Here is a 131,851-nt window from a genome sequence, read left to right on the forward strand (position 1 = left end):
CTGTGAAGGGCACACTTGCTCCTGATGTCACTAACATGGCCTGCCCTGTCCTTCTTCTGTCCCGTAGCCTGGGTCAGCGAGTCGCCTTACACTCCACTGTGTGACACAGCTTCTCTGCCCTCTGTGCTCCGCAGGGAACACTGGTTGGGTATTTTGTAGAACATATTTAAGAGATGCTCATTGAGACATAAGCCGGACACTAGACAATTCTCCCACTTAAAAATCGACACTTCAGCCAGGCGCTGGTGGCTCACGCCTGTAATCCTAGCTACTCAGGCGGCTGAAACCTGGAGGAGTGTAGTTGGAAGCCAGCCTGGGCAGAAGAGTCCTCAAGACTCCATCTCCAATTAATTAGCCAAAAGCCAGAAGTGGAGGTGTGGTTCAAATAGTTGAGCACCAGCCAAGAGACAGTCCATGAGTTGAACCCCCAGTACGAACTCACACCTCCCCTCTCCCCCCCCAAAAAAAAATGTAGCCAGGTGCTAGTGGCTTACATCTATAATCCTAACTAGTCAGGAGACCGAGATCTGAGGATGGAGGTTGGAGGCCGCCCAGACAGGGAAGTGTGACTCTTATCTGTAATGAACAGAAAGCCAAAAGTGGAGCTGTGGCTCAAGTGGTAGAGCTCCAACATTGAATGGAAAAAGCTAAGGACAGTGCCTAGGCTCTGAGTTCAAGTGCCAGAACATTCTTTTTCCTCTCCCCCCCACCTGCCACACACACACACACACACACACACACACACACACACACACACACACAGTAGGCTCTGGTATTTTTGTTTTCCTGGTACTGGGACTTGAACTCAGGACCTCACACTCTTGCTTGGCTTCTTCATTGCCTGGATTCCCCTCTCCCTCCTCCCCTCAGACCTGGAGCCCACAAAACACAGGCCTTGCGGCTGTCCAGGGGGCCCGGTCTGGCTGCCCTGTGCTGCCATGCATGCGCGGGAGGAGGAGGGTGGGGTGGGCAGTTTGGGGGTCTCTCCTGTTGTGCCCTGACTCAGGGCAGAGCCTGGACAAATGGTGTGGACAGACGGCTGGGGCCGGGACCCCTCCTAGGCTAACGTGGCTGCAGGGAGGGGGGCGGACTGAGGGCAGCCCCGGAACAAGAGGGCTTTGAGGCGCCCGGCCCGATCTCCGGAGGGAAGTGGGGGAGATAAGAGCTTCTCACTTTCCCGCTGCCCTGAGCAGAGATAACCCAGAAGGGGCCACGCACCGCCCCCCGCATCCCACCACCACAGGCTCAGGGCTGAAACCCGAGGAGCCGCTCGGAAGAGGGGCCGGGGAGCAGGTGATAACCCGGCTCCCAGCGTCCGGGAAGATGGCCTGAGAAAAAGGCTACAGCTGCCCCTTCCCCGAGCTGGGGGCCTCCCCACCACCATGCGCGCCACAGACGCAGCAAACTAGGGGCCCTACTAGCAAACAGAGAGGCCACCCACCTGTCCCCCCCTCCCATAATCCTGCCTTCAAAGGGCAGGCCCACACAGGGTGCTGGTGGGTGAGCCACCAGCCTGTGGAGCTTGGGAGGCTGAGATCTGAGGATCCAGGTTCAAAGCCAAAGTCCATGAGAGTCTTTTTTTTTTTTTTCCGTTGTGGGACTTGAACTCTGGGCCTAAGCGCTGTCCCTCAGCTCTTCAGCTCAAGGCGAGCGCTCTACCACTTGAGCCACAGTGCCACATCTGGCTTTCTGAGTGGTTTATTGGAGATAAGAGTCTCACCGACTTTCCTGCCTGGGCTGGCTTAGAACCATGATCTTCAGATCTCAGCCTCCTGAGTAGCTAGGATTACAGGCGTGAGCCACTGATGCTGGGCTCCATGAGATTCTTATCTCCCACTAATTACCAAAAAAGCCAGAAGTGGAGCTATAGCTATGGTGGTAGAGTGCTATCCTTGAACAAAAAAAAAGAAAGGAAGGAAGGAAGAAAGAAAGAAAGAGAAAAAGCTCAGAGACACTCTTCAGGCTCTGATTTCAACTCTCTCTCTCTCTCTCTCTCTCTCTCTCTCTCTCTCTCTCTCTCTCACACACACACACACACACACACTCACTAAACCAAGCATGATCACACACACCTGTAATCCCATCACTGAGAGGCTGAGGCAGTAATAATTTGAAGCCATGGGGCTGGGAAGGTGGCTCAGTGGTAGAGCGCTTGCCTTGCATGCCTGAGGCCCTGGGTTCAATTCCTTAGCACCACATAAGCAGAAAGAAAAAAGCTGGAAGTGGCGCTGTGGCTCAAGTGGTAGAGTGCTAGCCTTGAGCTGAAGAGCTGAGGGACAGCCCCCAGGCCCAGAGTTCAGGCCCCACGAATGGACCCCAAAAAAAAGTTTGAAACCAGTAGCAAGCAAGCATTTGGAGACCCTGAAGTCCTTACTGTACTGCACGGCTGGTGGTGATTTGCCTCTTTGAAAATTCTACCTGGCAGCTTCCCAAAAGGTTAAGCATTTATTTGAAGAGGTGAATTTTGTAGTCAAATCTATACTATTCCTGCATTTATTTTAAGACAAAAATAGCGTTACCTTTCTATTTTCTTCCAAAGATAACATTTGAAAACGACTCATTATCACCAGGTGCGGTGGCCCACTTCTGTAATCCCAGTTTCTTGGGAGTCTAAAGCAGGAACACTGCTTGAGCTCAGGAATTCAGGGCCAGCTAGATAACAGGGCAAGACACTGCTTCAGGATGGAAGAAAACAAAATGTAAAGGGGGGGGAGGGGTATGGGAAAGGGTGGCCACATAATCCAGTCCCTCCCCTGGGGATACACACAGGAGGGAAATGAAAACGTCACCTCACAAAGACCTGCACCGAGGTTCACAGCAAGGTTCTTTTGCACAGCCAGAAGGTGGAAACACCCGACACTTGCCAACTCAGCCAACAAAGGGAATATTATCTGGCCATGAAAAGGAATGAAGAGCCTGGCACAGATGGCTCATGCTATAATCCAAACTAATTCAGGAGGCTGAGATCTGAGGATCACAGTTTGAAGCTAGCCGGGGCAGGATCTCCAATAAACCACCAGAAAACTAGAAGTAGAGCTGTGACCCAGGTGGTAGAGCCCCAACTCTGAGCGGAAAAAGCTAAAAGACAGCATCCAGGCCTTGAGTTCAAGCCCTAGTACTGGCACCAAAAACAGAAAGAAAGAAAAGAAAAAAAAACAACTCAACAGAGAGCATGCGCAGAGCTCAGCAGCAACTGCTCTTGGGGGCCTTAGGGCCTTTTTGGTCCTCACAGCACCCTGTACGGTGAGCATGGGAGATGCAGCAGAGCGAGACTTGGAGGAGTGAACGCAGCACCTCCTGCCCTCCAGACATATGGGAGCAGAGTGGGGGGGAGGGCTGTGACCCCAGCCACCTTCCCAGCGAGTGGCGGCTTCTCTACCACCACTCTGTCTTCAGAGGGGGCCTGTGTGGGCTTCCCCCCAACCCAGTCCAGGCCTCTGCTTCCCCATCCACAGAATGGGCTTCCTTGGTTTCACATTGTGCTCCAAGGCACCCTGGGGCTGAGAAGAGCCTTCAACAAGCCCTGGAGAGAGGAGGTCCCTGGGTCCCCCAGGAGCCCCAGCTCCCCTTCTGGCCTGGCCAATCCTTGAAGGCAGGATGTAGCTGCCAAATGTAGGTGGGGAAGAGGAAGGCGTGGGGGCCGCATCCTGGGGACCAGGAGATGGGAGCTCCAGGCGCTGCGGCGCTGCGGCCCCTGGCCGGGCGCCCGGGGCCCTTCCTGCACCTGCTGCCAGGGCCTCTGCTTCCCTTCCCCAGGGCTGCAGGCCTGGCTCTCGAGTTCTCCCCCTCCACCCACAGACCCTCCTAGCCCCTGGCAAGAGTGAGGCTGGGCTTGGGCTGGGCACGGGGTGGGGGGGGCGGTCCTCAAAGTGTCCATTGGGTTTGAACAACTCTGACCCCAGGGCATCAAAGACCCTTCTGTAGGCAAAGGTCTTCTAGGAAGCAAAGTGAGCCAGCAGAGTGGTAGGGCCTGAGGATAGAAAAAGCCCCACGTCCAGTCCAAAGCACCCTCTGGTTTCTGTGGAAGACAAAGCCTCCAGGTGGAAAAATCGAGGCAGCAGGGAGGAGGAGAGGGGAAGGAAGAGAGGGGAGGAGGAGGAGGAAGAGAGGGAGGAGGAGAGGGAAGAAGAGGAGGAGAAAGAGGGGGAGGAGAGGGAGGAGGAGGAAGAAGAAAAAGAGAAGGAAAGGAAGAGGAGGAGGAGAGGGAAGAGGAGGAGAGGGAGGAGGAAGAGAGGGAGGAGGAAGAGAGGGAGGAGGAAGAGAGGGAGGAGGAGGAGGAAGAGAGGGAGGAGGAGGAGGAGAGAGAGGAAGAGGAGGTGGAGGAGGAGAGAGAGGAAGAGGAGGGGGAGGAGGAAGAGGAGGGGGAGGAGGAGAAAGAGAGGAAGGAGGAGGGGAAGGAAGAGAGGGAAGAGGAGAAGAAGAAAGAGAGGGAGGAGTAGGAGAGGGAAGAGGAGGAGGGAGAGAGGGAAGAAGAGGAGGAGAGGGAGGAGGAGGAGGAGGAGGAGTCACAGAGTCCAGACTCAAAACGAGGCATCCCAGTCCAGGGTGGAAGAAAGCGTCCTTCACCAAGCTGTCCCCCTGTTTAAAAAACAAAGCAAAGCCTTGGGCCCTGGGATCCAGCTAAGTAACAATGGATGTGCATCCAGGAAGCGGGGTGTGCTGGTCAGCCATTGTTGGAGGTGCAACGCAGAGCTCCCGTGGTCAGACATCTAAAGGGAGGAAGGAACGTCAGTGCATCTGTGTAGACCATCACAGGAAGAACATTCCAGAAATGGACTGGGCCTGGGTGGGAGGGAAGTTTCCCGCCACCCCCCCCTGCCCCCGACCCAGTAGCCTTTGGCATATTTCAATTGTTGGATCTGAACCTATTAGCTCTTGAGAAAATAAGTTGTTGTTTTGTTTATTTGTTGTCATTGTTCCCTCATCTTCCTCCTCCCCTCCCCTCCCTATTCCCTATTTCCAGTACTTGAGCTTGAACTCAGAGCCTCAAGCTCTCACATGACTCTTTTGTTCAAGGCTGGTGCTCTACCACTTGAACCACAGCTCCATTTCTGGCTTTTTGGTTGTTAATTGGATATGAGGGTCTCACGGGACTTTCCTTCCCTGGGCTGGCTTCTTACTCAATCCTCAGATCTCGGCCTCCTGGATCCAGACTTCTGATCTCCAGTACTAGATGCTCCGTGATTGTTTTAAACCACGTATTACAGCAGCGGTAGGAAATGAGTACGGCCCCTTCAAGAATGTTTACTCCTCCTGACCTCTGCCTCCATGTAGGGACAGAACCCAGGGCCCCACTCACACAAGGCCAGCACTCTACGCTGAGCCACACTATGCCCTGAATTTGGATTGGTGCAATACTGGAGTCTGGCCCTTAAATTCACATTTTTTAAAAAGCATTTAGGCTCTGGGTGCTGGTGGCTCAGGCCTGTAACCCCAGCTACTCATGAGGCTGAGATCTGAGGACTGCGGTTCAAAGCCAGCCTGGGCAGGAAAGTCCATGAGACGCTTAGTGCCAATAAACTACTCAGAAAAAGTTGAAAGTGGTGCCGTGCTCTAGCCTTGAGCACAGAGGCCAGAGACAGAGCCCAGGCCCTGAGTTCAAGCCCCAGGGTGGAGGAAACACTTTGGCAGTAACTCACACCTTTAATCCTAGCTACTTAGGAGGCTGAGATCTGAGAATTGTGGTTCAAAGCCAGCCTAGGCAGGAAAGTCTGTGAGTCTCTTATCTTTAATTAACCACTGAAAAAGCCAGAAGTGGAGCTGTGGTTCAAGTGATAGCGTGCTCAAGCTTAGGAACAGTACCCAGGCCCAGGACTGGCATAGCCAGGCCCAGGACTGGCATACGCACAAAAAAATGCACTCAGCCAGAGGCAGGGAGTTCATGCCTGTAATCTTAGTTACTCTGGAGGCTGAGACCTGGAAGATTACAGTTCAAGGCCAGCAGAAACAGTAAAATGATCTGGAGTCCGTCTCTAACCATCAATAACCAGGACTGGAGGTATAGCTCAAGTGGTAGAGCATCAGCCGAGCACATACAAGAAAACATAATGGAAAGAACAACACTGATAACAAAATCATAGAATAAATATATAAATAAAAATAGAATATACTATATATAACATAAGAGGCACTCACTTGGTGTGAACTCTCACCCTGCACATCATACGCATCTTTTTTTTTTTTCTTTTGTGGCAGTCATGGGACTTGAACTCTGGGCCTGGACAATGTCCCTGAGCTCTTCAAGGCGAGTGCTCTACCTCTTGAGCCACAGTGCCACTTCTGCTTTTCTGGTAGTTAATTGGAAATAAGAGTCTCACCGACTTTCCTGCCCCGACTGCTTAGAACTGGGATCCTCAGATCTCAGCCTCCCCAGTAACTAGGATTGCAAATGTGAGCCACGGGGCTGCACTTCCCATGTTTCCTCTCGGCTTGAGTCCGTCCCCTGCAGCCCTCTGGGGAGGCCTAGCGGGCATGGGGGTCACTTTTTCCCTTTCATTCACACACAAGGAATGGGGGGCTGGTGGCTCATGCCTATAACCCTAGCTACTCAGGAGGCTGAGATCTAAGGATCACAGTTTGTTTGAAGTCAGCCAGGGCAGAAAGTCTGTGAAACTCGTATCTCCAATTAACCAGCAAAAAGCCAGAAGTAGAGGTGTGGCTCAAGTGGTAGAGCACCAGACTTGAGTGAAAAATCTAAAGGAGAGTGTGCAGGCTCTGAGCTCAAGCACACACAGCACACAGGGCCATGGGTGTCTGTGGGCACCCGGGGGGGTGGGGTCAGGGTCCTCCTCACCATGCTGGAGGGCACAGGGGAGACCCCAGCCTTGCAACTATAGCATCCAAAGGGCTCAGGGACAGCAATAGAGAAGACATGGTCCCCATTTCCACGAAGGACCTTGGCATCCTCCTCTACAAAGGACAACATTGACCCCTCCTGGGCTGTGGTGCCAGCCAGGGAGGGAATGTTCTGGATGTACAGGAAGAGGCCACAGCCGGTCCAGGAATCAAGAGGCTCGGAGGAGAGCTGGGCACTCAGAGGATGGCCTGGTCCACCTGGCCGGGGGGTGGGGGGGAGAGGGGGCAGGGGGGGCACTTCCTAAGGAAGAGGCCTGCGAAGGCCTTGGGACACACAGCTAAGCCAGGAAGCACTGAGTAGGCATGGTGGGGGGCACCAGCCCCCCCGGGACCAGGGTCTAAGAGCCACCAGACAGGAAGGCAGCTGGGGGCTTCCACGAGGGGTTTTCTGGACGGAAGTAGAGATGGGGTTCTTCAAGGTGGAGAGTGAGGTCACAGCTTGGCCAGCGGCAGGCCCTGGGAAGATGGTCCATCCCAAATCCCGCCCCTGCTGCCGGCCTGTGGCCAGGCCTGGGCTGCCTGATGCCCGGGGACTTGCTGACTCACGTCCGCCCGCTCCCCTGGCCACACTCCCTGCTCACCTTATCAGGCCTTGCCCGGCTCCTGGGCAGCCGCTGGCCATGAGCAGCGCCTGGCCCCGCCCCGCCCCTCCAGCGGCTCTGACTGGGAAAGCCTGCATGAGCTCATGGGAGCTTAAGGCAGGGTAACCGTCTGGCAGGAGGGCCCTGTGGGGCGTGCCTGGCAGCCCTCGGCCCCCTGGCACAAGGCTGGGCACAGCTATTTTTAACTCCCAAAAAGGAGAATGGCAGGACAAGGATGTCACAGCAAACCCACTTCGCTTTCCCTGCTGTAGCCTGGCCCCGGGCACACATGGAGACACACCCCATGCCGGACACTCACACACTAGCACAAGTATGTGGGTAAACAAGCAGGCACAGAGTGTATGCTCAGGCTTCAAACAAGCATGCTGCTGGAGCAGGCCTGTAAATCCTAGCTACTCAGGAATCTGAGCTCCAAGGATTCTGATTGGAAGCCAGCTGGGGAAATAAAGTCTGTGAGGCTCTTATTTCCAATTAACCAGCAAAAAGCCAAAAGTGAAGGTGTGGCTCAAGTGGTAGAGCACTAGCCCTGAATGAGAAAGCCAAAGGACAGCATCCAGGCCCAGAGCTCAAGACCCAGTACCAGCACAAAAATAAAAGATGAGCTGAAGCAAGCATGCTGACAGGATGACATAGAGGCCTGCACGCTTTGGGGTGCGCCACTGGGTTGCAGATCCTTCAGAGCGCCCCACCTGAGTCTACACACACTGCACATCTGCCTGGATGCTAGAACCCCTTTCCAGACTTGTTGATTTTTAAAATATTATTATTGTTGTTGTTGTTGTTTTGCCAGTCCTGGGCTTGAACTCAAGACCTGACCACTGTCCCTGAGCTTCTTTTGTTCAAGGTTAGCACTCTACCACTTGAGCCACAGCACCACGTCCGGCTTTTTCTGTTTATGTGATACTGAAGAATCAGTATCAAGGCTTCACGCATGCTAGACAAGCATTCTACCACTGAGCCACATTCCCAGCCCCTTATTGTTATGATTAAGGTGTTATGCAGAGCAGTTACCATTTCATAAGTCAGGTAAGAGAACCTGTTTTATTTTCTTTATTTTTTAAATTTATTTTTATTTTTAATTGTTATTATAAAGGATGTACAGAGGAGTTACAGTTATGTAAGTGAGGTAAATAGTTTTTGGTTTTTAATCAGTCGTGGGGCTTGAACTCTGGGCCTGGGCACTGTCCCTCAGCTCTTCAGCTCAAGGCGAGTGCTCTACCACTGGAGCCACAGCGCCACTTCCGGTTTTCTGGTGGTTAACTGGAGATGAGTCTCATGGACTTTCCTGACCAGGCTGGCTTTGAACCATGATCCTCAGATCTCAGCCTCCTGAGTAGCTAGGGTTACTGGCGCCTGGCTAGAGTTCATTTCTTTCTTTGGACCCTATCACCCCTTCCTTCACTTTCTTTCATTTTGCCTCCTCCCATTGCTGCCCACAAGTTACATAGGTCATTTGCCACAGTGTATACTGAATAACAATACCGCTTTTGTTTGCTCTTCCCCTTCCCTCCCTGTCTGCATCCCTTTTCTGGACTTCCTATTGATGTGCTCAAGGAGGTCTCAGTCTGGGGGCTCCTGTCAGTGGCCACCCACGGGGACCCTTGCTAGGGGGGTAGCACAGAAGAGGAAGAGAGCCTGAGGTGGCCAGGGAGGACTTCCTGGAGGAGGAAGTCTGCCTGATTGCATGGAATTTTCCACTGCTTATGAAAATGATAGCTTGTCCTTGTGACCGTTGAGCTTCCTCACAACATGGCGGCCAACCTCCAGTTCTTCCACCCAGAGGGTGGAAGACCTTACAGGGTCTCATGGCCTGGTCCAGGACCCCTCTGCTGTATTTACCGAGCACCCACAAGGTCACATAGACCCCATCTCTCAGTTAGAGAAAAGACAGTAATTGGCGAAGGTGTGTTTTAAAATCACCAGCGTGGTCTCCAAGAGGCAGCGCTCAGGCCTGGCACAGGCGGCCCCACGTCCTCCAAACCGACCCTGCCCTGGCCATTCACATCTGCTTGTGTGCCCAGCACAGAGGGGGCCCGGAGTGTGGCTACAGAGACCCCACTGGTCTGGCACCCCAGGGAGGCAGAAGAACAGAGTCCCCAGAGTGTAAACGGGCCTCCCTCACATCCTGCCGGGCTCCCAAGGAAGCCCCCGGCATCCATGCACTCCAGTATGACCAACACAAACACATTTATTCTCACAGTTCTGTTGCTTAACGGTCTAAACTCACTATGTCAGCAGCGGTGTGAGGCCCAGTGGCCTCTGTGGCCTCCCTCAATTTCTGGTGGCTCCTGAGGCCACATAAGTCCAGCCTCTGCTTTCTACTCTCCATACAGCCTTCTCTCTCCTGTGGTCAACTATCCCTCTCCTTTCTCTTCCAAGGACATTCCCGAGCCAGTGGTTCATGCCTGTAATCCCAGGACTGAGGACTGAGGTTTAAAGCCAGCCCAGGCAGGAAAGAGAGACTCTTATCTCCAATGAACCACCAGAAAACTGGAAGTGGCGCTGTGGCTCAAGTGGTAGAGCGCTCACCTTGAGCTGAAGAGCTGAGGGACAGCGCCCAGGCCCAGAGTTCAAGCCCCACAACCCAACCAAAAAAAGGCACATCCAACCCCATGCACCCTGTAGAGTCCAGACAAACCCCTGTAGCTGGGAATGGTGGCCCCTCAGCAGCCCTGGGCCCGGCCTCTTAGGTTCTGTCTTCTGTTCTTTGCTGGCCCCTGCCTGCCCTTTGCCCTGTGCCCTGAAGGCTGTGCTATGGCCTGGGACTCAGCAGAGAGCTGCTCAAATTCACCTTGGCAGGGGGAGGAGGGGTCGCTAGAGACACAGACACCAGGGGCAGTCAGCCTAGCCCCTGGGGGTTGTGAGTAATTCATTAATCCTCCAGCGGTTTAACGATTAAGAGCAGAGAGGTGTGGAGGTTCCAGTTGGTAGAGTTGCCAGCCAATGAGTAAAAGCATCAGGGACTGAGTTCAAGTCCTGGTCTCAGACCTAAAAAAAAAAACAAAAAAACCAGCAGAGACAGTGAATGATATGTTACCCTGTGAGATGTGGACTCCTTTGGCCACCCCTGAACCCCTGGCTCAGGTAGGGGTGTAAAACACTCCCCTTGGAGGGGGGTGTGCCTCTCTGCCCTTCTAAACCTCAGTTTCCCTATCTGCAAATGCTGGACACTCACTGGCAGCTTTAAGGATGTGAAGTATTGGTGCTGTGAGCCTGGAGCTTGTGGAAGTTGTGTCCCCCCCGCCCCCCCCCCCCCCCCCCCCCCCCGACTTTGAAGCTTCTGCCGTGTTTGCCCCGCCCCAACTCTAATGTGAGACCTACAACTAAGTTCAAGTTTGGTTCCAACCTCCAGGAAAGAGAAAGTGGCCCCTTCTCCAGGCCTGAGGGCGGGGCCAAGAGGCTGGCCGCCACGCCCCCCCCCTTCCTCACACAGCTGCCCAGGGGCCACACCCCGGCTCCTCCCACCTCCCCCTGCAGCTCAGGTGGCTGAGCCCAGTCCTGCCCAACCCCCAGCAGAGCCAGCCACCTCCCGGACCCCGGGGTCAGTCTGTGAGCCACGATGACTCGTGTGGGAAAGGCCCGTGGTGAAGTCACCGGCAGCCTGGGGGCCTTGGGGCCTGCTGAGCTGTCTCAGCCCACTCACGGCCGGGGAGTCCCCAGGAAGGGCAGCCGCGGAGGCCCTGGCTGCGGGACGGAGGCTGACCCAGAGGCTCCTAGACCTTGGCTGACCCTCAGGCCCCTGGCCACCCAGCATCTCCCCTTGCAGCCAGCCGAGAGAGGGGAGCAAAGGAGACGCCTGGGAGCCGGAAGCTGGCCCCCAGCTGGCACATTATCGTTATCTGTCAAGCTCCAGCAGATAGCAGAGCACCTGAGTGGTAAAAGCTTTTTTTTTTTTTGTGCTAGTTCTGGGACTTGAACTCAGGGCTTGGGCATTTTCCCTCCCTCCCTTCCTCCCTTCCTTCCTTCCTTCCTTCCTTTCTTTTCTTTCTTTCTTTTTTTTTTTGTCTGTTTGTTTGTTTGGTCGTTGTGGGGCTTGAGCTCTGGGCCTGGGCGCTGTCCCTCAGCTCATGCCTAGCGCTCTACCACTTGAACCACAGCGCCACTTCTGGTTTTCTGAGTGGTTTATTGGAGATAAGAGTCTCATGAACTTTCCTGCCCAGGCTGGCTTTGAACTGTGATCCTCAGATCTCAGCCTCCTGAGTATCTAGCATTACAGGCGAGAGCCACCAGCACCTGGCTTTTATGAGAGTAGAAATCACAAGAGCTAACATGAGGCAAGCCTGGGAGCCAATGGAGTACCAGGGACAGGAGTTCAACCTTTGACACCCCCAAGCTGCAATACCAGGAGCCCTTTGCTTCCCTTTTCTGGGCCTCAGTTTCCAATTCTATAAAATGAGAGTTAGGCTGGACGCTGGTGGCTTAAGCCTGTAATCCTAGCTAATCAATAGGCTGAGATCTGAGGATCATGGTTCAAAGACAGCCCAGGCAGGGACAATGCCCAGGCCCAGAGTTCAAGACCCACAAGCACAACAAAAAACATAAACAGAATAGGAGTTAGGAGGGGCTACCTGGCCTGGTGGGCAGGAGGAGAAAGAAAGAGACATCAGGAGGGACTGAGGGAAAGCCCAGAGATCTGAACACCAGTGAGAGGGAGAGGCAGTGTGAAGAGGAGCAAAGAGGGGGCAGGAAGAATGGATACAGCCCACCCTCACCTCTGCCTTCAGTGGCCCATGGGCAGACCCCAATTCATGGGTGAGATGTGGGGAAAGCATTCAGGGAGGGGGTCAGCAAGCAGAAAATAATGGGAAGCCGGGCGCTGGTGGCTCACGCCTGTAATCCTAGCTACTCAGGAGGCTGAGATCTGAGGATCGCGGTTCAAAGCCAGCCCAGGCAGGAGAGACTGTGAGACTCCTATCTCCAATAAACCACCAGAAAACCGGAAGTGGCGCTGTAGCTCAAGTGGTAGAGCGCTCGCCTTGAGCTGAAGAGCTGAGGGACAGCGCCCAGGCCCAGAGTTCAGGCCCCACGACTGACAAAAAAATAAATAAATAATGGGAATAAGGAAGAAAATGCCCCCCAGCCTGTAATCCTAGCTACTCAAGAGGCTGAGATGGGCGATCATGGCTTCAGGCCAACAACACTGGCAAAAAGAAGTTTGAGAGATTCCATCTCAATCAGTGGGTGGGTATAGTCACACCTGCCTGTTATCCCCCTGTGGGAGAGCACAACGCTGGGCACAATGACACAAACCTGTCATCCCCAAGGGCACAGAGGAGCACAAGCAAGAGGCTCAAAGACCAGGCCAGCTCAGGCATCAAGGGAGACTCTACCAAGGTCTCCCAACATGGGACATTGCTCAGGAGATTGCTGCCCCTCCCCGACCCCCCCCCCAACATCCCCCCCACCCCCCGTCTGCTGATCTAGGCTCGGACCGTGAACAGCAGATTGTGTGAGGGAGCCTGGCACGGGGCAGCAGGCCACCGGCAGCACGGTGCCTGCATTCCCAGACAGGCCGGGCGCATTCCTGCCCAGTGCCACTCTGCCCCCCCACGCCCCACCCTGAGCCCCGCACACAGTGCCCATTGTCTGCCCTAGACACTTTGAGCTGCCGCCTGCCTCCGGCCTCCACACCTCCCCACATCCTCCTTTCCCAGGTGGAACCCCACAAGCCCATGCACCCCTTTCTCCTCGTCCCTAGCCCCAAAGAGCACTTATCTGGGATCCTAGCAAGGATCAGAGAAGGGAAGTGACTGGTCTTGTGTCACACAGGCCAAATTCAAGTCCCACCCTTCATGCTGCGCCCCCCCCCATGAATGACTCTTTCCCAAGCATGTCCCCCCCCCCATTCTAGGGTCTCTGGGCACCCAGGCCTAATCTCCCCCTGCATCTCCAATGGGCCAGCTGGTCCTCGCCACCCTGCCTCAGTCCTACCCTCATGAGCAAGCCCCCATTTTCCACACTAGGGCCCAGGAAGCTGGCTGGGACCTAGGAGCAGCCAGCCAAGGCCACCCAGCTCGGAAGCCGCTAGCGGAGCTCGGGCTCGGGTCAGCTGGTAAAATCCTCGGCCCACAATCTTTCCACCTCCTACAGGGAACAGCTCAGTGCAGGCCCGGGAGGCCTCTGGACAGCAGCCAGGGGAGAAAGTGGGTCCAAAGCCAGCCTGGCGGGAAGGTGCCTCATGCCCAAGGTGGGGCGGGTCTGCCACAGCCAGCTGAGGCAGGCACGTTTGCTCATCCACCCATCACCAGGGTGTCCCGCTGAGCCAGGGTGGAGACCAGGGACCAGCTGGGGAGCAGTCAGGGCACAGCCAGTGTGGGGGAGGGTGCTAGGGGGAAGTGGGGAAGGGGGAAGGGGAAGGGGAGGGGGAGCAGGCCATACTGAGTGCTTTACAGGGAATGGTGTTGGAGGCCGACTCAAGAAAAGGCCTGCCTACCTTCCAGTGTCCCAGCCCCTCGGAGCTCATCACTGAGCACAGCCTTCCCAGAGAGCCCCAGCTCCTCCCTCCTGCCTCAGGACTCTGTTTAGACAAGACACCCTCTAAAAAAGTGATCTACACCCCCCAACACCCAACATTCACCCCTACACCCAGCACCCCACTGCATCCAGTGCCCCCTGCACGCAGCAATTCCTGCACCTTTGTCTTTAGCCCCGCCTGCCACCCATTGTCCTGGTTAAGGGGATGGAAGGCTCCTTGGCTGTCTGAAATCAGTGAGGACCAGAAGAATCTCCAACTTGCCACACCTGTCAGTGGGGCCTCCACTCCCTCTAAGAGGCTCAGTCATTCCTGACTGAGCTTTGGGTGCTCTGTGCCCGCTGGCCCGGACTCTGCATTCTGCTGCTTGTGTGGCACCTGTGGCTCTGAGCCTCAGCAACCAGGTAGAGTGACAGCAAGCAGCAGGTGTCAGATCCCCGAGGCTCAGGCTGCAGCTGAAGGGAGATGACAGTCAACAGACACCATCAGTGCAAAGCCAGTGTTTAAAACTGTCTAAGGAGCCAGGGGCTGATGTTCATCCCTGTAATCCCAGCTACTCAAGAGGCTGAGAGCTGAGGATCGAGGGTCAAAACCAGCCCTGGCAGGAACATCTGGAGACTCTGATCTCCAATTAACCACCAAAAGTGGTGGAAGTGGTGCTGTGGCTCAAGTGGTAGAGCACTCGCCTTGAGCTGAAGAGCTCAGGGACAGCGCCCAGACCCGGAGTTCAAGCCCCATGACCGACAAAACAAAACAAACGTGCCCATGGTGTTGAAGGACTCATTTCTTCTTGCTATGAGCTCTAGGGCCACTTGCTGTAGACCAGCTCTCTTCCTCTCCCCCACCCCCCTGCCATGTGAGGTGCAAGGGCCACCGTTTGGAGATGGACCACTTTGTTGGGAAGAGTTAAGGGGAAGGCACGCCTTGCCCATGGTCACAAAACTGGTGGGGATCAGGACTCCTCGCTCTGCGCCCCCCCCCGCCCCCCGCAGCGGGTGCTCTGGGTCCCTGTGAGCAGGCTGAGCTCCCACACCCCTGCCAGAGCCTGGCCTACAGAGATGAAGCTGAGCCCTGAGGTGTCTGCTGAGCAAGCCAGGGAGGCTTCCTGGAGGAGAGAGCAGGCCTGGTGCTAGGCCAGAATAGCCTGGCAGGGCAATCCCCACCTGAAGTCACCGTCTCCCCAGTGCTGACATCATTGGCAAGCCAGACTGCTCAGGGCAGCGCAGCTGGAGAGCCAGGCAAGCTGAGGCAGGGCCAGGTGGGTGTCTAGAAAGACTTCACCAGAAACAAAAAAAAAAAAAAAAGAGAATTATACAGATAGAAATACAGCAGCCAAGAGAGGATAAAGGTCTGGGTGCCTTGAAAATCAGAGTAGGTAGCTGGGAAGGTGGCTCAGTGGTACAGTGCTTGGCTTGCATGCATGAGGCTCTGGGTTCGATTCCTCAACATCATGTAAGCAGAAAGAGCCGGAAGTGATGCTGTGGCTCAAGTGGTAGAGCACTACCCTTAAGCAAAAGAACTCAGCACTCAGCACCCAGGCTCTGAGTTCAAGCCCCAGGACCAACAAAATAAATAATTAATTAAAAAAACAAGCCCAGTGCTGGTGGCTCATGCCTATAACCCTAGCTACTCAGAAGGCTGAGATCTGAGGATTGCAGTTCAAAGCCAGTATGGGCAGGAAAGTCTGTGAACCTCTTATCTCCAACTTACCACCAGAAAACCGGAAGTGGCGCTGTGGCTCAAGTGGTAGAGCGCTAGCCTTGAGCTGAAGAGCTGAGGGACAGAGCCCAGGCCCAGAGTTCAAGCCCTATGACCAACAACAACAAAAAAAGTACAAGGCCATCCAGATGGGAAGGTATGTTATGTTACACAGAGGGAAGCTGATGTCTGGACAGTAGTAGCCCTGTTTCTAGGTGGCAGGTCCCCTCCCCTCTGCCATCTCCCAACACAGTGCTCAGCCCTCCGTGCCAGTTTCCTAGGGTATCCAGCCTGCCAAGGACCATGTTCCCTTCACCCCCCTGAACATCAGTCTGGTAAGGGCTTGGGGTACTTCTCTCCATTTTTTTTTTTTTTTTTTTGGTCTGTTGTGGGGCTTGAACTCTGGGCCTGGGCGCTGTCCCTGAGCTCTTCAGCTCAAGGCTGGCACTCTACCACTTGAGTTACAGTGCCACTTCCAGTTTTCTGGTGGTTTATTGGAGATAAGAGTCTCACCGACTTTCCTGCCCGAGCTGGCTTTGAACTGTGATTCTCAGATCTCAGCCTCCTGGGTAGCTAGGATTACAGGTGTGAACCACCATCGCCCGGCACTGTGAGACTCTTATCTCCAATAAACCACCAGAAAACTGGAAGTGGTGCTGTGGCTCAAGTGGTAAAGTACTAGCATTGAGCTGAAGAGCTCAGGGACAGCACCCAGGCCCAGAGTTCAAGCCCCACAATGGACAAAAAAAAAAAAAGAAAGAGTCTCACAGACTTTCCCACCCAGGCCGGCTTTGAATCTCGATCCTCAGATCTCAGCCTCCTGAGTAGCTAGGATTACAGGTGTGAGCCATCGGCGCCCAGCTCCCAGTTTTCTTCTCTCAAAATCTCATCTTCAGTCACTACTGAATTTGCAAGTACGATGCAAGCCAGCTTTGAAACACAGCCATGATAGCTGGGTGCCCATGGCTCATGCCTGTTCAGGGGGCTGAGATCTGAGGATCGTGGTTCAAAGCCAGTCTGGGCAGAAAGGTCCACAATATTGGATCTCCAATTAACCAGCAAGTTTGCCAGACTGGAAGTGTGGCCCGAGTACTAGAGTGCCAGCTGTGAGCAAGAAAAGCTTAGCAAGAGTTATAGGCCCTGAGTTCAAGCCCCAGTGCCAACAATAAACAAATAAATAAAGGAGAGAAACACAATCATTATGAGGTATTAAAGTATTTGTACTTACACTTATATAAACGCTCACTATTCATCGCCCCGTAACTATTTCCCCACACATTACTATGATCTGCGCTTTGTATGTGGTCTGTGTCAGCTGCCTCTGGACCAGACAGCACTGTGGATGATGACCGAGTGAGCTAGCTGCCCCCAGCTTTTCAACTCCCAGCAGACAGTACTGTGGAAGGCTGAGCGAGTGAGCTGTCCCCAGCTCCCCTGCTGCCAGCCAGGGCACTTCCACCTTTGGAGCAAACTGACCATCCTGGGCCGATTTCTATCATGAGAACTGGCAATGGACAAAGCCAGCTGGGATTTTACTTCCCGCCTCCAACCTGTGGTTGAGAATTAACCAGCACTGCTCCAAGCAAATCCAATTCACACAGCAGGCTGTGCGCCCAGATCCTCTCCAAAACCTATCTTCCATCCACCTTGAGATCTCCCACCTCCGGGCTTTGGTATCTCCTGGCTGTCCTGGGTGTTTATTCTCCCCAGCCCTCATCCTTCCTGCCCACCCTGAGTGCTCTCTCTAAGACACCCTCGGGATGTCATGGCATGGCTGAAGCAGGCCCCAGCTGCTCTTGGCCTCGTACTCGCTGGCCGTGCCTGCCCACAGAGCTTTCCTCTCTGGGCTCCCATGCGGGCTGTGTCTCCATGTGCCACCGGACTCCACATTCACTGGGCTTCTCCATGTCCTCCTCAGCTCTAGCCCAGCACCCAGTGCAGGGCCAACTCATAGTAGGTGTTCAACAAACACATCCTCAAGAAGGCACAGAACGGCTCAAAAGAACTGCGGACACCTGTGCCCAGGAGGGCAGGGGCAAGGTCAGAGCCTGTCCCTCCTCTGCTCACCCCACTTGCCAGCTAGCCCCGAGCCAGGATTCCAATGGCTCCCCTCCCCTCCTTCTGTCCCCTTTCCACAGCACCCCCGTTATTACCCCCAGGACTTGTGGGGAGCAAGCAAGAGGAATTCCTGGCCCGGAGTCAGAGGAGGTGCCCCGGCAGGCCGGCGGGATGCGGTGTGCACACGCCAGGGCTGCCTGGAATTCCAGCTCCCACGGCCCGCTGGGCGCCTGCCAGGTGGGGCCGGGAGAGTGGGAACGGCCTCCTCACCGAGGCCAGGAGGGCACCCGGGAGCCTGGCGGGGGAGGCAGGACCACAGGGCAGGCTGAGAGTGCACGGATGGAAAGATGGGGCCTCGCGGGACCTAAGGTATTGGGGGACTACGGGGGGCGGGGAGAAGAGGTGATCAGAGACCAAACTCCAGAGAAGAATCAATCGGGTAGCTGAGGGCTGATTGGCACGTGAGCCCTGGGTGGGCCCCTGGGGCCCCTGGCTGGCCCTGCCCTCGGGGACAGGAGCCCCACCTGGACCCTCCTGGCTAGGGTGCACTCTGACCCCAGTTGACAACAGGAAGAGCCACAGGGGAGGAAAGGGGGCACCAGGCTCTCAGCCTGACCTCTGGGGTCCCCCAACTCACCCCAGCCCTGTCCCTCCCCTTCCTGGGTCAGGGCCAGGTGTGATGGGTTCAGGCAAGGTACCCTGCCCGGCTGTCACCAGCGCCAGCTGCCGCCAGCACCCACGCCGGCACACCTGGCCTCCCCCGCCCCTGCGACCCTTGCCGGCGCCTCCGGCCCAGCGCTGCCGCACCACAAACCCTGACATGGTGCGGGCACTGCGGGTAACCACAGGCCTCCAGAACCACAGCACCTTAGCACTAGAAAACTCTAGAACCACTGGGCACCGGTGGCTCACATCTGCAATCCTAGTGACTCAGGAGGCTGAGATATGAGGATCGAGGTTCAAAGCCAGCCAGGGCAGGAGAGTCCCTGAGACTCTTATCTCCAATGAACCACCAGAAAACCGGAAGTGGCGCTGTGGCTCAAGCAGTAGAGCTCTAGCCTTGAGCTGAAGAGCTGAGGGACAGCGCCCAGGCCCAGGGTTCAGGCCCCACAACTGACAAAAAAAAAAAAAGAAGAAAATTCTAGAAGGACACATTCTCTGTGTGAGTGTTATATGTGTATGTGTTTGCACATGCAGGAACACCAGAGCTAGGGCCTGAACTCAGGACCTGGGCACTGTCCCTGAGCTCTTTTGCTCAAGGCCAGCACTCTACCACTTGAGCCACAGCTCCATTTCCAGTCTTTGAGTGGTTAATTGGAGATAAGAGTCTCACAGGGACTTTTCTGTCCTAGCTGGCTTTGAACTTCAATCCTCAGATCCTCAGCCCCTGAGTAGCTGGGATGACGGTGTGAGCCACCAGCGCCCAGCTTGGCTTGCTTGTTGCACTTCCTGGTATTCTTCTTTTTCTTTTAGTATATGTTAAGCCAAATGCTAGAGGCTTACACCTGTCAGCTACTCTGAGCTACTCAGAGCTACCTGAGAATTCAGGTTCAAAGCCAGCCCCAGAAGACAAATCTGGGATTTTTATCTCCAATTAGCAAGCAAAAAGTTGGAAGTGGATGTCCCTTAAAGTGGTAGAGCACCAGCCTTGAGTGAAAAGACTGAGAGGAACAAAAGGCTCTGAGTTCAAGTCCCACTACTGACACACAGGCAAAGAATAATGTGTTAATTGCATAGATTCTTGCAACTTGGAAATTTCAAGGCCATCAAATATTGACCATATTTTCCCTCCCAGCCCCAGGATCTTTGAGATCCAAATAACAGGAGTCCAACACTGGTGTGTGTGTGTGTGTGTGTGTGTGTGTGTGTGTGTGTGTGTTGTGGTCTGGGCCTGGGCGCTGTCCCTCAGCTCTTCAGCTCAAGGCTAGCACACTACCATTGGAGCCACAGCGCCACTTCCGGATTTTTCTGCTTATGTGGTACTGAGGAATTGAACCCAGGGCCTCATGCGTGCAAGGCAAGCACTCTACCACTGAGCCACTTTCCCAGCCCAAGGAGTCCCAACATTCTTGCAAACCCCTACCAGAACCAAAGAAACCTGGACATGGGAATTGTAAGGCGAGAGGGAGAAGCTCTTAGAACCCCAAAGTTCCAGTGGGTGCACACTTGCAATCCCACCAGCACCTGAAGCAGGAAGCTCACAAGTTCAAGGCCAGCCTGGGTTGCATAGCGAGAGGACAAGAACTCTGGTTCTTTTTCAGGACCCAGCATAACCGACATGGGGAGGAGGGAAAGCCAGGCTCTGGTTGTGGGCACTGGACAGTCCCCTGAGCCTGGGCGGCGGCTAGCGAAGGTGGGCAGGGTGTGGGGAAGGGAAGGAGACAATCCGAAGGTGTCGAGGCCTCTCCTGGGCCCCGGCTGGCTCCCTCCACCAGGGCCAAGAGCCACGAGGAGAGAAAGGACGCAGCCAGCGCCGGCTCTGCCGCCGGGTGTGTGGTCACGGGGTGGCAGGATCTTTCCCCGCCAGGCTGCCGAGCCTGGAATTTTCTCTGGCAGGAAGGGCCCACCCTCCTAGGAGTGGAAAACAATCCTTGGCATCTGGCCCCCAAGGCTACAAAAGCCTGGACCAGAACCACTCCTCTCACAGCCCAGGGCAAAAGGGAAACTGAGGCAGGCTGGGGCCCATGGGGGTGGGGGGAAGGCTTGGCCAAAATCAAGAATCTGCAAGCCAAGAGCTGGTGACTCACACCTGGTAATCCTAGCGGCTTAGGAGGCTGAAATCTGAGGATCGTGGTTCAAAGCCAGTCTGGGCAGGAAAGTCCTTGGGAGTCTGATCTCCAATAAGTCACAGAAAAAGCCGGAAGTGGAGCTGTGGCTCAAAAGGTAGAGCACTAGCCTTGAACAAAAGGAGCTCAAGGACAGTGCCCAGGCCCAGAGTTCAAGCCCCAGGACAGGTTAAAAAGAAGAACCTGAATCAGCCCCTGGCAGATTCTAGTCCTCCTGTCCTAGACTTCCTGACCAGGGAATGTCAGAGCTGAGAAAGATAGGGGGTAGGATGGTGGGCCAAGCAAGGTCACCGCCATGCAGCTGTGCGCTCTCGCTCCCTGTGTCTGTGTCTCTGTCTGTCTGTCTGTCTCTCTGTCTCTCAGTCCTGGGGCTTGAACTCAGGGCCTGGGCGCTGTCCCTGAGCTCCTTTTGCTCAAGGCTAGCGCTCTACCACTAAGCCACATTCCCAGCCCAGCTGCTCTCTTGCAGCTGCCCTCTGCCGGTCCCTGCGGCGCCCCGGGCGGCCTCTCCCAGCCTCTGGCTGTGTGTGCAGCTCTGGGTGTCTCTGCCTCTGTAGGTGTGAGTGCGGGGCTCAGTCCCAGTTGTAAGTGGTGACGGAGAGGCTCCTTCACCCGCACTCACCACCCGGGAACATGGGGGGTCCTGTCTTCTCCCCATTTCTTAGACTTTTGTCTTTCTAAGCCGCACCCTGAGGAGGGGAAGGACAGAAGCAATGAGCCCTCTGCTCTGGGGAGTATGGGGGGGGGGGGCACAGACCAGAGATCACACACAGGCACGTGTGTGAGCGCGGGCACGCACACACACACACACACACACACACACACACACACACACACACACACACACACACACACACACACACACACACACACACAGAGGCCCTGTGGACCAGCCCCGGGAACAATCAGCTGCGTAGAAGTTTTCACTTCAACTTTTCCTAAATCTGCTCTGAGGAAGTCACGGCCCCCTTGGAGTTCCGCCTCTCTCCAGACCACATCCCTTCTCCCTTCCCTGGAAGCCTAGAGGGGAGCCGCGAGCACACAAATGCCCCCAGGGCGCAGGATGGGGCCAGGTGCGGGGTGCTGGTGGGATTGAATGGGGTGCAGGGGGTGGGGATGGGCTGCAGTGGGGACTGCGCACCCCTGCAGTTTGCTGGGGGATAGACAAGGAAGCAGGCAGAGCCAGTGCAAAGGCCCTGGGGCAGTCGCCATGCTAGAGGAACAGAGGAAACAGGGCAACTGGGGAGGTGAGATCAGGAATGGAATGCGGTCTGCGTCCGGCGGGAGCTGTGGAGGATGTGGGGCAGGGGAGGGGTGCCATCTGACTTGGTGTTAACAGAATCGCCCTGGCTGCGGAGAAGAGATGTGGGGTCCCGAATAGAGGTGGTGAGACCAGCCTGGGAATAAGAAAGGGAGGGCTGCTGCTGTGGGGGAGACACCGCACTGGTTCTCACACCTGCCATTGATGGGTCCTGAACGCTTCTCCAGTGCCGACCATGTGCCCAGCTAGGAACAGATGGGGGCACCAGAGAACCAGAGGCTGCCATCGGGGTCCCTGAGCAGTGGGGTACCAGAGAGGGGACATGAATGCCAAGGCGGGAAGAGTAAGGTGGCTTCTGATGCAGAGGGAAAGGGAGAGGCAGGGAAGAGTCTGCAGGGGGCGCTGCTGCGCCAGCCTCCTGTCCTCCAGAAGCCTGGAGCCTCAACCCAGTGGAGTGGGCACACCCTGGCATCTGCTGCTCCTAGGTGAGGAGTGCGCCATCATCCTGTGTCTGGCACACAGAGCATGCTTGAGCCAACAGATGGGTCTTCCTGTTCCTGTCCTGTCCAGGTTGGAGAACAGGGTCCCATGGTGGGGTCCCATGGTGGGGGGAGGGGTGGGGGAGGGGAACTCTCCCAGCTCTCTCCTTGCTGGTCTCCTGTACACTCCTATACATCCCGTGTTCCTACTCAGGTCTGCCCCAAGGAGGGCACTGTGCAGGAAGCAGGCCATCACGCTTCTGGCCCATTTGCATGCTTTACATGGATGATAAAATAGTTCACACACAGCGAGGAAAACAGGCAGGCCTCGCCACCCGCAGGCACTGCTCCAGCTCCTGGGTCTGCCCAGAATTCAGAGAGCACGCTGTCCTCCAGCACTTAGCTCACATTATTTTGGATGGTTCCCAGCTTTGTGCTATTGATGTCTTCAGAGATTAAAGTGACCGTCCTTGCAAAAGGAACTCACCCAGGTATGGTCACCAGGACACCCAGAAGGCATTGCATCCATCCTTCTGGCCTTCTCCCTCTCAATGTCTGGCTGAGCCGCCACGGTGTGCAGGGTTCAGCTGGGCCCTGGGGCCCCGTGGAGGGCCAAGGCTACACCCTATAGGACAGGCAGCAGTGGTCAAATTGGCTGTAATTGTTGACAACTGCCTCTGGCTTCACGAATGAAATCAAGGTTTGGGTCTAAGATGCTGGACCTGGGCAGGTCAGTTGCCCTCTCTGGGTCTCAGTTGTTCTATCTGGGGCATAGAAACACATCTTCTCCCAAAGGATGCTTATGCAAATATCCCCAAATCTTAAAACTCTAAAGTATGAGCTAGACACCAGTGGCTGACACCTACAATCCTAGCTACTCAGGAGGCTGAGATGTGAGGATTGCAGTTCCAAACCAGCCTGGGCAAAAGTCCATGAGACCCTTCTCTTAACCACCAAAATGTGGGAAATGAGTTGTGGCCTTAAGCAAAAAAAGCTCAGAGCCTGAGATCAAGCCACACACACACACCACTGAAATCAGGTATTTCTGCTTCCAAACACTTTAAGACTTTATTAAAGACTTCATTCATCTCTAGTTTTGTCAGACATCAGTCTATCACACCTGTAATCCTAGCTGCTCAGGAGGTTGAGACTTAAGGATACCTTTCAAGTCAACCCAGGCAGAATGGATGGATGGCGGCTTGGCCTCTCAGTGGGAGGCCCCATGGTGGAAAATTGCCAGCTGTGCCAACAGCTAGGTCCCGGCGTGCATGGGGTGAAATGGCTGCACGCTGCCCAGGGTGGATGAGCAGGCTGAGGGCTGGCAGTGTGGCAGACATCTTGCATGCCAGAGGGGCCCGCTGACGCCAGGAAGGGTGGCTGAGGACAGGAAGTGGGCGCCGGGGCTATCTTTAGCAGCTTTCCTGGGTGCGTGGGGCAGGCATGGGGAGTGGCCACTACTGGCCACTTCTCCATAGTCACATGAGGCTGCTGACCTAAGGCCCCTATGGGCTCAGGGGCCCAGGACGGTGGGGCTGGCCATCTACTCAGCTCTCCCAGATCCCACTGATTCCTGGGGAATCTCAGGGCTAGTACCCCAGAACTCTACTTGCCAAGAAAGCATGGCTTACACATACACCCAGGAATGGGCAAAGAGACACAGGGGTGCTTTTAGTCTACTCATACACGTTAACATGGGGCCCCAAAAAGCTCCAGTCATCACAACTATTACCACCCACGTCAGTCATACCTGCCCACTTCAAGGTACTGTGCCTATGAGCTCCATCTTGGAAGGTTCTAGATGTGCATCTGCTTCTGTGGCTGAGATACAGCTGGGCCCTGTCCTGGGCTCCTAGGGGGCTGAAAGGCTGGACCAGCAAGGGGACCAGGGCTCATACGCCAGACTGGCAGGGAAGGTAGCAGAGTTGGGGGAACACAGGGCTGTGGGTGAGTTAAGAGCCCAGCGGCACCCAGCAATTTTGGGGCAAGCCCGAGAGCATAACCCCAGTTCTATACCACCTTCAGGGGCCTGGGGCTCCCTGTCCCTACTTGGGTTAGAAGTACCTTTCCACATACACCCCTAGTACACTACTGAGAACCTTGGGGCATGCTCAGGTAGATACAGATCTCTCCAACACCACTGGATGCCAGGAGACCCTGCAGTTGAACAGGGGAGTGGGCAGGGCGGGGAGGGGGGATAGAAGGCTTTACACTTCCCACACCTAGCCAAAAACCATCTTGCATGCCATCTGCCTCCCAAAATAACAAGAGCTGGTCACAGAAAGGCATCAGACTGAGCTGGGAAGGTGGCTCAACTGTATAGTGCTTGCTTTGCATGCTTGAGGCCCTGGATTCAATTCCTCAGCACCACATAAGCAGAGAAAGCTGGAAGTGGCGCTGTGGCTCAAGTGGCAGTGCTAGCCAGCCTTGAGCTGAAGAGCTGAGGGACAGCACCCAGGCAGAGTTCATCAGGCTATGGAAGTGTCTGAGGCTGGCTTATGTCATCCCATCTCCAGACCATTATCTACTAGGCACCCCAGGTTGATCCTGGAGAGAAAGCCCATAGGAAAGTGAAGGGGAAAAGGGGAGAAAGCTGTTCCCTGCTCTTAGCAAGGCTCAAGGAGAGACTAGGCACCGCGTCCATTGCTGCTGCTCTGGACAACATTAGCTTAAACCCCACTGCACAAAAACCCAAAAGGGACATTAAGACCCAAGCACCACCCCATCCACTTATACTTCTCTAGACCTCAAGCTGAGCTAAGCATCTGCTGCCCCCAGCAGGTGACATGGCGCATTGCAGTCACTCACCCTACTCTTGGGAGAATGTGCTTGGCTGCTGGAGCCCAAGAGGCACTTGGAGTGGTATGAGCTAATTCATGGTAAGAACAGAAACAAGCCCTGACTGGAAGCTGGGTGGATTAAGCTGAAGGGCAGGCACTGGGTCTGTGTGCATTCTGGGTGCCAAGAACAGGGACCAGGTCCTTGCCACTTGCCACAGCCCCCGTGGACCTCAGGCTGTACAAATACTTCCAGGCCAGTCTTCAGGAAGACTTTCAGCAGCTCAGGGGCAGCCCCAGGTCTGGACTTCACATCCCCATTACCTGTCATGTACTGAGTAGGCCAGGGTAAGGGGGCAAGGCCTGCAGGCAGCCTATGTACAGTCTACCATCTCCCAGCCCTGGAACAAACAGCAGAGGCCAATGACATTGGGAACAGTTTATTAAGACCTGCCACCAGCTGGGCAATGTTTTGGCTTTATGCACCCTCCTCCTTGGCAATGCGGTCTTTCTTAAGTGGTCCCTGCAGAGACAAGTGGAGACAAGTTAGAAGGATGAAGACAACATGGGCTAATCACACTAGGGGGGCCGGTGCAAGCTGCGGGGAGGGCAGGGCAGGGCAGGGCAGGGCGAGGGTGGTGGGATGCTTCTGATCAAGTGGGAAGGGCTCACCATAAATGCTTTCTTCTCCTCCATGGTCTGGAAGCGGCCATGACCAAACTTGGAGGTAGTGTCGATGAACTTGAGGTCAATCTTCTCCAGGGCCCGCCGTTTAGTCTGTACCAGCAAGGACTACAGGCCAAGAGACAGCCAGTTAGGATGTACCAGAGTGAGCGTTCAACAAATTTAACCCAGTTTCAGGCCTGTACATTGCAGGAGGCCCAGGAGGAGGCAAACAGCCAAGCCAGGCCAGACTAGACACCTCAGGACCTCACAGTCCATGTGAGATCCCATTGATGGCTCGCACAGGCGTGGACCTGTGCTCCTCAGGGGCCCCAGCCTCACCTTGCGGAGGGTGAGCACTCGCTTCTTTGTTCCCACCACACAGCCTTTCAGCATAACGAAGTCATTGGTCACTTCACCATAATGGACAAAGCCACCCTAGGGAAAGTCACTGGTCAGCAAAGCATCCAGAGCAAAGGGCCTCCACTTCAGATTCAGGGGGGCTGCAGCCAACCGCCCCAGGGTTGTTCTCAGAAGGAAGGCAACAGGGAATGGTTCCTCAGTCTTACTCAGGCGCTGTGCCCAGCGCACATTCCAGAACCTCATCATAGACAGGTGGGCTGGGGACTGCACTTCATACTTAATCAGGTCCCAGACACTGGACCGTGTCTGCAGGGCGCAGGCCCAACACTCACCAGCGGGTTGATGCTCTTGTCCGACAGGTCGTAGTCAGTGGAGGCGTTGTTCTTGATTAGTTTGCCGTCTTTGATCAGGTAACCCTGGCCAATCTTGTAGATCTAAACAATGGTGTGAGACTTAACATGGGGGACAGCAGGGCTCAAGGACAGCCACAGGGTGAGACTGGCGGGAATGCAACACTTAAATCCCCCACTCAGAAGCTGGCCTCAGCTCCAGTGAAGTGGGAGAACCTCAGTGTTCTAGAGGGGATTCTAGCTGCAAAGGGCTGGCCATTATCCAACCGTCAGAAAGCTTGGGTGGGTGAATGAAACTAAGGGTGGCTAACGCCCTAGACCAAGGGGCTGCTCACTATCTCAATGATCCTGGGTTTCCCCCAGAATCAAAGCCTCCCAGCTAGATCAGGCTAACACACAGCTTTCCTAAAAGAAAAAAGCCTCACGGGAGCATCTTTAAGAAGGAACACCCTTACAAACTTCCAATGGCAGAATCACAACTGTCTCACGGAAGAGGAACCCAGTACACACACCTTCTTGTTGATCTCAGTGCGGTGGTGGTAGCCTTTCTGTCCAGCCCGGGCCACAGAGAAAGCCACGCGGGCAGGATGCCAGGCTCCAATACATGCAACCTTGCGAAGGCCTCGGTGGGTCTTGCGGGGCAATTTCTTGGTGTGCCAGCGGCTGGTGACCCCTAGAGAAAGAAATGTGTTACCATGGGCCTGGAATCACCATGGGACCTGTGTCCAACACAACTTGTAGCTGAGGACACAGGAGGGGACACTCCAAAATATCACACCCCCTGATTTTATTTATTCAATCTGGTCCATACATAGCTAGCACAGCTCTGGACAGGCCTCAACTTCTATGGGCCAGAGCCTAAGCTACATGGACTGCTGTTCTCAGAAGGAAGGCAACAGGGAATGAATCCTCAGTCTCAGTCGGGCGCTGTGCCCAGCGCACGTTCCAAAGCCTCATCACAGAACAGCTGGGCCCAAGGATTGCCCTCCCCAGTAACCATAGGAACAAAGCACTCCAGTGCTCACCTTTGTACCCCTTGCCCTTGGTCACCCCAATGACATCAATCATCTCGTCCTGCCCGAACACTTGGTTCACTGGGACCTGCTGCTCCAGCCTCTCGCGGGCCCAGTCCAGCTTCTCAGCCACAGTACCCCCGTTCACCTGGATCTCCATCAGGTGGGCCTTCTTCTGACGCAGAGGAAGCAGGCGCATCTAGGAAAGACTCAAGATTAGCCTGGCTCCAAGTGTCCCTTTGGGAGAAGTAGACGATGTTACTAAGGACCTAACAGCTAACGAGCCACTTAATCCAGACTGTCATTCCCCTCAAACTCTGGTGCCTTCAACTAATGGCAGGTAGGCAGTGTTCCTGGGGCCCTCTGAAGGTGGCAATGCTAATAACAGTGGCTCCTAACAATGACTTTAAGCCTTTAATCAGAAAGGTGCAGTCAAAGGCCAGGCACCAGTGGCTCACCTGTAATCCTACCTACTCAGGAGGCTGAGATTTGAGGATCTCAGTTTAAAGCCAGCCTGGGCAGAAAAAGTCCATGAGATTCATCTCCAAAAAACCACCAGAAAACCTGAAATGGTGCTATGGCTTAAATGGTAGAGCACTAGCCTTGAGCTGAAGAGATCAGACAGTTCCTGGGTCCAGAGCTCAAGGCCCAGGATGGACAAAAAAAAAAAAAAAAACTGCAGTTGAGCAGGAAGCAAGACCATCAAGCTGGCATCTAGCCACCAACCTGCTTCCCATTAACACTCCAGAATACTCAAGTAATGACCCTCTAGGTTCCCAGATAAAAATGAAAACACAGTGCCCTCTGCTGGCCAGAAGAGCTGCCAGCCAGCACGAGGAACACCCACAGGGGCGTCAAGTGACTCCAGGAGGAACCCTGGCAATGGCAAGCAACCCAAGCTGGCTAATTGGTGGTGAGCAGACATCAGCCAAGAAGCTGCTCAGACGCCACCTCCGGGCCTGCGGTGTCTCTGGTGAGAGATGAGGGAACTCGCTTACCTGGGTGTGGGCAATAATGCGGATGACCTGGCAGTACTTCTTCATGCTGTTGAAGTCCTTCTCCAGCTGTTTCTTGCCCATGTCATCCTGCCATTTCTTACAGTACTTGGTGAAGGCCTTCTTCTTAGATTTGTGCCTTCAGGAGCAGAGTAGAGTTGGAGCCGGGTGCAGGCCTTCATCACCCTCGGGGTGAGAGGAAGGCACTGGGCACCACGTGGGGAGGGGGCTCATTGCCGGCTTCTAAGGAGCCTTTTCCACCGGCAAGCGGAGCCTGGATGGAGCTCATCGGGCAAAGCCGAGCGGAGCTGAGCAGAAATCCAACAAGGTTACTGTTAAGTCACAAACATTGAGACTGCTATTCTTGCTCCAGAAAGCTTTCCTTGGGGAAAGTCTAGCCACGGGAGTATAACTGGTTTCATGCTGGACTTCCTAGCTCCGAGCAGCCACGGCCTGCTGGATGGAGCCTTCGTCAAGCAATGCCAACCAGGGAGAAAAGAAAGAGGCTGCCCATTGTGAGCCCATAGTGCTCATCTAAAAAAGCAAAACAGCCCTTCCCCCAAAGCCAAGGCCTGCAACTGTGGGTCTTCCCTGCTCTGCAGCTTGACCTAGCCCAAGTTTCAGCCTTACCAGTTCTTGTAGAAGCGCCTTTTGCACTCATCACTGATATGCTCTGCGAAGATTGTCTTGAATGTCCGCAGGCCTCGAGGGGTCTCCACATAGCCAACGATGCCAACCACCACCATGGGTGGAGTTTCCACAATGGTCACAGCTTCTACAACTTCCTTCTTATTCACCTCTGCAAATAAATATCCCCACAAGGGGTTGTTTTAATGATACAGTCAAGGTGCTTCAAAAGTGTGTACAGTGCCAACCTAAAGGGATGTGGTGGCTCACACCTGTATTGCTAGCTGCTCAGGAGGCTGAGATCTGAGGATCAGTTAGAAGTCAGCCCTGGCAGTAAAGTCCATGACTCTTGCCTCTAATTTACCCAAGAAACCAGAAGTGATCCTGTAGCTCCAGGTTTGAGTGTGACCCTTCAGCAAAAACTCAAACAGCCCCCAGGCATTGAGTTGCTATCCTGAGGGTGGAATAGCCACACTACACTCAACCTGAGGTTGGTTAGGACAGACATTCCCTGGCAGTGCTAACCTACTAAAGCGAACTGCTTCTGCAGCTTATGAACACAGCAAGACAACATGTGATCTGGGTCTTCTCCCACCAACCATACTGGAAAGCTGACATTTGAAATCCCCAACTTGGGTGATGGGGGTGTACATACTGGATCCTGGTCTATCCACTTCGCGCACGATGTGAGTCATGCCAGCCTTGTAGCCCAGGAAGGCTGTAAGGTGCACAGGCTTGGAAGCATCATCCTTAGGAAAGCTCTTCACCTTCCCCCGGTGACGGCTGCTGCGTTTGCGAGGCAAGAAGCCCAAAGACCCGTGTCTGGGCGCGGAGAACTTCCTGTGAGACTAGGAAGAGACCCACCAGCATTAGCACCCACACCCAAGAGCTCTCCCCCGTCCTTCAGCTGCTGTGTCCTGAGGCCCAACCAGACTCCCAAATTGCGGGTAGTGTCTGATGGTCACCTTTGTTGTCTTCATTCACGTTAAAGAGTACTCAATATGTTAAAACTGAATGTTATCTATCAGAAAAAAAATGTTCTTTAGCAATTGGCTTTCTGGTTCAATCAATGAGATCTGGCCCCCACAGATTTAGGAGACAAAGTCGTTGTGAAGGGCAGCAGAGGCCGGCCAGCTGCGGGGGCAGGAGGCAGGTGGCACATGGTGGGCGCTACGTCATACAGAACCAAATCAGAACATGACATTCAGCACAGAGTCTCTGTCCGCCCGTCATTAAGTTCATCATTTGTGGTTTCTGCGTACCCGAGGCCTTATGCGACGTGTTCCACCCGGACATTTCGAAACGAGGCCTCCGCGGGCCCAACCCAAACGTCCCATGTTAGCACATGTAACAAAAAGCACACCTGTTGATAACCCATATCTCGATCAAGGAGAAAAATGAGGAAATCGAGTTCTAAGCACGACCCGTCGGACCTCCAGGCCTGCTCCCGCCCCAGGGACTCTCGGGCGGCCTCGCAGACCGAGGGGAGGCCCTCCACGGCCCTCCTCCCCAGGCCTCGCCAGGTTCCAGAAAATGGGCCTGTCTACGGCCCCAGCGATGTCCCCCGTGCCGAAAGAGCACGTTCCTGGCGTCGGACAGGCTCTGATGGCGCCGATGCACCGCGGATTCCGCCATGCCCACCCGGGGAAAAGGGGAGAAGACGCCATAGTAGCACATACCATCTCGCCGCGCAATCCCGCCGGTAGAGGTCGGCCTGGCTGCTGCGCAGGACATATAAAGCCACTGCTGGTCCCGCCCCTTCCGGCGTACGTGCGCGCGCCCGAGGCGGACGTCGGCTCTAGAGCGCGTGCTCCGGACCATTTCCACGCCCGCTGTCTCCGCCCCTAGCGTTTGTTCCAAGGTGGACTTGAGAGTGATTCGCGAGCGGACGGCGACCCGTTGGGCTCAAATTCAGCGGGAAGTGGGAGCCTTGGGCGGCTGCCGACGCGGTAACGGAGGCGCGGTGCAGTTACCTCTGCATTGCGTAACGCCGGGCCGGGTGGATCTTTGCACACGCGGAGGATCCTTGCACACTTAGCGACTCCCAGATTCATACCCAGCCCGAGTCCCAACGCCGCCGGTGCCTCACGCCTGTAATCCTGGCTGAGGTCTGAGGATCGCGGTTCAAAGCCAGCCCGGACAGGAAAGTCCGTGAGAATCTTTACCCCAATTAAACACCAGAAAACTGCTAGTGCCCTATGGTAAAATGATAGAGCGCTAGCCTTGAGCAAAAGAGCTCAGGGACAGCGCCCAGGCCCCGAGTTCAAGCCCCACGATCTAAAAAAAAAAAAAATCCAGCAGTACACACACACACACACACATACACGCACGCACGCACATAATGTCAAGGGCCTGGCTGGAGTGGGAGAAGCTGCAGGAGTGAAAACATTTTCTGATATTCCATGTGAGCAGCCAGGGCCTAGACCTAAAAAGGAGCCCGGGTCCCCAGATCAGGAGCTGTGTGGGATGGAGTGGACCGTGGGGCAGGCTGAGAAGAAGACATCTGTCAGGGACTCTCGACGGCCCGGCTTCACAGGGGATCCACGGACGCATTCACAGGGTTGACTGTCCTTTCTCCTTCCAAGAATGGGCTGCAACCTGCAAACCAAGATGTATGGCAGTCATCAGAATGAAAGGAAGTGAGGAAGGGAAGTAAAATGAAGCCAGAGATGGATTGCAGCCAGCTAAACATTATAGATCTGGCTGCTTATGCCAGAGGTTTGGAGCCTTCCCATTGGGGAGGGTGCTGTGTCTCTGAGGAGTCAAATAAAAAAGATGAATGTGGTTTGTAACATGATTCCATTCACAACTGCCCAGTGATAAGCTGAGGGCCAGAATGAGCTCAGGATGCTTCCAGCAAGGATTGAAATATTTATCACTTAGGAGAAGGTAGGAAAGAAGGGAGGGTTTGACTTTTTTCCCTTTTTTTTTGGTCGGTTGTGGGGCCTGAACTCTGGGCCTGGGTGCTGTCCTTCAGCTCTTCTGCTCAAGGCAAGCGCTTTACCACTTGAGCCACAGTGCCACTTCCGGTTTTTGGTGGTTTATTGGAGATAAGAGTCTTACAGACTTTCCTAGCTGGCTTTGAACTGTGATCCTCAGATCTCAGCCTCCTGAGTAGCTAGATTATAGTCATGAGCCACCAGCATCTGGCTTTTTTTTTTTTTTTTGGGGGGGGGTCCGGTCGTGGGGCCTGAACTCTGGGCCTGGGCGCTGTCCCTCAGCTCTTCAGCTCCAGGCTAGTGCTCTACCACTTGAGCCACAGCGCCACTTCCAGCTTTTTGCTTATGTAGTGCTGAGGAATCGAACCCAGGGCTTCATGCATGCAAGGCAAGCACTCTACCACTGGGCCACCTTCCCAGCCCCTGGCTTTTTTTTTAATAAATGTACCAGTACTGGGATTTGAACTCAGGGCCTGGGCCTCTTAGCTTTTTTGCTCATCTGGTGCTCTCTACCACTTGAGCCACAGCTTGACTTCCTTGCTGGTTTGAATGGAAGATAGGACCAGCATAGAATTCTTTCTTTGCCTTGGCGTAATGTAGGAGCCATGTTGTCGGAATCCTGAGTTATTTATCTACCCACTGAAGGATACTTTAGTGTCTGTTACTTGCCAGATTCTGCTATAATCATTATGTATTATTCATTACACAATTTTAATATTCATAGCCTCAGTTTTTAAAGTACTCTTTTTTTTGTTGTTTGGTTATTTGTTTTTGTCAATTGTGGGGCTTGAACTCTGGGCTTGAGCACTGCCCCTCAGCTCTTCAGCTCAAGGCAAGCACTCTACCACTAGAGCCACATCACCACTTCCAGTTTTCTGAGTGGTTTATTGGAGATTAAAGTCTCACGGACTTTCCTACCTGGGCTGACTTTGAACCATGATCCTCATATCTCAGCCTCTTGAGTAGCTAGGATTACAAGTGTGAGCCACCAGTTCCCGGCTTCAAAGTGCTCTTAACTAGTGCTGCTCAGCAAAACATCAGGTAGTTTAAAATAGGGGTTCTGCCAGCTACCAGGATCTCATGCCTGTAATCCTAGCTACTCAGGAGGCTGAGATCTGAGGATAGAGGCTCAAAGCCAGCGCAGGTAGAAAATTCTGTGAGACTCTTAGTTCCAGACAAAGCTGGAAGTGAAATTGTCAGTGAACCAATACAGCACTAACTTTGAACAAAAATGCCAAGCTAAAATGTGAGGTTCTGAGTCCAAGCCCCTGAACCAACACACATACACACACAAAGTATTATTATTTTGGGATTTCTCTCTTTAATTATATTAAAAATACAAAAGAGTTGGTGAATTCAGATTAAAAATAAAGCTAGGGGCTGGGAAGGTGGCTCAGTGGTAGAGTGCTTGCCTCGCATGCCGCATGCATGGGGCCTTGGGTTCAATTCCTCAGCACCACATAAACAGAAAAGGCTGGAAGTTGCACTGTTGTTCAAGTGGTAAAGCGCTATCCTTGAGCTGAAGAGCTGAGGGACAGCGCCCGGGTCCAGAGTTTAGGACCCATGACTGACAAAAATAAATAAAATAAATAAATAAATAATAAAGCTACAAGGCTAGGATGTAGCTCAGTGGCAAAGTAATTATCTAGCAAGTACAACGTACTGGATTCAATCACCCATAACAAAAAAAAAAAAAAAGAAAATACAAAAAAATACAATTACAAAAACAAACAGCTAAACAAAACTATCAGCTGCTGGGAAGAAGGATTTGCTGGCAAAGGCCTTATGGGATATCAACAAGAAAATCACAGGAAAACTCCATGTCCCAGTCTCCATTGCGGTTTGGTGTGGACATGTGACTGAGTTTTGGCCAATGGGATGTGAGTTTTGGCCAATGGGATGTGAGCAAAGACAACCCGTCGGGCTAGCGTGATCAACAGCTCTTAAGGGTTATTTAAGCACAATAATGAAAGCAAAGTAAAAATGTGTGCCATCATACCTAGAGTGATGTATGTGTGTGTGTATATATGCAAATATATACATAAATGCATATATATGTATATATAGTTGTTGTTGTTTTGGCAGTAATGGAGTTTGAGCTCAGGGTGTCCCATTGGCTAGGCAAGCACACCAATTCTGGAGTCACACCTCCAGTATTAGTTTTTTGTGTGTGTATTTTGCTTCAGTTATTATTATTATTATTATTTTGTCGGTTGTGGAGCCTGAACTCTGGGCCTGGGCGCTGTCCCTCAGCTCAAGGCAAGCACTCTACCACTTGAGCCACAGTGCCACTTCCGGCTTTTTCTGCTTATGTGGTGCTGAGGAATTGAACCCAGGGCCTCATGCATGCAAGGCAAGCACTCTACCACTGAGCCACGTTCGCAGCCCTTCAGTTATGTTTTGAATAGGGTCTTAGATTTTTGTCAGAGCCAGCCTGGACCTCAATCCACAATCCAATTATGTATGTATGCTTCCCACATAGTTGGGATGACAGGTGCATGCACTATGCCCAGTTATTGGTTGAGATAGGGTCTCACTCACTTTTTACCCAGGCTGACCTCCAAGCTTGAACTTCCTGACTCTGCTTCCAAAAGAGATGGGATTACAGGCCTGAGCCACAGTGCCTGGCCACAGGAGGTTTTTGATTTTGGTTTTGGGGCTTTTTTTGGCTGTCCTAGGGCTTGAACTCAGGGCCTGGGCACTGTCCCTAAGCCTCTTTGTGTTCAAGGTAGCACTCTACAACTGAGCCACAGCGTCACTTCTGGCTTTTTTGAGCAGTTTATTGGAGATAAGAGTCCAATAGGGACTTTTCTGCCTGGGCTGGCTTTGAACCATGATCTTCAGATCTCAGCCTCCTGAGTAGCTAGGATTACACCCTGAGTTCAAGCACTGTGGACCAACAACAAGAACAAAAAATGCTGAGTAGCTAAGCTTATAGGCATGAGCCACCAGCACCCAGATTATGGGAGTTTTGTTTTTTGTTTTTTGCTGGTCATGGGGCTTGAACACTGGGCCTGGCCGCTGTCCGTCAGCTCTTCAGCTCAAGGCTAGCACTCTACCACTTAAGCAACAGTGCCACTTCCAGCATTTTCTGCTTATATGGTGCTGAGGCATCGAACCCAGGGCCTCATGCATGTGAGGCAAGCGCTCTACCACTGAGCCACCTTCCCGGCCCGAGTTTGTTTTTGTTTTTTTTTAAGGCAATTTTATGGTGGATTACATGGGATATTGTGAAATGGTAATGTCTGGCCACAATGACTTAAGACAACGGTGATGTCGGTCTGAGGAAGGACAGATAATTGCTAGCAGGTGTCTTCATAGATATATTTCTGTTGTAAGATGGCTGTGGCCTTAGTTCAAATATGACAAGAGTTTTAGCCAGACTCCTGTCATCCTTGCTATGCAGGAGGCTGAGATTTGAGAATTGAAGTTGGATGCCAGCCCAGGCAGAATAGTCCACGAGACTCATATCTCTACCCATTAAAAAGCTGGAAGTAGAGCTGTGTTTCCAGCCATACAATGCCAGCCTTGAGCAAAAACGCTAAGGGACAGTGCCCAGGCCCCAAATTTAAGCCCTAGTATTGGGGCATGCACACACACACACACACACACACACACACACACACATGATTAGAAGCTGTGTGCCTGGAAATGGGATGAAGCTTACACACCAGTGTTGTAAGCCATTATTTTTCAATGTTTGTGCACATACAGTGAGGAAAGCCTACCCATCTGCAGTGGACTGTCTTTGAGGAGAGGCATGGGGGCAGGCGAGGTGGGGGTAAAGAAAACACTCAGAGATGGCTCTATACACCCTGCTATGCACTTCCCAATGACAATCTACTCATCACTCATTACATGTGCAAATTCAAAAAGAAGGAGAAATGTGCATTTTGGAAAAGAAACAACACAACAAAATCATTTGGGCTTTTTCAAAATATAGACGCCATGGGCTGGAATGTAGCTCAGTGGCAAAGCACTTACCTAGCAAGTGCAGCATCCTGGATTCACTCTCCAAAAAAAGAAAAGACAAAAGAAAATACAGTTATATAGATGCCTCCCGGAGCCTGCTGAATCAGAGGCTGGTGGCAGAAGAAACACAGGCTTCTGGGGCTGGGAAGGTGGCTCAGAGGTAGAGTACTTGCCTTGTATGCATGAGGCCCTGGGTTCAATTCCTCAGCGCCACATAAGCAGAAAAAGCTGGAAGTGGCACTGTGGCTCAAGTGGTAGAGTGCTCACCTTGAGCTGAAGAGCTGAGGGACAGCGCCCAGGCCCAGAGTTCAGGCCCCATGACCAGCCAAAAGAAAGAAAGAAACACAGGCTTCTGTTGTCAAGATTTCCCAGGGAATGCTGGTGGAAGTGAGGCCCAGGAGTGAGGCCCAGGTTTTACTCCCCTTCCCTACAGAGAACTTCATCATATTACTGAAGATAAAAATCCAAGGAAGGGGATAGCCACATCTCTTCCGGGTCATCTGAATGGTCTTCCTGGGAGCGCTGGATCAAGTCCCTTCCCATGCTAGGGCCTGAGTCCTTTCTGGAAAATGAAGGTGTTGAATCTCTTCAGTAGATGGTCTGAAATATCCATTTATTTACCTTTTAGGACTTTAGTAGAGTCCTACCTAATGATTTGTTTATTCTTTTTTTTTGTAGATTGTGGGGCTTGAACTCTGGGGCCGGGTGCTGTCATTCAGCTCTTCAGCTCAAGGCAAGCACTCTACCACTTGAGCCACAGTGACACTTCCTGTTTTCTGGTGATTTATTGGAGATAAGAGCCTCCTGGACTTTCCTGCACAGGCTGGCTTTACTGCGATCCTTACATCTCAGCCTCCTGAGTAGCTAGGATTTACAGGCCTGAGCCACCAGCACCCAGATTTATTCTTTTTTTTTTTTTTTTGTGGTACCAGAGTATGAACTCAGGGCCTTGCATTTGGTAGGTTTGCTGCTTAGCTGGTGCTCTACCACTTGAACCACACCTCCAGCCCCATTTTTGCTGGTATTTTGGAGATAGAATTTTGAGTATTTTTCTACCAAGGCTGGCCTCAAACTGCCATCCTCTGGATGTCAGCCTTGGATTACAGGATGACCCACTGCCACAAAGCTAGATGAGCCATATTTTTTTTTCTGTTTTCTGTTTTTTCTTTTGCTAGTCATGGGGCTTGAACTCTAGGCCTGAGCCCTGTCCCTGAACTCTACAGCTCAAGGTGAGCGTGCTACCACCAGAGTCAAAGTGCCACTTCCCGTTTTCTGATAGTTTATTGAAGATAAGAGTCTTATGGACTTTTTTTTGTCAGCCGTGGGGCTTGAACTCTGGGCCTGGGCGCTGTCCCTCAGCTCTTCAGCTCAAGGCGAGCGCTCTACCACTTGAGCTACAGCGCCACTTCTGGTTTTCTGGTGGTTTATTGGAGATAGGAGTCTCACGGTCTCTCCTGCCCGGGCTGGCTTTGAACCGCGATCCTCAGATCTCAGCCTCCTGAGTAGCTAGGATTACAGGCATGAGCCACCAGTGCCCAGCTCTGAGTATATTTTTTTTTGGACAATGTCATCCTTTCCTATTTATTGTTTTGGGACAGTGCTAGGGTTTGAACTCAGGACTTTGTGGTTACTAAGCAGGTGCTATTTTTCAGATAGGTTCTCAAATGTTTGTCCAGGACTGAGATTCTCCTATGTGTGCCTCCTTTAAGTTGGTATTGCAGACAAGCACCAGCATGCCCATCTTATTTGTTGGCCTGGCACATCAATCCTCCTGATCTCTGCCATGGGGCCTAATGCTGGGGTGTGTTTGTTTGTTGCAGTGCTTGGGACCAAACCCAGGGCCTCACACGTGTTAGGTAAGCATTTGACCACTGAGCTACATGCCCAGTACTTTGGATTTTGAGTTCTTATTTGTTCTTATTTGTCTGCAGGAATTCTGGGGTTTGGCTTGTAGAGCGCATTCCTGGGGAGATGTGTTGTCTTCTTGGTGCCTGAGGGAGCCACCGAGCCACCTCCAAGTCAAACTAAGAGTTCCAGCTTGGAATTTTCCAGATGAGGCAAAAAGAGGATGAAGTTAGGCTCAGAACCAGAAGGAAGGTGGCTGCCCCCAGCCCAGCTCTTTCTGAGGAGAGACCCAAGAGAGCCAGGTTCCTTGCTCTCTGCCCTTCTGGTTTACTCCCTTTCCTCCAACATATAGATATAGATATATAGATATAAATATATATACAGATATAGATATAGATATATAGACATAGATATATGTATATGTATATATATGTGTGTGTATATAGTGTGAGTGTGTGTATGCATACACGTGTGTGACAGTGGGCCTGTACGCTGTTCCTTAGCTTCTTTGCTCAAGTCTAGTACTCATCTGATTAAGCCACAGCTACATATCCTGCTCTTTGCTGGTTATGGGAGAGTCTTATAGCCTTTCTTACCCAGACTGGTGATCCTTAATCTCAGCCTCCTGAATAGCTAGGATTACAGGCATGAGCCATAGGCATCTGGCTCAAGAATTATTTCTCAACAGCTCAAACTTGAGAGTGTTCCAAAAACTGGAAAGTAAAAGTTGACGTGTGTGTGTATGTGTGATGGTATAATGGCTTGAACTCAGGGTCTTATACTTTCTCTCAGCTTGCTTGCTTTAGGCTGCTGTTTGACTACTTGAGCTACTATGCCAACCTGGCATATTTCTGATTAATAGGAGATAGAATCTCAGACTTTTCTTTTTTTTTTTTTTTGTCGGTCGTGGGGCTTGAACTCTGGGCCTGGGCGCTGTCCCTCAGCTCTTCAGCTCAAGGCGAGCGCTCTACCACTTGAGCTACAGCGCCACTTCCGGTTTTGTGGTGGTTTATTGGAGATAGGAGTCTCACGGTCTCTCCTGCCCGGGCTGGCTTTGAACCTCGATTCTCAGATCTCAGCCTCCTGAGTAGCTAGGATTACAGGCGTGAGCCACCAGCACCCGGCTAATCTCAGACTTTTCTACCCAGACTGCTTTTGAATCTCAATCCTCATATCTCAGCCTCCTGAGTAGTTAGGATTACATGAGTGAGCCATAAGCACCTAACTAAAAGCTGACATGGATCTATTAATCAACCAATCACTTGCAAGCACTCCTTGGTTCAAGGGGAGGAAACAAGGACCTCCCTTCTCTTGGTCTGGGATATAACTCAGTGGCAAAGCACTTGCCTGTCAAGTGCAATGTCCTGGGTTCGATTCCCACTACCAAAAAAGAAAAGACAAAAAAATACAGTTAAGAAAAAAATGAACAGACACCCTCCTCCTCTCCATGTCAGGATTTTCCAAGAATCTACAGCCATGGTTCAGTGGTGCCCTTGCTTATTGATTTCCTGTGGATTATGAGAGGTTTCAGGATAGAGACTGTGCACTGTGTTATTGTCAACTCTCAGAAGTCTTCATATACAGATAAGAAGAACGTGTGGACACATGTGCTAACTTCAGATCTTCACTCCTTCCTTGAGGGGAAAATGGTATTATTGGGTCTGATATGAGAAAAATTCTTGTGATTTCCTAATGTAGTGGGAGTGGGGCTTGAACCCAGGGCCTTGGGGGTGCTGAGTACTGAGCTACTACCACTACTGTGCATTACCACTTCAGTTCTCAGATGTTTTATAGTGTATGAGAAGGGCCAGAGGAAGAAGGGGGAGAGGGGTGGGAAAGCTAATCAATTAACACAGACTCAAGCCAACCAAAACACTGATGACATTACAAATCAGGTGCCAGTGGCACACACTTGTAATTCTAGCTACTCCAGAGGCTGAGATTTGAGGATCATGGTTTGAAGCCAGCCCAGACAAACAAATCTGAGAGACTCCCATTAACTAGCAAAAAGCTTGAAGTGGAGCTGTGGCTCAAGTGGTAGAGTGTTAGCCCTGAGCATAAAAGGTCAGGGACAGCGGTGCTCAGGCCCTGAGTTTGTGTCTCAGGACACACACACACTGTAATTTTATCAGGTTCCTCCACTCAGATCCTCTGAATTTGTCTCCCCTTTGCTCAACAAACAGAGCTAACAGCGTTGTGGTCCAAGCCGCCTCCAGGGGGCAGGAGAGAGCCAGCACAGGCTCTGGGTGGGGAAACAAGACCTGATCCAAGCAGCCCTGGGTTTGCAAAAGCCTGACCTGTGAAACCTAGACTGACTTTCAAATCTGGTCTCATCACTAACACAAGAAGACACAAATACAGACAGGCAGGCAATGTTTCTATGAGAGCAATGTGGTATAAAGGAGAGACTATGGGTAAACCCTACCATTCAAAGGTTCTTGCTTCTAGAAGAGGCCTGTGTATCATCTCATTTCATTCTCATGATAATCCTCAGACTTGGGTTCTGTGTTTATTTCCATTTTTTTCACATGAAGAAATAAGCTCGGAGAGGTGAAGCCATTTTTCCACGATCACAGAGTGTGCAGTGAGTGGGGTGTCAGGACTCTCACCAATACTGAAACTCAGACTCCTCAACACCACTCTTACTGGGTATTTATTAATTAGTATGATAGAATCTTAGTGCTGGAGGGACAGGACTGGCTAATTATTATTGTTGTTATTATTATATTATCTTGTGCAGGCTCTACCACTTGAGCCACGTCTTCACTTCCAGTGTTTTCTGGTTAATTGGAGACCAAAGTCTCACGGACTTTCCTGCCCAGGCTGGCTTCAGACCTCTGCCTCCTGAGAGGCTAGGATTACAGGTGTGAGCCACCAGTGTCTGGCATGCCCTAGGCTTAAACACAGGAAGATTTGGGGCGGAGAGAGAGAGGTGTGCACAATTATTAGACAGTCCGAGTCACAGGTGTGGACAGAAGTGGTCAGAGCAGGGCAAGTTGCTTGTTCTCGGGATCGGTCAGCTGGGGCCTTGTTGGATGAGAAAGTCCAGTCCATGGGCTGGTTTCCACACCTGTCACAGGCTATTTATCCATCAGTCCCGTCCTTCCTGGATCCCAAGGTGACCAGGAAGAGACTGCAGAAGAGCTTGGCTCGGAGCAAAGGACACAGCTACAACGGAGGCTGGGACACGAAGGCTTTCTCTGGCTCTTAGTCACCCCAGTGGGGAGGTCAGTGGTTTCCAGAGAAAGCAGCTTGTAAGTCCCTGTTACAAGGCTGACCTGGGAGGTGGCTGTCCCTGCTCCACCCAGCCTCCGTTTCTCTAAAACCTGGGGCTGCAGGTCAAGCTGCGTTGGGGTGACGAGCACCCACCGTAGGAGAGACCCGGGGATACAGCGGGGAACAGGGCGGACGAATCCCGGGCACCTGCAGACGAGAAGGAAATAAACGGTGACATAGTTAATTGCGGCGTGCGGGACGGGTGGATGCGGGAGCCAGCCTCCACCGCTGAGCCAGGTGGGGTGGGGTGGGTGACGTCATCGGAGGGGCGGGCGGGGGGGCCCGGGGGTGGGGGCCCGGGGGGGGGGCAGCTCTGGGTCCGTGCACTCATCCGGTAAAGGCACCTGCTGGGCGCCTCGTTCCCGGAGACCAGCACGGACGCAGCCCCCGCTCCCTTTCGGATATGGGGCAGACACGGTTCACAGTTAAAGAGAGGAGGAGGAGGAGGAGGGTTTCGGGCGCAGCGACGGCTGGGGGCGCCCGGGGGCGGGGCCCGCCTGCGCTCACGCTCACCCCGCCTCTCTCGGGTCCACGCTTTGCAAAGAGGTCACTGCGCCGCCGCCGCCGCGCGCGCGCGCCCTCCGCCTGAGCCCCGCAGCACGCGCGCCCCCGCGAACCCGAGCGCAGCGCCCCCGCCCCGCCCCGCCGAGCGGCGCCCGTCACTCAGAGCGCCCCCTGGCGGAGCCGCGTTCCAGGCCGGCGGCGCGCAGGGGCGGGGGCGGGGCGCTGCGCACGCGCAGGGGGCCGGCGGCGCGCAGGGGAGGGGAGGGGGCGGGGGCGCCGCGCACGCGCAGGAGCCGGCGGCGCGCGCCGAGCGGGGGGCGCTGCGCGGGGCAGCCACGATGGAAGGGGGTGCGTACGGAGCGGGCAAAGCCGGGGGCGCTTTCGACCCCCACACGCTGGTCCGGCAGCCGCACACCATCCTGCGCGTCGTGTCCTGGGTAAGGACGGGCTGGGGGTCCGTGGCGGGGCCGGGGGGCGAGGACGGCGTGCCGCGGGAGCCGCGGGGCTCCCTGCTGGCCGGGCGCGGGCCGCGGGCGTCCCCGAGCCTCGGTTTCCCCGCGCGCCCGCGCCCTGACCTCCGGGCCGCCGCCGCTCTGCAGCTGGAGGCTTGAGTCGCGCGCGACCGTGGACGGTGCCCGGGTCCGAGGCGCGATTGGGGGGGGCGGTGGTAGGGTGTGGGTCGCCCGCTGGGGTGCGCGTCGTGCCCGTGGCAGAGGAGGGGGCCGGGGCTGCTGCTGCCCAGCTCCGCGGGGCTGGAGCCCCGGGGCCCCCGCCGGATACCAGCCCCCCCCCCAACAGCCGCGTCTTCGCCGCGTGACCTTGGGCAGGGAACCACCTAGAAACGCTCGCCGAAACGAGGGATTTGGTTCCGAGCCGGGAGGGGCCACCTCTAATGTCGTGCCTCAGTTTCCCGGTTTATAGAAAGGGTGGGAGGAGCTTCCTGGGGGACCCTTGGGCGGTGACATTTCCTGGATCCATAACATTGCACCTCCCCCGCCAGCGTCCTCCCCCCCCCCCCCCCAGTCCTCACCTGGATGTCTACAGGGCCAGGTGTTTTGGAAGGAAGGTCCCCTCCACCCATGAGAGACTTGTTCTGCACCTGCATCCTTGTAGGGGGGGAGGGATAGACAGGGGGCAGGGGCAGATACCCCAGGTCTGAGTGGGGTTGAAGACAGGGCAGAGCTGTTGTAGGAAAGAGGCCTGCTGGGCTCTGTGGAGTGGGGGGGGGGGGTGCCTGGGGCTTCCTGGTTAGCTGGTCATGATTGAAAAACCCTCCCTTGTGGACAGTCTTGTCTCTGTAGGTCTGGGGCCCTTCACTGGTGCTGCCAGACCAGAAGGATGAGAATCAGGGACACTGGGCAGGGACACTGACAGGACCCATTGGGGGCTGGCAGAAGCCAACTGTGAGCTAGGCAGGCTGAAGTGCCTGGCTCTTCAGCATTCCAGGGCTGTTTTAGGGTCTGATGGGTTGGACAGCTTGTAGATTTGTCCTGGCAGCAGGAAGGGTGACCATTTGGTCCCTTTAGGGGGCCCCTTGAAGCCCCTGTGCCATTGGTCTTCGTGTCTTGGCATGTCCTCAGCATGTCCACAAGGGTTTCTGGCACCGAATCCATGCATTGGTGACAGTCCCCAACAACCAGAAGCAGGGGCAGACCTTAGGCAAAGGTGGGAGCCAGCCCCCCCCCCTTCCTGGTCACCCTGCCAGGTAGGGTGGGCCAGCTCTGTGCTGCCCTCCTCCTCCCCAGGACTCTGACAGGCAGGCTTTGTGTGGGGGCGTGGGCGGGCAGTTGTTGTACTTGGGTCATTTCTGCTTGTGATGGCTTCATTTAGCATCGCTTTATCGAGTCTGCCAGGCCCTGAGGGAAGGTGGCATGACTCAGGCCCTGGCTGCCTGGTGCCCCAGAACCCACAGTCCCACTGGGGAGGCAGCCAGGTGCCCCAGGCAGAAACCATGAGGGAGCCAGGAGAGGGTCTCTGCTGTGGAATACAGGAGCTTCGTGGAGAAGGTGAGGTCACCTCGGGCTCTGCAGCATGGGGAGAGCTTATCCTTGCCCACATTGGGATGTGGAGGATGTCATATGGATGGGTATGAAGAAAAACAAGCACACATTGAACACCACTGTGTACGGTTCCCTAGTTGGCTCCCCGAGTGGACAGGGCCCTGAGAGACCTAAAAGCGCAGGACAGGGTGAGCACAGGCACCCAAGACTTCCTGTCATAGTCTGGGGTGGAGTCCTGGCACTTGAAGATCATCTGGGCCACACCTGACCAGTGTGGGAATCAAACCACCTCCCAGGCCAGTTCAAAAGGGGCGTGCCCCCCCCCCCCATGAGCATCTGATACAGCACACTGAGACTTTTACAGAGTAGATAATAAGTAAGCTTGCAAAGAGCGAATGTCTCCACACTTGCAATCCTAGCTATTCAGGGGGCTGAGATATCAGGATCAAAGTTTGAAGCCAGCCCAGGCAGAAAAGTCCTCAAGACTTTATCTCCAGTTAACAAGTAAAGTGCTGGACTAGAGGCATGGCTTAATTGGTCAAGTACCAACTGTGAAGGAAAAAACCTAGTTAAGAGCACAAAGTCCTGAGTTCAAGCCTTAGTACTGCCACAAAGAAGGGGGAAAAGTAAAAATATAAAAAAAAATCCCTGCTGATTATTGGAAAATATGCAAATCATGCATGAGGGTTGGACAAAAAATATGAATGCTAGGCACCAATGGCTCTGTAATCCTAGCTACTCAGCAGCTGAGATTCGAGGATCACAAGTTCAGAGCCAGCCCAAGCAGGAAAGTTGCTGAAATGCTCACTCCAGTTAACTGCCCCAAAAAGCCAAGCTATGGCTCAAGTGCTAGAGTGCTTGCCTTGCATGCATGAGGCCCTGGGTTCAGTTCCTTAGCACCACATAAACAGAAAAAAAAAGCCAGAAGTGGCTCTGTGGCTCAAGTGGTAGAACGCTAGCCTTGAGCGGAAGAGCTGAGGGACAGCGTGTAGGCCCAGAGTTCAAGTCCCATGACTGACAAAAAACAAACTCAGGGTCAGCACCCAGGCCCTGAGTTCAGAGCCTAAGACTGGTACACACACATACCCCCCTAAAAAAAAAACCCCAAAAACCCATGAACAGATAATACCACTGGATGTACAGTAGGAGGATGGGGTTGAGGATGTAACTCTAGGGTAGAGCCCTTGTCTTGAGTTCGATCTCTCACTGCAAAAAGACCATAATGTCATATGAATTATACCATAGCAGAAAACTGGAGGAGGGGAAACACTGTCCTTGGGGCAGTTCGTATAGTGCTATGTTTGTTCTCTCTCCTTTCCTCCCCTGTCTCTCTTTTCCAGAGCTGAGGACCAGACTTAAGGCCTTGCACTTGCCAGGCAAGTGTTCTTCCACTGAACTAAATCCTCAACCATTGTTCTCTATTTTTTATTTTTTTTTTGTTGGTCGTGGGGCTTGAACTCTGGGCCTGGGATCTGTCCCTCAGCTTTTCAGCTCAAGGCTAGCTAGCATTCTACCACTCGAGCCACAGCACCACTTCTGGTTTTCTGAGTGGTTAATTGGAGATAAGAGTCTCACAGACTTTCCTGCACAAGTTGGCTTTGAACCTTGATCCTCAAATCTCAGCCTCCTCAGTAGCTAGGATTACAGGCGTAAGCCATAGACACTGGCTATTTTTATTTTTATTTATTTTTTTGTTGGTCGTGGGGCCTGAACTCTAGGCCTGGGCACTGTCCCTCAGCTCTTTAGCTCAAGGCTAGCTCTCTACCACTTGAACTACAGCGCCACTTCCAGCTTTTTCTGTTTATGTGGTGCTGAGGAATCAAACCCAGGGCTTCATGCATGTGAGGCAAGCGCTCTACCACTGAGCCACCTTCCCAGCCCTTGTACTCTCTCTTTTTTTAAGTTTTAGCAAGGATTTATTTTAGTTTCATAAGGCTAATGTAGAGAGAAATAGAAAAGGAGAGAAACGTTTCTTGCTTCTTATGCAAGAAATGGAAGTTGAAGACTCCGGTGCTATATTTAGTCTTTTGGGGAAATGTGTGTATGCTGAAGCATCTTATCAGGTTAGGGAGGGGGGGTGATGGGTGCTGCTGCCTTCCTGCCCATGGCCCTTTGCACACCATGGCCCTTTGCACACCACTCCCTTTGCATACTGCAGGTCTGCTAGAACAAATGGTTCCTGGTCTCCAGGTCTCAGGTGACCAGATCCTCCTGGTTGCTGGAACTTGCTTGGCATTAGCCCTCAGCCCATGGCAAAGTGGGAGGGTTGGTATTTAGGATTCCTATATTACCTGTGCCTCACCACCCCCCTGGAGGGCTCCACCAACATGTGCATGCCCACTTGCGGGTTTGTAAAATTTATGCCAGAAAGATCCAGATGTCAGGTGTGATGACACATGCCTGTAAGCCTGGCATTTGGGAAGTTGAGGTTGGAGGATCTCAAATTGGAAGCTAGCCTGTCTCAAAAGTTAAAAAAGAGCCAGGCACGGTGGCTCACACCTGTATTCCTAGCTACTCAGGAGGCTGAGATCTGAGGATTGTGGTTCAAAGCCAGCCTGGGTAGGAAAGTCCATGAGACTATTAGCTACAATTAATCACCAGAAAACTGGAAGTGGTACTGTGGCTCACCTGATAGAGCACTTGCCTTGAGCTGAAGAGCTCAGGGATAGTACTCAGGCCCAGAATTCAAGCCCTATGACAGACCAAAAAAAAAAAAAAAAACTAAACTAAAAGGTGGGGGGTAAAGCTCTTGCCCAGGCATGCTCACAGCCCTGAGTTCATTCTCCAGTACTACAAGGAGAGTGGGAGAAGGTCATTAAGAAGAGAGAAAGAGAGAGAGAGAGCGCATTCACCCGGCACCAGTAGCTCACACCTGCAATCCTAGCTACTCTGGAGGCTGAGGTCTGAGGATTGAGGTTCAAAGTCAGCTTAGGCAAGAAAGTCTAAAAGACTCTTATCTCCAATTAGCCACTAAAAAATCTGAAAGTGGAGCGGTGGCTCAAGTGGTAGAGCACCAGCCTTGAGGGAAAACAAACCCAGGGACAACACGCCGGTCCTGAATTCAAGCCCCAGGAACAGCACAAAATGGGGATGGTCAGTCGAGCTTCCAAATCATGTAAGTTGCAGACCTCACCTAACTGAGACCCACACTGGACCCTGAGCTTCTGGAGCTTTCAGGAGCCCCTCTGCCTGGGGTGGGGGTGGGGGGTGTCAGAAGCAGGGCTTCCCAGTCCTCACTTGGCCCTGGACTGAGGCTGCTTCTGCTCTTCCAGGCCACTGCTTTCCTAGGCTGGGCGAGGCTGGGCCTGGCCTTCCTCTGCCTCATTGTAGGTAGCTTAAGTTGCAGCCTTGTCTAGGGCAGCCTGGGAGCTGCCACCTCCACATGGGTTTGGGAGTAGCTATGATATTCAGCAAGTGTCCCCTCCTCTTTTCCTGCCTTGATTTCTCCACATGACCCAGGAGGCTCTTGTGGGTTAGAAGTGTAGATCTGTAGCCAGTCCACAGGACTGCAGCATGCCAGGGGTGACTCATTTCCTGGTTCTGGAGCCTGAGGGGAAACAGCTACCACCAGGAATCATGTTCATTTCTGAGCGCTGGGCGCCTTTGGTTTGGAATTAAGGATCTTTCTTTGGAGGCTTGAAAGGACCAATCAAAGAGAGAATATATCAGTGCTGGGCCTGTTGTTGCTGTTCGCATTTGCTGGTCCTGGAGCTTGAACTCAGGGCCTGGGTGCTATCCTTGAGCTTCTTTTGCTCAAACTTAGTGCTTTACTTCTTGAGCCACAGTTCTACCCCTGCCTGGGCTGGCTTCAAACCACTTTGCAGTGCTAGGATTACAGGCGTGAGCCTCTGTTTTGTTTTGCTTTATGTCCATCCTAGGGCTTGCCCTCAGGAACTGCGTGCTGTCCCAAGGTTGGTGCTTTACCACCTGAGCCATAGCTCCATTTACAGCTTTTTTTGGTGGTTAATTGAAGTTAAGAATCTCACAGATTTGCTGGCACCAGTGGCTCACGCCTGTAATCCTAGCTACTGAGGAGGCTGAGATCTGAGGATCATGGTTCAAAGCCAGCCCGGGCAGGAAAGTCCGTGAAACTCTTATTTCTAATAAACCACCAGAAAACCAGAAGTGGCGTTGTGGCTCAAGTGGTAGAGCACTCGCCTTGAGCTGAAGAGTACAGGGATAGTGCCCAAGCGCAGAGTTCAAGCCCCACAACCGACAAAAAAAAAAAAAGAATCTCACAGATTTTCCTGTCCCGGCTGACTTTGAATCCTAATCCTCACATCTCAGCCTCTTGAGTAGCTAGGATTACAGATGTGAGCCAACAGGGTTTGGTTGGCATCCCAGCCCTGGTTGGCATTTTTCACAGTCCATCTTGGAATCTTGCCTCTGGCCAAGGCCAATGCTTAGTGCTGCGTCTCCCTCAGGTCTAGGAGAGCCCAGCACAAGGGGACCTGCGGGAGATGCTGAACTGTGGTTTCGATTATGCCTTGAGAGAGCTTCCTTGGTTACTGGGGCAGCTGGAGGATTGGGGAACCCAAAAGAACCATGGGGGACTTGAAAGCCCTGCTTCTCCCAGCCTCAGTTTCCCCTCTGTGACATGAGTTGCAGTGGCTGGTTTGGGGGTCTGGAAAGTGGTGGCAGTGGTGAGCTCCTTGTGTGTCCTGCCATCCCCATTTTACATAGGTGCTGGGGGGCGGGGGCAGGACCTGAGAGGCACCCCAAGCACAGCACAGGGCCCAGTGACCCAGTGAGCCAAGTGGCTAGGCACACCTGAGCCTGGGGGCAAAAGCAGGAAGGTGAGGGAGGATGGGAGGCGAGGAACACAGCCAGGAGAGGGAGGGAAGAGAGGAGAGGCAGATGGCAGTGCTGTTGGAGAACCCTCTCTTGGCACTCAGACCGGAAGAACCAGCTGTCCTGGGGGAGGGGACAGCGGGAGCATGGGGAAGTGCCCTGTGGTAGCCTCCTCCAGCCCTGCCTGGTGTGTGACTTGAGCTAGATGCCCGTGCTCTTGGGCCTCAGGGTGCCTACCTGTCCGGTGGGAAAAGGACAGCTGGATGGAGCTGGTGGTTCCCAACCCTTGTACCCCGAAAGAACCTATTCTTGTTCTTCCTGTGCTCCCAAGGTGGGGGGCTTTAGGGTTGTGAGATACCCCATAGGCTCATGTGCTGAAGGCTTGTCTCCCGGCTGGTGGCACTATTCTAGGAGGCCTTAGGCACCATGGAGGTCAGACTTAACTGGAGGAAGTGGGTGTGATTCTCCGTTATTCTGGGTCCCTAACCTCCCCCACCCCGCCCGTCCCCAGCCTTCTCTACACCCCCTCCCCCAGTCTGCCCATGTGTGTGGCCCGGTGAGCCCAGACCCCATGGACCTGATATCATGAGCCAGAATCGGCCTTTCTGTCTTTGTGTCAGGTATCAGTGAGTGTCCATGAGAGCTGACAATTGCTCTGTCTTTAAAGATGAAATGTCAAGCCGGGCGCTGGTGGCTCACGCCTGTAAGCCTAGCTACTCAGGAGGCTGACATCTGAGGATTGAGATTCAAAGCCAGGAAAGTCCGTGAGACTCTTAATCTCCAATTAACCACCAGAAAATCAGAAGTGGCTCTGTGGCTCAAGTGGTAGAGCACTCACGTTGAGCTGAAGAGCTCAGGGACAGTGTCCAGGCCCAGAGTTCAAGCCCCACAACCAACAAACAAAAAAAACAAAGAGGAAATGTCAAGAGCTACCTTTTTGCCGGAGGTGAAGTGGAGGATCCTGGTCGGTGGCCTGTCCAGACAATAGTGAGGAACTCCATCCAAAATAAACAAACAGGAAAGCCAAAGGACTGAGCGCTTTGCCATCAAGCCCTTGCCTGAGTTTACTCTGTAGACCTCCACATGCGAAAAAGAAAGGCTTGAGCAGAGGCCTGGGCCGTGCGGTGCATGTGAGGAGCACACTGTCACGGCCTGGCCGGGGCCATGTCCCTGTGTTCCATGGATGGAGTTGTCCTTGGCTCCCCTGTGCTGGGTGGCAGGCACAGGACGCGGGGACCCTTCCTGGGGGAAAGGTTGGGTGTGAGCTGGAACAGCCCCAGCTGTGGACATGCAGACGCTGGGGGTCTTCAGGTCCCCACAGAGCATGGTGCCCCCAGTCTTGACCCCCTAAGCTGCTCCCAAAGTCGTACCTCTGTGACCCTGTTATATAAACTGCACTGTCACCCGGCCTGCCCCCTAATCCTTGTCTCCAGCTACTCAGTGGGGGCCTTTTTTGCCCCAGGCCAGAAGTGGGGAACAAGGCCCTCTTGACTCCTGAGGCCATGCCTGGACCTTCTGGCCCCCCTGGATGTCACTCCAGTCCTGGGAAGCTGCTTCCTCCCCCCTGGCCAGCCCTGCTGGTCCCCTGGTATCACAGAAGCCTTCTGCTGGCCACGCTTTGTCTGGTCATTGGAGGTCCTTCTCATACCCCGGCTGCCCTCCCCTCCTTCCGCAGCCCCTGGGTCGGCCCCTCGCACATCTGCAGCTTCTCTGGCCTCCTCCTCTCCTCCCCTCCTCCAGCCACTTTGCCCTTCCTGCTCCTCCCTTACAAGTGGCTGTTATCCCCCTCAGGAAGTACTCCCCGGCGGAGGCGGGCCTGGTCCCCGTGCGGCTCTTCCTGGCTCCCCCACACTTGTCAAGATCAGCCGCGACCTTCACGTGGCCTTCATGTTGCCAGATCCTGAGGCAGATTGTTCTTGATGCATCTCAGCCGACAGGGAGGGCCTGGGCACATTTGCATGTCCTCCCTTGAATCCGGACAGCAAGGTTGCAGACATGCCCACCCGCCCATCCAGTTCACAGCACTCCTCCTCCCGGGTGCACCCTGTGCCCGGTCTTTGCCAGGGAAAACTCACCATCTAGAGAGAGAACTGAGGCCGGGAATCTGGTTAGCATATGGGAGTGAGCAGTGACCACAAGCAAGGGGACACTTGCCCAGCTCAGGGACAGCGAGGAGACAGTAAATAGAGGACCAGAGGCCAGGCAGAGGCCAGTGCAAGTCACCCCATGGGGTTTGAGCCTTGAAGGACATGGATTTTCCCAGGCCCAAGGCATCACCCAGCTTCAGGAGGGTTCCACGTGTATGTGAGTGAGGTGAGAACTGTCCTTTGTTCTTCTCCTACCCATATTCCCATTTGGTCACCTCCTCCATGAAGCCTTCCTGGATTTCCCAGCTTACTCTCTCCACCCTGTCCTGCCACTCTTGGTGCTCCAGTGATGGCGGTGAACTCTTAAAGCAGTGGCCTCTCTCCCTCAGCCTTTCTTCTGGAAGGTAGGCAGGGCCAGGGCTGGCTCACCTCCCTGAGGCCCTGGAGCCTCCCCCAGAGGGGATGAGGAACAGTGTCAGGAAGGTAGAAAGGCTGGGGTGGTAAACCCTGCCCTTCCCGACTCCTGTATAAAATGGGGACAGCAGTGGCCACCTCCTAGGTTGTTGAAGTGTCTGCGGCTTAGCTGAGTCTGGGGCTCAGATTCTGTGCCATTGTCACAGGCGGTGACATTATCCCCTCCCCTTCTTGTGCCCAAAAGATCAGAGGCAAGGTCACAGGATCACAGCCCAGGTACATCAGCCAGAGGGAGCCCGGGACAGCCAAGAACCCCTTTGAGGCTCACTGAACCCTTCCGGTGGGCCCCCGGCCCCACTGGAGAGAGAGTGGTACGGGGGTCATCTCCACGCCTGGAGAGACTGACCCATCCCGTCCCTCCCCACTAGACCTGGTGGGGACAGCTGTGAGAAGATTACCTCCTAATCCGGGCTGGGCTGGGGCCAAGGCTGCAGGGAGGAGAGGAGGCCGGGCTCCCTGCTTGCCACCCTCCCACCCCACCCCGTCCCAGCCCCGAGGGGCTCCCTCATGAGATGCTATGTTGGCTTTGAGGTTTCCCTCACATGAGCTGGGGACGGGGTGTGGGCAGCCGGCCTCGCCCCTCGGCATGGCCACCAGAGGCAGGAGGGAGGCTGGTGTCGGTGCACAGACCCAGCACTTGCTGAGTACCAGTGGCTCACACACATAACCCTAGTTATTCAGGAGGCTGAGCTAGGAAGATTGCAGCCCAGAGGGAGACCAGGCAGGAAAGTCCACGAGGCTCCGGTCTCCAGTTAATACTCAAAACATCCAAAGTGGAGGTGGGGTTCAAGTGGTAGAGTGCTGGCCTTGGATAAAAAAGCCAAGAGAGTGGAAGGCCCTGAGCTCAAGCCCCAGGCCTGGTGCGCACGCGTGCATGTACACACACACCAAAAGGGCTAGGAGTGTGGCTCAGTGCTACCATGCCTGCCTAGCCTGGAGTTCAAACCCCAGTTCTGCCTCCAAGAGAGAGAGGGGAGAAGGGTGAGGAGAGGAAGTGTAAGGGGGGCTGGGCGAGGGGTGGAGGAGTTCACTTTGAGCAGGGCCTGTGCCCTGGGAGCAGCCAGGAGACGCCCACACAGGGGCCTCAGAGCCACCCTCGGAGATGGGCTTTCTCAGCAGCAGCAGGGCTGGGCAGCGGGGGGCAGGGCCAGGGCTGCTCCCGCTGTCTGGCTGGGGCACACTGCCCCACTCAGGGTGGCTGGAAGGACCATGAGGCCCCAGATGTCATCTCTCCGAGCTTGGCCGGGGAAAAGCCAACCAGCACTTCACAGCGAGGCCTCTGGGAGTCCCTGCTGGGCATTGACCTCTATCACCCATGCCAGCTGGGCATCTCCTCCCGAGAGCCCCGCCCGTGGCCCAGGCTCACCCCGATGGGTTCTGCCCGTGAAGCAAGAGCACCATCTGGTCCCCAAAGCGGGATGGTCTGTCCCTCCACCTGGCCACCAGCCATCGGCAGGTGTCCCTCCTCGGTCTTGTGCTGATTCTGGGGTTTGTGGACGGGGGGTGGGGGGGTGGGGGAAGGAATTCTGTTCTGGAACAGTGCAGGAGCATGTCTGAACCTCTATGTCCATTTTTGCTCACGCGAGTGTCAAGAGCCCTAGGAGGCCACGGGCCAGCTCAGGCTTCTGGGGAGCGTGGCCAGGTTCCCCGTCCCGGGAGGTTCTGGAAGGGCGACGGCTTGTGAAGCGGAAAACCATACAGAATTTTCATACAGCCTGTCCTGTCAAACAGGGCAGGGACCGCAGCAGATGCGGAGGGTCACCGAGGGCACAGGACTTCCGAGTCTCTGGTTCTTTACACCTCTGAATCCAGCCACCCAGCATCCTGCAACTTCCTGATTCCGAGCTTCCTTGTGCTTCGGTTTTGGAGCTGGATGTGGGTCTGCACCACGCACCATCTGGAACCGTCTCTGGAGAGTCGGGTTGGGATGCAGAAGAGGCAGAAACCCGGCTCTTTACCTGGGCTGCTTCCCGAGCCCAAGGGGAGGTGTGGTTTTCCCAGGCACGTGAGCAGCCGACGCCCCCAGACCTCCCTGGCCATCACCTGTCCCCCGGTTCTGTGCGGCCCCACGGTTGGTTGTGTGAATTCCCCCAGTGCCTCTGCGGCCGAGGCTGGTGTAGAATTGCGTTCTGGTTTAGTTTCCGGTTGTCTGGTGTCTTCTTGCGCCGCTCTGGGAGTTCCTTGTGGTCCCTGCAGATCTGGCTGTAAGTCACCAGGGTGGCGCTGGCACCGGCTTTGGATTCCAAGGAACTTGTGTTGCAGTGGCGGCCAGCTTGGTGGCCTGGACGGGCGAGGCCCCCTGGCGGGTTGCAGCGTGGTCTCAGCTCACCACATCCGACAGGGGAAGCCCCTTCCAGGGCTGCCCCGCCACAGCAGGCCGAGGCAACCTGGGGCCACGTCCTCCTGCCCTGTTCTGCTCTGCTCCTGCTGGGGTGGGCACATGGCAGCTGGAGGGCCGAGAGAATTCTGCAGGGGGTCAGGACACCCCTGGGGCCAGACCGCTTCTTCCATCTCTGCCCGCACCAGTCCCAGCCCCCCAGCTCCCTCGCCCAGCTGCTGCTGGAGTTCCTGCAGACTCCCTTCCAGGCGTGCCCACTGATTCTCCTCCGCAGCTAAGGTCACAGCTCTTCATGTCGGCAGTGGCTCCTGGGCCCGCCCCTGGCCCTCAAGGTCCTGGACACCAGCCCCTGCCTACCTCAGGGACCTGCCTCACTGCTCAGGGATCTCCCCTTCGCACTTTCTGCTCTAGCGCTGTGGCCTGCAGCAGCTTCTCAACACACCACGCTCATTTGCACCCTAGAGCCTTTGCACTTGTGGCTTCGTCCTCTTCCAGCTATCTGATTGGCTCAGGGCCCTCACTGCAGTCGGGTCACTTGTGAGAGACTCCACTGGCCACCAGGTTCTCCCTTGGCCCATGCAGGATCTGGGGCTCAGGTTAAGTCACCACAGGACAGGTTCCTGACCCACAAGGCCAGGACGGGGTGCCCCTCCCAGTACAGTGCCACCACACACCCAGGAGCCTGAGATCTGTGCTAAGTGCTGACCCAGCCCTGAGGCCACTGGAGCTGTGGGGTTGTGACCACTGAGGGTGATCACACGCCCAGTCCTGAGGTTTGAACTCAAGACCTCAAGTTTGCCAGGCAGACACTCTACCACTTGAGCTACACTCCAGCGCTCTTTTTTAGTCTCTCTCTCTCTCTCTCTCTCTCTCTCTTTAAATGTGTTGGTCCTGGGGTTTGAACTCAAGGCCTGGGTACAGTACCTTAGCTATTTTGCTTAAGGATAGTGCTCTACTACTTGAGTCACAGGTCCACTTTCCAGCTTTTTGGTGGTTGATATGAGTTTCATGGACTTTCTTGCCTGGTCTGGCTCCCAACTAAGATCCTCAGATCTCAGCCTCCTGACTAAGTGGCTAGGATTACAGGAGTGAGCCACTGGCACCCAGCTTTAATCTCTCTACCTTTGAGACATGATCTGCCTAATTTTGCCCAGACCTTTTGCTTCTGCTTCTGGGACTACAGGTGTGTAACACCATACTTGGCTCTGAGCGTGTTTTGATGTTGTTCCTCACCCTCTTGGGGACATATTGTCTCCAGCACTTTCCTCCAGGCCTCTCAGAGGAGCTCCTGTGTCTTCTCTCTAGAGAGCCCAGAGTTAATGGTTCCACCTCTGCTGCAGTCCCCAAGGCCTGGACTTCCGGACTTGTGCCTGTCTCCCTCTCCGCTCCTCTGGCTTTGGGGAGGCCCCTTGTTCCCTGCTTCTGCAAGGGGTCTATTTCTGTTTTCCCACTGGCTGCAGTGGTGTCTTCTCCAGCCTAGAGAGCAGCAGTGTCTTAGAAAGGCTCGCAGGTGTTTTTCTTTCTTTCTTGGCCTCAGTCTCACCCCAGTCCTCTGAGGCCTGCGTATTCTGGGTGCTTGGGTGCAGTTCTCTCCAGAGAAAGGCTCGGAGCCCAGTCCTCATATGCAGAGCACATGCTCTAGGCTTGAGCTCCATCCCCAGCTGAGAGGCTCATTCCTTTCTCCAGGACTCGGAGAGCCTGGCCAAGGCCCCAGAGCCTGCATGGCTGCAGTCCTCAGATAGGAACCCAGTAGGCCTGATACCTGTGTGTCTGAAATCTCCTTCTAACCTAGCAGCTTTTCCGTTCTGCTGGTTCTAGTGATAGGCAGCATGGGCCCCGGGGTTCTGACCTGGTGGTTTTCTGGTACAGCCTTGGACCATTGCAGATGTTTCTAGTCAAGCTCAAGCTCGCTGTGCACAGAGTGTCACGGGCAGCGGGCCTAGGCAGGCAGGGTGCAGAGCCTGCCCTGCCTTCCTTGCTGTGATGCCTGTGTCCGCAGTTCAGGATCTTCCTGCCTCAGCTTGCTAAGTACTGGGATTACAGGGATGCACTACTACACCCAGCAGCTCCTGATGGCTTTGAAGTGCTGGCTTCTTGTGCCCCTGAGCACCAGACCGGACTTTTGCCAAATGCTTTGCACTGATGCTGCCCTGCAGGGCTTCCTCCCTACTCATCTCTCACCTGGTTCCCTGGGTCTCTAGAAACACCACGTTTTTTTTTTTCTGGGCCACCCCCTGAAGCAAATGTCGGTTGGTTGCGTGGAGGGAGGGAGGGGCTGTAATCCAGAGACCTGGGCTCAGGTTCAGCTTGTGCTGCTGACACAGGTATTCTGGTGGGGGTTTCACTTTCTGAGCCTCGGTTTCCCAAGTAGCCCTCTTGGCTGGCGAGGCCAGACACCTTCCCTGGGTCCAGAGGGTGGCAGGAAGACACATCCCCTATCAGGACTAGCAAATACTGTGGCTGGCCAGGACACCACAGATCTCCTCCTCCTCCCCTTTCTTCTCTCCCTTCCCTCTTTCCTTTGTATAACTGCCCAGTGTAGGTAGTTTCCACCTGTAATCTTAGCTACTTAACAGGCTGAGATCTGAGGATACAGGTTCAAAGCCATCCCAGACTGGAAAGTCTGTGAGACTCTTATCTCCAATCAACCACCAGAAAACCAGAAGTGGATCTGTGGCTCAAAGTGATAGCGCTCCAGACTTGAACAAAAGAACTCAGGCCCTGAGTTCAAGCCCCAAGACTGACAACAACAACAACAAAATCATCCAAGTGCCAGTGGCTCCTGCCTGTAATCCTAGCTACTCAGGAGGCTGAGATCTGAGGATCAAGGTTCAAAGCCAGCTCGGGAAGGAAAAATCCATGAGCCTTTTTTTTTTTTTTTGTCAGTTGTGGGGCCTGAACTCTGAGCCTGGGCGCAGTCTCTCAGCTCTTCAGCTCATGCTAGCGCTCTACCACTTGAACCACAGCACCACTACTGGCTTTTTCTGCTCATGTGCTGAGGAATCGAACCCAGGGCCTCAGGCATGCAAGGCAAGTGTTCTACCACTGAGCCACCTTCCCAGCCCTCCATGAGACTCTTATTGCCACTAAATTACCAAAAAGCTGGAAATGGTCTTGTGGCTCAAAGTGGTACAGCACTAGTTTTGAGCACAAAAGGTCAGGGAGAGTGTCTAGGTCCTGAGTAAGAAAAGAAAAAAATGAATTCCTGGTGCTATACAGCCCTGTCTTGTCTCTGTCTCAAACCCTTTATCACGCCATAAAAGCATCCTGTGCCCATTGAGAAATCACCCCACCCCCTCCCTGCCCTGTGGCACCTACTACTCACTGTCTATCAAGTATAAAAGTCATCCTACAGGGCTGGGAAGGTGGCTCAGTGGTAGAGCGCCTGCCTTGCATGCCTGAGGCCCTGGGTTCAATTCCTCAGCAGCACATAAGCGAAAAGAAAAAAAAAGCCGGAGTGGCGCTGTGGCTCAAGTGGTAGAGCGCTAGCTTTGAGCTGAAGAGCTGAGGGACAGTGCCCAGGCCCAGAGTTCAGGCCCCACGACCGGACCCAAAAGTCATCCTACAGAGCTGGGCGCTGGTGACCATGCCTGGGAATCCTAGCCACTCAGGAGCTGAGATCTGAAGATCATGATTCAGCCTGGGCAGACAAATCTGAGAGACTCTTATCTTCAGTTAACCAGCAAAAAGCTGGGAGTGGAGGTGGCTTACGTGGACTTAAGTGGACTCCATCTAGGAGTGAAAAAGTCAACTAAGAGCGTAGGGTCCCGAGTGCAAGCCCCAGTGCCAGCAAAGACATGACCATATGTGACCCTGAGTGCCTTGGCTTGTGTTCAAGATCCACCTTCATGGCTCTTCTGTGTATGGCCGAATTATAACTAATTTGGTAGGTTTTTTTTATTTATTTTATTTTTGTTGTTGTTTTGTTGGTCATGGGGCCTGACTCTGGGCCTGGGCGCTGTCCTTCAGCTCAAGGCTACTGCTCTACTGCTTGAGTCACAGCGCCACTTCTGGCTTTTTCTGCTTATGTGGTGCTGAGGAATCAAACCGAGGGCCTCATGCAAGGCAAGCACTCTATCACTGAACCACCTTCCCAGGCCAATATGAGACTTATCTCCACTGAACTACCAAAAACACTGGAAGTAGAGCTGTGGCTAAAGTGGTAGAGCAAAAGAAGCTCTGGGACCAGTGTCCAAGTCCTGGTTCAAACCCCAGGACCAGCATGTGCATGCTTATATGCACACGTGTGTGTGTGTGTGTGTGTGTACATGCGCACACACAATAATGTCGCAGAGAACATTAGCAGTGCTTCTCTTGCTTGTCCATACACCCAGGCTCACTGCCCCTCCGGACTCATGTTGGAATTGCTTTCCTATTCTAGCAAAACAGAAAGCAGAGACAAGTGAACTCCCCCCAGCTCCCGCCTCTGACACGTCACAGGCCACACTTAGGACTGAGCCTTCTGTGTGTGTGTCAGGACTGAGATCTGAACTCAAGGCCTCACGTTCTCCCTTGGCTTTTTCAGTCAAGGCTAGCGCTGTACCACTTGAGCAATAATACTTCCACTTTCAGGGCGCTTAGGCCTGGTCTGTCTCCTGATGTAACTTAGGAAAGGTGAGTGGCCTGAGGAGGAAGCCTGGCCCTTAAGGTTTTACTGGGCATGTTCATAATACCCGAGCCTTGACCGCCTCTTCTGAAAATGCTGGCGATATTGAGGTATTAGCAATTGCTGCATAACCAAACTTACGGCATAAGAGCGCACATTTATCATCTCACAGTTTCTCTGTGTTAGAAATCTGCACTTCTGGGTGTTGATGCCTAGGGTCCCTTAAGCTGCGGCCTCAATATCAACCAAAGATGTGGTCTCATCTGACTGCTCTACTGAGGACAGATCCAAATTCAAGTTCACTTCTGTGGTGCTGGTGGGCTTCACCAGCCGCTGACGAAGTCTCAGCTCCCTGTCAGCTGTTACAGACTTCCCTCAGTTGCATGCCAACTTCTCCGTGGGCCAGCTCCAAACGTGACAGCTAACCTCCAGCAAGTGAGCAGGGGCCAGGGGGCGGGGGCTAAGGGGCAAGCTAGGCGGGAGCCGGCATCGTTTTGTGATCCTCACTTAGAAGCTGTGTCCCACGCTTTTGCCATGTGCTATCTGGTAGAAGCCGTCGCCGTCAGCAGGTGCAGGGTACCTGGATGTGGGTGGCAGAGGTGGGGCTGGCCTCGGGCAGAGCTGAGCCTGCAGGGGTGGCTGACTGTAAACGAGGTAGCATGGTGGCCTGAGGGGAGGACACAACTCCTGTGGTTTTCATTCATCACCCTATCTAACTGCCAGGGCCTGCCGAGCCCTGGCCATAGAAAGGGTGGGGACCGGGCTGGGCAGCATGGGGGGGGGGGGCCTTGACAAGTTTATGCCCAGGGTGGCCTGTAAGTAAGGTCCCATTTCAGGGAACAGTCCAGTCCCAGGGGCCTTAGCCATGGGTTCATGGAGTCCACAAGTGGTAGGGCCTTCGATCCTTGTAGCTGAGGAAGGAAGCCATTGCTCTTCCTGAGCTGTGTGACCCAGGGCTAGTTGCCTCCCGGCTCTGAGCCTCCAGTGTGTCCCAACTCACATGGGGGCAGGCAGCAGGTGACAGAGTGTCAGCGGGTGTGTCCTGTCCCGGCTCACCCCTCCCCGCCCCCCCCAGGTGTTCTCCATTGTGGTGTTTGGCTCCATTGTCAATGAGGGCTACCTCAACAGCCCCACGGAGGGCGAGGAGTTCTGCATCTACAACCGCAACCCCAACGCCTGCAGCTACGGCGTGGCCGTGGGCGTGCTGGCCTTCCTCACCTGCCTGCTCTACCTGGCCCTGGACGTCTACTTCCCGCAGATCAGCAGCGTGAAGGACCGCAAGAAGGCCGTGCTGTCTGACATTGGTGTCTCGGGTGAGTGTGAGTCTGTGGAGGCCCCCTGGCCCCTGGGCCCTACCACCGACCACGGCACAGACAGGCCGTGGGGGGGGGGGACCTTCTTTCCTGTCTCGGTGCTCCCTGTGCTCCTCCCTGCCAGCCTCAGGCCCCCCTTGTCCTGGCTCTGCCCAGCATAGACCTGCACCCCCTGTCCATTCCCCAGAGCCTCTGGCAGGGCCCTGCTCTGCACAGGGGGCTCCAGTGCCCGCCTTGGCCATCCTGGCCTGGGGCCTGGGGCTCCTTAGACCTTCAGGAAGGACTGGAACTAAGTGAAAGGCTCTTACACTTCCACAGAGCCCCAGGGGTCCCCAGCAGGTGTCTGTGGGTTGGGCTCTGCGCCCGCTGCCGCTCCCCTCACACATAGCGTGCGCTGAGCTGCTCCTGGCGGACCCCTCATTGAGCCCCGAACCCAGCTCTCAGAGACTCTCACTGTGTCGGGCTCTGTGAGACTAGAAGAGGAAGTCCAGCTCTCCCCCCTCAGTACCCCAAAGCCACCACGCTTGCCCTGCTTCCCTCCCACCCCCAGTGCTGCAGGCCGAAGCGGAGGCCAGCAGCAGGTGGGCCGTGGGCCCCAGAGAGGGAAGTGGATGGAATTTAGAGTGCAAAGGGCAGAGCCTTGCAGCCTAATTTGCTCATTCTCTCTCTCCCTCCCCTCCCCTCCCCTCCCCTCCCCTCTCCTCCCCTCCCCTCCCCTTCCCTCCCCTCCCCTCCCCTCCCCTTCCCCATTTGTCCTTCCTACACTGTGGACTGCCGTGGCATCCTCTGCCCTGGCCACTCTCCCTTGGGCCTGGCTCTACGCTGTCTTCCTCATCTCCCTGCTGCATCTGCCGGCGGCCTGCCCCTCCTCTGCCCTCACCTCTGCTTGGCGGGCGGGGTTCTGTGAACTTCTGTTTCCTGTGTTCCCCCCCTCCCACCCCATGTGTCACTCTTCCTATGCAACCTGCCTGGGGACCCCAGCCTTCTGGGCCTTCCTCTGGTTTGTGGGCTTCTGCTACCTGGCCAATCAGTGGCAGGTGTCCAAGCCCAAGGACAACCCACTGAACGAAGGGACGGACGCAGCCCGGGCCGCCATCGCCTTCTCCTTCTTCTCCATCTTCACCTGGGTGAGTACAGTGTCCTCTGAGCCCCCCGGTTCCCCCAGCCAAGCCCAGGCCTTGCCTGCGGCCCTTGCTCCAGTCCCCTGGGGCACCCCCGGGTACGATGGCTTCCAGGTCAAGGCAGACCCTGCTAGCCTAGAGATGCTTTCGGGGGCCGCGCATCCTCCATCTCCCCGGGGTGGTCTCCATGTGCCCCGCAGAGATAGGATGGTGGGGGCCTCGACTGGAAGGGAGATTTGGAAGTTTCCAGTCTGGGAAGGACCAGACCTCAGGGTAAAGGAGACTGCTCCTGGCTTCCCGCCGGTCTCCCATCTGGAAATGGAGAGACTTGGACTCTTGCTCAGGATCCGGGCAGGGCCTGAGAGGGCCGAGGGTCCCCTGGGTGGCCTGGCACACATCTGAAGACCCGCCCTCTGCCCAGCCCTGTTGCCAAGCATGGATGGGAACTGCAGAAGCCAGCATTTTGGTTTTTCCACAGAAACCAACATAGGAGTTTTTACACGAATTCTGGTCTTTATGTTGTGGGTAATTTAGTCAAGTTAAGCGATCTGGAGCTGGGCACCAGTGGTCCTGCCTGGGTGGCCGGGATCATGATGGTGATTTCAGTTGAAGGCCAGCCCAGGCAACAACGTTCCCGAGACCCCCTCTCCACCGGCCGCTGGGCACAGTGCCACATGCCTGTCATCATGGCTATGACAGGAAGCAGACTCAGGAGCCCCAGGTCCTCAGTACAGTGGTGAGCACTGCTCACTGGAGGGGCCACCTAGGATTCAGGTGGCCAGCCCTGAGGTCTCAGGCCTGGACAGGAAGACCTGGGTGATCCACAGAATTTTAGTGCAGAGAAGGTGCTCCCCCCTCCGCGACCCCCCCCCCCTCCTCCCCCCAGTGGGAAGAGTTTGAAAGCTCTGGCCCCATGTGGGTGGGACTTGCAGAGGAGCCTGGTGATTGGGTATGAGCTCTTTAGAGGTGGGTCTGCAGCTCTGATGGACAGGTGCTGTGGGGCACCGCTGTCCTCTGCACCTCCCCAGCGGCCTCCCCCTGCTCTCTCCGGCAGAGCCTGACTGCAGCCCTGGCCGTGCGCAGACTGAAGGACCTTTCCTTCCAGGAAGAGTACAGCACACTGTTCCCAGCCACTGCCCAGCCATAGCCCATCCCCCCGCAGGGCAGGGAGTGCAGGCAGGCTGGCTTCAGGGACCAGCCGAGCTTACCACTTGTTCATTCATTTGTTCATTCATTCATCATCTCTTTTGTTTATTCTTTGTATTTGTTAATTCAGTAAACATTTATTGAGCAGCTGTTTTGTGCTTATCGTGGGTTAGATGGGATCTCTGGCCCAGGAGTTCACAGACTGGGGAGGGGAAGGCAGGAAGAACCACTCCCCAAGTAGGCCACAGGCTGGTAGATGAGTGGCTCCATGACGCAGTACGGGCTGCCAGGAGGTGTCCCCAGTTGGAGGAGCTCAGCTGTTGACTGATGGCCTGTCCAGGGCTGTGGCATGACGCCTGGATGGAGGCTGGCTGGCCCAGCCTGTCAGAGAATGTGGCTTGGCTTGTGGTCCTTTGCTGTGTGACCTAGAGCTAATCTCTGCATCTCTCTGAGCCTCAGTCCATTTTCCCTTGCAGCTGATTATAGGCCGCTTCTCAAGGCAATTGTGCAATAAAACTAAGGCCAACATGGGCCTGGCCACAGGGATGCTCAATAAATGTAAATTCTGCTCATCCATCCATCCTCCTATCCAGAGCTAGGGACACTCCCATAAGCTCTCCTTTCCCGGCGAGCCCTCTGTGCCCTGACGGGCTCCTCTGTGGCCCTCGGTGTCTGGGCAGTGCCCGCCCCTCCAACCCTCTGTGGATGCTGAGGCAGTCGCAGCCTCAGAGCACAGCCAGCCTCACGGGGGCTGAGCTCAGAACTGTGCTGCCTGGCCCCGCGGCACCCCGCACTCACGGCCTGCTGCCTGGCCCCGCGGCACCCCGCGCTCACGGCCTGCTGCCTGGAGGAGACCCGACAGAGCCCACGAGTCCCGAGACCCACGACCAGTGGACACAGGTCCCTGGCTCTCGGCAGGACTTGCTGCCTCCCCAGTGCAGCCCAGGCCAGCCAGTCCCAGGCCTCTCCAAAGAGGCCTGGCCTTGGAGGCAGAAGACTGGCCACAGAGACAGTTAGTTAGTCCTCCATGCCTATGGCCATGGCCTCTCCCAGAGGCCCACAGAGCTCATCTGCTCCAGCCTTGGGCCCCTGTGTGGGAGGCCGGGAAGGAAGGAGGCAGGGATGTGAGGACGGGTACAGGGCTGAGGCCTTGCCTCGGGCTTTGTCCTCTGCTCCTGTGTGCTCCTCCTGGCTTGCCCTCCCCGCCCTGCTTCTCCAGCCCCAGCCTCTGAAACCCCAGCTGCGGGAACTCAGAGGGCCGCATCCACTCCTCTTCCCAGCTGCTCTGGACCTGTCTGCCCTCCCCCAGGTTTGGTGCTTTGCCTATGATGGACCACAGCTTCCCTGGCCCCAGGAGCCTCCCCAAGCTGGGAGTATGGCTCATTGGTAGAAGTCTTACCTAGCCCGCCCAGAGTCCCATCCCCAGCACTGCAAAAAAGAGAAGGGAGCCAGGCGCTGGTGGCTCATACCTGTAATCCCAGCTACTCAGGAGGCTGAGATCTGAAGATCACAACTTGAAGTCTGTCCAGGCAGAAAAGACCATGAGACTCATATCCAATTAAAAACAAGCAAACAAAACAAAACCGGAAGTAGAGCAGTGTCTCAAGTGATACAGCACTAGCTTTGAGCATAAAAAGCTTGGGAACAGTGCCTAGACCCTGAGCAAAAGAGAGACAGGAAAACAAACAGCTGCTTTCCACAAAGGGCAACCCAAAGGGTCTTCTGATAATATTTAATTTCTGGACTTTTAGAACATTCTGGAGTTGGGCACTGGTGGCTCACGCCTGTAATCTTAACTATTCAGGAGTCTGAGATCTGAGTATTGCAGTTCAAAGCTAGTCCAGGCAGGAAAGTCCATGAGACTCTTATCTCCAATAAACCACCAGAAAACTGGCAGTGGCACCGTGGCTCAAGTTGTAGAGCGCTCGCCTTGGGCTGAAGAGCTCAGGGACATCGCCCAGGCCCAGAGATTAAGCCTCAAGACTGACAAACAAAAAACCATTCTGGAATAGACCACCAGGCACTTTACTCCCTACCAGTCCTCCATCAGCCCATGAGGACCCCGAGGGCTTAACTCTCTACGTCAGGGGACCCATGGCAAGGAAGGAGTGAGGGGCTGTGACCTGGGCAGGGGGAAGACCCCCACTGCAGTACCAACTCCCCTGACACTCCGGCCTGAAGTCTGTCCATCCCCAGGTGAGAAAGATCTCATTGCAAGCCTGGAATCAGGATTCAGTGGGAAGAATGCCTTGCTCCTTAGCCTGGCAGGTTGGTGTTCACAGTGCAGTTAGTTGCCTTTACTGATATCAAAGCTAACGGTGCACACAGCGGCCATGTACTGTGAGTTTGCTTCCATCTTTTCTCCCTGGGGGCTCTAGCAGATATTGACGTCAGAGCCCTGACAAGTCCTGTGGTCCCTGCAATTTGTTTCACTGTCTTGAACTCAGTTTCCTGAACTTGTTTGACCAAATATTTCAGCCACCATCAGGTTCAGCAGCAAGGACACAAATCCCAAATAACAGCAATTTAAACAAATCTCATGCAGGGCTGACAGAATGGTTCAGAGGCCATCAGTGACCCAAGTGCCCTCCATCTCTGCAGTTTGGCATATGGTCTTCATGGCCCGTTTTAGCAACTAGAGCTCCAGTGATCACACCGGCATTCCAGGCCTCAGATCAAAGGGTAGAACAGAGAACCTGGGAGGTACCTTGTTGACCAAAACTTAATTACCTGGCTGTACCTGGCTGCAGGAGGGACATTCCATATAATACCCAAACCCAAATTGGGAAGCAGTTGTGAGCTCCTGGGACTTCTCCACGGTGGCAATAAAATATATTTGGTCGAACCAGCCACTGGCAGCTCATACCGGTAATCCTAGCTACCCAGGAGGCTGACATCGAAGCATCACAGTTTGAAGCCAATCTGGGCAGAAAAATCTGTGAGACTTTTTTTTTTTTTTTTTTGGTCAGTCGTGGGGCCTGAACTCTGGGCCTGGGCGCTGTCCCTCAGCTCTTCAGCTCAAGGCTAGCTCTCTACCACTGGAGCCACAGTGCCACTTCCAGCGTTTTCTGCATATGTGGTGCTGAGGAACCCAGGGCCTCAGGCATGCAAGGCAAGCACTCTACCACTGAGCCACCTTCCCAGCCCCCTGTGAGACTCTTGTCTCCAGTTAACCACCAGAAAACCAGAAGTGGCCCTGTGGTTCAAAGTGGTAGAGTGCTAGCCTTGAACACAAAAGCTCAGGGACAATGCCCAGGTCCAGAGTTCAAGCCCATAATTGACAAAAAGAAAAATTGTTTGAGGACATTGGCTTCTGAAGTTTATCCTGGCTAGACGTGTGGTCCGGATGTTGGAGGGGCGCGATGGGGACAGTCCTGTCCAGTCAAGGCAGGTGCTTTGAGGATCTCTAAGCTCTATTGCCCGCATCCTGTCTACTAACTATCACTAACCCAGTGCTCTTGTCTGTCTCTCCCTTAACCGTCCCTCCCACCCGCCCTTGTCCACGCTGGCCCCACCCCAGGCGGGCCAGGCTGTGCTGGCCTTCCAGCGGTACCAGATTGGCGCCGACTCGGCGCTCTTCTCCCAGGACTACATGGACCCCAGCCAGGATTCCAGCATGCCTTACGCCCCCTACGCGGAGCCCAGCACCGGGCCGGACCCCGCCGGCACGGGCGGCACCTACCAGCAGCCGGCCAATGCCTTCGACTCCGAGCCACAGGGCTACCAGTCGCAGGGCTACTGAGCCCCCTGGACCGCCTGCCCCTCCCCAAGCCCCGCCCTGCCCATCCCTCCTGGTCACCCTGCCCAGCACCTCCCCAGCCTCCACATTGCAGCGGGGCTGGGGCGGCCCTTGTGGGGGGCGCCCATGTGTGTGCAAGTGTGTCTGAGGGTGTGCGCGCAGCGGGGGCCCGAGGGCAGGCGTAGGGCTGCATTCATTCATTGTGTCCTCACGCATTCATTGAGCACCTACTCTGCCAGGCCCGTGCTTGGTCGGGTAGTGGAAGGGGGGTGCAGAGGTGGCCCCGTGGGTCCCAGAGGTAGGAGCGGTGGGACAGATGGACTGGGTGGGTTGCGGGAAGTCTGGCTGCGCAGGGCTGGGACACAGGGCGAGTGTGATGTCTGCAGCCCACCACCGACAGCCTGTGTGGCGCAGCAGGCCTGCAGGGGGGAGGGGGCGGAGCTGCTTCCGGTTCACAGTTGAGGAAAAGGTGGCTGAGAGGTCAAGGGCAGTGAGGCAGTAGAGAGCCCAGAGCTGACGGTGCCAGCCCCCCTCCCCACGCTCCCTCCACCCCCATCAGCATGACTCACCTGGGAGGCCTTGGGCCCTCTGCCCAGGAGATACCCCGACTCCACGACAGGCCCAGGACCTCTTGTACTCTGGCTGCACCCCACCCTTGGGGTTCCCCTCCTAAGCAAGGAGCCATCCCACAGGTAGCCCACCCAGAGCAGGCCAACCAGGCCTGCCTCTGGGCGAGCTCTCCGAGCCTTGCCTGGCCCTGGCGGTGGTGGGCAGTGTGCTGGGACTGGCCTGGCATCCAGGAAGTGAATGAGCGGAGTTGCTGTTGGGTTTTGTGGTCACCCCGCAGGGGCCCGATCCCACCCCTGGGACCTCCCAGGACACAGGAGTGATCTGGAGCAGCCTGGGCATAGGTCTTGCCCTCCCTGACCTTCCGGAAGGTCCATGGGGGGTGAGGAGTCCATGGGTGAGCTGGCATGCCGAGGACAGGGAGAGTTCTGTGCAGAGGGGGGCACGGAGCGAGGTAGCAGGGCATCCCGGAGGCTCAAGCAGGGTGGGGCTGCAGGCAGCAGTCGGTTCTGAGCAGTGGCAGGAAGGGTCCTTGCATGACGGTGCTGCACCTCTCTTCCTGCGGGTGCAGAGGGCACGCTGGCCGACCCCCTCGGGGGCAGAGCAGAGGGATGGTGTCCCTACCACCACCGCCACCCCACATCCCGCACAGGACCCCACAGGCAGGTGACCACTGCTTGCTCCAGCCACCAGGTGCCAGCCGTCCATCTGGGGAGACCCAGGGTGTGTGGGGCCCGTCTTCCCAGAGCTTGGGGAAGATGAATACAGAACAGTGACGAGGTATTTCAAGTTGCACTGCAGGTTTATGGCTCCCAGCAAGGACCCTGGGGTGACAAGAGCAGGAAGGAGCAGCCCTGAACAGAGGGGGAAACTGAGGCATAGAGAACATTACTGAGCAGTGGAGCCCAGCTCAAGGGCAGCAGTGTTGGAAGAGGACCCAGCGGTCATTGCTGACTTGCATTTGTCACATCTGGGAAGGGACTCCGTCACAGTCCCCCAGGAGACAGCTTGGGGACAGGCTATCTGCTAGGCTGAGCAGCGGGCCTGTGCCAGACAGGAAGTAAGGCTGTGGTGCTGCCAGTGTTCCTGGCACCTGGTGGTTCTGTGTAGGTCCCAGAGGGCCGGGGACAACTTATGGATCGCTATGGATCGCCTACTCCCTCCCTAGCCAACTCCCCCCCCCCCCCCCCCGTGGTGTGCCCTGGAGACCCCAGGTGCTGCTTATGTGCTTCTTACTGAGCACCGATCAGCTGCTGGCAACACTGGGCCGGATGGCAGGGGCAGCTCCGCTCTGCCTGGCCCTGACTGGCATCCAGGCTGGGGAAGTTTCCCAGACCCCTGCTGGGCTGCAGACTGCCACCTCAGGATGCATCCTCCCTTAGTCTCCTTGGGGTCCAGCCCAGGTGCGTGTCTGGATGAAATCTGCCCCCAGAAGGGACACGGGTGGGGACGTGCCGCGATGGACGTGAGACAGAGGGCATGAGGCGTCTGTGGGAGGCTTTAGGACACTCCAGTACCTTGACTCCATGGCTGAGAGGTTCACAGGGACAGTGACCCCGACCAGCGCCACCCCAGTTCCCTCTAGGGTCCTCCCTCCCCCTGCTCCACTGTCCTTCGAGAAGGGCTGCCTGCAGCCTGAACACTCCTCCCCCGAAGCACAAGAGAAGGCACCATACACGTTGAGACCATTTGAGAGGGTCAAGTGTGGGACAGGAAGGCCGCAATGTCCAAGGTCCAGCACAGAGTGAGGGGCATGGCAACCCTAACCTTTGCCTTTTAAGTTAATGCCCATCCTGCCCAATCAGAGGCCATCCTACCACAGCCCCCGCCCCCTCGCCCCCCCGCCCCCGCCCTCTCCAGGGCTTCAGTATAACTGAGAATCCTCACTGGTCACTGCTGGGGAGCCCTCACCTTGTCCAAGATCCCTTTGATCCGCAGAGGAGCACAGGGAGGTACCCCCTCCCACCCGGAGTTGACGGAGGAGAGACTGGTCCAGCTGTCTCCCAGCACCGCCCCTCACCTGACATCCCGCCCCGGGTGCCCTGGTCCTTCCCGCAGCATTACTGCCTGTGAATAGTATAAATATATATATTTTCTATATATAAGATGTATAATATAAGGCTCCACAACTATATCTGTGCGTGTGCGCGTGCGTGTGTGGTGAAGGGCGGCCCCCACGCTGGGCCCCCGCTCTAGGCCCCTCCCACCTGGGTAAGTCTCCAGAGTGGCCTGTGGCCCCCTCCTCTATGACGCCCATCCATCTGTGGTGAACCAAGTGACGGTGGTGACTTCTGGTGACGTAGTAATAAAGTGACTCAGACTCAGAACCTACCAGTGGACTGCAAGTGTGTCACTGTGTTTTATTGTTGGTCCTCAGTGTGGCTGGAGTTGCCCATTCACTCTCTACTCGTTTATGGGACTTGAACTCGGGGCCTGGGCGCTGTCCCTGAGGTTTGTTTGGGGTTTGTTTGTAGGTTGTGGGGCTTGAACTCTGGGTTTGGGCGCTGTCCCTCAGCTCTTCAGCTCAAGGCGAGCTCTACTGCTTGAGCCACAGCGCCACTTCCAGTTTTCTGGTGTTTTGTTTTTAATTGGAGATAAGAGTCTCATGGACTTTCCTGCCCAGGCTGGCTTTGACCACGAGCCTCACATCTCAGCCTGCTGAGTAGCTAAGATTACAGGTGTGAGCCACTAGTGCCCAGCTTTTTTGGTTTATTTATTTATTTTTGCCAGTCCTGGGGCTTGAACTCAGGGCTGGGGCACTGTCCCCGAGCTTCTTTTTGCTCAAGGCTAGCACTCTACCACTTGAGCCACAGCACCACTTCTGGCTTTTTCTGTTTATGTGGTACTGAGGACTCAAACCCAGAGCTTTGTGCATGCTAGGTGAGCACTCTGCCACTGAGCCACATTCCCAGCCTCTCTGAGCTTTTTTGCTGAAGGCTAGCACTTTACCACTCTACCACTTTAAGCCCTATTTTGGATTTTCTAGTGGTTAATCAGAGGTAAGAGTCTCACAGACTTTATTGTCCAGGCTGGCTTTGAACCACGATCCTTGGAGCTCAGCCTCCTGAGTAGCTAGGATTACAGGTGTGAACCACCAGCGCCTGGCCAAGTTTTCTTTGTATATTGTTCAGTTAGTTTTAACTACGCAATGAAGGTATGACATCTTTTTTAGGCTCATGCTCTACCATTTGAACCATGCCCCCAACCCTATATTCTAAGGTGTTTTTTTTTTTGTTTTTGGTTGGTGGTGGGGCTTGAATTAAGAGCCTGGGTGTTATCCCTCAGTTCTTCAGCTCAAGGCTAGCACTCTACCATTTGAGCCACAGCCCCACTTCCAGTTTTTCTGGTGGTTTATCAGAGATAAGAATTTCACGGACTTTCCTGCCCGGTCTGGCTTTGAACTGCCATTCTCAGATCTCAACCTCCTGAGTAGCTAGGATTACAGGCGTGAGCCACTGGCACCCTGGCAAGTTACTCATTTTTTTAAGAAAATGATTCCATATATACATTAATGATAGAGGACTGATTTCATTGTAACATTTCCACATCTCCATACAATGTATCCAGATCAAGTTTACCCCTGTCACTCTCCCTTACCCTTACTCTTAAATAATGCCAACAGATTTCATTGTTCTGTTTTTATGTATGCAAATGAACTACTTGAACCATATTCATCTTCATTCACCCTCTATTAGCCCTCCCACCTCCTCTTTTTTGTATTTATTAAATTTTTAATTAATTAATTAATTTTACTTTCCTTCCCAGCCTGGCTTCGAGCCCAGTTCTCAGATCTCAGCCTCCTGAGTAGCTAGGATTACAGGTGTGAGCCAGGGACGCCCAGCTCAAGGAATCCTTTTTATTTCATGGTTCGTGTGGTATGAAGGCATTGAACCTAGGGCCTCAGGCATGCTAGGCAAACATTCTACCACTAAGGCACTATTCCTGGTCCTTTTTTTTTTGTTTGTTTGTTTTGATATCAGTCCTGGGGCTTGACCTCAGGGCCTAGGCACTGTCCCTGAGCCTCTTTGTGCTCAAGGCTAGTGCTCTACCACTTGAGCCACAGCACCACTTCTGGCTTTTTTGAGTGATTTATTGAAGATAAGAGTCTCATGGGGATGGGGCTGGGAAGGTGGCTCAATGGTAGAGCGCTTGCCTTGCATGCCTGAGGCCCTGCGTTCAATTCCTCAGCACCACATAAGCAAAAAAGAAAAAAACCCAGAAGTGGCGCTGTGGCCAAGTGGTAGAGCGCTAGTCTTGAGCTGAAGAGCTGAGGGACAGCGCCCAGACCCAGAGTTCAGGCCCCACGACCGGACCAAAAAAAAAAAAAAAAAGTCTCATGGGGACTTTTCTGCCTGGGCTGGCTTTGAATCACAATCCTCAGATCTTAGTCTCTGGAGTAGCTAGGATTACGGGGGTGAGCCACCAGTACTCAGTTGTTTATTAATTTTGCCAAGGGATTTCAACATGGTATTTCAAATATATGTACCTTATGTGATTTGTGTGTGTGTGTGTGTGTGTGTGCCAGTCCTGGGGCTTGAACTCAGGGCCAGGGCACTCTCCCTGAGTTTCTTTGGTTCAGGGTTAGCCTCCTACCACTTGAGCCAGAGCTCCCCTTCTGGCTTTTTGGTGGTTAACCAGAGATAAGAATCTCATTGACTTTCCTGCCTTGGATGACTTGGAACCACAATACAGAGATCTCATTCTCCTGAGTAGAGAGAATTACAGGTGTGAGCCACGGGTGTGCCTAGATCATGTATTATAATCAGATGCCATCTTCATACGTGTAGTCTCCTTCAAGACTACACATAGCATGAGGCCCTAACTCCAACAACCAATATCACACACACAAAAAGGAATATCACTATAGTTGAAGCTAAAGCCCCTACCAGACACCTGCATGTGAGTGTGTTATATGCATGCACATGTGTATACGCACACACACGCGCACGTGCACTTCACTGTCCTGGTCTCGTCTCCAACCCCAGAAGTAGCCTAGATGAGGAGCATGGCCTTCCTTCCAGACCATCCAACGCTTATCTGTGTGCACATGGTTACAGCACTCCAATTAACAGTTAGTTGCTCTGAGTTGGCACACCACTTAGGCAGTCTAGATAGTTCCAGGCACTTCACTGCTAGGACCTGAGAGTTCACACAGACATGGCCATTTAGTGGGAGAGATTGGAGTTAAATCAACATGCAAGTAACAATACAACAGAAGTAACAGCAATACTCTGGAAATGGTGGCACATACCTGTAATCCCAATGCTCCGGAGTTGAAGACAGGAAGATCATGAATCTGAAGCCAGCCTGGGATGAATAACAAAAATCAGCTGGGCATGATGGTGCATGCCTGCATTCCCAGCTTCTTGGGATATGGAAGAAGAATGGAAGTCCGAAGCTGGCATGGGCAAAAGGACCAGACCCTAACTGAAAAACAAACTGAGAGCAAAAAGGGGTAGTAGTGTGGTTTGAGTGGAAGAGTGCTTGGTTTGCAAGAAAAACTCCTGCGTTCAAACTTCAGTATCACAAAGTAAGTAAAATGAAAATAATTGCGTTTGGTGCTAGGGGAAGTCAGCCAGGCCAGAGGATGCAGTGTAGACCTCTGAGCAGATGACAGCCTGAGCTCTCTCCAGTGAGTGGAGGCTTGACAGCAAAGGTGAGTTCTAGAAAAGCACTGGAAGGGGAGGAGCTTGAGAGTGAAGGAGAGAAGGGACAGGCCAGTTTCCTCTCAGGTCCCAGCACTAGGCTCTGAGGCATGGTGACATGGAGGCCTCTGCAAACCAGGAGGAGAAGCTGGTGCGGGCGATGCTGATCAGATGGCAGCAGAGGTAGCAGGACGCCCGTGGCTCACACCTGTAATCCTAGCTACTCAGGAGCTGAAATCTCAAGATCACGGTTCAAAGCCAGCCCAGGCAGGAAACTCTGTGAGACTCTTATTTCTAATAAACTACTCAAAAAAAAAAAAAAAAGCCACTGTGGCTCAAGTGGTAGTGCACTGGCCTTGAGCACAGAGAGGCTCAGGGATAGAGACCAGGCCCAGAGTTTAACTCCCAGTCCCAGAAAATAAAAACAGCAGTAGTTATGGTTTATTTGATGAAGCAGCGGGTCAGTAAAAGATAGACTGAGTAAAGACAGGACAGCTCAGGTCAGGTTCTGGGGCTCCAACTTAAGTGGAGGAGCGGAGCAGGGTGCTGGGTCCTCCATGTGGCTGTCCATCACATTGATGGCCATGCCCACACTGAGGTGGGCCGATTAAACCAATCAGATTGCTTCCCTCCCTGATGGGACGGAGGGATTGGTCAGTTGGGAGTGGGAGGTGCTGGTTCCTAGTGGAAGTGGAGAGCTGCAGGATGCTGACTGCATCAGGATGTCAGTTCCAGCTGCCCAGGTTCCCCACCCCACGCTGTCACTCATCGCCATTGGAAGCTGACCAACCCTAGCAAGGCCCAACCCCGAGGCTGTGGCCCGCCATGGCTGGTCAAGCAACTGCACCCAGCCTCTGGGCTCTGGACCTATCTGCCCCCTTTCCCGTGTCTTCTATCTGGGTGCTGGTGGCTCTCACCTGTAATCCTAATTACTTAGGAGGTTGAAATCAGGATCAAGGTTCCAAACCAGACTGGGCAGAAAAATCCATGAAATTCTTTTTTTTTTAATTTTTATTTATTTTTTATTATGAAAATACTGTACAGAGGGGTTACAGTTACATGGGCAAGATAATGAGTACATTTCTTATCAAGCATTGTAGCCTCCTCCTTTGTTTCCCCTTCCCATCCCTTCTCATCCTCCCCTCCCCCCGCCCCCCCCCCCCCCCGAAATTCTTTTTTTTTCCGTTGGTCATGGGGTTTGAATTTAGGGCCTAGGTGCTGACTGAGCCTTTTTGCTCAAGCCCAGTGCGCTACCACTTTGAACCACAGTGCCACTTCCTGGTTTCCTTGTGGTTAATTGGAGATAAGAGTCTTAACGGGTTTTCCTGCCCAGGCTGGCTTTAAAGTCATGATCCTCAGATGTCAGCCTCCTGAGTAGTTAAGATTACAGGTGTGAGTCACCAGCACCTGGCCCTTCAGATTCCTGTCTGCAATTAACCACAAAAAAGCTAGAAGTGGAGTTGTGGTCCAAGGGGTGGAGTGCTATCTGTGAGCAAAAAAGCCACACAGAGAGGTGAAGACTCTGAGGCCAAGCCATAATGCCTCGTATGTGTGAGTGCACACACACACACAGAGCAAACAAAATGGTTTTATGACGTGTACACACAGCAAACAAAATTACGACATGTACATAATTTTAATAGTTTATGTGATTGGACTATTAGAGTTTCAATTATGAGGAAAATTTAATCTTAAAACCTCCTTCCTCTGGGAAAGAGCAAGGGAAGGGGTGACATTGTCCAAAAAGAAATGTACTCATTACATGATTTAGTTAATGGTAATCCTTCTGTACATCACTTTTATAATAACAATAAAAAATAACAAAAAATAAAAATTAGGGCTGGGATGTGACTCAGTGGTAGAGTGCTTGCCTAACATACATGAAGCCCTGGGTTTGATTCCTCAGCACCACATACACATACACATACACAGAAAAGGCCCGAGGTGGCGCTGGCTCACGTGGTGAGCACAGAGAGGCTCAGGGACAGTGCTCAGACTCAGTTCAAGCCAAAGGACTTGCCAAAAAAAAACAAAAAACCCTTAATCTGTGGATATCTGCTTACAATGTCACAGCAGTTTTCAAAACAGAAATTCTGAACTCTTTGGAAAGCTGGGTGCCAGTTGCTCGTGCCTGTAATCGTAACTACTCAGGAGGCTGATATCTGAGGATCATGGTTCAGAGCCAGCCCAATTAACTATCAAAAAAATTCAGAAGTGGAGCAAAAGCAATAGGGTGCCAGCCTTGAGCTAAGGAACAGTGCCCAGGTATTGAGTTGCACACGCGCTAGCTGTGCCTGATTGCTTCAGCTCAAGGTGAGTGCTCTACCACTTTGAGCCGTAGCACCAATTCTGGTTTTCTGGTGGTTAAATGGAGATAAGAGTCTCACAGACTTTCCTGCTTTAGCTGGCTTTGAACCACTATCCTCAGATCTCAGCCTCCTGAGTAGCTAGAATTACAGGTGTGAGCCACCAGTGCCCAGCTTATAGCTTTTTAAAAAATCTTTTCATGGCACTACTCCTGGAGCTTGGATATTTTTTGCTCAAGGCTAGCACTCACACATTTGAACCATGGCTCCGCTTCTGTCTTTTTGGTGATTAATTGGAGATAAGAGTCTTATAGACTTTCCTGTCTGGGCTGGCTTCAAACCTTGATCCTCAAATCTGTTTCCTGAGTAGCTTGGATTACAGGCATGAGCCACTGGTGTTTGGCCCAGGCATAGTTTTTATTGTGGAATGATTGGCTGGTGAGTCTCACTAGCAGATGCTTGCAGTCCCTAGCTCGGCACTGAGGCTGCAGGCGTGTGGGCAGGACCCACAGGAGGGACGGGCTCTTCCACGAGAAGTCCTTTCTCGCCAGTCTGGGCACATGACCTGACCCTGCTGCCTTCTGCAGCCCCACAGTGTCCCAGACTGTCCAGGCATGTGGTGCCACCAGGTGACCAGGCCAACTGTTCCCCCGTGCTGCCCACCACCTGCCATTCTTGCTGGCCTGAGCCGGCTCAACTCCACCTGGGCTATAGTCACATGAGCACATTACTGTCCTGGGCAATGGATTCCCTTACAAAACACAAGTGTAAAGGTAAACTGATGGAGAGTTTCAAGACAGTAAGGGCAGAGCAATAAACCAGGGGCTTGTCTATTCAGCCCACAGTACAGACCATGAGACAGAGCTACACTGGGACCTTGGCAAAGCACTATCAAGCTCACATCTTTCCGTACTAGGGATGAACCCAGGTCTTTGCTCATGCTAGGCAGATAACTACTATTTGAGCCACACAAATAGTTCCACTCCACTTTTTTTTTTTTTAATGTTTTTTGAGTCATGGGACTTGAACTCTGGGCCTGAGCGCTGTCCCTGGGCCTCTTTTTACTCAAGGCTAGTGCTCTACCACTTGAGCCACAGCACCACTTCTGGCTTTTTTGAGTGCTTTATTGGAGATAAGAGTCTTATAGGCTTTTCTTCTCTGGCTGGCTTTGACCTGTGATCCTCAGATCTCAGCCTCCTGAGTAGCTAGGATTACAGGCGTGAGCCACCAGAATTAACCACCAGAAAGCCAGAAGTGGCTCTGTGGCTCAAGTGGTAGAGTGCTCACCTTGAGGTGAACAGCTAAGAGACAGCGCCCAGGCCCAGAGTTCAGGCCCCACAGCGACCAAAAAAAAAGAAAAATTGACTGTGTGTGTGTGTGTGAATGTGTGTGTGCATAATATATGTATCTGATATTCCTAAAGCCTATTCTGTCTTTTTGCTTTTTATTGGCAGTGATGGGGATGGAATCCAGGGCCTGGCACGTGCTAAACAAGCATTCTCCCGTTGAGCTACATCTCCTGCCCCTTTAAAGCCTGCTGTGAAGACTTCGATTTGTTACCATCTGTTACCTGGGCTCCTCCAGCTCTGGTGTCTTCCCAAGCTCTGTCCCAATTATGTGCCCTAGAAATGCTACAGCAGACATTTCCATGTTTCAGACGAAGTGCAGTGCCCTGTTCCTCCAGCTGCTTCCACAGCTGCCCAGGTCCGCTCTCACCTCCTGTGCCTCTCCTGGCCACCGCGGGCACCCCCTAAAGATGTGCCTTCCAGTTTGAAGTCCATATCACCAGCCATAACTGGTATTGTCACCATAACTGTAGATAACTGTGTGATGTATATCTAAGCACTTTCCTGTGTTAAACTTATTTAAATAACTAGTCATACAAATATGTTTCCATTTTTACAGATAAAAATGGAGACACAGAAACATTAAATAATGTAGCTAGTTAGTGGTAGAATTAGAATACAGAATCCAAGGAAGTTGTACCCTGTGTTTAAAATACCAACCTCTGCTCTGCTCAAAGCAGAGCTCTTTTCAGAAAGAGTCCCTCCCTCCCTCCCTCCCTCCCTCCCTTCCTCCCTCCTTCCCTCCCTTCCTTCCTTTCTTTTTTCTCTGTCGTGGAGTCTGAACTCTGGGCCTGGGCACTGCCCCTCAGCTCTTCAGCTCAAGGCTAGCACTTTACCACTTGAGCCACAGTGCCACTTCTGGCCTTTTCTGCTTATGTGGTGCTGAGGAATGGAACCCAGGGACTCATGCATGCAAGGCAAGCACTCTACCACTGAGCCACCTTCCCAGCCCCAAGAGCCCCTTACTTTTGCAGCATAGAAAAGTCTTGGGTTAGGAATGTGGCTTAGTGGTAGAGTGCTTGTCTAGCATGCATGAAGCTCTGGGTTCCATTCCTTAGTACCACATAAACAGAAAGGCCAGAAGTGGTGCTGTTGCTCAAGTGGTAGAGCGCTAGACTTGAGCACAGAGAGGCTCAGAGACAGTGCCCAAGACCTAAGTTCAAGCCCCAGGATTGGCAAAAAAAAAAGAAAAAAAAAATCAAAGTCTTGCTAGGTGCCAGTGGCTCACGCCTGCAATCCTACTCAGGAGGCTGAGATCTGAGGATGGTGGTTTGAAGCTACCTCGGGCAGTAAGAGGCAGTGAGACTCATCTTACCAAAAAGTGGAGGTGGAGGTGTGGTGCAAGTGGTAGAGCACCAACTTTGAGTCAAAAAGCTCAGGAACAGTGCTTAGGCCTTAAATTCAAGCCTTAGTACCAGCACCCTCCCCGCAAGGGGAAAAAATAAAACTATCCAGTATAAGGAGAGCTGGCAGCTCAATGGGTAGAACCGCCCCCCCCCCACGTCCCAACCCTTACCCCAGTGCCAGGCCACACCCCCTCTTATCTGGACTGGATGCCTCAGCAGCCTGCTAATTCTGGCCCAGGATAATGTTAGAAATGTGATTATCTTTACCCTACTCATGATAAGCCCCTTCCTATGGCACACTGCCTCCCTGCCCCAAACTCCAGCTTTGATCATTAGCCAGCAGTGCCCTTTCTCCCTGCTTGCCTGCCCTGCCCAGCTCTCGGTTCCCCTCCCCATGACATGGTTCTAACCCCCTGGTGGAATAGAACCATTGCCAATCATCCTGGCCGGCTGATCAAGGTCACCTTGGCTGAGCTGATGACAGACCCAAAAGCAGTTTGGGGGCCTAAAGGTGAGGCCTTTGGAGACACCTTCTGTGTGAGAACTGTTGCCAAGGCTCAAGGTCAAGCATATGGCTTGAGGGGGGTGGGGAGAGCCAAACACTTGGAGCGGATCCGAGTCGGATCCGAGTCCGGGCTCAGGTTTGGTCAGGTCACTGCGTGTATCCCCACATCCCTAGGAGGTGGGGATTTTTAAAACAAAGACATTGGTGTGTGAGATTTACCCAACAAATAAAGAAGTATTTCAAAGCAGTGGGGGGAGAAGAGATGATTTAACAAATGAATGTAATAAGAACTTGGCTCTGTGTATGGAAAGAATTGAATTGGATCCCTTACACTGCAGGCTTCCAAACAGAGCAGATGATTGTGTATGTGGACATGAACGGAATTTAAGGAAGGGAAGGCAGGTCTCAGCAAAACATACGAAGGCAGAGACAATAAAGGCAGCTTCTAACGTAACCATGTGAAAATGTAAAGGCATAGCACATCAAAAAAAAGCATTAAAACACTTGCAGTATGTAAGCAGATAGAAATATAGGCTGTGGGGGCTAGGAATGTGGTAGAAATGTGGTAGAGTGCTTGCCTAGCATGCATGAAGCCCTGGGTTTGATTCCTCAGTACCACATACACAGAAAAAGCTGGAAGTAGCTCTGTGGCTCAAGTGGTGGAGGGCTAGCCTTGAGCAAAAAAGAAGCTCAGGAACAGGGCCAAGGTCCTGAGTTCAAGCCCCAGGACTGGCAAAAAAAAAAAAGAAATATAGGGTCATGCCAGCTGTTGGTGGTTCGTGTCTGTAATCCTAGCTACTCAGGAGGCAGAGATCTGAGGATGGCAGTTTGAAGCTAGCTTGGGCAGAAAAGCCCAAGAGGCTCTTCTCTTCAATTAACAGCAAAAAGCCAGAACTGGAGGTATGACTAAGACAAGCAAGAGTACCAGGTACTGTACAGGCACACACACACAACCTTAATATAGGCTCCTCATCAAAATGGGTTAGAACAGAGGAAGAAATACAAATGGGCCAATCTATGTGGGTAGGCACTCTGTCACTTGAGCAGTAACCTTCCTTCCTCCCTCCATCCTTCCATCCCTCCCTTCCTCCCTTCCTTCCTTCTTCCCTTCCTCCTTCCCTCCTTCCTCCCCCATCTCTTTCTTTCTGAACTCAGAGCTTGGGCATTGTGTCTGAGATCTTTTGTTCAAGGCTAGTGCTCTATGACTTTGAGCCACAGAACCATTTCCAATTTTCTCGTAGTTAATTGGAGATAAGAGACTCAAGGACTTTATTGCCTGGGCTGGCTTTGAACCACCATCCTCAGATCTCAGCCTCTTCAGTAGCTAGGATTACAGTTATAAGCCACCAGCATCCAGCTTTCTTACACATACATATTTTTTATTCAATTTTTTTAAATCAGTCATGGGGCTTGAACTCAGGGCCTGGGCTCTGTCTCTGAGGTCTTTTGTTCAAGGCTAGTGCTCTACCACTTTGAGCCACAGCTTTAATACTGGTTTTTGAGGGGTTAATTGGAGATAAGAGCTTCACAGGGACTTTTCTGCCTAGGTTGGCTTCAAACCACAATCCTCAAATCTGCCTAGGTTGGCTTGGAACTGCAATCCCCAGATCTGAGCCTCCTGAGTAGCTAGGATTACAAGTATGAGTTATCAGTGCCCAGCTTTATTTTTTTTGTGCCAGTCCTGGGGCTTGAACTCAGGGCCTGGGAGCCATCCATGAGCATTTTTTGCTCAAGGCTAGCAGCTTCATTTCTGGCTTTTTTTTTTTTTTTTTTTTTTTTAAGTTAATTGAAGATAAGAGTCTCTTGGACTTTCCTGCCCAGGCTGGTTTTGAACCATGATCCTCAGATCTCAGCCTCCTGAGTAAATAGGATTATAAGCTGTGCCACCATCACCTGGAGAGCTGTTTTTTTTTGTTTTTTTTTTTTTGGTTATTCATGGGGCTTGAACTCTGGGTTTGGGTGCTTTCCCTGTGCTCTTCAGCTCAAGGTGAGTGCTATACCGCTTGAGCCACAGTGCCACTTCCAGTTTTCTAGTGGTTTATTGGAGATAAGAGTCTCAGGGACTTTCCTGCCAGGGCTGGCTTTGAACCATGATCCTCAGATCTCAGCCTCCTGAGTAGCTAGGATTACAGGCGTGAGCCACCAGGGCCCAGCATGAGAGCTGTTATTTTTAATCCAAATCATCTATGTAAGCCAGCAACATTTCCTTTGAAGTACCATTTGTGTGTGCATGCTAAAGTATTATAATGCAAATTCTCCTTTCCCATCTAGTTTGTCATGGATCTCTAAGACATTCAATAAATAGTTTTCCAGTGCTTGATGACTGCTCACTGCAGAACTGTTTATAATCTCTATCCCCAAAAGAACGTAAGTTTACTAGCTAACCATCTCCAGTGACAGAATACAAAGCATCCATTAAAGCAATCAATACCAAGACTACTCAGCCACACATCTACAACAGGGAAAAACTGGAAAGGTCAGGAACCTGTCCAGTGTGGTACTTTTGTTTCTATGGCAACTAGGCTACAGCATCTCCTTGGATCTGGGCCAGAACGGAGGGACTGAAAACAAAGGTGAGGGTAGGGATGAGAATGGTAGGCTGATGGGAAAATTCTCTCAGGCCCCATCACAACACTGGGCTTGGGCTGGGTGTGTGTGTGTGTGTGTGGGGTGGGTGTGTGAGTGCATGTGTATGTGCAAATACTGGGCTTGAACTCAGTGCCTGAGTGCAGTTCCTTAGTTTTTTTCTTTTTCTCTCTCTCTCCCTTCCTTCCTTCCTTCCTTCCTGTCGATCCTGGGGCCTGAACTCTGGGCCTGGGCGCTGTCCCTCAGCTCTTTAACTCAAGGCTAATGCTCTACCACTTGAGCCACAGCACCACTTCTGGCTTTTTCTGATTATGTGGCGCTGAGGAATCAAACCCAGGGCCTCATGCATGCAAGGCGAGCATTCTACCACTGAGCCACCTTCCCAGCCCCTCTTTCTTTCTTTTTTTTTTTTTTTAATTGTGTTTGACACTATCATTTGATTCATAGGTCCACTTCAGGATTTTGGGTAGTTTAAATTAGAGATAAAAGTCTAGTGTGCCTTCCTGTCTGGGCTGGCTTCAGAACCACAGTCCTCAAGTCTCAGCCTCCTGAGTAGCCAGGAATTACAGGTGTGAGCCACCAAGCTGGGCTTCTTATATCATCTTTTCAAGCCAAATGTGCAAACCAGAGTAGCCACAGTGGTCATTTGTGAAGGGAAAGGAGCCTGTGGTTCCATGGGGGCTGCTGGCAGTCCAGAGTTTCTAGGAAGGCAGACCTCTCACAACCCTCCTGAGGTGTCCTCCCACACTGAGGGTTGTGAGCTGTCTGTGCTGTCCAGGGTTTGGAATGGGAGGGTGCAGTTGGCTGATGTTCTGGGCCAGGAGTGGGCTTCATGGTGCATCCATGCCAGCCTATCTGCCCATCTGGGTGTCCACGATGGATGGGGCCCACAGCTCACTCTGGCTGGGTAGTTATCAAGGCCACTAACTGGGACAGAGGGTGCCTTGAACTGATCACAAGCCCAGCAGGACACACATCATTGTGGCCTCCAGGGCACTGTCCCCAGAGAAGTGTGTGTGGGTGAGGACTTCATACAGCAGACTTCTTCCAATTCATCACACAGCCTCTGGGAGCCCAGCACACTGCACGTAGTAAGTACTAACAATGCTTTTTCTCCCAAGTACCATTGTGAACTTATTCCAATTCTGAAAAACCAGACCAATGTGGAGGGAGGGTTTGCCCTACTATGTTGTTTAGGTGATTAGGGGTACAGAGAGCAGTAAGGGATGCCCAAAATGGAGTTCCAGCATCCGTATAAATTACTTGGGGGACATTAGTACTGCTGTGCCTCACATTTACCAATATGTCAATTCATCTCACCCTGGTTCATCAACCAAGTTGATATTACAAACATTTGCTAAACGGCTTCTAGAGTCTGTGAGAAAACTCAGAGCAAACTTACCGTGGGTCCTCATTTCATGAAGTTCACTGCAAACAGTAACTACAGTTTGAAAGAATCAAAAGTGATTGAGAGCTGGGAGCTGGTGGCTCATGCCTGTAATCAGCTACACAGGAGGCTGAGATGTGAAGATCATGGTCCAAAGCTAGTGATTTAGAGACTCATCTCCAATTAACCAGCAAAAAGCTGGAAGTAGAGATGCAGCTCAAGTGGTAGATTTCCAGCCTTGAACGAAAATCCAAATGAGAATATGAATTCAAGCATCAGTACTGGCACACACACACACACACACACACACACACACACACACACACACACACACGATTGAGAGAGGCATTTTATTTTATTTTATTGCCAGATGGGGCTTGAAGTCAGGGCCTGGACACTGTCCCTGAGCTTCTTTTGCTCAAGGCAAGCACTCTACTACCACTTTAGCCACAGAGCCACTTCCGGCTTTTTCTGTGTATGTATTACTGAGGAATCGAATCTAGGGTTTCATGCACACTTTACCATTAAGCCACATTCCCAGCCCAAGAAAGGCATCTTGGGGTAAAAAGCCACAACGCCACTTCTGGCCTTTTCTGCTTATGTGGTGCTGAGGAATTGAACCCATGGCCTCATGCATGCAAGGCAAGCACTCTACCACTGAGCCACCTTCCCAGCTTAAATGTAATCTTAACATTAACATCTAATTTGTTATAATCTGACCATTAACACCTACTTGAAGTCAGGCCTTTCCATATCCCACTGAGGTGGCTTGTGCAAGCACACAGGTGACAGGACTGTCACTCAGTCTTACTAAAAGTGTGAGTTCGGTGATCTCTTTCTCAGGCCTCTTTGCTCTTGCAGTCGCCTCCCCCTGGACTGCTCTTCTTCAAATGCAGTCCCCACCCCACCCCGGCCCCCACCAATTCCAATGTTGGTACCGAGACTTGAGCTCAGGAGCTGGCACTATCCTTCAGTTTTTCCCACAGCTCCACTTCCAGCTCGTGTGTGCGTGCGTGCGTGTGCCCGTCCCGGGGCTTGGACTCAGGGCTCACGCACTGTCCCTCGCTCAAGGCTGGCGCTCCACAGCTCCACTTCAGGATCCTCACGGACTTTCCTGCCCGGGCTGGCTTTGAACCTCGATGCTCAGATCTCAGCCTCCTGAGTAGCTAGGACTGCAGGCGTGAGCCACCGGCGCCCGGCTAACAGCTTTCTAGGCTGCGTTTGCTGGCTGTGACATCTGCGACAGCGGCGGCAGACACACAGTCATTTGTTGAGTGAATAATCCGCTCTCCTCAGGCCCCAAAGCCTTAATCAGGGTCCCGTCGGAAAGAATCCCGGAGAAAGTGCGGGAATGAACACCCGCGAGGGCACACCAACAGTTCAGAGTGCACCAGCGCGCACACTTCCTCCACGGTGGCGCTGTGCGCATGCTCTCTCCCTAGGCGCCCCCCACCCCCACCCCCGGGTGGCGCTGTGCGCATGCTCCCTGGAACTTTGGTCCTCCAAGGCGCTTTCAGCCTCTCTACCCGTCCTTCTCGTTGCTCCGCTGTGGGGGCGGGAGCGCCGCGGGGGTCCTCCAAGATGGCGGCGCAGAGGAGGAGCCTGCTGCAGAGTGTGAGGAGACTGACCGGCCCTCCGGGCTTGGGGGTCGGGAGCCCCGGTGTACTGTCGGGTGGTGGAGCGTGACCTCCGCCCGCTCCTCGCTTCCCTGGTCCGGGCGCGAGCAGCGCGCGGCAGCCGCGCGGGGTTGGGCCCCGCGCATGCGCGCCGCCGCCCGGCCGCCCGCGAGGCGCCGGGGTCCGGCTGGGTGGGGGCGTCCGCGAGCCGGAAGCGGGCGCGGCCGCGGAGCCCGCCGGGGCGCGAGCCCGGGGACCGCCGGGGCGGCCCGCGCGCGTGCGACGCGTGCTGCACGCTGGCCTCTCTGCGGGTCGCCTCTCATTGGGCCTTTTAATTTCAGTGTAGCCGCAGGAAATAATACTGTAGTCACTCTTACAAATGAGGAAACTGAGGCGCAGAAGGCCAGGTCACCCAGGCAGTCTGACTCCAGAGCTCCCCTTAAGCTGTGGGCTGTTCCGAAGGATTGGCAGAGGTGGTGGGGACCTTGGTTTGGGTTCCAGCTTCACTGTGCCTCCCTTGGTCTCAGCTGCCCCTCTGCAAGGTGACATTGGAAGTCCAGGCCTCTGGGTGAGACTGCGCCCATCTCCCCTCTCCATCTCCCCGCCCGGCTTTGATTCTGGTGTTTATTATTATTATTATTATTTATTTTTTTTGCCGGTCCTGGGGCTTGAACTCTAGGCCTGGGCCCTGCCCCTTAGCTTTTCTGCTCAGGGCAAGTGACCTATCACTTCCAACTACATAGCTCTACTTCCAGCTTTCTGGTAGTTTTAGTGGAGGTAAGAGTCTCGCTGGGCTGGGAAGGTGGCTCAGTGGTAGAGCGCTTGCCTTGCATGCATGAGGCCTTGGGTTCGATTCCTCAGCACCACCTAAGCAGAAAAAAAAGCTGGAAGTGGCGCTGTGGCTCAAGTGATAGAGCACTAGCCTTGAGCTGAAGAGCTGAGGGACAGCGTCCAGGCCCCACGACTGGCAAAAAGAAAAGAAAAGAGTCTCACAAACTTTCAAGCCCAGACTGGCTTCAGACCATGATCCTCTGACCTCAGCCTCCTAAGTAGCTAGCATTATAGGTGTGAGCCAGCTTTGATCCTGTGTCTTCTGAGATCATTGGCCTTGGTCTTGAGGCATCAGAATGATAGGATTAGGTTAGCCTTCACTGCTGTGTGTTAAGGAAGACTTGTATGTGTGTGTGTGGGGGGGGGGGGGGTGTCTGGTACTGGTACTGGGGATTGTACTGCCTTACCACTTGAGCCATAAAAGTCTTTTGGCTTTGTCTTCCTGGGCTGACTTTGAACTGCGATCCTCAGATCTCAGCCTCCTGAGTATAGCTAGCATTACAAACATTAGCTATCAACACACTGGCTAAGCAGGCATTGTGTAGAGTCTGGGAGTTGAGAGGTCTGAAAGGTCTGGAAGGGCATGAATGTCCCCATTGTAGAAAGTATCTGGGAAACACTAGCTTGACTGTGGTGTTGAGGGAAAGGGATGCTGGGAAGAATTGGTAAGTGGTGCCTGTTGAGTTAGCTTACTATGGAAAGAGTGGTCACCTGGAATATGCAGAGCAAGGTAGCTGCCACCTTCTCCCCCTGCCCAGGAGACTGGTCAGATAGAAAATAAGCTTGCCTTGCCCCAATTTGGGTGATGTTAGACTCTTAAAAATGACAGACATATAGCATCTTGATGCAAATCAGGGGACTTCCAGAGATGCCTATACAAGCCTCCTCAACTCCACTCACACCCTATCAGACAGACCAGGTCATCCTTGCTCACAAGGTATCATGGTGTCTAGTCCAGGCAGGGTGCTGTCCTGAGTCTGCTCAGATGCCTGTGTTCGGCAGATGGTTGTGGAGGTTGCTACTCTGGCTTCTCAGCCTGGGAGTGCATGGATGAATGAGACAGGGTAGCCACCCTCACTGTGTATAGCCCAACTTGGGAGAAGGCACCTATGCCATTGGCATAGTGTGTAAGACACTCCCAGGTCTGTGTGGGTCTGCATCAGGAGCCCTGGGCAGGCAGCAGAGAATTGCACAATCCTTGAAAGAGAGTCAGGTTTTCCAGGCAGAGGAGAGGAGGAACATTCCAGGAGGATATGCATACATACTTACACAAGTACATAGGTACCTGCTGAAGTTAGCTAAGTGGGGTTCCATGTCTGTATTGCTAGCACAGGCCATGAACAGCCTCCAGTGATCCAGGCAGAGGGGCTTGCAAGGAAGGAAGGGCTGGGATTACTCAAGAGGTTCTAGAGCTACTTGGCAGAGTGCGGAGTGGATCATTGTCCTGAGGAATTCCCCTTTCCTTGCCAGGGAGTGTGGAACCTTAAAAGGTCTTTTGGAGAAAAGAGCTTTTGAACAAAAAACAACCAGCCGTCTCCCTCTGATAAGGCAGTGTGTGCCACACACAGAAGCTTGGGTTCAATGGGGTTCTGTCTCCACGTTTGTGGAGGTGTAGTAAGGGACATGAAAGGGTGTGAGGAGAGGTGTACAAAGGCTTTGCCTTTTCAGGAGCCCCAGGGAGGACCACTGTGGCTGTGGTTGAATACTTGGGGGAGAGTAGTAGCCATGGCCCAAGGGAGCTGCAGCCCTTGAATTGGCTTGGTAGATGCTGGCAATAGCCTTTGTGTCATGCGAAGCTTCTCGATGCAGTCTGCTTTGTGACTGGAGAAAGATCTTTCTTGGATTTGAGCAGCAAGAGTGGAAGCCTGGCACCTGCTAAGTCCTTAGATGTGAATGAACAGTGGCTTGAAGAGAGAGGACAGTGGCTTGGCCAGGGGGAGAGAGGAGTGGTGGGAAGTAGGAGGGTTCAGCTGTACTTGGAGGCAGAGCTGGTCTGATTTGCTGGAGTTGGATATGGGGTTCAAGGCAGAGGAGTGCCTGATAGCTCCAAGGCTGGGTTTGAACAACAGTGGCATCATTGACAGTAAGGGCCCCTGAAAGAGGAGTTTCCTTCCTTCCTTCCTTCCTTCCTTTTTCTCTTTCTTTCCTTCTCTCTCTTTCTTTCCTCCTTCCTTCCTCCCTCCCTTCCTTCCTTCCTTCCTTTCTTTCTTTTGGGTTCGGTCGTGGGGCCTGAACTCTGGGCCTGGGCGCTCTCTCTCAACTCTTCAGCTCAAGGCTAGCGCTCTACCACTTGAGCCACAGCGCCACTTCTGGCTTTTTTTTCTTTTTGCTTATGTGGTGCTGAGGAATCGAACCCAGGGCCTTAGGCTTGCAAGGCAAGTGCTCTACCACTGAGTCCTTCCTTCCTTCCTTCCTTCCTTCCTTCCTTCCTTCCTTCCTTCCTTCCTTTCTTTCTTTGGGTTCGGTCGTGGGGCCTGAACTCTGGGCCTGGGCGCTCTCTCTCAACTCTTCAGCTCAAGGCTAGCACTCTACCACTTGAGCCACAGCGCCACTTCTGGCTTTTTTCTTATGTGGTGCTGAAGAATCGAACCCAGGGCCTCAGGCATGCAAGGCAAGCGCTCTACCACTGAGCCACCTTCCCAGCCCCTCTTTCTTTCTTTTTTCTTTCCTTCCTTTCTTTCCTTTCCTTCCTTCCTTCCTTCCTTCCTTCCTTCCTTCCTTCCTTCCTTCCTTCCTTCCTTCCTTTCTTCCTTCCTTTCTTTCTTTCTTTCTTTCTTGAGCTTCCTTTGCTCAAGGCTAGCACTCTACCACTTGAGCCACACAGTACCACTTCTGTGTATGTGGTACTGAGGAATTGAACCAAGGGCCTCATGCATGCTAGGCAATCACTCTGCCACTGAGCCACATTCCCAGCCTCTAGAGGAGTTTATTGCATGCAAGGAGGACCTACCTGGAGTTTGATTTTGCCTGGATTGTTTTTAAGTACAAAGAAGAGATTAGCCAGAGATGGTGGTACACGTTTGTATTCTTAGCCACTCAGAAGGCTGAGTTGGGGGATTGCTTGAGCCCAGGAGTTTGAAGACAACATGAACAATACAGCAAGACCCTGTCTCCAAAAATATAAAAAGAAGGGCTGGGAAGGTGGCTCAGTGGTAGAGCGCTTGCCTTGCATGCATGAGGCCCTGGGTTCGATTCCTCAGCACCACATAAGCAAAAAGAAAAAAGCCGGAAGTGGCGCTGTGGCTCAAGTGGTAGAGCACTAGCCTTGAGCTGAAGAGCTGAGGGACAGCGCCCAGGCCCAGAGTTCAGGCCCCACTACTGGACCAAAAAAAAAAAATAAAAATAAAAATAAAAAGAAGCCACCAGTGGCTCACACCTGTAATCCTAGCTACTCAGGGGCCTGAGATGTGAGGATCACAGTTCAATTCTAGCCCAGGCAGAAAAGTCCATGAGACTCTTATTACCAGAAAATTGGAAGTGGAGCTGAGTTCAAGTCCTATGATCAACAATAAAAGAAAAAGAAAAAAAGAAAATCAACTTGAAATAATTATTTTATATATTTGTTGCCAGTCTTGATGAATTCAGGGCCTGGGCGCTATCCCTGCTGAACATCTTTTTTGCTCAAGGATAATACTCTACCACTTGAGCCACAGCGTCCCTTCTGGCTTTTTCTGTGATTAATTGGAGATAACAGTCTTACAGGAAAAAAAAAGTCTCAGTCTTTTCTGCCCCTCTGACTTCGAACCTGGATCCTCAACTCTCAGCCCCCTGAGTAGCTAGGATTACAATCATGAGCCACCAGCGCCTGACTTGAAATTAATATTTGTTTTTTTTTTTTTTTTTGGTCCGGTCGTGGGGCCTAAACTCTGGGCCTGGGCGCTGTCCCTCAGCTCTTCAGCTCAAGGGTAGTGCTCTACCGCTTGAGCCACAGCACCACTTCCGGCTTTTTTCTTTTTTGCTTATGTGGTGCTGAGAAATCGAACCCAGGGCCTCAGGCATGCAAGGCAAGCGCTCTACCACTGAGCCACCTTCCCAGCCCCCCTTGAAATTAATATTTTAAGATTAGGTATATCCTGAATAATTTTACTTATGAACCCTCAATTTCAACTATATTTTTCTCTACAATGTACACACACACATACACACATACATACGTACACACATATATATATACATACACACATACATACCTGATAAGATAAAAACATCCATTGCAAAAATTTCCTCATGGGTTGGGAAGGTGGCTTGGTGGTAGAGTGCTTGCCTTGCATGCATGAGGCCCTGGGTTGTATTAACCAGCACCACATAAGCAGAAAAAGCTGGAAGTGGTGCTGTGGCTCAGGTGGTAGAGTGCTAGCCTTGAGCTGAAGAGCTGAGGGACAGCGCCCAGGCCCAGTGTTCAGGTCCTACGACTTCAAAAAAAAAAAAAAATTCTCAGGCCCAGGGGCTGCCGTGGCCCCCAGGGATTCAAATGGTAGTGGGGAACTTGGTGATGACAGCATGGAGCCTGTGCTGGAAGCCTTAGGGCATGGTGGAGAGCAAGAGTGTTCTTGACTCTGAAGTGGATCACCCAGTGGCTTGGAGGTGGCCAGAGGTTTTTTAAGAGAAGAAATTGCTGTCCCACCCTGAGCCATCTTCCCATAGAAATCCACACTGTCAGAGCTTCCTTTTGGTCCCCAAGGCATTCAGTTTCTTTCACTACAAAAACACTCAGCCTTTTCATACCATAATGTGATATTCAAGCTGTGGCCTGAAGCAGGCTTTGTCCACTTGTGCTGCCCAGGGCTTTGAGCTGAGTCCATGTGGGGACATCTATGACCTCTGTTGATGTGGCACAGACTGAGCCTCCTGTGTAAATGAAAGGGCCCAAGGTGTGGCAAAGCCCCCGGGGACCAAACACAGTTGGATCTCCGTGGAAGCTTTTCCTACCAGAGTAGGACTGGTGGAAAGCCCCTTACCAAATCAAGCTTAAGGCAGGCCCTTGGAAGCAGCCTTCTTAATTTCTGTTGGATTTTGTTAGCAATTCTTTGAGTCGGGGAGGAATCACAGTTCCTGTGTTTGCATGTGCGTGCGCACACAGGCGTGTGTGGAGAGCCGGGCGGGGGGGGGAGGGGGCTCTACACTGAGGGTGCCAAGTGTGAGACACCCCCTTCTCAGCTTTCCAAAGGCTTGTGCCCCCTGAGCTCATGAGCCTGGCATTTGGGGATGTGGGAGAAAGTATGCCTCAGTGAGCGCAGGGGCGGAGGGGTGGGCGGTTTGTGTGACTCGCAAATCCGTGACCTTTCCAAAAATTGTTCAGAAATGTGGAGGAAGGAGGAGACTTGGCAGACTTGTTCATAGACGCCACTGTGGCTACTTGGTGTGTCTGATCCCTAGTGGAGATGGAGAGGAGTGGGAGCTTGCCAGCCCTGGCCATGTGAGATGAAGTCAGGGAGGAATGAAGCTGGCCATTGTCTGGCCACTTGTCTCCGAATCTGTCCGAGATGCCGTGGGGACCACACTCCAGGCCGGGCCTGCCACTGAACAGCACCCAAACCACATGAAAACCATGCGTTACAGGATATAAGACACAGTATTTTTTTTGTCTTTCTTCTTTTTTTCTTTTGTCGGTTGTGGGGCTTGAATTCTGGGCCTGGGCGCTGTCCCTTAGCTCTTCAGCTCAAGGCGAACGCTCTACCTCTTGAGCCACAGAGCCACTTCCAGTTTTTCTCGTGGTTCATTGGAGATAAGAGTCTCATGGACTTTCCTGCCTGGGCTGGCTTTGAATCATGATCCTCAGATTTCAGCCTCCTGAGTAGCTAGGATTACAGGTGTAAGCCACTGGCACCCAGCTAGTATTTTTTTTTTCCAACTAAGAAAACGATGCACTGCTAATTAACTTGTAACATTATCTCCAGTCATAGTGAATTATGGGAACTAACATCTTTAAACCAGTGAGCAAGCCAGGCACTGGTGGCTCACACCTTTAATCATAGTTACTCAGGAGGCTGAGATCTGAGAATCATGGTTCAAAGCCAGCCCAGGCAGGAAAGTTCATGAGACTCTTATTGCCAATAAACCACCAGAAAACCGGAAGTGGCGCTATGGCTGAAGTGGTAGAGTGCATGTCTTGAGCTGAAGAGTTGAGGGACAGCGCCCAGCCCAGAGTTCAAGCCCCACAAACCGACCAAAAAAAAGAAGAGGGGAAGTGGCGCTGTAGCTCAAGTGGTAGAGCGCTCGCCTTGAGCTGAAGAGCTGAAGGACAGCGCCCAGGCCCAGAGTTCAAGTCCCACGGCCGACCAAAAAAAAAAAAAAAAAAAAAAGAGGGCTCCAGCCCGGTCTGTGGCAGGCAGGAGGTTCCACTAAAATAGAGTAGCCTTGTTTTGGTTTTTATCTTTTAGACATGGCAAATCATACTGGTTTTCCACTTAGAATATTGGAAAGTTTTACTTTGGAAATGAAGTAATTTCAGAGAAAAATATGGTAATTTAGAGATAAACCAGAAGCGGGCAATTTATTGACAACCGTCCATGGCTGATTGAGGTTTGGGAAACCAGCCTCTGGTACTAGCTAGATTTGAGCAGGGACTTTAAGGGTGGAGGGGACAGAGAAAGACAGAAAAAGGAAGGTCTTGCCTTCCTGTGCATGCTTTAAATATATGTTCTCTGGCTGAGTTTTTTCTTCTATCTTTGTTTTCTTGCTGTCTACAGGGTGCCACTGTAAGCCAAGCAGGACTTTGCTCGGCAGAGAGCATGCATCTACATATATGTGCCTGTCTGTGATTTACCTCTGGGGTCAAAGTCTTCCATTATGATCTGTTAGTCACCCAGACTGGCTGGCCGTCCTCTCACTCTCACTTGCTGATGCAGACTTTCTCCCACACCCCTAGAATATATGGGTTTTCAAGGAGGGCAGAAGATGCTACTTGCCTCCTCTGTTTGGTGTGAACTTCTCCTGCCAGAAGTGGGTTAGGTTCCTGCACCTTTTGTTCTGGGCACAGTTTTAGAAGTCATTTGGAATGCTGTGCAGAAGGCTCTGTCTGTACAGGGCGGACAATTCAGTGAGATTGTTCCTTTATCAAAGGGCGAGACTCAAAACTGTGTCAACAGTCTGGAAGGCTAAGATGAAAGCATTAAGATCTAATCTGACCTTAGGCTTCCAGACCTTACGGGGGAGTGTGGTAGAGGATACAGATGAGCAAGACCCCCTGGGGAGAAAAGCTGCCTGTTATCATTGGCAGCAAGTAGGAATGTTCCCAGGGAGGCCACCTTCTTTTACTTAAGAGGGCTACTGGTTTCCATGTGTTGATTTTCTGACTTGACACCCAATGCTTTTCTTTTTGTTGGTTGGTTGGTTTGAGATAGTGTCTCCCAGTATAGCCCAGGCTGCCTGGAATTCGTTCTGTAGCTCAAACTGGCCTCAAAGTACAGTCTTCCTGGTTGGGTGCCAGTGATTCACTCCTGTAATCCTAACTACTCAGGAGGCTAAGATCTGAGGCACTTGGCTTAAAAGTCAGTCTGGGCAGGGAAATCTGTAAGACTGTTTTCTCTGATTAAGCACCAAAAAAGCTGGAAATGGAGCTGTGACTCAAGTGGTATAGTGCTAGCCTTAAGCAAAAAAGACTCAGAGAGCCGGGTGCTGGTGGCTCACGCATGTAATCCTAGCTACTCAGGAGGCTGAGATCTGAGGATCACAGTTCAAAGCCAGCCGGAGCAGGAGAGACCGTGAGACTCCTATCTCCAATAAACCACCAGAAAACCGGAAGTGGCACTGTAGCTCAAGTGGTAGAACGCTCGCCTTGAGCTGAAGAGCTGAGGGACAGCGCCCAGGCCCAGAGTTCAAGCCCCATGGCTGACAAAAAAAAAAAACTCAGAGATAGCACCCAGGTCATGAGTTCAAGCCCCATAACCAGTACACACACACATAAACACACATGTAACCCAAAAAAAATCTTCCTGACTCAGCCTCCCAAGTGCTGGGATTATAGACATGTGTCACCATACCTTTTATTGTTTGAGTTAATTTTATCATGAATTTTCTAGGGTTTCCAGGTATACCATGCTTTACCTTTTTTTCCATTTGCTGTCCTATCATTTTTTTCCTCTGTCTTAATTGCCTGTGCTCACACTTCCATAATATTAAATAATGGAGAGTAGGCAGCTTTGTAGTGTTCTTAGTGGAAATGTTTCTTCCCTTGTGCTTCACACTGAGTAATATGCTGGAATTGCAACTCACTAAAGTATACATTTAAATTTAAGAAATATTGAAGGGCAGGGAAGGTGGCTCAGTGGTAGAGTACTTGCCTTGCATATATAAGGCCCACCCTGGGTTTGATTCCTCAGTAGCACATAAGCAGAAAAAGCCAGAAGTGGCGCTGTGGCTCAAGTGGTAGAGTACTAGCCTTGAGCCGAAGAGCTGAGGGACAGTGCCCAGGTCCAGAGTTCAGGCACCATGACCGACAAAAAAAAAGTTTTGAAAGACTGAGAATGTAGCTTAGTGGTAGAATGTTTGCCTAGCATGCATAAAGCCCTGGGTTCAATTCCTCAGCACCACGTAAACAGAAAAAGCTGGAAGTGGTGCTATGGCTCAAGCGGTAGAGTACTACTCTTGAGCAAAAAGAAGCTCAGGGACATGTCCAGGCCAGGACTGGGAGAGAGAGAGAGAGAGAATGAGAATGAGAATAAGTGAATAAGTATTGGAGCCAGGTGCTGATGGCTCACACCTTTAATCCCAGCTACTCAGGAGGCAGATATCTGAGGATCATGGTTCAAAGTCAGCCCTGGCAGGAAAGTCCATGAGACTTTTTCTTTTACCAGTCATGGGGCTTGAACTCAGGACCTGGTGCTGTCCCTTAGCTCTTATGCTCAAGGCTAGTGCTCTACCACTTTGAACAATAGCTCTAGTTCCAGCTTTTGAGTAGTTAATTGGAGATAAGTGTCTCACAGGGACTTCTCTGCTTTTCTGCCCAGCTGGCTTTGAACAGTGATGCTCAGATCTCAACCTCGTGAGTAGCTAGGATTATAGATGTGAGTCACCAGCACCCAGCTCGTGAGACTCTTATGTCCAGTTAACAATCAGAAAGCCAGAAGTGGCACTGTGGCTCAAAGTGGTAGAATGCCAGCTTTGAGCAACAGAGCTCAGGGACAGCCCCCAGGCCCAGAGTTCAAGCTCCACAACCAGCCCCCCCCCCCCCCCAAGAAAAAGAAAGGGAGAAAGAAAGGAAGGAAGGAAGGAAGGAAGAATTAGAGCAGGCACCAGTGGCTCATTCTTTTTTTTTTTGTTTTTGTCGGCCGTGGGGCTTGAACTCTGGGCCTGGGCGCTGTCCCTCAGCTCTTCAGCTCAAGGCGAGCGCTCTACCACTTGAGCTACAGCGCCACTTCCGGTTTTCTGGTGGTTTATTGGAGATAGGAGTCTCACGGTTTCTTCTGCCCGGGCTGGCTTTGAACCGCGATTCTCAGATCTCAGCCTCCTGAGTAGCTAGGATTACAGGCGTGAGCCACCAGCGCCCCCCGGCCAGTGGCTCATTCTTGTAATCCTGGTTATTCAGGAGGCTGAGATGTGAGGATCACCATTTGAAGCCTGCCCAAGCAGGAAAAGTCCCTGAGATTCTTATCTCTAACCAGCATAAAAGATGGAATTAGAGGGCTGGGAAGGTGGGTCAGTGGTAGAGCGCTTGCCTTGCATGCAGGAGGCCCTGGGTTCCATTCCTCAGCACCACATAAGCAAAAAGAAAAAAGCCAGAAGTGGCACTGTGGCTCAAGTGGTAGAGCACTAGCCTTGAGCTGAAGAGCTGAGGGACAGCGCCCAGGCCCAGAGTTCAGGCCCCACGACCGGACCAAAAAAAAAAAAAAAAAAAGATGGAATTAGAGATGTGACTCAAGTGATAAAGTCCTAGCCTTGAGTGAAAAAGCCAAGGAACAGCACCCAGGCCTTGAGTTCAAGTCCCAGCACCCACCCCCCCCCCCCCCCCACACAAATAAATAATAGTCAGGAGTCACCAATGATTAACCTTGTTTTATTTACTTTTTCTTTTTTGAGACAGTTTCACTGTTTAGCCTAAGCTAGATTTGAACTTAACTTACTATCCTTTTGCTTCAGCCTCTCCAGTATTGGTTTTACAGGTGTGTCCACCATACCCAGCTCCCAACAAGACTTCCTTCCTTTTTGCTTGCTTCCTTCCTTCCCTTCTTTCCTCCTTTCTTCCTTCTGTTCTTTCTTTCATTCTTTCTTGTAAATACAGAATGATTGATTCTAATCCATATAGGAAATCAAAGCAACTAGAAGAGCCAAAACAATTTTGGAAAAGAATAAAGTTAGAGGAATCACACTGTTGGTTTTAAAACTTACTATAAAACTACAGTAATAAAACTAAAGTAATAAAATGTGATATTGGTGGAGAGATAGATACATAATTCAGCCAAATAAAACCAAGTCCAGAAATACCCTCCATAACGTGGCTAGTTAAATTTTAACAAAGATTCAATAGCAATTTGATGGGGAAAGGGTAATCTTTTCACCAGATGGTGTTCACACAATTGGACATCTGCATTTAGGGAAAAAAATACCACAACTTCCTACCTTTTCTGGGTGCTGGTGGCTCACGCCTGTAATCCTAGCTACTTAGGAGGCTGAGATCTGAGGATCAGGGTTCAAAGCCAGCCTAGGCAGAAAAGTCCGTGAGACTCTGATCTCCAATAAAAACCACTAGAAAACTGGAAGTGGTGCTGTGGCTCAAGAGGTAGAGCACTTGCCTTGAACTGAAGAGTGCAGGGACAGCGCCCAGGCCCGGAGTTTAAGCCCCACGACTGACCGAAAAAAAAAACAAACAAACTTCCTACCTTTGACCAAAATCAATTCAAACTGGACCAGAGATAGAAAGATAAAAATGTGAAACTATAAAATTTTTAGAAGGAAACCAAAGGTCTTTGTGACCTGCAGCTGGCTTGTCATGGCTCCAGGAGCAGGAACGATGGAAGGAAAGGATCGGTAAAATGACATCATCAACACCAAAAACCTAACCAGGTACCGGTGGCACCTGTAATCCTAGCTACAGAAGGCTAAGATCTGAGGACCAAGGTTCAAAGCCAGAAAGTTTGAGATTCTTATGCTAATTAGTCACTAATTAGCCACCAAAAAGCTGGAAAATGAAATGTGGCTCAGTGGTAAAGGGCTAGGCTTGATTGGAAAAAAAAAAAAAGAAGTCAAGTTAGAGCATGAGGCCATAAGTTCAAGCCCCCATGTCAGCATCAAAACAAAAGAACACCAAAAATGTGGCACTACATAGGATACCACTACGTGAGCATCAAGGCAAGCTACAGACTTGGGTAAATATTTACAGATTGCATAGCTATCAAGGATTTTATCCAAAACATGTAGAGTTCTAAGAACTCAAAAGTTCAGCTGAGTGCTGGTGGCTCACACTTGTAATCCTAACTATTCAGGAGGCTGAGATCTGAGGATCATGTTCAAAGGCTAGCCCAGGCAGAGAAGTCTATGATGAGACTCTTTTCTCCAATTAGCCACCAGAAAACCAGAAATAGAGCTGTGGCTCAAAGTGGTAGAGTGCTCGCCTTGAGCAGAAGAGCTCAGGGACAGGCCCTGAGTTCAAACCCCAAGAGGGGGAAAAAGGTAAAGGAAAATCCCAAAGTGGGTACCAGTGATTTATGTCTGTAATCCTAGCTACTTGGGAGGTTGAGATTTTAGGATTGAGGGTCAAAGCCATCTTGTACAGGGAAAATCCTTGAGACCCTTTTTTTTTTTTTTTTGGAGAGGGGTGGTCTGGTCATGGGGCCTGAACTCTGGGCCTGGGTGCTGTCCCTCAGCTCTTCAGCTCAAGGCTAGCGCTCTACCACTTGAGCCACAGTGCCACTTCCGGCTTTTTTCTTTTTGCTTATGTGGTGCTGAGGAATCGAACCCAGGGCCTCATGCATGCGAGACAAGCGCTCTACCACTGAGCCACCTTCCCCCAGCCCCATCCTTGAGACTCTTATCTTCAGTTAACCAGCAAAAAGCTAGGAGTAGAACTTTGGCTCAAGTGGCAGAGCACTAGCTTGGAGCACTAAAACGCAACACACAGCACCCAGGTCCTGAGTTCAAGCCCCAAGACTGGCACCAAAAAGAAAATATTCCAATTAAAAAGGGGCATACACCAGACCTGTGTGCAGATAAATGCACAAGAAGATGCTCAGCATGATTAGGGAAATGGAAGTTGAAGTGAAATAAAGCATTTCCCTTAGAGTTCTAAACAGTCTAGTTGCTGCTGGGTGGGGAAGGCACCAGCCTCCAGAACTCCTGTGCGGGGATGGTGGAGATGCTCATGTTTCAGCCACTCTGGAAAACTGTCTGTGCCAGTTGGTTTCTCATGAATGGACATCATCCATTTGCAGTCCCTCCCCAAGGTAGTTACCTTAGAGAAATGAGAAGTTATATACCAGCAAAAACCTACACGAGTGTTTGCAAGCCCTGCCTGTGTGTGTATGTTTACACACTAGTGCTGGGGCTTGAACTCAGGGCCTGAGCACTATCCCTTAGCTCTTTTGTTCAAGAATAATGCTTTACAACTTGAGGAGCCACAGCTCTACTTCCAGCTTTTTGCTAGTTAATTGGAGATAAGAGTCTAATTTTCAGGGCTGGGAATGTAGCTTAGTGATAAAGTGCTTGCTTAGGATGCATGAAACCCTGTATTCAATTCCTCAGTACCATATAAACAGAAAAAAACCAGAAGTGGCTCTGTGGCTCAAGTGGTAGAGCACTAGCATTGAGCACAGAAAGGCTTAGGGACAGTGCTCAGGCCCTGAGTTCAAGCCCCAGGACTGGCAAAAAAGAAAAACGACTTTTCACTTTTCGCTTTGAACCACTATCCTCAGATCTCAGCCTCAGGAGTAGCTAGGATTACAGGTGGGAGCCACCAGTGCTTGTCTAGCTCAGCTCTCTTAATAATTACCACACCCCTGAAACAACTAGAATGTCTTCCTGGATGAACTGACAAGTGGGCTGTGCAGGTCTGTGCAGTAGAACAGAGACCTGCTCTGCAGCCGGAAGGGACCAGCTACTGGTGCGTGTGCCGCAGTGCGGGGGAATCTCAGGGGGACAATCCTGAGTAAAAGAACCTGCCTTTTGTCACACATGTGACGAGCTGGGGGGCGGGTGCCAGGAGCTGGGTAGTGAGGACTTCAGAATGGCATCAGGAGGGAGTGTTTAGGGTTGTGGGCACACCACATCCCAAGTGTGGCAGGACTCCCAGCTTCTCCAGTGTGTTCACAGCCAGGCCCCTCCCCTCCACAATGTGCTATTTTAAAAATAAACTAGACTCCCACACCCCACAGAAGTGCTCCATAAGGAAGGTGCTAAAATAGATAAATACAGCATAAAAGCAATAAAATGGAAAAACAATCCAGAAAGCAACTCCCTGGCAGTATATATAAAGTAACAAAATGAAGTTGGCCACATTTTTATCATGTCTGCTTGTAGAAGCCTGCAGCAGCGGTTTTCACATGCTTTTTTTTTTTTTTTTTTATTCTTAGACCATTACTGGTAATTTGTAAGAAATTGTGCACAATAGTGGTGTTCATTTAAGACTTCAATAAAGCTTTCCATACACATTTTAACGAGTGGCTTTGAAATTGGACTTTGATTCTCCCAACCATTGAATCTACTGTAGCTGTACAGTGGAACCCTGACTTCCTCATGAGCAGGCCCAGTGCTCAGGTGAGGGAGGGTGGGCCCGGCCTGGGCCTTGCTGCAGTCAGACCGTGGTGAGGCAAATGCAGGTGCTCAGGAACACTTAGTAAATTCAGTCAGTATGTCGGGGCCTACTCAAGTGTATGCTGCTTATGTGTTTGAGATGCCACAGTGATGGTGCTTGGCAGCCTGATTTGAGAAAGAGCAGGAGTCAGATGAAGGCAGGCAGGAGAGATGAAGCTCTTGAGGCCCAGAGAACTCTTAGGTTTGTAGGCAAGGAGAAACTTGAGTGTCCATGTGTGGGACCAAGCAGGTGCCCACCAGGCCGCAAGCGTCACTGGGAAGTACGTAGCAGGGGAGATGGGAAGGCCCAGTGCCAGGGAGAGATGGAGACCAGCTTGCAAGGTGCAGTTTCTCAAGACTTTGTCCTAACCATCCTCCTGAAACCATGAAGGGAGCTATTTATGATGCAGACACCCCTGGCTGCGCCTGGTCTGATGCTCTGTGGGCAGACTGCGAACTGCAAACAGTGTCCCAGGCCTACCTCGCTTGTGACAGAACCTCTGTGAGGAGTGCGTGCAAAAAACTTCCCGCAAGGGCTTTGCTTCATTTGTGTTTTGCTTGTGTTTCACAACCCAGATCCATCCTGGAAACCACGTGTTGGAACCCTGATTTTTAGGGGGAGAGGGGGTCCCCAGGAACCATTTGTAGATTGTCCATAAAGACAGGAAAGCCTTCTGCAGGTATTTCTTTGTACAAGGATCGTTGCTTTCAGAAAGGAATAGAACCCTTTGGTTCAGGTGAGTGGGGGAGGGAGGTGGCACTTCATGGTTTCCTGGCGTTCTCCCCGCCCCAGGAGCAGCAGGCAAGCTGGACAGATGACCTGCCGCCTTGCCACCTCTCTGGCGTTGGCTCAGCTTCCAACCGTAGCTACTCCTCCGATGGCAAGGGCATCGAAAGTCACCCTCTGGAGGACAACTGGCTCAAGTTCAGGTATGCCTGTAGTGGAGGTTTGCAAGCAAGACACCATTGGGTGTGGGGCTTGCCCTAAATGTGGCCCTTGGCAGCCAGCCTCTGCTGTGGTACCTTCCCCATCTTGTGGAGGGCCTGCTCGGGGCATGGGGAAGAGGGAAGGCAGAAGGTCGTGGGCACCATGAAATAATAGCCAAAGTAGGGGACCTATGTGGGGAGCTGAAGTCTTTGTCTTTAGTCTCCCCCAGTTCCTTTCTTCCCCATCCAAGGTCCTGGTGTTAGGTCTCCTTTCACCCTCCCTCTACCAGGAGTGAGAACAATTGCTTCCTGTATGGCGTCTTCAACGGCTACGATGGCAACCGGGTGACCAACTTTGTGGCCCAGCGGCTATCGGCAGAGCTCCTGCTGGGCCAGCTCAATGCTGAGCATACCGAGGCCGACGTGCGGCGGGTGCTGCTGCAGGTAGGAGCTCCAGGTAGCTGCTGTCACCCAGCTGACTTGCGTGACAACCCACCTGGGCCCTGGGCCTTGTCGCTATGAATGTACCTAGGGTTGGTCCACAACCCACTAGCTTCTTTCCCCCTGCTGAGGAGCAGATCTGGGGGTAGCCCCTGGTACAGGAGCGCCCTCATCCATCCCTAGGAGCTGAAGGCCTTGCATGGAGTAGCGGTCCTGTAGGGCTGGCAGTCTGGCTCTGGAGGAGATGCTGCTGCAGAGGGAGGGAGGCCTGGTAGAGACCAGGGTCTTCAGAGCAGCCCCCTCATCTGAGTGAGTCAGGTGCAGCCTCTAGCTGCTGCATATGGCCAGGAAGGAGCTCCCCTCCCCAACTCCCAGCTGTGTTCTTGCTGGCCAGCAGCCTCGCTGCCCGCTGTCATGTTGGAGTTTTCCTCCTGTGTCTCCATTTCCAAGCCCATGAAGATGGCCCGGCCTTTTCTTGTCCTCTTGGGACTCTGGGCTTCTGTGCAGTGACTTGAGTACCCACACCTTGGAGAAGGGGTCAGCATCATGGTAAAGCAGGACCTGGCAGGGCTTGACAGAAGCCTTCAGGAAGAGACCACTGTGCTCCATTGACCTAGCACTGCCCAGAGCCAGTGCTGAGCCGAGGGCTGCCTGCTTGGGGCTGAGCCACTCTGATGCCAAGCCCAGGCTCTGCTCTGGGCTCTTAAGTCCCTTTGGGTGCTGCCTGAGCAGTACCTCTGCCCCTGATGTGCAAGAAGCCCCAGAGCTGATGGGTGTGGCACTGGGTCCCATGAGCACGGCTGTGGAGGCAGTGACCTGCCGCGCTCTCCCAGGGCATTCCAATGTGAGGTGACCGGTGGCTGAGCCGGCCTTGGCCTCGTCTTGTGTCCTGCAGGCCTTCGATGTGGTGGAGAGGAGCTTCCTGGAGTCCATCGATGATGCGCTGGCTGAGAAGGCGAGCCTCCAATCCCAGCTACCAGAGGTAACCTCCCCACCTGCATGGGCCCAGATGTCACGGCCTAGCTCTGCCGGAAGCCAGCTCACCTGCCATGGTCACTCACCAAGCATGGACCCAGCAGAGCCAAGGAATCGTGGGAGCCAATGGGCCTGTGCTTGAGAGGCTCCTGTGGCCTGCTGTGCATGGGACAGCTTTCCCTGAGGCTCAGCTTTAGCTTTCAGTGATGGGAGGGAGGTCAGGCCTTTCCAGTCCTGTGGTCCCAGGCTGCAGCCTCATCACTTGCCAGCAGCTTCAGGCTGCCCCTGTGTTAGGGCTTGTGGGCTTTCCTGAGCAGGCCTTCATCCTGGCCATGCCACGGCCATCTGTCTGTCCTCTGGGCCTTCACATCCCTACTCCCATCTGGAGCACCTGCCTGCCTGACCCCTCTGTTGATGGATGCAGGGTGTGCCCCAGCACCAGCTGCCTCCTCAATATCAGAAGATACTGGAGAGACTCAAGGTGCTGGAGAGGGAGATCTCAGGAGGCGCCATGGCCGTCGTGGCAGTTCTTCTCAACAACAGGCTCTACGTGGCCAACGTTGGTGAGCCGCCCACTGTCCCAGGCCCGGGGAGGGGAGGAGGGGGGAGACTGGGCTTGGAGCCCTCTCTAGTGGGCTGCATTCTAGACACAGAACCTCAGATGCAGAGTGTCCTGCAGCCACTGGACATATGCCCTCATTCCAGCCACACCATCAAGAAGGAGGATGGCCTGGATGGAGCAGGCATCCTGGCTTTTGGCCTCACTCTGCCACTAACTGGCTTGTAGCCTAGGGTGAGCCACAGTCTGGCTCTGAAGTGGCCTCCAGAAGAGGTTATGTGGTGCGAATACCCAGTCAGCATCCCCCAGCAGTGAGCTGGGAGAACTGAGCATCTGACTAATGGGAAAAGGAGGGGCTGTCTGGGAAGCAGAAAAGAATGTAGAGCATGCAGGTTCCTACTGTGGGGACTGCAGAGACCTCTTATGCACCCCTCTGTCTTCCTCCATTCCTTAGCAATTTGTTAGACAGCAACTTTCAAACCAAAACGAAATTAGTACTTAGTGGACCACCATGTCCCATCCAATCCAGCTACCTTGTAGCTGGTTCTATTCCATCTATTGCCCTTCATCCCCAAATTTTTGTGAAGCAAACCCTAGACATTGTGGTGCGGTCACCTCCAGAGTAGAGATACCTCTACCCTAGTACTCTTAGTACATGCATGATCCTGTGATTGTCACCAATGACCCCCAACTGGTAGGTCACCCCTGGTCTAGCCTTGGCCTTTCCTGCAGCCTGTGTGAGAAGCCTGCCCTCCCCCCTTCTCTCAGGGGTCCCCTCCTCTCCCAGGGGCCTCCGCCTCCTCCTGCATAGTCTTTGCCTAGCTGCTCAAACTGTGCTGCAGGCACGAACCGGGCACTCCTGTGCAAGTCCACAGCGGATGGGTTGCAGGTGACCCAGCTGAACATGGACCATACCACAGAGAACGAGGATGAGCTCTTCCGCCTTTCCCAGCTGGGTGAGCAGAGGATGCCGGGCTGGGGGGTCAGTGTGAGGGGACTGACCCCTGCACCCCTCATGCGCTCTCCTTTGCTGGCCAGGGAGAGGGGTGGAAGGGCTGGGTGCTTCAGTCTGTGGCCAGTCTGCCTGGGGTGCATGGAGTGGGCGTGGCCTGGGGAAGGGGATGTTCTTAGGACACTGGGGTGCTGGGTAGCTGCTCACCATGTCACCCTGCTGTTACCTCCCTTTCCTCCTCCTTGTTGACCTGGCATGTTTCACTCTCTCTCTCTTTCACTCTCTCGCTCTCTCTCTCTTTTTTTTTCCTAAATTTGTCATGAACCAGGGATGGTTCTACAGGAATGCCTGTTCTGTCTCTCCCTGGTAGGTTTGGACGCAGGAAAGATCAAGCAGGTGGGGGTCATCTGTGGGCAGGAGAGCACCAGGCGCATCGGGGATTACAAGGTCAAATATGGCTACACTGACATAGACCTGCTCAGGTGGGTGGCCAGCCAGCAGCCCACAGAGGCTGGGGCCAGAAGCTGATCTCAGGCCGCAGAGGGAGGGGTTATTGAGGCTCAGGGAGACACTTTTCCTCCCCCCAGGTTAGCAGGTATGCAGTGGGGCCTGGGTGAGCAGGCAAGGAGTTGGGTCCCATGGTGCTAGGCTGGCAAGGGGTCAAGAAGGAAGCTGGGCCAAAGCCAGGGCAAGCAGCAGTGTCACAGGACCTGGCAGAGCAAGCAGGAGGTTGCATGAAGAGCTGGCGTGTATAGGTATGGGAAGACCACCAGCCTGTTGGTTACTGCTGCCCGCGGCCAGAGGCATGCAGAGGTGTGAGATGAGTGACCTGCCTTCCTGCGGGGACGCTGCCCTCTGTGGTGATACCCAGCTCGTGGCAGTGACAGACCTGCTGAGCCTTTGTTGCAGCCAGCCTACACCGCTCCTTACACACAGCCTTCTGTTCTCCACTTGCTCAGACCCTCAGATATGTTCCTGAGTGGAAACTGAGGCATGGAGACATCAGGTAGCCTGCCTGGTGATAGGCCTGGTGATGGACCAACGCAGGACTTGACCTCAGGCAGCCTGAATTTGGAGCATGTGTCCTTCATGGCTGGCTAACCTGTGTAGGAAACACTGGCACTTGGGTGATGCCAGCCACAGCTTTTATGTGGCAGGGCCGTAGGAACCTCACCAAAGACCCCGTCAGCAAGGGCCAGACCTCCTCACCTGCGCCTCCCAGGATTTATGCAGTTTGGAACCTTTGTCATTAATTTATAGGGTTTTCTTTGCTCTGTTGAAGGCCTGTGTGTGAAGGGCTCAGGGCAGGGCAGTGACGGCAAGTCTTCCATCCGTGCAACGCAGGAGACCCTGCTGAGGCCGCCAGTTTCTCATGTGTGTCTGCACATGCGAACGTGCACACAGGTGCCTCTGGGTGTTTTCTGGGAGCTAAGGATGACAGCAGCCCCCTGAAATACCCACAGAAACACCCTGTACACACTCCCAGGAGTGTGCCCCCTTACCTTTCTTCCTTAACTACCTTATTACAGTCTGAGTGATGTACTCAGGTCCATACTTCCTGTGTGCAGCTCGGAGGCCGGAGCTAAGGTCACGTCCCCCTCTGTTCACACAAGCGATGCCCCTCACACACCTGCACACCTGCACCTGAGTGCAGCCTCTGGGATTCCAGCACCTGGTGGGCCTGGACAGCCCAGCCCTCGGCATGTGTCCACTTTGTCCTCTGAGTGTTGTGTCAGGATTGTCCTCGGGCCCATGTACATGTGCTCCAGATTTGCAGGTTAGCAAATGGCGTCTCTGCACATGGTCTATTTGTGGCTTGAGCTGTATAGACACCTGTGAGTGGGCTTGCTTGCTTTTTTTTTTTTTTGACAGTCGGGTTTGAACTCAGGGCTGTGGGTTTGCTTGGCTTGATTCCTCAGCAAGCACTTTACCACCTTCAGAGAGGAGTGGGCTTTTCCATGGCCTCCTCTCTTGCTGTTCTGCCCTGCCCTGCCCTGCCAGGCTCTATAGACAGGAGACACCAAACAAGGCTGGAGTCTGATATTTGACCTTGGCCATCTGAACCCCAGAGCACACCAGCTCTCCTGGCCCTTTTTTTATTCCAACACTGCCCTCAGGTCTGCTCTGATTTTCTCTTTCTTTTCCACTTACCAAGTCAGTGTTTTATTGTACATTCTGGGTGTAGCTTCTCCCCCCAGCAGAAGCAGCCTCCACCTGGTGGTCTGTCCACACCAAGCCCTCCCTCCCCTCTCCCACAGTGCTGCCAAGTCCAAACCTATCATCGCTGAGCCAGAGATCCACGGTGCACAGCCACTGGACGGGGTGACCGGCTTCCTGGTGCTGATGTCCGAAGGACTCTACAAGGCCCTGGAGGCAGCCCATGGGCCTGGCCAGGCCAACCAGGTGAGCCACACACTGCACAGGTGGCCAGGCGCTCTCCTCACAAGCTGTCAGACATCTTTCCAGAGGTCAGAGGTGGGGAAGGAAAAGCTCAGAGCTCTGAAGACATTGCTCCTGCCCAAAGCAGTACTCATTTCACTGTTCAGCACAAGTGCTGAGGAGGAGGGAGAGGGAGAGACTCCACTCAGATTGTTCTGGGCTGAGGGGGAGAGCCCAGGAAGGGCTGCAGCCTGCTGCACAGAGCTGGGCTCAGGTATCAGGCCTCCCTGCCGCAGCCTCAGGAGGCCTCTCTTCAGTGAGCGGCAGAGTCCCTCACCTCTGCAGCGAGGAGGGCTGTGCTCCTGTGGAGGCCTGTGCAGTGGGGAAGGCCATGCTCCCATGGGGACTGTGCTGAGGTCAGGCACAGGAAATGGAGCTGTTGAGTCAGGGAGAAAAGACATGTTTCTCGCACAACGTGGCGCACAGGTGGCGAGCAGTCGTCACTGAAGTATGACTTCCAGGCTGGTCTCAAAGTCATGTGCTGGGAACACAGGTGTGCGCTGCCATGCCTGCCTCTGATCATCTCTTTTTCCTTTCTGGGCAGCACTGGGGATTGAACTCTGGGCCTTGCATTTGCTGAGCAAGTGTTCTGCACTTGAGCCCACGTTATTTTGCCTTTAGTTTGTGTTTAGATAGGATTTTGTATTTTTGTCCAGGCTGACATCTACCTTCAGTCTTTTTTTTCTTGTCAGTCATGGGGCTTGAACTCTGGGCCTGGGTGCTGTCCCTGAGCTCTTCAGTTCAACGTGAGCACTCTACCACTTGAGCCACAGTGCCACTTCCGGTTTTCTGGTGATTCATTGGAGATAAGAGTCTTATGAACTTTCCTGCCTGGGGTTGGCTTTGAACCATGATCCTCAGATCTCAGCCTCCCGAGTAGCTAGGATTACGGGCCTGAGCCCAACTACCCTCAGTCTTATTATTTCTTCCTCCCAAGCAGCTGGAATTACAGACATGAGCCACTGTGCCCAACTCTAATTCATCCTCTTCAACAAAGAAAGTGTAGCTATCTCCCGATTCCCTGTGTTCAAGGGTTTTCACCGTTTTCTTATTCATCCCAGCAACTTTGTGGCACAGAAGGACCAGTGGCTTACTAAAGCAGGGAACTCGGGTGGGGCTCAGCTCCCAGGGTTCTGTCTGAGGTCACGGTGGGACGGTGGAGCTGAGCCTGGCTCCCCGTCCGGTCCCTTCCCCTCACCTGTCTCTGCCCTCTGCCTCTACGAGCCGTAGCCAGTCCTCGCGTAAAGAACTGTGGTTTTCTTTTTTTCTTTCTTTCTTTCTTTGGTGCCACGTATCCAGTGGCATCTCCCAGGTTCTAGAACATGATGTCTTCATTCTGCATTCTCAGGTTCTGACAATACCTTGCATGTTGTAGCCTTCAGCAAGTTTGTGTGAGAAGGAATGCTTGATGCTGGCCATTCACATGGCCCTTCTTAGCAGTCTACAGACTGCTCAGATTCGTGCACTATGTAACTCTTGTATTAACCCAGGGAAGTGATCCATTTAGAGATATGGAAGCCAACTTTTCTAACTTGAAAGTTCCAGAAAGATTATCCTAAAGGTCTTGAAAAGCTCAGATTACATGTTGGCTGGTAGGGACTTCCTTCACCTGCTGGGTTTGTGACCCCCTAAATCAACAGGACCCTGGGATTATGGGTCCCCCTTCCCAAGGCCACTCCTCACTTCTCACCAGCTCCTTGGTTCCACCCCCAGGAGATCGCCGCAATGATTGACACTGAGTTTGCCAAGCAGACCTCTCTGGATGCAGTGGCCCAGGCCGTGGTGGACCGGGTGAAGCGTATCCATGGTGACACCTTTGCCAGTGGGGGGGAGCGTGCCAAGTTCTGCCCACGGCACGAAGACATGACCTTGTTGGTGAGGAACTTCGGCTACCCACTGGGAGAGATGAGCCAGCCCACACCCACCCCAGCCCCAGGTGGGTGAGCCACAAAGTGGTAGCCTCACTGCTTGGCATCTGTGAAGCAGGAGGCCCAGCTTTGAGTGGTTCTGACCTGACGCTTTGGTTTGCCAACTCTGCGCTGTCTGTATAATGAGAATGGTAGCACTTCCCTGCCATCTTTTGAAGATCTGCCACATGAGTACACAGTGCAGGCCACAAGTCACAGACAGATGATCAGGCCCCGAGGCCTGGCTCTGGCCACAGTGGACTGGGCACATACTTTATTTTTTCTTTTCTTTTTCTTTTTTTTTTGCCAGTCATGGGGCTTGAACTCAGAGCCTGAGTACTGTCCCTAAGTTCTTTGGCTCAATGCTAGTGCTTTAGCCCTTTGAGCCACAGCACCACTTCCAGTTTCCTGGTGTTTAATTGGAGCTAAGAGTCTCATGGACTTTCCTGCCTGGGCTGGCTTTGAACTATGATCCTCAGATCTCAGCCTTCTGAGCTGAGTTGATAGGATTACAGGAATGAGCCAGGTGCCTAGCAGTACTTTACTTTCTTACTTTCTCCTCTTTTTTTCTCTTTCTTTCCTTTCTTTCTATCTCTGTCTCCTCACTCCCTCTTTCTCTCTCTCACCCTCTCCCCTCTGCTCTCTCTTTTTTTTTTTTTTGGTCAGTCCTGGGACTTGAATTCAGGGCCTGGGCACTGTCCCTGAGCTTCTTTTTGCTCAAGGCTAGCACTCTACCACTTGAGCCACAGTACCACTTCAGACTTTTTCTGTGTATGTGGTACTGAGGAATCAAACCCAGGGCTTCATGCATGCTAGGCAAGCGCGCTACCACTAAGCCACATTCTCAGCCCCTCCTTTCCCTTTTTTTTTTTTTTTTTGGGTCCGGTCATGGGGCCTGAACTCTGGGCCTGGGAGCTGTCCCTCAGCTCTTCAGCTCAAGGCTAACGCTTTACCACTTGAGCCACAGCGCCACTTCCAGCTTTTTGCTTTTGCTTATGGGGTGCTGAGGAATCGAACCCAGGGCCTCATATATGCAAAGCAAGTGCTCTACCATTGAGCCACCTTCCCAGCCCCCCCCCCCCTTTCCTTTTTTAAAGAAGCAAATCTTAGAACTTGAACTTAGTGGCTGGGTGTGTTCCACCAGACCCCAGGGTTGCTGGCATTTCTCTGGCTTTTTATTGCAGCCGTATTTTTATTGGGTTAGCCTCAGCAAGGAGCAGACTTCTGTGGACTAAGCCGTCAGGGGAAGCTGGGCCGTTACCCACCCTGCCTCAGCACAGCTTCCGTACTGAAGGGAGGGCTCTGCTCCTGCGCTGCTCCCTGGATCCAGGGCCCCTTGGGGACTCGGGGAGCCTCCCAGTCTACAACCCCTCAGCCCAGAGAAGCAATGTCCCTGTGCCTCTTTCCTCTTCCCACCCCCTCCTCCTACCCACCGCTGTCTTCCTCCCACAGCTGCAGGGGGCCGTGTGTACCCCGTGTCCGTGCCCTACTCCAGTGCCCAGAGCACCAGCAAGACCAGTGTCACCCTGTCCCTCGTCATGCCGTCCCAAGGCCAAATGGTCAACGGGGCCCACAGCGCTTCCACCCTGGATGAAGCCACTCCCACCCTCACCAAGTAAGCCAAGGCGCTGCCCTGTGCCCGCCGTGCTGGACCTTTCCAGCCCCGCCCCTCCCCCCCCTCCCGGGGCAGCATAGATGGTTGCTGGTAAAGCTGGACCTGGGTGGCCCAGGAGGGCTGGAGGGGACAGTCCACCATCCACTGGGTCAGGCCACATCCTTGCTGTGGACCTTGCTTTGTGCAGGTTCTCTTGTTCTTTTCTCCCATGTGGGAGTGTGTAGCCTAGGCTAGACCTCTCCATGGACTCTGTGTTGGGACCTCTGGGGCTGCCGGGGACCATTGCCCCTGCCCTGCTTCTCCCACCACTGCTCCCCCAAGGGTCCATGCGGGTTTCAGCTTTGAAAGGTTTGTCTAGTTTAGGGGGAGGGGTCATTCGTGAAGTGGGGATGGGGTTGGGCAGGAGCGGCCCCTCCCTATAGACCTGTGGGACAGGTCTGTTGCCAGCACCCCTTGGGGGGCGGGAAGGGATCTGGTTTCCATATTACAGCCCTGCAGGGGTAACAGATCCCACACCCAGCCCATCAGGATGGAGCAGGCAGGATGTGGCCAATTAGAAGGGCCTTGTTTGCCTCGGCCTGCCCCGGGCCTGCCTTCTGCCCACAAGATCTGCTGTTAACATTGTGGCAGGAAGAGTCTGCCAGGCAGCCGGGAGTCCCAGAGCTGCGGGCAGCTCGAGCAATCCTTGAACGGGGTCAGCCTGTCCTCTCCTCGCCCCACCCCCACCCCAGGAAGCCACCAGCTGCGTCCACACAGCTGATCACTGTGGCCCACGGAGGAGCTAGCATCCTCCGCCTCACTCCCTGGGCCTCCAAGGCCTCTGCCCTCCCCAGTTAGGTCCCATGCGGGCCAGCCTGAGCTGGTGCTGTGCGTGCTGGGAACTGGCAGGCAGCAGCTGTTGTGCACCCAGTCTATAAGAGGCAGAAAGTTTCCTGGAATAGGGGTCCTGCCTGCCTGTGCTCCAAGGCTGAGATTGGAGTGGCTCAGAGCCTCAGTAGAACTTTCCCTAACAGAGGAAGGTCACCATGCATGGCTGCTCAGCCCTGACGCCATGTGAGTCTTCCATTTACCCTCTGTCAGCTTAAAGAGCTGTATATAGCCAGTGCTGAAATACTCTTTTTTTTTTTTTTTGGGGGGGGGGGGGCGGGGGTCCAGTTGTGGGCCTGAACTCTGGGCCTGGGCGCTGTCCCTCAGCTCTTCAGCTCAAGGCTAACATTCTACCACTTGAGCCACAGCGCCACTTCTGGCTTTTTCTTTTTGCTTATATGGTGCTGAGGAATCGAACCCAGGGCCTCGTGCATGCAAGGCAAGCGCTCTACCACTGAGCCACCTTCCCAGCCCCCTGAAATACTCTTGAAGGCTTGGCATAATGACACCTGCCTGCAATCCCAGCACTCAGGCTGAAGCAGGAGGATCCTGAGCTCATGGCCACCAGACAATATAGCGAGACCCTGTCTCTGAAAACCAAAACAGAAAAGGAATGCATTTGACAGTTTTGGTGTCCCTCAGAACATCTGGTTGGCTCTTATGGCCATCTTTGATAGGCAGGCCTGCGGCCCACCGGAGGTTGGGGCTCTGTCTGCAGGCTGGGAGCTAAAGTGCCCTGCCTCAGTTGTCCCGCTGACTCCCTTCCCTCCTTCTGCAGCCAGAGCCCGACCCTGACCCTGCAGTCCACCAATACACACACGCAGAGCAGCAGCTCCAGCTCCGACGGGGGCCTCTTCCGCTCCCGGCCCGCCCACTCGCTCCCACCAGGCGAGGATGGCCGAGTGGAGCCCTACGTGGACTTTGCTGAGTTTTACCGCCTCTGGAGTGTGGACCATGGTGAGCAGAGCGTGACGACAGCGCCATAGGCCTGGGCAAGGAGCGCAGCCTCGCCGGTCCACGCGTGGGGTGCGTGGGGACGGCCTTGTGCTGGGGGCCAGTGGACACCTCCACGTCGTGCACCAGGCTCTGGCCCACGGCACTGCAGGCTGTGGAGCTCACGGGTACAAACTTTGTGGCGGGTGTGCACCTGGCCACCACATAGGCTGGTGGCTGGGTTCGCTGGGCAGCCCCAGCCAGGACCATAGCTGTCCCTCAGAGCAGGGTCCAAGCATAGGCGCTGTGGCGACACAGTGGGACGGGGTCTTGCGGACCCACGGTGCCTCCGGCCAGATGGAATGCTTGCTCGAGGCCACCCCCAGAATAGCCCCTGGACACCACTAGTACCCTTCGTCTCTGACCGTGTCCCCCGCCTCTCGGCTTGCGGTCCCCGTGTCCCTGGGATGGCCACAGGAGCAGCTTAGGTGTGGCTGAAGAAGCACGAGGCTGGAGCCGCCAGAACAGAGCGCCGGTGGCTGGGCGTCCCCAGGGGCGCAGGAGGTGAGCTGCCTCCCCAGCCGCTCTTCTGCCGGCCCCGCGCTGCATCCTCCGTGCTGCTGCTGGGGAGCCCCAGTATCGAGCGGCTGAGGGTGAGGTTGGACTGCTTCTGGATGGCAGCCAGAGGTGACAGTCTGGGCTGGGGGCCTGGCTGAGAGAAAAGACTGGGCAGTGGCTGTGAGGGAAGAGGATCCTTGGAGTCCTGGCCAGAGCAAAGCCCAGGAAGACAAGGCTTTAGGGGTGTGCATGATATTTCCAAATAGGGAGGGAGGGACGGGCCAGCCAGGCCCTGAGCTAGATCACTGGCAGGCTCCGCCTTGGTGGGGTCCACAGAGGAGGCAGCGGCCGCTGCCTGCCCTTGTCCAGAGCTCTAGCCTGTGGCCTTGGTGTGGCGTGTGGTTCACAGGTGCTGCCCTCCCTTCCCCCCAGCCCCCAGCCCCACAGTGAGGGCACAGCCGCAGGCAGTCAGGCCACAGTGTTGTCCTTGCTGTCTGTAAAGCCAAAGGCCAGTTCCAGAGCCCCCTGCCCGCTCTGGCCAGGAGTCTGAGTCCCTGCAGCAGAGCCTGCCCCACACAGTACTGGGGACACTGCCACCGAAGAAGCAGAGAGAAAACGGGGATGACAGCCACCCGCCCTGGCTGCCCTCCCCTGGGAAGCCATCTCTGCTGGCCCGCAGATTTTGGGAACATGGGACTGTCTCAGGAATGTCTGGGGAATGCCTGGTGCTCTTACTCTAGAAATGGAATCATGTTTGTTGTTAATGCAATAAGGAAGCACGTGGTGTTCTCCGCCATCCTGTCTCCTGTGTGCCTGGGAAGCCTCTGACTGCTGCTCGGTTGGGGAGTTAAAGAGCCAGCCTGGCCAGGGTGCTGAGATTTGAACCCAGGGCTTCTGGGGTGTCTGCACTGCTGTCCTGGCCATGGAGGGGGAGCACAGGCCTACGAGGCTACTACACCACCCCACCCCTAGATCTGGGCCTGAAGACAGCGGGGTGACTGCCCAGGGCTTGGGTCACCAGGGCAGGGGCCCCCACCTCTCACCAGCCAGTTGGCTGTGTTTGGGTGAAGGATGTTCCCACAAATACTAGTGCACACATGCCACTTCCTGCCCTTTGGGACAGAGCTCGGCCCTGTTCAAGAAGAGTTTGCGACAAGCAGAAGGCTGTGTACTCAGGAACAAAGCCAAGCTCTGTCTGGTTAGAGGGTCCCCACGCTCCCGCCCCTTGGCTGAGCATAGGCCTCCCCCTGCAAAGCCTCCTTCAGAGCTGCCCCTCCTCAGCTCCCTCAGCCAAACCCTGGGTGTCCTGATGACCTGAGGTCAGCCTCGGCACCCTGCCACACCATTCTGTGAGTGACAGACAGGCTTCCATGGTGCTGGTCACAGCTGGCCACTGCCCTGGCCCTGGGCCTTCTCCATCAACTGCTCTGCCCTAGGTTTGTGGGGCTTTAGCATTACCTTGTAGTCTGTGTCCCCAGGCCCTGGCCTGTCTCCTGGGGGCACATGAAGGGCCCCACTTCCGAGAGTCAGAGGATATAGAGATGGAGACCACATAAGATGCCACTTTAGCCAGCACTGTGCCACAGACACCTCGCTGCCCCGTGCCTAGCTCTCTGACACATGGTGGGGGGGGCAAGATGGCTGACCCTGGGCAGGGGTCCTTCCCAGCCCCCAGCACCTCCCTCACCTCAGTGGGGTCAGCACTCGCTTTCCTGAGGCTGGCGCAGATAACGGAAGGCTGCAGCTGGCCGGTGAGGACAGCCTGTCATCAGCACTCAGCCCAGGTTTGACCGAGGTACCGGCCTGGAGCAGACCAGATGGAGCCAGTCCCTTGGCGCTGCTCCACGGCTCAAGCAGGCGGGAGGGAGGCCTGGAACATCCTCAGCCGTCACCAGCCTGCCTCTGTTTTTGTCCCACCTGGAGAGGGAGACAGCCCCCCCCCCAGAGACCCTTGTGGATGATATTCCCCCTGAAGGACACCCTCAGAGATGACAGAACCCCCTCCCCCAGGAGAGAGCTCCTCTCGTCCCCTGGGTCAGGCCTGTGGCGCCACCCTACCACCTCTGCTCACCTCTGGTAAGGTGCGCACTGCCAGGCTTGCTCCTTTCCCCGAGTGCTTTCTGTGACTGCAGGGTGTCCCTTACCCAGTGGACCTGGCCCCCAGATCAGCATCACGCCTCTGCCCCTCCCACAAATGAGTGGCTCCAGGAGGGAGGGCTGGCTGTGGGACGCTGGCTCATCTAGCAGTCTTGCGTGTCGGAGTCCGCAGGTGTGGGAGGCAAAGGCCCCCCAAGCCCTGTCCATGTGCAGGCCAGCACTGGAATGAGACACAACGTTAGCTAAGACCCCCTTGCCTGCGTGCTGCGCCCACACTCATGCCCATGGAGGCCCAGCCGGGTGCTCAGCCAGGTCCCCTTTGGCTTCCGTGAGACCCAGAGATGGGCAGTGGGTGTAATTCTTGCCTCCTCCCAGCAAAGCTCAGATGGAGGCCCTTGGCCAGGCTCCCAAGTGTTTCCTCTCACACACAGTCTCAGATTCTTCCTTCCAGTCCCCAGCTGTGAAACCAAACTAGAACATCTCCCTGCCAGTCCCCATGAGCATGCCATGCGCATGCCCTTCCACTCAAAGGTGACGCCAGCCCCAGACAGACACTTGACATTTCCAGGAACCCGGGTGGCCTCGAGGACAGACTGTCTGCAGCGGCGTTGAATGTTGGTGCGGGCTTGTGCATTCTGTTGCTGCCCTTGGAGCTCCCTGGAGGGGCTGGAAGACCCAGGCTGTGTGGAGTACTTGTCTGACCAAGTCTTCTCCTTGTTTTGAGTCACAGGGGCCCTGGACAGCCCAGGCCTTTATTTTTGAAGAAGAGGATTGTGTGGTCCAATCCATATTAATCCCTATGCTAATTGTAACACAAAGGTAGCATAGGTTATATGTTTTCCCCCAAAAGTAATACTTTAAAATTATTCCTCATCCAATAGATAGATGTGTCAAAAGCATTATGCTGGGCTGGGAATGTGGCTCAGTGGTAGAATGCTTGCCTCATACGCATGAGGCCCTGGGTTCAATTCCTCAGCATCACCTAAGCAGAAAAAGCCAGAAGTGGTGCTGTGGCTCAAGTGGTAGAGCTTCAGGTCCCACAACCAACACACACACACACAAAAGCATCATGTTAACCCTGGGAACCCCAGACTGCAGAGACCAGATGATGTTTTTGTTGTTGGTAGTGGTGATCAGGAGGCTTGAACTCTGGGCCTGGGCTCTGTCCCTGAGTTCTTCAACTCAAGGCAAGCACTTCACCACTTAAGCCACAGCACCACTTCCAGTTTTCTGGTGGTTTATTGGCGATGAGAATCTCACAGATGTTCCTGCCCGGGCTGGCTTTGAACCACGATCCTCAGATCGCAGCCTCCTTAGTAGCTAGGATCACAGGCGTGAGCCACCAGTACTGGGACAGCCCAAGTGATCATAATCAAATGTTTCTGCTATGAGCCGTGTGCCTAGCCCACGTCATGGAGCCAGGCTAGGATCAGGAGATGGTCAGCCTAGTGTCAGAAGGGTGGCCTCACAGCCCGCCATGAATGTTGGAAGGGGCTGTCTGTGGGTGGTGAGGAGCCTTCTGCCATCTGGGCCATGAGTACCTGCTTACCAGCTGAGTGGTGGGGAGAGATCTCTGCTAGTCCCAGCCTGGCTATACAGCCCAGCCCTTTTGCAGTGAAGAAGGAGTGGTTATAAGTTTTTGGTTTTAGCAGTGTTAGAGTTTGATCTCAGGCTTTTAACTTGTTAGTAGGCCCTCTACTGTTGGAGTCATGCTCTAGCCCTTGATTTGCTCTAATGTTTTTGCTTGGGCTGGTCTGGACTACCATCATTCTATTTGTGATTCCCATCATAGTTGGCATGACAGGTGTGTGCCACCACATCAAGCTTTTGCTGTTGAGATAGGATCTCTCATGCACTTTTTACCTGAGCTGACCTTAAGCTGTCATCCTCCAGATCGCAGCCTCCCAACAAGCTAGGAATACATGCATGAGCTACAGCACTCATATAAACAGCTATTATCTGATGGTCTTTGTGCGATGCTTAGACTGATACAAATTATGTCTTCATAGCCGGAAGTATAAGCTTTGCATATAATTTTGCACATTTTCCAAAAACTATATGTTGGAAACATGTTTCTGTGTTATTGGGAAAAAAACTTGAATGTAACAACAATATAAAGAATGTATTAAGGGGCTGGGAAGTTGGCTCAGTGGTAGAGTGCTTGCCTCACACACATGAAGCCCTGGGTTCGATTCCTCAGCACCACATAAGCAGAAAAAAGCTGGAAGTGGTGCTGTGGCTCAAGTGGTAGGGTACTAGCCTTGAGCTGAAGAGCTGAGGTACAATACCCAGGCCCAGAGTTCAGGCCCCATGACTAACAAAAAGAAAAAGAATGTATCAAGCTGGGCACTGGTGGCTCATACGTATAATCCTAGCTACTCAAGAAGCAGAGATCTGAGGATCCTGGTTCAAAGCCAGACCAGACAGGAAAGTATGTGAGACTCTTACCTCCAATTAACCACCAAAAAAACAGAAGTGAAGCATGGCTCAAGGTGGTAGAGCACTAGCCTTGAGCAAAAGAGCTCAGGGACAGCACCCAGGCCCAGAGTTCAAGCCCTATGACTGACAAAAGAATGTGTCACAGTTTACCTTACAATTTCCCTGATACTGAGACTCTTCAGATTACTTTAAATTTTTTACTGTTGCATATTACAGAAAGGTTTTATAGACATCCATGCCTCTGTGTGTGTGTGTGTGTGAAGGCTTGAACTCTTGGTCTTTGTACTCCTGCCTGGGCTTTTGTTTTTCCTCAAGGCTGGCACTCTACCTCTTCAGCCTCATCTCTACTTCCAGCTTTTTGCTGGTTAATTAGAGATAAGAGTCTCACAGACTTCCCTGCCTAGGTTGGCTTCAAACAGAGATCCTCAGATCTCAGCCTCCTGAGTAGCTAGGATTACAGTCACCATACCCAGCTTGTCCTGCAGCTGTTGAGATGGGTGACTGGAGTCTCCTGTTCTCCAGCCCTTCCTGACTTGGTGCTCCTGCAAGTTTGATGTCCAGATGTCCCCAGGTGGCCTCAGACAAGGCCCATGAGTCACTCTGCTCCCCATCTTATCAAACAAAGGTTTATGGCTCAGCTTTTTGTAAACGCAGAAACAAAAAGCCTTGCACTGAATGACTTCTAACTCTGTGCCAGGCAAGTAGCTGATTCATAATGTTTAATCAAGCCCCAGTCTGGAGCAGGGAGACTACACTGCAGTGTGACCCTGCGCTGTAGTCTTACATGTCCCCAAGGACTCGGTGCTGCATGCGCTGGTCCTGGCTCTGGGTCTTGATCTACCTAGCAGCTTCGCAAGGCCCTGGGCACGTCCAGCCTCTCTCTGAGCCCTGCCTGTTTACTCACAGATAAGGCGGGGATGACTGGAACTCAGTAACCACCGAAGATCCGCCCAATTCTTATTCTTTTTATTTTATTTTTTTGTCGGTTGTGGGGCTTGAATCTGGGCCTGGGCACTCCCTCAGCTCTTGAGCTCAAGATAAGCACTCTACCACTTGAGCCACAGAGCCACTTCTGGTTTTCTGGTGGTTTATTGGAGATAAGAGTCTCACAGCCTTTCCTGCCCAGGCTGGCTTTGAACTGAGATCCTCAGATCTCAGCCTGCTGAGTAGCTAGGATTACAGGGGTGAGCCACTGATGCCCAGCTAATTCTTACCATTACTTTTGTTGTTGTTGGTCTGGGGGCTTGAACTCAGCTCTTCAGCTCAAGGCAAGTACTCTCCCACTTGAGCCACAGTGCCACTTCTGGTTTTCTGGTGGTTAACTGGAGATAAAATTTTCACAGAGGGCTGGGAAGGTGGCTCAGTGGTAGAGCGCTTGCCTTGCATGCATGCATGAGGCCCTGGGTTCCATTCCTCAGCACCACATAAACAGAAAAAGCCAAAAGTGGCACTGTGGCTCAAGTGGTAGAGCGCTAGCCTTGAGCTGAAGAGCTGAGGGACAGTGCACAGGCCCAGAGTTCAAGCCCCACGACTAAAAAAAAAAAAAAACAAACCAGATTTTCTTGCCTGGGCTGGCTTTGAACCACGATCCTGAGTAGCTAGGGTTGCAAGTGTGAGCCACCAGCGCCTGGCTAGACAAGAGTCAGCTATGTAACCTGAGTTGGCCTGGAACTTGTGAACCTTCAAGTCTTTGCCTTCCCAGGGCTGTGATTATAGACGTGCACTACCATGCACGGTGTTCTGATCCATACCTCTGAAACCAGAATCATTTGGGAACACGTGAGCCTTTCCAAGCCCCAAGCCCCACACTTCTTGTGGTAGCATGCAGAAGTGTGCAGGGTGCCCAGAAATCTTGCCACAAAGCAGGGTTGTGTTACAGGGAAGGCAGGCCAGCCCTCTGGATGTGTCTCTGCAGCCAGGCCAATGAGGGAGTGGTATGGTAGCCTGGAAACTACCTTTCAGGGAGAGGTGAAGGAAGCTGGGAGAAGGAGGTTCAGGGAACTGCCAAGCTCCCACGGGTAGAGAAACCGGCTTGCTCTGATGGGCCCCAGGTGCAGATTCTAGTATTTCTAGCAGCCAGATCTGTCCTGTGAGAGAGTGAGTGCCAGTCAGGAGACACAGTGTGCAACAGAATGACGTGTGGGCAGGGCTGGAGAAGCTGACATGGAGGACCAGTGGGAGGCGCGAGACCATGTCTGAGCAGATCTACAGTGTCAGAGTGTGCACAGATTCAAGATCAGCGGCTGAGTTTGGGTGCTGCCAGCTTGGGCCTCCCCTTTGTGGATGTTGCTCCTGTGGCCTTTTCTGTGGGCAACTCCAGGTGTGTGCACACATGTGTGCATGCATGCCCATTCTGGAACTTGAACTCAGGTCCTGGACATTGTCCTGAGCTGCTTTTTGCTGATGGCTAGTGCTCTAGCTCCACTTATGGCTTTTTCTGAGTAGTTTATTGGAGATAAAGAGTCTCGCAAACTTTTCTACCCGCACTGGCTTCCAGCCATGATCCTCAGATCTCAGCCTCCCTAGAATTACAAGCGTGAGCCACTGCCATCTAGTTGCAAGTCTGGATTTTGTGGGTGAATTTTTCTCTTCTAGTTCCAGGCACTGGCCTGGCTCAACAGCCTTGACTCTAGTCCAGGCTTTCCCACAGCGCTCGGTGTATTTAATATTCCATAGTCATGGAATGGTCCAGGTGATTGCTCGCCTGTCACAGGCCACCTCTGCACCATGAGCAAAGCCAGACTGGATGGTCCTGGGTGGCTTGCAGGCCAGGCCCCTCCACGCCTCCCTGTGGCCTCCACCTGCCCTGTGAGGACCGACAGGGAACTGAACTGAAAGGCCAGGTGCCGAAGGCTGCTGGGCAGGCCTGTGAGCCACCCCTCTAGGCCCGCACCCGCTCTGCCCTGCAGGGAACCTTTCCCAAAGCACATGCTGAGCTGGGGGCGAAGAGCCAATCAAGGCAGGAGCTTGGCCTCGCCCTGACTCGCCCTGCCCGCCACACTGCGGTCCTGCTGCGGAATGTGGTCCTGTGAGTTTATGGGGAGTGTACAGCAGGGCTTGGAGGGCGCAAGGGTGTGTCCTGGGCATATACATGGGGTGTCTGAGTGTGCAAGGGTGGGTGCCTGTGTGGACTGTGGGTGCTCTGTGTGTACCCTGAGGGCCCAAAGCTTATGTGCATGTGTGCATATGGGGGTGCTGGGAAGAAGGTTCTGGAAGGAAGAAGGTTCTAGAGGGAAGAAAGCAGTTGGGATCCCTGGTATGACTTAGGTGGCTGGCCTTGGCATCCAGCCCTTTCCGAGGTGAGACTGTCTGTGATCAGCCTCGGCCTGCACCCCTCTCCCCACATCCCCCACCTTCTGCCTATGGCCAGTGCTCTCCTCCCCACCCCACCCCAGGCTTCCCCTTCTGCTCATGCTGTTCCCACAGCCTGGGTGCTATTCCCCTCTAATGAGGCTTGTAAATCTATTCTGACCTTCAAGGCCTAGTGAAGATACTGCCGGCCATTCCCAGGCCTCGCAGGCAGACTGCCTCTGCCCGTCTTCTCAGCTTCTTGCCCTCTGTCCTCTTGTCTCAGGCCCTCCTGGGAGAATATTCCATCCCCACTACAGTCTGGCATCCAGGGCCCAGCACATAGTAGGGCTTGGCACATAGTAGGTCCTCAATAAAGGAATGGGCTTAACCTGCCCATTACCACCCTTCCTTCCTTCCTTCCTTCCTTCCTTCCTTCCTTCCTTCCTTCCTTCCTTCCTTCCTTCCTTCTTCCTCCCTCCCTCCTTCCCTCCCCTCCCTCCCTCCCTCCCTCCCCTCCCTCCCTCCCTCCCTCCCCCTCCCTCCCTCCCTCCCTCCCTCCCTCCCTCCCTCCCTCCCTCCCTCCCTTCCTTCCTTCCTTCCTTCCTTCCTTCCTTCCTTCCTTCCTTCCTTCCTTCCTTCCTTCCTTCCTTCCATTTTGTTCATTGTGGGGCTTGAACTATGGGCATGGATGCTCTTCCTGAGTTCTTTCAATCAAGGTGAGCACTCTACCACTTTGAGCCTCAGCACCACTTCTGATTTTCTGGTAGTTAATTGGAGATAAGAGTCTCATGGGAACTTTCCTGTCCAGGCTGTCTTTGAACCTCAATCCTCTGATAAATCTCAGCCTCCTGAGCTAGGATTATAAGCCTGAGCCACCAGTGCATTTTCCCTTGAGGGGAGAGGGGGAGGGATGGGAAGGGAAGGGGGAAGACCTGGTCCCTAAAGGCCTCTGGCTGGCTCTGGAGTCACAGATCTGGTTTGAATCCTGGTTCTGCCCCTCAGCCTCTCAGTGCAGCTCCATGCTGAATGGCGAGAGGCCCAGATAAGTGAGCAGCACAGGGCCCACAGAAGACCGGACACTGGGCTACTACTTGGCAGGCACACTGGGCAGCTCCGGCCCTGTGGGGCGAGGTGAGGTGTTCCAGCGCACGGGCTGGCTGTTCTCTCTCAGGGCTCTCGCCAGCAACCTCTCTCCCTGCAGTGGGCACTTCCTGATGAGGGCATCTCTCCAAAAGCATACATACACAGGCCAGGGAGGGGTGTCTGAGGCTCCTTCCTGGGCAGCCGTATTTACTGAGACTGTGTCATGCACTGGGCTATGCCAGTGAAGGTTTAAATCAACAGCAAAGGTCCCTGCCCTCCTTGCAGGGTGTGTTAGGGAGACTCGCAAACAGGAAATAGAGAGGGTGGGTAAGGAAATAGAGAGGGTGGGTATGGTGGTGCATGCCTGGAATCCCAGCCCTGGGGGAGACTGAGGCAGGAGGATCACAAGATCCAGACCAGCCTGGGGGGGGAGAGGTTGGAGAGAGAGACAGAGAGAACAGAGACAGAGAGAACAGGCAGCGTGTCTGAGGAGGCAGGGATGTCACCCCAGGATCCTTGGACTTGAACGGGAAGCTGGCCTCACTCAAGGATAGGTGGGGGGCTGGGAAGGTGGCTCAGTGGTAGAGCGCTTGCCTTGCATGTATGAGGCCCTGGCTTCGATTCCTCAGCACCACATAAGCAGAAAAAAAAAAGCCAGAAGTGGCGCTGTGGCTCAAGTGGTAGAGCGCTAGCCTTGAGCTGAAGAGCTGAGGGACAGCGCCCAGGCCCAGAGTTCAGGCCCCACGACCGGATCCCCCCCAGAAAAAAGGATAGGTGGGAGCCACGGAGGAGGGGAGCTTATGCACTGCCAGGCTGTGCTAGCTGCTGGAAGAAGCCCAGGTGTGGTGGAGAAGTTAGGAAGCTATGGACCTCCAAGCTCAGCCTTTGGCAGGAGAAGCCTCAGGTTCCTTATCTGGCCCCAGGGGTAAGTGCTGAGGAAGACCAGTGCCACCCCTTTTCCCCCTCCCCCGCACGCACACACAAGTGTGTGGCTGCTCACTGTCACATGTACATACAGCTACAGGTACCTGCCCATACCCATGCATGTGCACACACAAACCATACCTCTGTTCACACACACACACACACACACACACACCATGCTCCTAGGGGTCTTGGGTGATACGTGGGCCACCCTGGCCCTCACCCAAGGAATGGTTCCGTCTCATCCATTATCCCCACTTGACCAAGCTGGAAACTGAGGCTTGCTGAGAGGAAGAGATCTGTCCAAGGTCACAGAGGCAGAGAGGGCCTGGTCCCTAGGACTTGGCCCAGACACCCAACATGGAGGATCGAGGATCGGAGAGCCCAGCCGGGAGTCCTCGGCCCCCAGCATCCACTGTCCAGGGGAAGCCTCCCATCTCCACGCCCGAAAGGCTCACAGAGAGGCCAGGCCAGAAGTGCTCAGCCACACTGCAGTAGAGCAAGCCGGTGGCCCTCAGGAAACAAGATGGCAGCGGCCGTGGCGGGGCGTTTGATCTCCCCTGGAGGCTGGGGTGGGCTGGTAGGCACTGAGAGGAGTCTGGGAAGGTAATTCCCATGCAACACCCAGGAGTAGAAATGTCCTTTGGAAGTGGCCGCTGCACACAGACACTAGTCAGACTTGTGGAAGGCAGATGTCCCTTTGTGACCCCAGAGTCTGCAGAGCAGTTGACGGAGTGAAAAAACACCCACCCCGAATGCCAAATAAAGACAAGCTGAAGGGCAGAGCAAGGAATTATATGCCACAAAGATGGTGCTTCAGTTATCTTCAGGATACAGAGGAGAAGAATGTGTGTTGTGGGTCTGAAGGTGGGCCTAGAGTTCCGGTACAGATTCTAGAGAATCCCAGATTCTGGAGAAGTTGTCGTTGCTGCCATCGCTGAAGGGGACATCGTTCCTCTTGGTGGCGGGCCGTTGTCCTTGTTCGGCAGGGGCCTGTCCTGTAAGGCCCTGTGTTCCTTAGGGAACACATAAATATCGCACGGACTACATCTGTCTTTCCTGGAACCTAAGATGATTGCAAAGCAACTGTAGAGAGATGAAGTGGAAATGGCAGCTTTTCTTCTCCTTTTGCGTGTCAGCAAAAATAGTTAAAGTACGGGTTACAAGTACATTTATTTATTTATTTATTTTTGCTAGCCCTGGGGCTTGAACTCAGGGCCTGGGCACTGTCCCTGATCTCCTTTTGCTCAAGGGTAGCACTCTACCACTTGAGCCACTTCTGACTTTTTCTGTTTATGTGGTACTGAGGAATAGAACCCAGGGCTTCATGCATTCTACCTCCAAACCACATTCCCAGCCTCCTCAGTAATTTTTATTTTTATTTTTTGTCAGTTGTGGGGCTTGAACTCTGGGCCTGGGTGTTGTCCCTCAGCTCTTCAGCTCAAGGTGAGTGCTCTACTACTTGAGCCACAGCATCACTTCTGGTTTTCTAGTGGTTTATTGAAGATAAGAGTCTCATGGATTTTCCTGCCTGGGCTGGCTTTGAACCGAGATCCTCAGATCTCAGCTTTCTGAGTAGCTAGGATGACAGGCCTGAGCCACTAGTGCCCAGTTGAATAATTTTTTTTTTTTTAATTGAAGTGTCTCTGACTGTCCTGCCTGGGCTGGCTTCCAACTACAATCCTCAGATCTCAGCCTCCTGAGTAGCTAGGAGTCACCAGCACCTGGCTACATTCATTCATTTTTTTTACAAATTCACTTTTGTGCATGTGTACCAGTACTGGGGCCTGGACTCAGGACTTCACATTCTCACTTGGCTTTTTTACCCAAGGCTGGGGCACTGGCACTTTGTTAGGTTTTTAGAGCCTGCCAAGTAAGAACAACACCACGCACATGGTATTCAGGTAAAGGCTAGGTCCAGGTTTGCACTCCAGGCGGCTGGGAAAGAGAGCGCCTGACCCCGGGACATGCCTTATCTCGGGTGGGGGTGAGGTGAAGGTGTGGCCAGGTAAAAGGGAGGTGGGACCAGGTGGGAGGAAGATGTGGCCACATCCAATCCAGATGTAACCTCAGCAGAAGCAGATGTGACCGCTTCCAGGTGTGCCAGTTGTCAAGGTAGCACAGGTACCCGGCGGAGACTTGGCTGTGAGGAGCAGAGTCTGCTTGCCATCCAGGTGCAGACCTTACACATTTGAGCCACATCTCCAGTTTCCAGCTCTTTGCTGCTTAATTGGAGACCAGTTTCACCACGACTTTCTTGCCAGGGCTGGCTTGGAACATCCATCTTCAGATCTCAGCCTTTTGAGTAGCTGGGATTACAGGTGTGAGCCACAGACATCGGGCTCAGCGCGCGCGTGTGTGTGTGTGTGTGTGTGTGTTTCTGGTGAGGGCCCTTTTCTCATTTGCTGCCTTCTTTGGCCACCAGGCAGCTTCCTTCTGTATTTGCTCTGAGAACAGATAGCCTGGCCCAGTCAGCAGGCTGGACCCTCTCCTCTGTCCACTGCCCCGCTACTGTCCACACTGCCCACCAGGATGGTGTGTGGCCCCATGGGTCAGAGACCCAGGGCCAGGCGGGAGTTGACCCAGGGAGGGTGGAATGCAGCAACCCCAGGACAGGTGGAGGTGCGGAAGGTTTAACAAACCCAACAATAGTTCCCAGAGAGATTAGCTCCAGGTGAAAGGGGACAGAGAGGCTGTAAGGTGACACCCTGAGACAAGGCTTGGGGCTGGTTAATCTTGTATCTGGGCTTCTTCCAGCTGCGATCTCACTGGCTGGGAGCCAGCCAGCCTGTCACCAGGGGGCGGGGGCGGGGCGGAGGACCACCTACCAAGTCCCACCCTCCCCCGCCCCAGCCCAGGGCCGGAAGTGAGAGGGAGGGCTGGGACCCTGAGCTTCACTGCTGGCTGCTGTCCATGGGAACTCCGCTATTGATGAAGAAACTGAGGCCTAGAACATGCACATGATAGAGTTGCACAGTGGATTAGAACCCAGGTCTTAACTGCTCCGTATTTGCTGTCTCCACATGCTGAGCTGAGCACCTACTGCGTGCCAGGCTCTGTAAACACTGGAGGGGACAGGAAGGAGAGGAGGCAGCAGGAATAGGGACTGGGGGTTATTTCTGGCCAGCATTCTTGGAGGTGGGCTTCTCTGGCTTCAGGGCCCGGCTGGGCCTGGAGGGTGGAGGTAGGGCCGGGTGTGCAGGCTCAGCCTGGGGCTGGCTGTGTGTGCGCGACTGAGCTGGTCACTTGTCATCCATCTCTGAAGGGAGGACAGTTCTCACCATGAAGCCCCAACAGACAGAGACGGAGGCGGACTTTGGTATGGCCCTTATGGAGGCGGTGCTCCCCCCCCTTCCTGAGGCCTCCCAGGAAGCTTGGGAATCTGGAAAGATCAAGGAAAACAAAGCCCAGAGTGGGAAAGGCTAAAGATTAATTAGGCAGTATGCCCCCAGAACTGCAGTGGGGTGGGGAGAAGGGGAGTGTGTGTGTGTGGGGGGGGCGGTTCCGTGTCCCTTTCACAGGATTGGAGATCAGAGGCTAGGCCGGGCAATAGTGTAGAGTATGTCTGGTTTGCATTGTGTTAAGAAACCAAAACAAGCATGGTGCTGGTGGTTGACGCCTGTAATCCTAGCTTCTTAGAAGGCTGAGATCCAACGGTTGCAGTTTGAAGTCAGCCTGGGCAGGAAGGTCCATGAGACTCTTATCTCCAGTTAACTAGTGAAAAGCCAGAAGTAGAGCTGTGGCTCAAGTGGTAGAGCAGCAGCCTTGAATGGAAAATCTAAGGGACAGCACCCAGGCCCTCAGCCCAAGCACCAGTATTGGCATTAAAGATAGTTTAGTGATTCTGCCTCCCTAGCCTTGATAAAGGCTCTGGGTTTCATTCCTCCATACCACAAAAGAGAAGAAGGGGGGAGGGGGAGGAAGGGGGAGGGAGAGAGAAGGAGAAGGGAGAGAGAAGGAGGAGGAGGAGGAGGAGGAGGAGGAAGAGGAGGAGGAAGAGGAAGAGGAAGAGGAAATAAAAAACCCAAGAAAGAGTCAAAAACTGAAACTAGAATTTAGGTCTCAACACAATGGCTTTGCCTCAGGGGAAGAAAGTGAGAAGCTAGGTGACTTGGCCACAGTGAATCCTTCCTTCCCACCCAGACCTTTTGGTTATTGTCAAATTTACATTTTATGCAGCTCTAATCTATTCACCTAAACACACTTTTTAAAAATTGTCAGTATTGAGAGACATGAGCTGGATATAGTGGCACACACCTGTAATGCCAGCTGCTTGGGAGGCTGTGTTAAGGGGTTCTCAAGTTCTAGGCTAGCAAGGCCTTATCTCTAGAAACAAAACCTAGAAATGAAAGAAGAAAAAGGACACATTGTAGCTCAGGCTTGTTCCAAACCTGCAGGGCACAGGTTCAGCCTCGTGGTGAGAAGCGGAGCTTGTCATGAGAAGAAAGTAGGCACCCATAGGCACAGGCTAGGTGACAGATTGCATGCGGTGACTGCCCAGTGGTGACTGCCCGTTATAGCAGAAGTGGGGGAGAGTGAGAAAGCACCCCCACCCCCAAGCCCAGGCCAGGGGCAAACCCCAGAGGCAGAGACCCATTCCTTGGCAGGACTTTTCATTCAAGGCCTCCCTTTGATGTGAGGAATGGAAATGGTGGATGGGCCAGGACTGTTGAACTAGAAATGATTTCTACATTTTCAAATGGTTGGAGGGGGAATTACTGTCAAAAGAGTAACATTTCAGGATGTGTGGAAATGGCGTGAAATTTAAATTTTAGCGTCCCTAAATAAAGTTTTATTGAAAGACAGCCCCGCTCTTTTTTTTTTTTTTTTTTTTGGTGGTCGTGGGGCCTGAACTCTGGGCCTGGGCGCTGTCCCTCAGCTCTTCAGCTCAAGGCTAATGCTCTACCACTGGAGCCACAGCGCCACTTCTGGCTTTTTCTGTTTATGTGGCCTTGAGGAATCGAACCCAGGGCCTCATGCTTGCAAGGCATGCACTCTACCACTGAGCTATCTTCCCAGCCCCCCCACCCCCACCCCGCTCATTCTTTTACAAATCTTCTGTGGTTGATTTTATGATACAATGACAAAGTTGTGACAGAGAAGGTAGGGCTGGCAAAATATAAACATAGTTGCAACCTGGCCCTTACAGAAAGTAGTTTGCCCACCGTTAGCTTGACTTGGAGTCTCCAAGGAAGAGGAGAGCTGGGTGGGAGGGTGTGCTGGGGGTGATCTGGGAGAAGGGTCAAAGGGTAGATTTGGTTAACAAGCTAAAAGGCTAGGTCTTTTTGTTGGGGTACAGGACCCCTCCTAGAGAACATCTTGCAGTGGAGACTTACTAGCTTGGCAAGTGGAGACCAGACTACGGAATATGAGAGATTGTTTAGAAAAAAAAAAATCCCAGCTGTAGAGAATAAGAACATCCTGGCTCCATCCTTTCTAATTCCTCATCATCTTAGTTTGGGGGGTGGGGTGGGATAGAATTAAACACAGAAGACGGACTTGATTGAGAAACTCCAGTTTCAGATCAGCAGACCCCCAGTGATTCAGCAGGTCTTCTCTGATTGGTTATCCTATGCCTCATTTGCATAGGGGCAACCAATTAGAACAGAGCCCAGGTTTAAAAACCCTTAGACAGAGGGCCGGAGACCGATTACAACAATGGGCTCTGGACAGCTGACAGAGACCAGCAGAGGCCTTGATGGAGATCATTCTTTGGATAAAGTGGTTTTTCACACTCATTCTTCATCTCTCTGGACTTTAATGGTTGAATTTCTGAGACAGGAATCTAAGAAGGAGCTGGGCACTGGTGGTTCACACCTGTAATCCTTAGCTACTCAGGAGGCTGAGGTCTGAGAACTAAGGTTCGAAGTCAATCCAGTTAACCAATTAACCAGTAAAAAGCTGGAAGTGGAGGTGTGGTTCAAGTAGTAAAGCACCAGGCTTGAGTAAATGTGCCAAGTGAGAATGTGAGGCCCCAGTACCCACATACACCCAAGAAGGCTACTCCAGCAGCTCTGGCTGTGGAGCTAGAACACTGGCAGGCGTTGTCTGCTGCTGAGCTGGCACACTAAACCTGCTATGGGGCTGCAACTCTATGGCTGGTACCGGCTGTGTAGCCAGAAGGGTTGTAATGGAAACTGGCTGGCTCTGCGATTGGGAGGAATATCAGAAGATAATTCCTTATCAAGGGGGCAGGGCTTCCTTGTGTTATGAACTTGAACTGAGATCAAGTTAGTGCGAGAGTGACCTGCTGAGCAGAATGTCGGGGAAGGGTCACTCGGCTGCTGGAGGAGGGTGCAATGTGGGCCTCTGGTCAGGAAGACCAGACCCTGTTGGCAAGGACTCCACCTGGGCGGTTTCTCCAAGCACTTTGATGCACCTGTGTTGATGGCTGCCTATAAGACTGACCAGACCTGGGACTGCAGGAAGGGCCAGAAACACTTCCAATCCAAGAAGCAAGAGAGCAATGGGTGGAGGAGGTGAGTGAGGCTGCCCGGGCCCGGGCCTGGTGCCCCCCACACCCTGGGGCAGGGCAGGCTTCTCAGGCTTCACCCAGACAGAGCAGCTGGGTGGATGTTGGCCCTGGTGTGGATGAAGAGCGTCGGAAGGACACAGCAGCATACGGTGCGGTGGCTGGGTCACTAACCGTACCCACAGACGTGAGCACCCAGCCACCTTTGCACCCCGCACTCCCCACGGGCGCGGCGGGGCAGTGGCGTGCGCACTGGGGCCCCGCGGCCTCTCCCTGTGGGCACACAGCCACGGTGCGTGCAGGCACGCAGTCACGACACGGACCTGCGTGTCCGTGCGGGCGCAGGAAACCGACCCCGTTCGCGCCGCGGGGACTCCCAGACCCCCCAGCGCACTGCAACACTCGTAGGCGCGTCCACGCACCCGCGGCGTGGGACACGCGGCCCCACGCGCGCCCCAGCCCGCTCCGCCCCCCGCCGCGCACACCGCCGCACACCCCCGGCACAGGACGCCCGGGCCGTGGGCCGGCGCACGCACGGTCGCGGGCGGGGCGCGCGCACTCACACCCGCACCTCGGAGCCGAGCACGGGCGGGAGGCGCGGAGGCTGCGGTGGGGGCGCCCGGGGCCCTGCGCGGCGGCGGCGGCGGCGGCGGGGGAGGGGAGGGGAGGGGGCTGCGCGGGGCGGGGCGGGGGCGGGGCGGGGGCCGGCGGGCGCAGAGCGGAGCGGAGCCGCGCGGGGCGGGGGCCGGCACCTCTGCGCGCAGCGCTCGGCCTCGCCGCCGCGCCCCCCCTCCTCACTCGCCGCGCCCCCCCCCACCGCCGCCCCGGGGCGCAGCCGAAGCGGCCGCGCGGGGCCCGCGGGACGGGGTGGAGGTGGGGTGCGGGGCGAGGATCGGGCCGGGCCGGAGCCGCCGCGCCGCCGCCTGCGATGCCGGGCGCCCGCCGCAGCCGCCGCCGCCGCCGGAGCCCGGGATGGGGCGAGAGGCTGCGGCGGACGCCAGCATCTCCCCGCCGGGGCCCCCGGGGGCCGCGGAGCCGCCGCCGCCGCTGCTGCCGCCGCTGCTGAGATCCAGCGGGCGATGGGTGAGTCGACCCGGCGCGCGGGGACCCGCGCCCTGGGCCTCGCCCCCGGCCCCGCGCAAGCGCGCGCGCGCGCGTCCGTCCAGCCGCTTCGGGAGCGCGGTCGCGGGGCGGGGGGGGGGGGGCGAGGCCGGGGGGTCCGCTCCGCCCGCGCCCCCTCCCCCAGCGGGCCGCGGCGCCGAGCCCCGCGGGCCCCCGCGCCCGCAGCCCCGCTTTGTGCGCCGCCCTCCCCTCCGGCCCGCGCGGGGCTCTCCCCACCCCCGACCCCGCGCTGCGGCGGCGGTGGCCGAGGCCCCGGCACGGGCAGGGGGGGCTGGGGAGAGGGGGGTGCGGGGGTTGGGACGGGAGCTGGCCGTGGGGGAGCTGGCCGTGGGGGACCTGGCAGAGGCGAGTGGCGAGAGAACCCCCCAGCTTTCACCGGGGAGGGGCGCCGCTCGTTTGCACTGCACCGCCCGGGGTGGAGGAGGGATCCAGGCTGGGGGGGGGGGGGCGCTATAAATATCGGCAAATAGTGAGTTCTGGATCCGGGGGTGGGGTGGGGGCGCGCGCCGGGGCGTGTGTGTGTGCGCGTGTGCGTGTGCGCGGGCGCGCGCGTGGCCAGGCTGGGGCTCGGCCAGCCCTGGTGGCCGGAGGTCGGATGACACCCCTTGCCCCCAGGAAGACACCCCAGGAGGCATGCGAACCTTACCCTGGTGGGATCCTTGCGGCTCCCCCTTTCCTTCCCGGGGCGGTCAGTTCAGAGCTCGCTCCATGGGCGAGTGGAGGGCATCGGTGTGTCTGGGGTGGGTTGGGGGGGGGGTCAGCTTTTCAAAGTCCAGGCACTGGGTCAAGGCCCAGGATGGTGCAGGGAGCAAGACCGGTCCCCCCTCCCCCACGGGCTTGGCAACGCTGGGGGTTTTAATGCTGCTCAGAAGGAAGGAGATAGGATAGGCAGGGGGTCCTGGGAAAGTTGGCAAGAGAGGGGCTCCCAGCCCAAGAAGGAGAGAGAACTTACTGGAAGAGAGGATGACAGGGAGGAGGGAAGAGGGAGTGGTGTGGCCGGGGTCCCGACGTGGGCGTCCTGGGGGGAAGTGAGCTGACGGGGAGGCAGGAGCGCCAGGTGGAGGAGAGGGGCAAGGCCACCCCAGGAAACTGGCACTGGCTCCTGAGCCGGGCAGGGAGCCCTCCTGAGGCAGGGCTGGGGTGAGCTGAGTAGCTTAGCCACGGCTGGGAGGCGCTGCCCAGGCGCCCCTGCCCAGAGCCTCTTGGTGGACATCAGGCATCCCTCCTGCTGTGGTCCTTAACCCACCTCTGGGAGTCTCCGTGCTGAGCCTCGGTTTCCCGCTCTGTCCAGAGGGGAGATGGTTTCCAGGATTTGGGAGAGAATTGGATGTGAGGAGGTATGTGGGCAGCCTGGCACCGGAGTGGTATGGGAACTGGCTGGCTGCTGCGTTGGTATTATTACCTGCAAAATGAGGGCATCCATGCCAGCTGGCAGGCGGGCCAGCTTCTCTGGGAGTGCAGGAGGTGCTCCGGAGGACAGATCATGAGGGAGGCTGTGACCGGAGGGGGCTGAGGCCTGGGGACAGGGTTGGCTTGTTTTTTTTTATTTTCTTCCTGTAGTTTTGGGAGGAGATAGGCAGTGAGGAGTGAGTGGCCCCAGGGTGGTCTATAAACACAACTTCCTTTTTTTTTTCTTTCTTTCTTTTTGCCAGTCCTGGGGCTTGAACTCAGGGCTTGGGCATTGTCTCTGAGCTTCTTCTGCTCAAGCCTATCACTCTACTACAGAGCCACTTCTATGTATGTGGCACTGAGAAATCGAACCCAGGGCTTCATGCATGCTAGGCAAGCCACATTCCCAGCCAGGACTTCCTCTTGACTCTTTGGACAACTGCTGTTTTCTGTTCCCTCTCCTAGCCGAGAGATTTTAGGGTATACTACTCTGTTCCTAGAGGCTGAAGTCTCTTTGTTTCCAATACATGATACACACACACACACCCTTCCTCCCAGCCAGCTGTAGCACTTGGATACCAGGGCTCCTTTCTAGAAGTTTCCTCGGACATTCAGGCCTTTGGGAAACACAGTGTCTTCAAGTGAAAGGTACCCAGGCCTGCTCTAAGGAGGTTAGGATCTATTTGGGCAACAGAACCCGCTGGGCAGGGTTGGTCCACCCAGCCCTGTGCTGGCCGGGACAGGAAGAGTCACAGGAAAGCAGATTAGAGATCTGTGGGCTGATTGGAATTCTGGACCTGCCGTTTCTACTGTGATGATGGTCTGGTGACGGCCTCTCGCAGCCTGTTTCCTGATCTCTAGCACGGAGATGCTGCACACTGTTAGCCTTGGAACAGCGTGGTGTGATTTCTGCAGGGCATGTACTGCGCTTTCCTAGTGAGCCTTCTCAGCCTTGCCTCCTAGGAGGCACAGCCTGCCTCAGCAGATGGGTTGTTTGCATTCCTGTTGACTGGGACCCTGTGGCGAAGGGGCCTGCCTTTCTGTGTCTTGCTTGGGCAGGGGGCCAGTGGTGTGCTGGCATCTGGCTTGCTGGGAAAATAAAACCCCTGCTGAGGAGCGATGGCCAATTCTGCAGGGTAAATCTTCCCACCAGTGGCTTCACTGGAGTCTCATCATGGAAGGTGACACAGACCAGCATCCAGGAGGCACTTAATAATGATGGCTGGCCTGGTACCAGTGGCTCATGCCTGTAATCCTAGCTACTCAGGAGGCTGAGATCTGAGGATCACGGTTCAAAGCCAGCCTGGGCAGAAAAGTCGGTGAGACTCTTATCTCCAGTGAACCACCAGAAAACTGGAAGTAGGCTGTGGCTCAAGCGGTAGAGTGCTTGCCTTGAGCTGAAGAGCTAAGGGACAGTGCCTGGGCCCAGAGTTCAAGCTTTGCTCAAGTGACCCCTACCAGAGGTCCCCAGAAAGTCCTCTCCGCAGGGGCCACTGCTCGCTCATCTGGAGCATGGGTGCGCTCAGTGAGTCCTGGTCCCCTAGCCGAGACCCACAGAGCACATCCTGTTTCTTTGGCAATTTCTTACGTGTTCCCAACAGACTGTTAGCGCCAGACGGACTGAGGAGGCCCTTGGTAAATATGTGAATGAATGAGCAAGTGAGTGAATGATGGGCTGGGGAGGGGGCTCAGTGGTAGAGTGCTGCTTGCCTAGCATGCATGAAGCCCTGGGTTCGATTCCTCAGTAGCATGTGAACAGAAAAAGCCAGAAGTGGGGCTGTGGCTCAAGTGGTAGAGTACCACCAGCCTTGAGCAAAAAGAAGTTCAGGGACAGTGCCCAGGCCCTGAATTCAGTCCCAACGACTGGCAAACAAAACAAAACAAATGAGTGAATGAATAGAGGGGTGAATGAATGCTTCCCAGCCCAGGCCCTCGTGTCCTGCCCTGTCTCTCCTCCTCCCCCCATCTGTAATGGAAGGGATGGCCCCTCCAGAGGGAGGTCGAGCAGGGGTTATGGCCCCTACTTCCCAGAAAGAGACACAGAGGCCTTGGGACCTTGGGTGGACTTGCCTGAGGATGAGTCTGATCCGGGGGCTCATGGCTTTGCCCAGAATCCGGGGTAACAGGATCCTAAAAATACTTTTCCTGGTGCTGCTGCCTAAAGTGGAAATCTCTCTGTCGGCTCACTTTCATCTTTCCTATAAAAATAAGATCGGAACAATAGCAATCATTCACACACTAATTGCCCTGTTGTTTTATGAACTTAGAGTGTATTTAGCTTGAAACTTTGGTTCCCACTCGGTTTTTGTTTTGTTTTGTTTTTTGAGAGAGGACAAAGGTCAAGGTAGACTTGGGGGCCTAGCAGTTCCCAATCCTAGTAGTCTGAGAACTTTCCAGAAGGAGCAGTCCAGGACCAGGAATTTGAGTGGAGGGGGGAGGGACTGGAGCGGGCTTTGAGTTTCTGGCTGGCACACACCCCAATGGATGGCTTTCTAGGTGACATCTTCCAAGTCCTAATGCCTCACCGCTGTCTGTTGTGCACGTAGGGGATGCTGGACCGGAGCCAGGCGCTTCGCATGCATTATCCCAGTGACAGTTCATCACTTCCGGAGCAGAAGTACTAGGATTCCCACTGGGCAGTTTGGGGTTGCCTAGAATTGAGGGTTCACAACCAGGAAGCGGCAGGGCTGGGCTTGCATTCAATTTGCAAGGTCCCAGAGCCTGTCAGGGCTGCCTGCCTGGGCCGCCTTGGTCAGCAGACCTGTCCCCTTTCCCTGTGAGTCCCAGGAGGGTCTTCTTGGTGGCAGCCATCTGCAGCTTCCTTGCCTCCTTTCTGCCCTTCAGCTCTCCAGCTCATTTTTGTTATTGTTGTGGTTGTTGTTGTTGGTTGTGGGGCTTGAACTGTGAGCCTGGGCGCTGTCTACCAGCTCAAGGCCATATCTTCACTTCTGGTTTTGTAATGATTAGTTGGAGATAAGAATCTCACAGGCTTTCTGCCTCAGCTGTCTTTAAACTGGGATCCTCAGATCTCAGCCTCTTGAGTAGCTAGGATGACAGACGTGAGCCCTCGGTGCCCAGCTTCATTCTTCTTCTTTTTTTTTTTCCTTGAACTCTGGGCCTGGGCGCTGTCCCTCAGCTCTTCAGCTCAAGGCTAGCGCTCTACCACTTGAGCCACAGCGCCACTTCTGGCTTTTTTCTTTTTGCTTATGTGGTCCTGAGGAATCTAACCCAGGGCCTCATGCATGCAAGGCAAGCGCTCTACCACTGAGCCACCTTCCCAGCCCCGTACTTCTGTCTTTTTGGTGGTTAATTGGAGATGAGAGACACAGACTCTTCTGCCTGGGCTGGCTTCAAACCTTGATCTTCAGATCTCAGCCTCCTGAGTAGCATGAGCCACCAGCGCCCAGCCACCCTCCATCTCTCCAGTTACTACCTTCCTGCCCACCCTGCCACTGCCTTGGGGCCTGCTCAGCTTCATCTGAGCAATGTGGGAAAAGTATATACTTTCCAGCCCCACTCAGCCCCAAGTATCAGAGCTCCGCCTGGCAGGAGTTTTTGGTTTTATTGTTTTTTTTTTCTCTTCCTCTTCTCTCTTCCCTCTTCATCTTTTGTTTGTTTGTAAACCCAATGCTGGGGAGAGTGGGCCGTCCTTAGCTCTCACAGTTTGTTTGTTTTGCTAGTCCTGAGGCTTGAGCTCTGGGCCTGAGCTTCTTTTGCTCAAGGTTAGCACTCTACCACTATGAGCTACAGTGCCATTTCCAGTTTTTTTCTGTGTATGTGGAACTGAGGATTCTAGCCCAGGGCTTCGTGCATGCTAGGTAAGCACTCTACCACTAAGCCACATTCTCAGCCCCTCC

General features: G+C 53.7%; 3 protein-coding genes and 4 non-coding genes across 10 annotated transcripts; 2 read left to right on the forward strand and 5 right to left on the reverse strand.

Moving 5' to 3' along the window:
- Positions 1 to 13,619: 13,619 nt before the first annotated feature.
- Positions 13,620 to 30,703, reverse strand: Rpl3 (ribosomal protein L3). 2 transcript variants are annotated; one of them, XM_042697916.1, is made up of 12 exons: positions 30,676 to 30,703; positions 29,652 to 29,844; positions 29,000 to 29,168; positions 28,373 to 28,508; positions 27,387 to 27,573; positions 26,874 to 27,034; positions 26,344 to 26,445; positions 25,991 to 26,086; positions 25,658 to 25,777; positions 25,453 to 25,508; positions 18,519 to 18,523; positions 13,620 to 13,632 (listed from the first exon to the last, which is right to left on the reverse strand). In XM_042697916.1, the coding sequence occupies exons 1-10, from the start codon at positions 30,676 to 30,678 to the stop codon at positions 25,464 to 25,466; spliced, it is 1,212 nt and encodes a 403-aa protein (XP_042553850.1). In that variant the 5' UTR covers positions 30,679 to 30,703; the 3' UTR covers positions 13,620 to 13,632; positions 18,519 to 18,523; positions 25,453 to 25,463. The 2 variants fall into 2 exon arrangements, with proteins under 2 accessions (XP_042553850.1, XP_042553849.1); XM_042697915.1 differs by lacking the exons at positions 13,620 to 13,632; positions 18,519 to 18,523 and having other exon boundaries at positions 25,410 to 25,508.
- On the reverse strand, positions 26,172 to 26,264 carry LOC122123674. The gene has a single exon (XR_006150429.1). It is a non-coding gene; the product is annotated as a small nucleolar RNA U83B (small nucleolar RNA).
- On the reverse strand, positions 27,236 to 27,329 carry LOC122123673. The gene has a single exon (XR_006150428.1). It is a non-coding gene; the product is annotated as a small nucleolar RNA U83B (small nucleolar RNA).
- LOC122123675 lies at positions 28,509 to 28,557 on the reverse strand. Its single transcript, XR_006150430.1, has one exon. It is a non-coding gene; the product is annotated as a small nucleolar RNA U82P (small nucleolar RNA).
- LOC122123679 lies at positions 30,183 to 30,246 on the reverse strand. The gene has a single exon (XR_006150433.1). It is a non-coding gene; the product is annotated as a small nucleolar RNA SNORD43 (small nucleolar RNA).
- Positions 30,704 to 41,805: 11,102 nt separating the features above from the next.
- Positions 41,806 to 66,899, forward strand: Syngr1 (synaptogyrin 1). Of its 3 annotated transcripts, none has more exons than XM_042697937.1 (4): positions 41,806 to 41,969; positions 58,904 to 59,141; positions 60,123 to 60,268; positions 64,929 to 66,899. In XM_042697937.1, the coding sequence occupies exons 1-4, from the start codon at positions 41,871 to 41,873 to the stop codon at positions 65,148 to 65,150; spliced, it is 705 nt and encodes a 234-aa protein (XP_042553871.1). In that variant the 5' UTR covers positions 41,806 to 41,870; the 3' UTR covers positions 65,151 to 66,899. The 3 variants fall into 3 exon arrangements, with proteins under 3 accessions (XP_042553871.1, XP_042553872.1, XP_042553873.1); XM_042697938.1 differs by having other exon boundaries at positions 64,995 to 66,899; XM_042697939.1 differs by lacking the exon at positions 64,929 to 66,899 and adding an exon at positions 61,317 to 61,558.
- Positions 66,900 to 82,369: 15,470 nt separating this feature from the next.
- On the forward strand, positions 82,370 to 109,973 carry Tab1 (TGF-beta activated kinase 1 (MAP3K7) binding protein 1). Its single transcript, XM_042697936.1, has 11 exons — positions 82,370 to 82,449; positions 97,798 to 97,934; positions 98,222 to 98,375; positions 99,268 to 99,354; positions 99,772 to 99,910; positions 100,749 to 100,862; positions 101,229 to 101,340; positions 103,117 to 103,261; positions 105,011 to 105,233; positions 106,657 to 106,819; positions 108,465 to 109,973. The coding sequence occupies exons 1-11, from the start codon at positions 82,417 to 82,419 to the stop codon at positions 108,670 to 108,672; spliced, it is 1,515 nt and encodes a 504-aa protein (XP_042553870.1). The 5' UTR covers positions 82,370 to 82,416; the 3' UTR covers positions 108,673 to 109,973.
- Positions 109,974 to 131,851: the final 21,878 nt, after the last annotated feature.

The sequence above is a fragment of the Dipodomys spectabilis genome, unplaced genomic scaffold (assembly GCF_019054845.1).
Source record: "Dipodomys spectabilis isolate Male_0828 unplaced genomic scaffold, ASM1905484v1 ptg000230l, whole genome shotgun sequence".
In the NCBI taxonomy this organism is placed as follows: Eukaryota; Metazoa; Chordata; class Mammalia; order Rodentia; family Heteromyidae; genus Dipodomys; species Dipodomys spectabilis.

Excerpts from the sequence above, each read along its gene's own strand:
- Tab1 (XM_042697936.1), top strand. The coding sequence starts at position 82,417 with ATGGCGGCGCAGAGGAGGAGCCTGCTGCAGAGT. Across the intron at positions 82,450-97,797 it reads GGAGGAGCCTGCTGCAGAGT|GAGCAGCAGGCAAGCTGGAC; the intron begins GTGAGGAGACTG and ends TCCCCGCCCCAG. Across the intron at positions 98,376-99,267 it reads TGCGGCGGGTGCTGCTGCAG|GCCTTCGATGTGGTGGAGAG; the intron begins GTAGGAGCTCCA and ends TGTGTCCTGCAG.
- Syngr1 (XM_042697937.1), top strand. The coding sequence starts at position 41,871 with ATGGAAGGGGGTGCGTACGGAGCGGGCAAAGCCGGGGGCGCTTTCGAC. Across the intron at positions 59,142-60,122 it reads GTCTGACATTGGTGTCTCGG|CCTTCTGGGCCTTCCTCTGG; the intron begins GTGAGTGTGAGT and ends TGGGGACCCCAG. Across the intron at positions 60,269-64,928 it reads TCTTCTCCATCTTCACCTGG|GCGGGCCAGGCTGTGCTGGC; the intron begins GTGAGTACAGTG and ends GCCCCACCCCAG.
- Rpl3 (XM_042697916.1), bottom strand. Across the intron at positions 27,574-28,372 it reads GCATTATTGCCCACACCCAG|ATGCGCCTGCTTCCTCTGCG; the intron begins GTAAGCGAGTTC and ends AGTCTTTCCTAG. Across the intron at positions 26,087-26,343 it reads ACAAGAGCATCAACCCGCTG|GGTGGCTTTGTCCATTATGG; the intron begins GTGAGTGTTGGG and ends GACTTTCCCTAG.